Genomic DNA, 144179 nt, shown 5'->3' with positions numbered 1-144179 from the left:
GCCTAATTTGAACATTAAAAAAAATGAAATCAGATCGTGTGCATACCCTTAGAGACATGATACATGCACATTTTACATTATCAAAGCTGTATGAAATTTAAAGGTTTTTATTTGGCCTTTCAAAAAAAACTTCATTCAGGGTACGGTCTCCTGCTCCGAAAAGAGCTACAGTGGCTGCAAATAAGTTTTTATTTTTCACTGCAAAAACAAACATGATGTTTACAGTGTTGTCTCGCCTCAAAACATGTACATTTAATATAATTTTTAAAATTATTTTAATCATTCAACTTGTTTTAATTGAAAGCTAATTAACTAATTTTTACAATCAAATACAAAAAACATGATACTTTTTCACAAATCAAGTAAATAAACAGGGGTTTCCCTCCGTGGTTATTGTTAGTCGAGGAATAACCCCTAGTTTGGATACGAAACTGTTTATAGCACTCTAAACAAACAGGTTTAGGTTACAACACTCAATTTAAATATGTATGCATGTTGCAATAAAATGACAGACCAGTGTAGGCTAAACCAAACTATAACAAACAATAATAAAACTTTTGTGTCAAAAGAATGTTTAAGGATTGTCTAACAAAAAGTCGCAAATATTATTTTGGGAGGAACTTTGTTCTTTCACTAGCCTAACTCTGGGCCGATTAATTTGACTCTCTCACTTGCGAGCGTAATGTAAACATCATAGAGCAGTGAAACATAAAGTGAGATAATGACTGAATTAATGGTGCTATCACCCCATCTGACATATAACCAGTGTTTAAACTCCACGCTATCAAATTTGCAATGACTAACATCTTCTAAAATGATCTTCAGACTTGTATCTAGTTTCTGAGTAATTATGCAAATCAAAGTGATTTACCATAAAAAAAAATTGATACATAAATGATAATTTAAATAGTGAACAAAGAAAAGACAAATACGTGTAGACCTAGATGTAAAAACAAAGAACAACACTAAAATCCGATACAAAATAAAGACAACTCAATGAAGCTAAAGTCAAAAACAGCACTAAAAAAAGAATGCAGAATAACTGTAAAAGTTAGAGAATCGAGTAAAAATATACTGATTACAGAAAATAACAATGATCCGAATACAGTTATCAAGTTAATCAGAAGAGTCATAACATATAGAGATAAAGAATAATGAGGCAAAATGAAAGAATACAGAAACGAAAGGATCCCCTTTCTATACCCTCATTCAACATATACAGAACAACAACATATACAACTTAAACAAATTGTTCCAGTGTTTGTTTTGTTCACACATCGTTATTCATATAATGAAATTGTATGCGACGGTCATACAGGCGAGAGGTTTATCTAACTACAAAACCACGTTTAATCCACCATGTTTGAAATAAAAAAAAAAAGTATCTGTACCAAGTCAGAAATATGACAGTTATTATCCATTCGATTGATGTGTTTGGGCTTCTGATATTGTCATTATAAAAGGGTTTTGTCGTTATGAATTTTCCTCAGAGTTCGGTATTTTTTTTTTATTTTACTTGGTTTCCATGCAACATAATCAAAATATGAAAGACTTATCAATGCGACATAAACAAGATGGTGATACAGTATAAAACAATTCGATGTTAAATCGCACAATGCATTCCACGTATACAATCTTGTTTGTCAGACTCGGGAATCGTCATTGACGCTCGAAAAACAAAACATAGGAATATACGATTGTTGCAACGCAGAAGAGCATTAGATAATTCCGAAAAAGTGTGCCAGGTACTACACAGACAAATTATGCCTAATGGAAGAAAATCTTAGTTTTTCGAATGATGAAAATTTATAAACAGTAAATGTACAGAAAACGAATATACCATATAAATGATATTTCAAACAAATTTTAAACACAAAAGTGCCGACTTCTGAGCATGTGAAATAAAAACAAAATATCCAAACTGATTCAAAATTCTACAAACGTTTATAGAAAAAGACGTCTGTTCTAACCATCTTCATTAGCTGACTATGTATGTATCTCACTCCTCTAGTTATATGAGACACAGACTTTGCGAAATTGCATAAAATCAACACTTTAAAAATTGGATTAAAACGTTTAAAAGCTGGTTAATTTATGTCCTCAAACTTTCAAACTTCTTTTCAATTTACACTCTGTTATTTAAAAGGACTGAAGGCAATTGTTTTCATTAACTAAAACGGAGATTGGATTAAATGGAAATCTCACCTATTACACTCTCTTGTATACAATCCTATAAAATTATCTTTCACAGGTTCTCCGTCAGAGTTTTGTTCTGTTCATTAAGAAATAAATTACATTTCTCGCAATTTCAACAAAATTCGGTACCAATTACAATAATCCAATCGCGTCTTCAATTGAAAACTAATCAATTTCGATGGTGAAATTGACATATCATGAACTAATTATATCGTGCCGAATTAAGCCAATTTTTTATCTTTTGTCAATCTTGACGGAAAACATTTGTTTTACACAGATGTATGTCTTTTTCATTGATTGTTTAAAAATGTCAATTTTTGTTCTGGCCGAAATCATCAGATATATCTGAAGATTGAACGGTTGTAAAACGGCTATATTCATACAACAAACAATATGATAGAGCAGAATTCTTCTTATCTTTCCAGACAATTAACTCTGTCTGTTATAGCTGTGTTCTGTTAACTTCCTTCATTGCATAGCATTTGAGTATCTTGCATAGAGCGTATTGATATCAATATAGTAGAAATACAGTGATGTAAGTACGAATAAAAGAAGATGTTGGAGTATGATATATTTATGGCAAATCAATCCAACAATACATGTTAGATCAGAAAAGACATCTACGGCTAAAGAAGAGCAGTAAAAACAGATATCCACGTCTTCAGAAGAGTAATAAAAGATACATCCACTGGTGACGAACAGAAGTTAAAAAGACTTCTTCGAGTGACAAACATCAGTAAAATAAAAAATGTGCGAGGTGCTAACAGCAATCAAAAGGACATCAAAAGGTGACCATGTAAAACAGCAGTAAAATGAGATATACGAGTTAAAACAGCGATAAAAAAAAAAGACAACAATGGTTGACATCAGCGGTAAACCAAGACATCTATGGGATGAAAAAAAGTTAAAAGAAACACATCTACGGATGACAAACAGCAGTAAATAGAACATTTACATATGACTAACAGCAGTAAACAATTACATCTACGGGGGACAAAAAACACATCCACGGGGGACAAAAAAACAGTAAAATACGCAACAGTAGCTTACCGTTATGTTGTATTTTGTATAATGTTGTTTGTCATTTTGGTCTTTTTTTTTGCCATTGCATTTTCAGTTTATTTCAACTTATGGTTTTGAACGTCCTTTTAGTATATTTTGCCTCTCTCAGTTTTATCGATGTTTTACCTGTTAATCAATTTAAAATTCATAAGCAAACGGAAAAAATCGTATGACCTCCCCTCCAAATGTGTGTCTAGACTTTAGATACGATCTCCCATATATGGCATTTAAGACCTAGTACGTAGAATCTATTTTGTCAATATTTGGTTATTTTTTACCATACCAACTTTAAGTACATGTAAAGCATTATACTTTACTATGCATTCTCGCTTTTCATAATCTAACTCTTAGAGTCATAATACGGTCTAGAGATGGACAATCTAACTCAAGAGTCATAATACGGCCTAGAGATGGACAATCTAATTCAAGAGTTATAATACAGCCTAGAGATGGACAATCTAATCCAAGAGTCATAATACGGCCTAGGGATGGAAAATCTAACAAGGTTTTAATTAATCCGAGTCCAGGCGGATTGTGAACAATTCGATAGAAGTAAATATCTGACACAAGAACCAAATTATCAAGGGAAAAACAAAACACGAGGTGACATCCACAACACCTGAACATATCAATAATTGTGAGGCGATTTATATTCATCTTCGTACTAATTCATTTTCACAGCTGCTTGTTAGCCGTAGTATATTGGATGCTTAAATTAGCCAGCGAAAAAATAGTTGCACTTTATAATTAGAATTCAATTATATCAGTAGATTTATTTATTTTTGGGCATATCTTTTCGATATTTTTGTATGTCCAAATATGTACTATAGTATAGGTAAAATTAGGTTGAAATAGAATTTTTTTTTCAGTGCATACGTACGCTTCGGTTACAATGGTCTGCATCTCTGTGTTCTATTTTCGTATGGTCTTGCCTTAATGATACTACTACATCTTCAAAAATTTGAATGCAGTAATTTCATTGGCTAATTCTTCAAAGATTTATTTTGTAAGAAAGGGCTTTGATCCATCGTCTTTTAAATAAAATACATAATACTATATCAGTGTTTATATAAGTGTAGTCATATTAAAAACCTCCACACAAAAACACAAGGAATGTGTTTTATAAAACAAGTTAGCAAGGAGGTTCATGATATCGTGTATGTTTTCATATTTTTCATACAGCTCCAGAAATTGAACTTATTTTACATATTAATTGATTTAAAAAAGATATACATCTCCTAGAATTTAATAATAGTCTTAAAGTAATCAACATTTTACAATTTACATTCAATTTTAATTTCTACTTACAAAGTCTCAAACTGCTTTCAATTTTTTTATGGCTGACTATCCTGTATGGATTTTTCTCATATTTGAATCCAAACCGTCACCTATAAATGTTTAAATCCGCGTCGGTTTTATTTTGATAGATTTGATAGTTGTGTCATTGACAATCAAGCCAAATGTCCTAATTATATATGCTAACTTCGTGGTTTAATTAATTATATATAAACAATGTGTTTCTAGATTTTGGATATAATGGTAATATGTCTGTCCGACAATTAGCCCAGGAAAATAATCAGACATAGAAATGCTCAGTTTCAATAATACATCTATATTCAATGTTCCGTAAACAGTAGGTTTCTAAAACATTGCAGCTAAAAGTACAAAACCTGTAAATTTTGAAGTCCAAAAGGCCTCGAATATTTTATTACCTCAGTCCTGTTATTTTTATTTGTGAACATGTTGTGTGGTTATTTCATGGAAATGCAACGCATGATAGTTTGTGTCCTTTATATTTATGGGTTAAAAGACTTAATTTCAAACATATTAAAGGAATCTTCGAATGTTTGACAAATAGTTTTAAAGTATTTTGTTTTCTGACGTTACATTTTTGTTTACAGTATCAAATAATAGATTAGGATTTCGCCGCAATCGACCAATCGACCAATCGACCTCTAGTCGAGTGAACCCAGCCATCTTTACAGCTGTCTTAAGCAATACTTTAACTTTACAAGTGATAAATTATGTTCTAACACGTAAATGGAGTACAAGGTCATAGTAGATGCTCGAATTTTGTTTCAGTACCAATATAAAAAAGCAGCGTTCTATATATTTTATAAAGTTAAAAAAGCCAAATGAAGTACAAAGTTGAAGAGCATTGAGATCCAAATTGAGATTTGTTTAGGTCATAGTTGAACAAATATAAAAAAAAAGAAGATGTGGTATAATTGCCAATAAGACAACTTACCATAAGAGACCAAAATGACACAGAAATTAACAACTATAGGTCACCGTACGGCCTTCAACAATGAGCAAAGCCCACACCGCAAAGTCAGATATAAAAGGCCCCGAAATGACAATGTAAAACAATGTAAACGAGAAAACTAACGGCCTTATTTATATAAAAAAAAAAATGAAATTAAAACAAATATGTAACACATAAGCAAACGACAACCACTGAATTGCAGGCTCCTGAGATGAAATTGTCAGATATGATACTTGTAGTCATGTCCGTCGTATGACATTAGCAAGAAAGAAGACCTTACTGTGACTTTAATATGAATAGCAGCAATTTAAGTTATGTTTCCCTACGTTGGATTTTCCCAAGTGCATGTAAGGACGTGTACCATGAACTAATATACCACAACACTTCTATTCCATTGTTTAAAACTGTAGCTGTTTCTTTCGTCGCTGAAGTTATGGTCCAAAATACTTCAATGGAAAGATAAGAATGTGTTTACTTTACCATTAATTTGTTGTTATTTTACAACGATGAATCAAAATAAGCTATTAAAGATGAGTAGAAGAATGTCAATGCTTAAAAGCGTTCTTTCACATAAATGTTTAACAGAAGTACACGTTTTGATCATATACACTGTTGGGAACAGTTGGTTTATAGGAGCTTGTATAAAAACATTAATTCAATTTAAAGTATTTGAATTCTTAGCAAGCATCAAAAGAACAGGCAATCAAAAATAAGTCTGCATTATAAATCATTTAATATCACTTAGTTCATAGCTTGACCTTATCACTGAAAAAACGAGAAGTTGAAAGAACGATCCCACGTATCACAAATTGTTTGTAAGCAATTTCAGGTGCTTGAATTACTTTGTTTAAGTAATATGTACAAACAACTTTCATTGATAACTAATCTTTTATAAATGAGTTGGTAATCATATGTAATAAATACCTAATAACATGCATTTGCTTTAATAACATACAAAATTGCTTCCCCACCTGTATTTGATAGAACAGAGATGAATGAAAAAGAGAATTAAATCAGCTTTTCCCCGCTAAAGATTTCTGATACCGTTGTATGTTATGGAAGCATGTGGATTCGTTGCTGTTTAATTATTTCTGCTAACGTTTTAAATCAAACAATATATTCTCCTTAGCCTCCTGTTAAAGATCATATTAATTATATTTGACGGACTAAAATAGCTTTATAAATTAAAAAAAAATGGTTCAAATGTTCCCCGCGTTGAAACTATCTAATCTATCCACGTTCTTTAAAACATGTTATGATTAGCTTAATGAAATGTATGCTTGAAAGAGGTTACAGTGCAATTTTTCATATACTTAATATTTTCGAAGGGCATAACTCATTTACAAAAAGTTGATTGGCACTCATTTTCAAGCTTGTGAGAGACATAGCGCAAATAAACTTCATATAAGTTGAATAAAAAAAATCTGGCAGAAATGGTACAACCGGTAGAACTAACAATGCAATTATCGACAAAATTGATATTTTCAAAATGCATGACTCTTTTGATATAAATTGATCGGTACTGACTTGTCCGAAACATTGCTGATATTAATAATTTGGTATAACTTGGGAAAAAAAATCTCGCAAGAATTGTAAAGAAGAGAGCGCTAAAAATACATTTTTTTTATAAAATTGATAATTTTAAGAGGCATGACCCTTTAAAAAAAGTAGTTGATCGGCAGTTTTCAAAGTTGTGCGATACATTGCTGATATAAAACTCTGGTGTAAGTTTGATAAAAAAAAATAAAAGAATTGTACACGTGATCGTGCATGAAGCACGCATGCACGCACATAAGAACGCATCAACTAGCTAAGGAACTTTTCAGTGACCGTATGGCCTTAAACAAAAAAGACATTTACCGTATAGCTATGAAATATTGATGACAGAACAAAAAAGGCGAAAAACAAAAATATCTATCTGTAACCTACAACATATGCTGTATAACAGGCTCCTAATATTGTACAGACACAAAACAAATGTGGTGTTGTTAAACTTGCTAAGCGATCCCCTTAACCTGCGACTTCTTCGCAAAAGAACAACATCATAAAAAAACTAATAAAATCGGTTAACTATGGCATGACTCATTATATTTTAATTGGGCACGAGGCCCCAAAAAAACACCTAACGTAATAAATCTATTTTAATTCTTATAAAAAATAAAAGATTGTTACGGGTACACTTTCGTAAGAATTGCCTTCACCTGGTACAAGTTGATTCCTCACTCTATATACTTTTTGGGGATTTTGTCGTTGGGTTGCTATCTCTTTGCAATATATTCCATATAATTTTATCCTTTTACAATGTTCCCTTTTTTTTTTTATCGTTGTTTGATATTAAAACACGGCCGACACTCGGCTAACCGAGAGATTGGTCGGTTAATCTATATTGAGTATGTGGCTATATGGGCGATTGGTCTGTTAATCGGGTTGGTTATACGTCTGTTAAGAGTAAAACGCTTAATTTAATGTTAAACTCTATTAAATATACAGATTTTTGGCATGTTATAAGAACCATATCAAAAAAAGAAAAGTGCCTGACAAAATGATATCTATCATAGAACATTTTGCACTTGTAAAAACATTTCTTAGTCTGCGCAGTTTTCAGTAAAACTAAAAGGCGTCGCGCAAGTATGTAGTATTTATCCTTATACGCATAGCATTTTTTTAAATAAAAGGCGAAACAAACAAATTTAGATATTATTTAAAGGACAAAAAATAGTACTGTGGTTCTAAAAAATAAATTGACATTAGTAAATATTTCATAATTGTAAAATAACGTGAATAATACCACGTTTTAGTGAAAATTATGGGAATAAAGTCTGTTAATGGGTTGGTCAATTGAAATTGTGTCAGTTAAGAGTTATTTAGCCACGACAATAATTTTGCTACCTTTATATTTTCCCCTTGAAAATTTAAGAATGAGATGTTCCTGAGTGAACAAAAATGACAATTCGGTGCCACAGTATCCTAGAAAGAGCATTTTTAGTTTGACTTTCTTTGCATTTTATTGAAGGATGTATCACTTTAATATAGCGTGATATGAATTGGCCTCTGGAATATGCATGAATTTTTAATTGACGTATTCAATCAGCCTTAATTTATGCGTCTGTTCCAAGTAGCACGTTCTTAATTCCGACTGAAAGTGTCTTTCTAATACAACACAGGGTACATATAACGTGTTCTCGTTCACATATGAACATGTGTTCGGATTGATAGTTTAGTCTTAGTTGCATGATATTTTTATAAGTTGTTAGTGGCTTTGAACTAGCTATCAGATAACTGCGAGTACTCTCAGATTTGTTCATTGTGTCTTTTTGTGTCGGGATGTATAAGTACCGGGCCACGTCCACTTGTATTTTTGTCCATCTGATGAGTTAAGCCTTTTTCAACTGATTTTTATAGTTCGTTCTTATGTTGTACAGTTATACAACTGTCCCAGGTTAGGGGGAGGGTTGGGATCCCGCTAACATGTTTAACCCCGCCACATTATTTATGTATGTGCCTGTCCCAAGTCAGGAGCCTGTAATTCAGTGGTTGTCGTTTGTTTATGTGTTACATATTTGTTTTTCGTTATTTTTTTACATAAATAAGGCCGTTAGTTTTCTCGTTTGAATTGTTTTACATTGTTTTATCGGGGCCTTTTATAGCTCACTATGCGGTATGGGCTTTGCTCATTGTTGAAGGCCGTACGGTGACCTATAGTTGTTAATGTCTGTGACATTTTGGTCTTTTGTGGATAGTTGTCTCATTGGCAATCATACCACATCTTCTTTTTTATATGATATTTGTCACTGGACGTTAAATTCCAATTCGTCAGCAACATCCAATTGGTTCTTTTCTTCTATTACTTAATCATATGTTGTTTACAAATCACTCTAAAGAAGTAAACGGAAAGGAACGAATGCAGCTACATTTGGTTATTTTAAGTTTCAATTCATTTTATTCCGTTTAGTTCCTTTCTACATAAGTGCAGAAGAGAACTACAGTTGTCTATGGTGGCCGGTAATTTACATTTCGCGTTTTCGCGATTTCGTTTTTCATATTCTATGGGACGAAAACGCAAAATCGCGAAGTCAAAAACGCGAAAACGCGAAGACGAAAACGAGAAATCGGTTTCGCGTTTTCGAGTTTTCGCGTTTTCGACTTCGCAATTTCGCGTTTTCGCCATATAGAATATGAAAGGCGAAAACGCTAAAGCGCTAAAACGCAAAATTGTATTAACCTGCCACCATAGTTGTCCGCATGTAAACTTCTAGAATTTGTCACCAATATAAGTACATCGCAATCCGTTACTGTTTCAACAGTCATCGGTGTTTCATGTATGTATTCTTAAACAAGTATTATTTTTCTTTCGTTTTTAGCAATGTATCACTCTCTACTGTCCTTATATAATAGTCTATATTCTGCGTTTCCATCCAGATTCTCGTGTATACCATGAGGGTCCGGATTGGGGGTATATAATAGTTTATTTCTGTATTCTTTAAATTATTATGTCATTTTTTTTCTACATTTTATTTTGTCTTACTCATTATTCTTTCTTTATTTTTCATATTTTGTCATCCCAATATATTTTACTTACTGATGTTTAGTTACATTACGACGTTTATCTCTGATTTATATACTGGTTACCAATGTAGATGACAAATTTGTGTCATTCATGACAATTAAACAGAATCAACATGATATATGCGATCATTCTTGGATGAAATTAATATTACTTTAATATTACACTTTTTGAAACCATTTTTATCAATTTTCAATTTCATGTGTTGTTTCCGTATATGTTCTGTTTCATTGCTCATGTGTTGTTTTCGTATATTTTAGCCGCTCGTCTTGAGCCTACTCATTTGATACGATAACACCCCATATAGCAATAAAATTATACTTTTATTGCCATTCATAACTCTTAACAGACCAATTAACGGACCGGGTTTTATACATCCGACCCATTAACAGACCAAGTTTTAAATAAAGATTGATTTATGTCACCAAAATACAGATTTTGGTGTAGATTTTTCACACAATGATATCAATATGGTTAACAAAAATAATGCCTTTCTTTTTTTTATGTTAAAATATTGAATGCAAGTAAATTTAACCAATGTGTCATTTTGTGTACATTTTATGTGTGTAAAATGTGTATAAATTTATTGATGAGTAACCCGCCTTTTCATTTTATAGATCGTACATCGAAGCTAGAAAAATAATAATTACACCACTGAATTCAGTACATTGAATTGTTTTGTTAGACATGAATACTTTTTATGATGAAAATATATTTAGAAAGTTATACAATGAAACATGCTGAACTTTCAATGATTTTCTCGATAACACCTGATTAACAGACTTTAGCCAACCCGATTAACAGACCAACCGCCGATATAGCCGCATACTCAATACAGATTAACCGACCAATCTCTCGGTTAGCCGAGTGTCGGCCGTGTAAAAGCACAGATTCAACAACCAAACTATACAAAAAAAACTTTAAAAGAATACATGATTTATACATCAACAACGTACTTTTGAGCTTGCTATCAGTAACAGTGGGGTTTGTTTTTGCTCAATTAGGATTATTTAGAATGAATTAAGGGAACTTTATATTACACTTTCATGAGGTAACAACGTTAACAAATTACAAAGCAAGCAATGGACTTCATTCTTTCTAATTGCTTTTCAGGAGCAAATGCCATTATATTTGATTTATTAATTTATTTACTTTCTTTTGGTGGAAGATAACTATACACTGAATTTTCAAGTATATAAATGTACTCTAGTTTATGCATGCAATTAAATTGATGATTCCCTTGTCATTTATTATGTGCTATAAATTTGTCAGTGAGGATTTTAGCGTTCAAAAGACTACAAAAAGCATGCTAATCTGGCAAACGTTTCCAGGCTGTTCACATCGATCATTCCGAGCAGATAACGACCTGAACTTACAACAAATTACGTCATATTTTGTGTTTTTCTAAATAATTGAAATCTTTAGATGTAAAATTGGACACAATCATGTGTTAAATGCATGAATTTTTCTTTGCTTAAACAAATTGTAATCTTCGTATATGTAATCTTGAATATAAAAGTGCATCAAGGACGTTGACTTTTTATTCTTTGAAATTAAGTTGACAGAGCGAACTTGTATTTTAACAGGTGTGTCTAGCGCTCTATGTGCATATTAACATTAGACGAACTTTTATACTAACAGGTGTGTCTAGCGCTCTATGTGCATATTAACATTAGACGAACTTTTATACTAACAGGTGTGTCTAGCGCTCTATGTGCATGTTAGCATTAGACGAACTTTTATACTAACAGGTGTGTCTAGCGCTCTAGGTGCATGTTAGCATTAGACGAACTTTTAAACTAACAGGTGGGTCTAGCGCTCTATGTGCATATTAACATTAGACGAACTTTTGTACTAACAGGTGTGTTTAGCGCTCTATGTGCATATTAACATTAGACGAACTTTTATACTAACAGGTGTGTCTAGCGCTCTATGTGCATATTAACATTAGACGAACTTTTATACTAACAGGTGTGTCTAGCGCTCTTTGTGCATATTAACATTAGACGAACTTTTATACTAACAGGTGTGTCTAGCGCTCTATGTGCATATTAACATTAGACGAATTTTTATACTAACAGGTGTGTCTAGCGCTCTATGTGCATATTAACATATGACGAACTTGTATACTAACTGGTGTGTCTAGCGCTCTATGTGCATATTAACATTAGACGAACTTTTATACTAACAGGTGTGTCTAGCGCTCTATGTGCATATTAACATTAGACGAACTTTTATACAAACAGGTGTGTCTAGCGCTCTATGTGCATATAAACATTAGACGAACTTTTATACTAACATGTTGTCTAGCGCTCCATGTGGATATTAACATTAGACGAGTTTTTATACTAACAGGTGTGTCTAGCGCTCTATGTGCATATTAACATATGACGAACTTGTATACTAACTGGTGTGTCTAGCGCTCTATGTGCATATTAACATTAGACGAACTTTTATACTAACAGGTGTGTCTAGCGCTCTATGTGCATATTAACATTAGACGAACTTTTATACTAACAGAGGTGTCTAGCACTCTATGTGCATATTAACATTAGAAGAACTTTTATACTAACAGGTGTGTCTAGCGCTCTATGTGCATATTAAACGTAACTAGTTTTAGTGTTCACCGAAGCACTGATTACTAAACTGATGATACCCTCGAATAGTCTACCAGCAGCAACTTTTACCAGTGTTGTACAAAATAATTTACACCCATAGATGAGTAAATTGTAGACTTAACGTTTTGATAATCTAAAAAGCTAAAACTAATTTTCTGCCTTTAAATATTAATTTTTGTTTACCCTTATCACATTTTGTGTTTCTACCAATGCAGGTTACCTGGACCGTTTGTTGTTCGTTGTTATTCGTTTTTGCTTGTTCATCTAAGTGTTGGTGTTGTGATTTGTTATTTTTTATTTCAATAGGTTTTTTTTGTAATTTCTGTTTACCATTTTATGCATAATCTCCTTTACTATGACTATGTTGCTGTACCCATATTTTGACTATTTTATTTATTATGTGTCTTTTGTTCTGGTATAGTTGTAAATATAACAGAATTTGATGAGACTGTGAGAGGTTTAGCGCCATAAAACCAGGTTCAATCCATCATTTTTTACATTTGAACATGCCTGTACCAAGTCAGGAATATGACAGTTGTTGTCCATTCGTTAGATGTGTTTTGTCATTTGATTTTGCCATGTGATTAGGGACTTTCCGATTGAATTTTCCTCGGAGTTCAGTATTTTTTTATTTAACTTTTTTCCATTGGTGTAATCATTTCTAAAATTAATTCAAAACTCTTCCTTTAATATTTTCGCGACACTAACACTACGTTTACAGAGTGGTCAAGGTAATGCAAACAATAACTCGTTATAATTTTTTTCTATTTTTATGAATCTGTTCAATGAATTATCAACTTTATCGGCAGGATCAGTCATGGTATATAATTATCTATATTATGAATAGCTCAAATGACAATGAAGGATATTCATTTATACGCAAGAAAATCATCTGTCTTGCTTAATGAAGACAGAACGTTACCGTCATACATCCAATTAACGAAGATGACCATACTCTCTATAATTACTTTTCTTCTTGGATGAATAAAATTAACTGTCTGAAAAAAATGATACTTGATGAAGAACCTTTGTCTCGGTATACAGAGCCTCTTGAATCATTTAAGAACACAACAAAGTAAGAATTTTGATTAATTTCTTCAGCATCAGGCTTCAGAAAACTCATCGCGATACTAAATTCGTCTATAGATATTATCAACTTAATCATATTAATATTGTAAAGATAATAAACTGTGTATCGTCTATGTCGATTTAGATCATATTTGAAATATCAAACCATTTGTCTCCATTTTGTATATAAAATTCTACTTATAGTCAGAGTTCATAAGCCGTTTCAATACGTATAAATGGCAGTTGAGACTAGATTTGCTGTTATGTTTGTGATTGTCTTTGAATCCATTAAGACAATTGCTTGATTAATTCATAGATTAAATTGATTCTATATTTTATTTCAGTCATGTTTGCCTCACTTTATTTTGTTCCTATCCTTTCCATCTAAGTGACGCAACACGAGTGCCTTTTAACTGTATAGAATCCACTTATTATCTACAAAAATACCAGTCATAAAAAGCAATGAATTGGATTTTACATCTTCAGATATAGTAACCTCTTTCAGGAAAGGTCTACTAACAGAGTCTGTGTGACGACTGAACATATATGATTTACATCTCCAAATCAAATTTGAATTAGATAGAATGGTTTATTTATTATCAACAGATTTTCCTGTATCTATGATTACAAATCGTCAAGAATGTTAGTCTTGTATGATTTTTAATTTTAGTTTCTTGTGTATAATTCGGAGTTTAGTATGACGTCTATTATCACTGAACTAGTATAGATATTTGTTTAGGGGCCAGCTGAAGGACGCCTCCGGGTGTGGGAGTTTCTAGCATTGAAGACCTATTGGTGACCTTCTGCTGTTGTCTGTTCTATGGTCGGGTTGTTGTCTCTTTGACACATTCCCCATTTCGATTCTCAATTTTATTGAAATAATTTCTATTAGACATTTAACATATACATGCTTTTCTGCAATTGAAGGATACAAATATTTAGCTAATGGCAGTTTTGGCATGTTGCTAAGATAGAAAAGAAGATGTGATTTGATTTCCAATGAGACAATTACTCACTAGAGACTAAATGACACAGAAAAAAAAACATTTAGAACAATCAAAACCGATTCCATAAAACAATTGCAACATTTTTCAGATGAAACAATTTTATTTTTCTAATTCTATTTTGAAAACGTCAGTTTATTTCCGATCTATGAGTTGAATGTCCCTCTTGTATCTTTCGTTCCTCATTTTTGAACTTATACAGTTTACCTCCATATGATCACATGACTGACCAAGATCTTTTGGTAGTAAATTATACATGTATTAGTGTGATATTGATTTGAGAGTGTCTGACCAGTTAAATTTGTACATGTAACTTACAAAGGGAATTTGAAACCAAAATTGGAAGGAAAGTACATGTAGAAAATACGTTTCTGATCGTAAATAATATTATACTCCATTTGAGGTTCGTTTTTCTCATTGTGTAGTTTTCTGTGTAATGTTCTGTAGACTGTTGTTTGTATGTACGTCCTCCTTTTTCGTTAATTTGGTGATGTCGTAGGGTTAGGTAAGTGTCAATAACATATCCGGCTTTTGAAATGAAATATGTCTGTATGTCCGAAGATCCCTCCGTGAACGGAGCAACCCTCGTTTGCTATGAGGGTACAGTGGAATCCGTGTTCACTCCCTATCAGGATTACTGAATATGTGTCACTTACTTTTATACAACCCACTACCAGGGCAATCCCCAACCTAACACAAAAGGAGTGTATGGAGACACAGGGAAGTCTGTTATTCTGCCATATCACTTTATACTAATCAATATATTGTATATATATATGAGTAACACGACGGGTGTCGCATGTGGAGCAGGATATGCTTGCACTCACTGTGCTTTAGTGGGGTTCGTGTTGCTCAGTATAGTTTTCTTTGTTGGGTGTTGTTTCATGTAATTTTTCAGTATAGTTTTCTATGTTGGGTGTTGTTTCATGTAATTTTTCAGTATAGTTTTCTATGTTGGGTGTTGCTTCATGTCATTTTTCAGTATAGTTTTTTCTATGTTGGGTGTTGTTTCATGTTGTTTTTCAGTATAGTTTTTTTTAAGTTTGGTGTTGTTTCATGTTGTTTTTCAGTATAGTTTTTGCTGTTGGGTATTGTTTCATGTCGTTTTTCAGTATAGTTTTCCATGTTGGGTTGTTGTTTCATGTAATTTTTCAGTATAGTTTTCTATGTTGGGTGTTGTTTCATGTCATTTTTCAGTATAGTTTTTTCTATGTTGGGTTGTTGTTTCATGTAATTTTTCAGTATAGTTTTTTCTATGTTGGGTTGTTGTTTCATGTAATTTTTCAGTATAGTTTTCTATGTTGGGTTGTTGTTTCATGTAATTTTTCAGTATAGTTTTCTATGTTGGGTGTTGTTTCATGTTGCTTTTCAGTATAGTTTTTTTTATGTTTGGTGTTGTTTCATGTTGTTTTTCAGTATAGTTTTTTTTATGTTTGGTGTTGTTTCATGTTGGGTATTGTTTCATGTCGTTTTTCAGTATAGTTTTTTATGTTTGGTGTTGTTTCATGTTGTTTTTCAGTATAGTTTTTTTTATGTTTGGTGTTGTTTCATGTTGGGTATTGTTTCATGTCGTTTTTCAGTATAGTTTTTTATGTTTGGTGTTGTTTCATGTTGTTTTTCAGTATAGTTTTTTTTATGTTTGGTGTTGTTTCATGTTGGGTATTGTTTCGTGTAGTTTTTCAGTATAGTTTTTTTATGTTTGGTGTTGTTTCATGTTGGGTATTGTTTCGTGTAGTTTTTCAGTATAGTTTTTTTTATGTTTGGTGTTGTTTCATGTTGGGTATTGTTTCGTGTAGTTTTTCAGTATAGTTTTTTTTATGTTTGGTGTTGTTTCATGTTGGGTATTGTTTCGTGTAGTTTTTCAGTATAGTTTTTTTATGTTTGGTGTTGTTTCATGTTGGGTATTGTTTCGTGTAGTTTTTCAGTATAGTTTTTTTTATGTTTGGTGTTGTTTCATGTTGGGTATTGTTTCGTGTAGTTTTTCAGTATAGTTTTTTTTATGTTTGGTGTTGTTTCATGTTGGGTATTGTTTCGTGTAGTTTTTCAGTATAGTTTTTTTATGTTTGGTGTTGTTTCATGTTGGGTATTGTTTCGTGTAGTTTTTCAGTATAGTTTTTTTATGTTTGGTGTTGTTTCATGTTGGGTATTGTTTCATGTTGTTTTTCAGTATAGTTTTTTTATGTTTGGTGTTGTTTCATGTTGGGTATTGTTTCGTGTCGTTTGTCGGTTGGTCTTTTTTTTTCTTGCCATGGCGTTGTCAGTTTGTTTGCGACTTATGAGTTTGAATGTCCCTCTGATATCTTGCGACTCTCTTTTCTTTTGATATTTCTTCAATTCATGATTTCCTTATTGTCCCTTCCTATCTCTGTCATTTTATTGGTAAAAAAAGTTTCAAAACGTCCATGAACACAAATGAGAATATGAGAGTTTATTAAATGTTGTAGTAAATATTAAAAATTCTAAACATTCATTATATCATTATAATATAAACACGTTTGGAGTATTTATCTTAAAGTCCGCTGGAACTTGCCTTCTGTTTTGAAGTTAATGTACGAGCTGTTTTTCTGTTCTTTTCATTGAATGGAATTTTTAAAAGTCTCCTCAGATTTAGCCTAAAATGTTTATCAAATATTCCATATATAAATGGGTTAGCCACATGATTGATGACATAAAGTCTTTCGACAATCCTCAAAACAGAAAATTCAAAAGCACTCAAATATTCTTCTTCAATCATTTTGTCCGTTGTTTGAACTACAAAAACTGGTATATAGCCCAATCCAAACACAACCGATACTGTTAAGGCTATTTTCGTCATCTTATTTGAAATAGCCTTGTTCCTGGAATTATCTGGTGTACTTTCGTTTCGTATTTTTTCTTTGCGATGGTAATATAATTTTATACCAATTGTTAAATAAATCACAATCAACATTACAGTGTAAAGAATAAACAAAGTGAGAAATCCATAACTAAAAGCAATAGAAGAAACCGATGGATTTGAAAGAGATATTGCACAGCTGTGTCCGGTAATATTATGTTTAAGAGATATTTCTTCATATTTGGATAATGCAAGTTGTGGTGACGAAAGAACCAAAGCAACAACCAGGCATATCATTATAAAGTAATTAACGTTGTTATTGGTCATCTGAGATTTAAATGGCATACATATCTTCCGAAATCTGTACAATGATAACAGCATTATAAGATGTGTTGAATACATGATTAAAAAATATATAAATGTTACAAAAAATACACACACCCATTTACCTTCAAATGAATAATAACGAATTACTCGCGCGATATTAAACGGTATGCAAACCATACAGAAAATCTGGTCGCATAGAGCAATATTCCAGACAATAGTTTGATACACACTTTTAGTATATTTCCGTCCGAAGATTATTAGAACAGTTAAATTTCCAGGTAGTCCTATAACCATAAGAATAATTAGATATATGGAAGGAGCAAGCAGTTTCCTGAAACGTTCGTCCTCCAGATCTTTTACTGTCACGCTCATATTCATTTTCAACAATTTGAGTACAGGAAAAAATCATGTAGATCTGAAATATGGGTTATCATGGGTGTTGTTCAGATACATAAGCTTATAGTGTCCAATCTGAAGACTTGTCGTATATGAACAAATATTTATGTTATAATCTAAATCTTTTTTAAGGAATACCTTTCATAAGGATATAACTACATATTAATGATGCCAGACGAGATAATATTGAGGAAGTGTATTTGGGGTTATATACCTAAACAAAGGAATGTAACCCCGAAATATGATTGTTCGTGTGACTGTTATTTTCTATATATTTCTTTTTTTTTTAATAAAAAGCTATCCAAAATCTCAAATTTTTATATTAAATTGTGTTTTTCAAACATATTTCACAAAATTTGATGCTGAGATGCAATTTAAAACTAGTAACCATATTTATTAGCGTTAAAAAAATGTCACAACTGAAATTTTAGGGGGGAAAGGGAAAAAATAAGAGAGAAGCAAAATACAAAATTTGAAAAATATTTCCACCTAGGAAAGTTAACGCTGGTTCTGGCTATCATTGAAAGTTGGGTCAAATAACATTTTAAAATGAAAGATTAAGTTATAAAATATTATACAATTACTGTCTTTTGGTGAGGTAAATATGCGGTTTTATTGACTTTTGAAAAAATGATATTCACTGAGGCCGACAATCTCAGGTGAATATGCTTTTTTATTCAAAATCCAATTCATATAGAGAAACCTACTAATATGATACCAATATGGAATAATTCAAGTTATTCGTTAACGTCACATCTTTATTCCAAGAACGAAGCCTTAAACATAATTTATTTCAATCGCATACAAATTTTACAATAAGAATACAATAAGAGTTCCTGATAAAGAACTTGATCTTCGGTAACAAATATAGTTTGAATCCGGAGAAAAACGTTAAAATGATAATACCCTACTTTATACTCAACTGATACGACAACCGGGATGTATAACGTACTTAATTGTTCTACATTTTACCTTCTATTTCCCATGCTCAATGGAAAAGTCGAGTTCATCATGTCATTAAGCCGACTTTTTTTTTTACAAAATATGGAAACGTAGATACACATTTATTGTTTTGTGAAGAACCACCGAACCACACTGATTCCAACAACATTCAAAAAACAGATTCATAAAATTATTTTTATCACGTCGCATTTCTGCGCCTGTCCCAGATCAGTTACCGCTAGCCTGTGTTTGTCTTTTTGGGCGTCCATTTCGCTGAACTAGTATACATTGGTGTTAAGGAGCCAACAGAAGTCCGCCTCTGGGTGAGGGATATTCTCGCTGCGTTGAAGACTTATTTGTGACATTGGGCTGTTTTTCCCTTCAATCGGTTCTTGTCTCTTTGACACTGTGATTCCCCGTTCCATTCTCTATTTTAACAAATACACCGAAGATGACATCATCAAAATAATGCAATTTTTTATCGACAATGTATTTGTTCCCATACATTGGAACATCATAAATATTAGACAAATCAAATGACAATATTTCTTAAGGAAAATCGGTAGTATTTTCTTACATGGCTTTTTTTCCCCTAAATTTCCTCTTTTTATAATAAAAACCTGGGCAAACGATTATATGTGATATTAGTACCCCACTATTCTGTTTTAGAAATGAAATATAAATGGTGTCATGGCTATCGCCAAACGAAACTTGTTTATGGTATACATGGCCACCGTAATTTTACATCAAGACAAACCATTCGTCTCAACTCGGCCGATTCCGTACCAGTAGCGGATTCTACCGAGGATTGCCGAATGCAAGACAAACATTGTTTTTTCGTCATTCAATGATACAAATGTATCCTGCTGTATATTATGAAAGTAGACATGAATAGAAATAAAAATCCCTTTAACCTCTAAATTCACAATTTTTACTTTATTTAGAACCCATCGAAATATTTACTGTTTTTAGATTTGAAGTATATTTTATGCCTTGCAATTTGTCGATTCGATAGAGTGCAATGAAAATTATTTAAATCTGTGTCAATGTCACTCTATAAAAATTGAACCTATTAACTCCATCTGAAAATGTGATGCTGTTTGACATTGATGTTAATAAAATGGAGCAGCAAAAATTTAAAACGCATTATAATCATGGAACATATAGAATCTGGAAATATGTTTCGTCCTTGAAATTTCATTGTAGTACTGATCCTCGTCGATGACATTGTTGTTGTAAATATGCATACTAAATTCTGCAAACCATTCTGTAATACGTATTTTTGCTATAAAATTAAATAAAAAAAATACTGAACTCCTATGGAAATTTCAAAACGGAGAGACCCTAATCAAATGGCAATATCAAAAGCGCAAACACACCAAACGAATAGATAACAACTGTCATATTTCTGACTTGGTACAGGCATTTTCTTAATAGGTACTTTATTTCTTTTTAAGTCAGGTGAACTGTTTGCATTAGATATGTTTGTTTATCCCACATTGACTAGAGGTATAGTGAAGGAATGGGACATCTAACAAAACATGTTTAACCCATGTCTCGAATCCTCTAGCCTTTTATAGTATTGTGTTTTTTGTTTTTTTTTATAATTTGTTTAATTTTCATGTATTAGTATAAAACTGAAAACAGGAAAAATTGTAACATTTGCTACATTTATTTTCTCTTAATCATAAAAAATCATCTGTCAAATTTTCTTAAAATGTATGGTGATTTTCAAAGTATAATTACAGTTTAACAGATTTAAACCAAAACTGTACTTGTGTACTGCAAAAACACTAGACAACAGTTATCGCTCTTACAATTAAAAAAAAACCCAGCTTTTTACATGAAAAAAATGTTAATGTAACATTATCTCTAAATGACATTATATTGATTCGTAAGCGAAGTAAGATAGTATACTTATTCACACAAAATACTGGTATCTGTACATTGGCAATATGACGATCGGATTCCCTAAGATACATTTTTTATGAATTAGTAATCATAAATTATCAGGTAAGTTTAATACATAGTTTGTAAATTAATTGATAATCATATCATCAATTTATAAAGCCTCTGCTCATGACTATGTATATATTTATTCATTAGCATTATATAATATGAACAAGGTCATGTTTCTGAATTCAATTGTCACTAGAACACACCCGCGAAATCGCGGTCATTCAGAGCGAAGTTTAAAGTATGTAAAGTGTTGTTGGAAGAAATTTGTAAAATATTGAATGACTGGAGAATTTCAGCAAAAGTATCATAATTCATAGGTCATTATTTCCAAAATTCCCAATTTTTGGTTTTCTATCAATTTCAATATGAACATACATTTAGTATGTTATGAACATTTAAGTAAGGAGCCTGTACTTCAGTGGTTGTCGTTTGTTTATGTGTTACATATGCGTTTTTCGTTCATTTTTTGTGCATAAATAAGGCCGCTAGTTTTCTGGTTTGAATTGTTTTACATTGTCAGTTCGGGGCCTGGAGTATGGGCTTTGCTCGTTGTTGAAGGTCGTACGGTGACCTATAGTTGTTAATTTCTGTGTCATATTGGTCTCTTGTGGAGAGTTGACTCAACATGGCAATCATACCACATCTTCTTTTTTTTTGTAATCAATGAGTTTTGTAAATGATTTAATGACTGGAGAATTTAAGAAAAGGTATCAAAATCGTTTTTCTCCCAAAATAACTCAAGCTGAATAATCATATGAATGGATGACAAATGTGACTATGCACTGTACCTATAGGACACAGAGGCGTGTTGATTAATTTCTTGTGGAAAGAAGAGAAGCGACACCCAAAATGAGGTCTTCTCGTTTAATAGTATAGATTATATAGTAACAAATTTCAAATAAATCTATGTATGAACAAAAGAAACTACATCTGTTGTCCACGCCAGTAAACAAAAATAGTATAACTACAAAATGTATATATGATACAAATACAATAATAACAATAATTGTATTTGCACAAATTGGAAAATGCGAGTAGCAACCTATCGGTGAGTCTTTTTATCTGAAAGTTCATTAAGTATTGGTTCTTATAAAACCCATATATCAAGATCATTTCAACTAAATTTTAAAGCTATGTACAGTAAATACCATAATTGACAATTTAAATAATTGAAAGCAAGTATTTCTATTGTTTTGCAAATTTACTAATTGTATTGTTTTCTGGTCTACGGGCGATAAATCAGATTTGAAGCATGTGTTCCATTAAATTACTGTACAGCAGTTGCTCTATGAATACAAAATATTGCTTTTGCAATTTTAATTTATCTAAGCCCGCAAAATACGTATTTTTTCTAGTTTTGTTTGGGGTTTTTTGGAGGGGGGTGTATATTTTTATGAGTTTATGTTTAATCATATCTTGTAGTTTGATACGCCTAGCGGTTTTGGTAGTGATCACTACTGCACCCATGATTTATATTGCATTCAGAACCATTGAAAAGCGAGAGTTGCCGATTCAGTTGAATGCATTGCAACAGGAAGCCCGTCATATTGCATTTCTTAAAGTTCACAAGGCGGCTAGCACAACTATACAAAATATTTTGTTTCGTTTTGGGACAGAACGAAACTTAACATTTGTCATGCCAGCTGTTGATGCAATACAACCAAATGTGATAAGTGTATTAGAAACGGTTACACCGAAAAACATTCGGTCCATACCATTATCATCCACCCATTTTGATATTTTATGCCTACACGTTCTATATAACAGGACAGCGTTTGAAAACATTCTTCCAAATGACACTGTTTACATTGGTACACTTCGAGATCCATTTGATTACTTTATATCAATGATGCTGTACTTTCCAATGATGTTTGATCGATTTAATATATTTGGACCTAGAGCAATAACAGATTTTCTTGAAGATCCAGAGAAACATGATGCATCTATATCAATTGAAAAGTATGCTTTGTACAGTTTTACTAAAAACAGAATGGCAATAGATTATGGTTTTCCGCTGGAACTTCTTGTTAATTCGAGATCAAGAAAAAAAGACATTCACAAATATATTAAGCAGCTGGACAAAGAATTTGCATTAGTTATCATAGTGGAACATTTTGATGAGTCTATGATTTTGTTAAAGCGAATTTTGAAATGGTCTACAAAGGATATACTTTATATCAGACAGAATGCAAATACTAACACAGGTAACAAAGAAATTAATATTGGGGAGAATGATCGGACAAGGTATAGACAATTATCTGAAATAGACTTCATGTTGTATAGACATTTTTACCTAAAACTGTGGCGCCAAATTAAAATGGAATTATTGTTTCACGAAGAAGTGTTGTATTTCAAAACTGTCAGAAAAGAAGTAGAAGACTTTTGTCAGAATTTAAATAAAAAATCAACAGTGTTAAAGTTTCCATCGTCAGAATGGAGCGAAACTTTTGAAATAACTCGAGGCACATGTGATTCATTAATGATTTCGGAATTTGACTTTGTAAAAAAAATAAAAGAGAATCAATATCCAAGGTAAAAATAGATGTTTGTCTCCGGCGGATTGTTCAAACATACAATCTGTTTACATTTTTACCTATTATGTCTGTTTGTTTTGTTCGTGCATCGTTGTGAATCTATTGGAATTTAATACGACTGTCATACAAGTGAGAGGTTTAACTAGCTATAAAACCAGGTCCAATTCACCATTTTTTTACATAAGATAATGCCTGTAACAAGTCAGGAATATGACAGTTGTTATCTATTCGTTTGATGTGAATGAGATTTTGATTTTGCTATTGATTAGAAACTTTCCTTTTGGAATTTTCCTCGGAGTTCAGTATTTTTGGGATTTTACTTTTCACTAGTAATATTGTTGAAGTTAGTACATTTGACCAGGTGAAACTTTTCTGTGATAAATCGAAAGATTAATTATATCTACAGAATAATCATTTTAAATGTAACATTTGGTACATTCAATTTGAAATTATTGTCAATTTGTTAAAAGCAGATTTTCTTTGTTGTTTTGTTTTACTTATGTTCAATAATTATCTCCATTGCATCTACAGGATGATTGTTTTGTATGTAACAGTTGATTAAATATATACCATTCAATGTAAAGCTAATGTCACATTGTTAGATACTTATGTACTTTGTATATTTGTTGATCAATTATCTGATATCTATATCGTTTGCCATAATATGTACATAGATTTCTATTAAATGTTGTTATTCTTTAATAAACAGATTAGGCCGTTGGTTTCCCGTTTGAATGGTTTTATACTAGTAATTTTGGGGCCCTTTATAGCTTGTTGTTCGGTGTGAGCCAAGGCTCCGTGTTGAAGGCCGTACTTTAACCTATAATGGTTTACTTTTTTAAATTGTTATTTGGATGGAGAGTTGTCTCATTGGCACTCACACCACATCTGCCTTTATCTATATAGAGTATTTATACAAATGCACACAATTTAAACGCAATTTTTCGCGAAGTATGTTATGTGGTATGACGTGAAAGTTATGTAGTGTTGTGCTGTTTAATCTATTTTTTTTAATTGCCATTCATTGCGTTGAATTTGAATATACTACAAAGAAAGTTGTGCTGATACATAACGAATAACTTGAAAAAGGTAAAAGTTGAGGTGTGTAGGAAATTCCTGCTGTTGATTTAAAAAAAAATAAGAATAAGAAAAATACCGAACTTAAAGGAAAATATATCAAGTGGCAAAATCAAAAGCTCAAACACATCAAACGAATGAAATAATGTTCTTAACATTACTCCAATGATGCGGTGAAACTCTTGAATTGTGTCTTAAACCGCAGAAAACACAAGCGCTCCGATAAGAGTGGTTTGACAGCTGAATTGTGTCCATCACCGCAGAAAACACAAGCGCTCCGATAAAAGTGGTTGGACGGCTGTATTGTCTCCTTCACCGCAGAAAACACAAGCGCTCCGATAAGAGTGGTTGGACGGCTGAATTGTATTGTCTACCTTTTGTGGAGTCTTAGGTAGACCCCCCTACCTTTTGGTACCGAACTCCGAGAAAAAGTCGAAACGGGAAGTCTATATACAAATATCAAAACACTGATTTTCAGAATCAAGTGGAATTTTAGTTGTTAGTCATTATGATGTAAAACGTTGCTGATTTTGATTCTGCTAATTCCTTTAAAAAAGACAGAACATATCTACTCCGGGCACTTCGGCTTCCTACACCAATAATTGGCTGTCACAACATAGCCTAAAAAACCAAAAATAAAAAATAAAACTTAATCTAAAATGAAAATGAAACAAATCATAAAAAAAAAACACGACTATTTTATTTTAAGTGAGGTTAACTGTTTTCATTAGATTATGTTTGTTTATCCCACATTGACTAGAGGTATAGTGACGGAATGGGAGATCTAACAAAACATGTTTAACCCCGGCTAAGTAAAGCCCATGTCTCAAATCCAGAACCTCTAGCCTTTTATAGTCTTGTGTTTTTCTTTTTCTTTTTTATGATTTGTTTCATTTTCATTTTAAATAGTTTAATTTGGCGTCCATCATGGAAATGATCATATGAACAGAAGGGGTTGCTTGTTATTGGCAGTATATTATTGTCATTTTTTATCCTAGGAGACGTATCATATGCATTAGAGATAACAGTTTACTATAAAAAAAAAAATAACACACATATTTATTCCTTGAATGTATTGTGGTATACTGTTGTCTGCTCCCCAAGGTTAATAACAATCCACGAGGGTTAATAAATCTAAGACATGCAATACCAGGCTCTTTGTAGAAATCTTTTTTCAAAAAAAAATAAGTCCATCTATCAGTATAAAACTGAAAACAGGAAAAAAATGTAACTTTTGCTACATTTATGTTCTCTTTTAAAATAAAAAAAAAATCATCTGTCAAATTTTCTTAAAATGTATGGTGATTTGGCAAAGTATAATTGAACTTTAACAGATTTAAATTGTGTACTGCAAAAACACTCAACAACACTCTTACAATTGAAAACATGTTTTGCTACATAAAATACTCATGTTCCCAATAAGGAAACAGCTTTTTACATTAAAAGAATGCCAATGTAACATAATCTTTAAATGAAATTATATTGATTCTCTTTAACTTATTATTTTATAAAAGTAAAGTATTTTTTTACGGATTTGATTTTAATGAAAAGCGAAGTAAGATATTATATTTATTCACACAAAATACCGATATCAGTACATTGGCAATATGATTCCCTAAATCTCGAATCAGATACGTTTTTATGAATTAGGTAATCATAAATAATCAAGTAAGTGTAATACATAAATTGTAAATTAATTGAAAATCTATGGATTAAATAGTGTACAATCATATCATCAATTTATGAAGCCTCTGCTCATGACTATGTATATATTTATTCATTAGCATTATATAATATGAACAAGGTCATGTTTCTGAATTCAATTGTTTTAAGATAGACTAAGTAAAAAATTTCAAATAAATCTATACATGAACAAAAGAAACTACATCTGTTGTCCATGCCAGTAAACAAAAACAATATAACTATACATGATATAAATACAATAATAACAATAATTGTATTTTGTACAAATAGGAAAATGCGAGTGGCAACCTATCGGTAAGTCTTTTTATCTGAAAATTCATTAAATATTGGTTCTAGTAAAACCCATATATCCAGATCATTTCAAATTATTTTAAACTTATGTATAAATACCATAATTGACAATTTTAATTATTAAAAGCAAAACACTATCTTATGATTCGCATTTTGTTGAAAAATGTTGAAGCATACCTTTAATTTTCAATTTAATTTAAGAAAAATAATCTTCACTTATAACTTCTATATTTCTGCTGTTTTGCAAATTTCATAATCAATTGTATCGTTTTCTGGTCTACGGGCGATAAAGCAGATTTAAAACATGCGTTCAATTTAATTACTGTACAGCAGTTGCATTACAGTCAGGATTCTACTTCGTCAAAATTATCTCCCCATTACGCCAGTTCATTTTCACAATCGTAGAAATGGAAGCCATTGTAGGGATGACGCGCTACCAATTTGGTTTAAGAAACCGATAAAATTATCCACATTGCACCATTACGATCCTTATATGTCAGTTGTATTTTAAAAGACAAATGTATCAACTAGCTAATTAGCATCAGTTAATGATCTTGTCTGCATTGATTCAACTTAAAACTATTGTCTGATCGGTTGTCAGGTGGAATTTTCGAAAATTCTTAAACATTTAAAAAAAATCTAATCAAATATTTCGTGGAAGGGCAGACTATATTCGTTTAGTGTTAGAAGACTGTAAACCCTTGTTATCACACACAAAAAATTAAAACTTTTTGAAGATATGCATTTTCATCATCCAACTTGAAAGACTGTCGTCAAGTACTTTCAGTAAAAAAAATAGCTATTCAAACACACCTACTCTGTTTTTGTGATTCATTCGATAGATATTTCACTTGACCCATATATTTCATCTTTTAGTACTGTGATTTTTTTATGTTATAAAGTCAACCTGTAGCTTTGATATATAAAAATGATAGAATCTGAAGCGAGACGATGTATGAAATGTTCTTGCTTTGTACGATATCAAGACAAAGTATTCAACTCAAACACGCCCTAACATAAAAAGGTTCACCCGATTTTCTCTTTTCGATACAATTGTTACCCATTTTTGGGAATTTTTTCTTGAGTCACATAATAGAAGGACGGACAGGAAAATTACTGAAATAATAAATTGATATGTTTTCCGTCCGTGGTAAATATTTTTTTTAAATCGGAGGTTATGCATTTTCTACATCCAACTTGAAAGATACCCATGTCGTCGACTTGATATCTTATTGATCTGCTTAACTATGCACTAGATAAATTAAGAACTTCTGCAAATGGTGTTTTCAAAATAAAACACTTCGTAATTGAGAAAAAAATTGTAATTTTGTTTGTTTCGATTAACTTTTAAAATTTGTGTCACTATGGTAAAAATTACAGTAAACATTTATCGCCTTCTCTAACAAAGAGCTTCGATTCTTTTGTTCTATTTCAACCGGGTTTCCGGCTGAATATGAATACGAAATATTGCTTTTGCAATTTTAAAATTATCTAAACCCGCAAAATCCGTAATTTTTCTTGGTTGGTGTTTTTTTTTGGGGGGGGGGATGTGGTTTTTGAATATTTTTCTGACTAAATGTTCAATTATATCTTGTAGTTTGATACGCCTAGCGGTTTTGGTAGTGATCACTACTGCACCCATGATTTATATTGCATTCAGAACCATTGAAAAGCGGGAATTACCGATTCAGTTAAATGTATTGCAACAGGAAGTTCGTCATATTGCATTTCTTAAAGTTCACAAGGCGGCTAGCACAACTATACAGAATATTTTGTTTCGTTTTGGAACAGAAAGAAACTTAACATTTGTCATGCCATCTGTTAATGCAATATATCCTCATGTTATAAGTTTATTAGAGACAGTTACACCGACAAACATTCGGTCAATACCGTTATCAGCTACCCATTTTGATATTTTATGCTTACACGTTCTATATAACAGGACAGCGTTTGAAAACATTCTTCCAAATGACACTGTTTACATTGGTACAATTCGAGATCCATTTGATTACTTTATATCGATGATGCTATACTTTCCAACGATGTTTGATCAATTTAATATATCTGGACCTAGAGCAATAACAGACTTCCTTGAAGATCCAGAGAAACATGATCTATCTATATCAATTAAAAAGTATGCTTTTTACAGTTTTACTAAAAACAGAATGGCAATAGATTATGGTTTTTCCCTAGAATTTCTTGTCAATTCCAGCTCAAGACGAAACGACATTCAAAGATATATTGAACAGCTTGACAAGGAATTTTCATTAGTTATCGTAGTTGAACATTTTGATGAGTCCATGATTTTGTTAAAGCGTATTTTAAAATGGTCTACAAAAGATATACTTTATATCAGAAAAAATGCAAATAGAAACACAGGTAACAAAGAAATTAATATTGGTGAGAATGATAGGACAAGGTATAGTCAATTATCTGAAATAGATTACATGTTGTATAGACATTTTTACTTAAAACTGTGGCGCCAAATCAAAACGGAATTACTGTTTCACGAAGAAGTGTTGTATTTTAAAACTGTCAGAAAAGAAGTTGAAGACTTTTGTCAGAATTTAAATCAAAGTTCAACAGTATTAAAGATACCATCGTCAGAATGGAGCGAACACTTTGAAATAACTCGAGGCACATGTGATTCATTGGTGATTTCGGAATTTGACTTTGTAAAAAAAATAAAAGAGAAGCAATATCAAAGGTAAAAAGAGCTGTTTGTCTCCGGCGGATTTTCCAGACAAACAATCTGGGTTGGTGTTCTCGAAAGTATCCTAAGATTCGTTCTAAGTCAGAGATAAGACCAATTTTAGGATGGACTCAGGATCAACTTATGACACTCTTAAGTTGTGTCTCGACGCTTTCTCAGACGCATCTTATGTTAGGACGTCCTAATTGTATCCTATGTGCGAAATTGTAAATAGTTCAAAGTAATTGTTTGATAATTGACAAATCAATTAATAAAATTGTTTACGAAATTTCATGATTACATGTATTTAATTTAATGCATGAATTCAAATGTAATTATAAAATCAAATTAAAATTCAATATATGTCATTCAACGTAAAACTAATGTCACATTTTCAGATACTTATGTACTTGATGTTTTTGTTAAATAATGATCTGTTATCAATATCATTTTGATACTAGTATATGATGTATATAGATTTCCGTTAAATGTTCTATTTTGTAAATAAACAGAGTATTTATACAATGGCAGACACTTTAAACGCAATTTTTCACGAGGTATGTTCTTTGTATGACGTGTAAGCTTTGCAGTTTTGTCCTTTTAAATCTTTTTTTTTATCCTGCAATTGTGAGTCCTACTATACAGATGCAACCCAATATATATCGCTATGCTGTATATACTATACAGATATCGCTTTAAAGCTCCGCCTCCTGCCGGAATACGTTTGTGTATTGCTGTTACGAGTGGTGTATGAACCTGCGTGACATCATAATGTGTATTGCAGTCGCATTCAAATGACGTATTGTTTGACTTTATACGTTTTGTTTGTTTTCAAACATTTTGTAAGAGCAATAAGAACTAAACCAATTTTCTGATAACAGAAAAACATGAATAGCATTATTCTCTACGACGACAATCATTCATTTCAAAACTTGAATGTGTACATGTGTAACAAAATCAACCATGTCAATTTCAGCATGTATGTTAAGTGAATGTCAAGTTCAGTTAAAAATTCTGAAGCGTAGGACAACTCGTACACTTCTGTTTCAAATTGGACAATGCTTTGTTATTTGTTTTTACTGTTGAAATTAGTTTTTATGTTCAAATAGATAATTTTTCACCTTAAGCGATGTATTATTGTTGACCATTCGAGATTCTTTTTTGCGAACCCGTCTTCAGTTGAATGTGTGTTTTTAATATTACTACGCGGTCCCCAAGGGATTTTAAATCGAATATAAATGCAAACAAAATGAAGTTTTTGTGTCTTTCAAAGCACAAACAACAAACATAAATAATTGCAGGATAAAGACAATAACTGTTTAGTGGACACTTTGACTCCAATGATGCAGTATCATTATAGAGTTGACTTTTGAAATTATTACATAAAAACGATGAAATAGCAATGACTAGAAACCCTTCGTGTCCACACCAATGTCTTCTTTAGGACGATTATGTTTGAAATGCACCGTTTCAGGATCCGACGTCTCAACAATAAAAATAGCACAACGTCATTGCTTAAATATATTTTTTTCTAAAATTGTAAGAGTGTAGATGTTTATCATCAGTTATAGAAGAAAATCATTGATTTTTTTCAATTTCCTTACTTTAAGAATCAATTTCATCCCAAAAGGTACAAATTTTCATTGTTTTCATAAGATAAGTTTTGTCAGGACAACTTATTTTCGTTTTATATCCGGATGAAGAACAGGTTCGATAGTTATCAAAGGTACCAAGCTTATGAACAGTATTGTACAGGGAGTATATCCAGAGCCCCTTAATATTACTTTCTCTAGGATTTTAATTCTAGGCTACAACGGATTTTAACATTTCATTTAACTTTTTAGACTTTTAGGTCTGTTGTTTATCTAGGAAACATATTCCAGATTAGAATGGACTTTTAACATTTGATTTAATCTTTCAGACTTTTAGCGCTGTATTTTAATGGACATGATATGTTTTATAGTGTGTTGTCTTGAGTCAATTTAAGTGTTTAATTAATTTATTATATATTGTTTATTATGATGGGTTGCAAATATTTCGCTAAAATGGGCATTAACAATTTTGATTTTGCTAAAATGGGTTAAAAATTAAACGCTAAAATGGGTTCTACTGTGGCGATAAAACGTCCGATATTGTTCGCTAAAGTGTCCTATCAATGCGCTAAAATGTCCGCTCCCGAATTGGTACGCCAGACGCGCGTTTCGTGTACATAAGACTCTTCAGTGACGCTTAGATAAAAAAAAAGTTTGAAAGACAAACAAATATAAAGTTGAAGGACGACGCAGAATTCCAGAAAGTTGTGCCAAATACGGCTATGGTAATTCATGAATGGGATAAGAACATCCTTTAAGTTAGTGTATTGTACTTTTGCTTCAGTGCTGGAAAATCTAGAGTGTGTCCGTACTCACAGAAAATACAAGCGCTCCAGTGATAGTGGTTGGACGGTAGAATTGTATTGTTTTACCTTTTTCTGGATTAATTGAACTTATATATGATGAAGTTAGAGAAACGTTCCTGTTCCTATAGGTGAGGTGAGTTCTTTGCTGCTTAATATTTCCGTTGTTAAAGTTAATGTGTTTTCCTAATTTTTAGTTTGCTAACCGGGTTTGTTTTAGGTTAATCGAAGTCTGACTATTGAATAGCAGTATACTAGTGATGCTTTTATTAAATCTGTATTCATTTTGTCTTGTAAAGTTTCAAACTATCCTGCTATTTTTAGTATTCTCATAAACAGTTTTGATCGAGATCAAATTATTTCTATTTCTAATTAAAAAAAACTTAATCTCGTTTGACAAATGTGACAAGTGTTTAACAAGAAACAATAAGGAGCCCTTATTTACACATGTACCAAATATTAATATGAGACAAGTGAGAACAAGATGAGAATTAATTGCATATATTTCCAGCTTCTTAAATTAAAAAAGAAGAAAAGACTTGGAAATAAGTTCACTAGAAAGCTTCGGGTATATTTTAAAAACTCTATATGTTTTATTTACAGACTTCCTGATATGCCACAGTCTTGGATTAATTGATTGGAAAAACGAAAATGATAAATGCTACAAAAAGCCAATTTTCAGGCTGTCAATAGAATTTTTTTTAAAAAGACCGAAGGAAATAAGGCTTTACTCAAAGATTTAAAACCCAAAATTACATTTCATCCAACTTGAATTTCACCATTAAAAATCTGATTGTTTACAATACATGTACAAGAAATGGTATACATACGTTACAACAAAAATTAATACATAGATCACAAAAGAGGGGTGCAAGATACCAGAGGGACATTCAAACTCATAGATCGAAAATAAACTGACAACACCATAACTAAAATAAAAAAGACTAATAGACAACCTATAATACAGAAGACAGAACATAGAAAAATAAAGAATAAGCAACATAAATCCCATCAATATACGAATGTGATCCACGGCATTTTAACTGATTCTTTTCAAAAACATTGATCAAACAAGTATATGCAAAAAAAGTAAAATAACAAAAATACCGAACTCCAAAACAAATTTGAAACGGAAAGTCTATAAACAAATGGCATAATCAAAAGCTCAAAAACTTATTAAAGGAAAGGATAACAACTGTTATATTTCTGACTTGGTACATATCTTTTCTTATGGTTTTACGAAACGCTGGAGGTAGTACGATTTACCTTCAAAGACAATTCTAATTTAAAGTTCGTCTGCAGAAACAACAACATCTCTATCGCGGAAGATATAATAGACGATTCACAGCTACTTTGTTCCTGCAAACGGACCTTGGTCGATCATTCATACAGTTTTGCAACATATGAATTAGACTTTTTATCAGAGACTGATGGTTTCGACCAATTCCGACAAATATCTGAGTCAACTTCTCCTAGTTTGGCCCATACTCTTTTGATGTCCTCAATGAAATCCATACTTAATTTGAAGTAAGGGTTCAAATCGATGTGTTGGAGTTCTCAAAACTCAGGGCCATGAGATATCACCTTTTGGAGCGGTCCTTGTTGAACTATGTTTAGATCCCCTGTAATGTATAGCATGACCAGAGGGACTGCAATGGGTTTAGTGTATCTGTAGGATACATTAGGAAAAGACTGATTTTGGAATTAAAGTGGAATTTCAGATGTTACCTCCATGTGATGTATAAAGTTGCTGATGTTGATTTTCATCAATTCCTGGATTGGTGAACTAAGCAGGGGAAAATGTTCTCTTTTCACATTTAAAGGTTCCGATTTTATTGTTTAAAAAGACGAATAAGAGCTACATCACCAATTATACTGACCAGTCTGTTATTGGAGAAAATGTATGTATGCATCATATATACCTCGGGAATAAATTCCTTAGCTGTATTTGGCAAATCTTTTATGAATTTTGGTCCTCAATGCTCTTCAACTTCGTATTTTATTTGGCCTTTTTTTTAACTTTTTTTTATTTATTTTTTTTAACCCTTTTTTTAACTTTTTTTTCTAAAGCGTCACTGATGAGTCTTTTGTAGACGAAACGCGCGTCTGACGTAAATACAAAATTTAATCCTGGCATCTATGATGAATTCAGAATCTTTTAAAACATTTTAGAAAATTAACATGAATTGAAAAAATCAGTGTTCTAATGTAATGTAACCCAATCGGATGATGAATATGTGAAAGAAGTTCATCAAAGCCCCCAGAGGGCGATCTAGATTTAGAATACTTTGTTTTACCTTAGGCCGATGATAAAATTTTTGCATATTACAACTATGGTGTATTAAAGTAGTATTAAATAAGCTAATTACATTTACAATTCTACAGGCTGTTCATTTGGTGATATCATTGCAACAATACGGCATTGCAGTACCTAGTTCTGCAATCCAGACATTTTCTTCATCTTATTTAAAGGTGTACTTAGTATAAGGCTATTGTTCCATTTTCCTTCTTAATGTTACAAAAAGAAATGATAGGCATTGATTCATTTACTTGTAGAAGATGTCTTTAAACAGTCCAACATAATGAATAATGCAATGAAAAATATGTTGCAAAACACTTTACCCTTTTTCTGTCAAATTTTAACTATGACATGAGACACAGTCTGAATTTAAATCAAACCACTCATGACAAACAGTCCTTACCAAATTGATAGATAACTGGCTTTGGTAAATTGAAGACCGTTATGTTGTAGCAACAGTCTTTCTACATCTAAAAAAAACCCATTTGATTTTGTTGATCATATTCTCCGCCAGAAACTACATTTCTATAGAAAAAAGGGCGAAAGATAACAGACGTACAGTCAAACTTGATCGGAAATCAGCAAAAACAGAGGTACAGTCAAACTTAATCGGAAATCAATAATTTAGCCCTTCCACATTATTTATGTATGTGCCTGTCCCAAGTCAGGAGCCTGTAATTCAGTGGTTGTCGTTTGTTTATGTGTTACATATTCGTTTTTCGTTCATTTTTTATATAAATGAGGCCGTTAGTTTTCTCGTTTGAATTGTTTTACATTGTCATATCGGGGCCTTTTATAGCTGACTATGCGGTATGGGCTTTGCTCATTGTTGAAGGCCGTACGGTCGCCTATAGTTGTTAATGTCTGTGTCATTTTGGTCTCTTGTGGACAGTTGTCTCATTGGCAATCATACCACATCTTCTTTTTTATATTGACAACGCCATGCCTAAAAAGTAAAAAGACAAACAGACAAATAATAGTACAAAAGACTTATAGAAAGTTTCAGATCATTCATCAGTGGTTAAACCGATGACAGATAACAAAAGAGCATTCACTCTTATGAAAATGTGGGAAAATGTATGACCAGTGTAACATATTCAACATTTATTATATATTTTTTCCTATGAATAAAATCTAATCAAAAAAATAATGAAAGATGGTGAGCCAATGAAACAGACAATACAGTTCAATTTCTTAGTTATTCAAGAACTTATAAATAGAAATAATTGCTTGACAGAAGGGCCAACATATGATAAATAATCTAATGATTGAGAAGGAAATTCAATGTGCATAATATAAATGCTGCATCCCTAGACAAGTAAATGCAAAGCAAGGAAAATGCGGAAAAGATTTTATCGGTAAGTTGGTTTCCTTAAGTATTGGTTTTAGAAAGCATGTGCTTCTAAAAAGTTAAATTTTATGAAAACATACAGAATATTTGATGAAAACAATTACATTAATTCGTGAGCCAACAAAGATAATGGTATAATGTGACGTACAATTTGAATATGTTAAACTGATACATTTTGTCGACTTTAAGTACATATATGATTTGTTTTATTTATCTTGGTTTTGTTTTAGATCAAGAGAAAAATTATAAGGGAGAATTGTTGGATTTTCCTATCGACCTTAGACATTGATAACAATTGAAAAATTTGAATCTGATAATGTTGTGTACATTTTATGTAAACATATCTATGATGAGTTTATATGCTACAGTTTCTAATATTTACATTTTAAAAGATTTTCACCATTTCCTTTATGAGTGATGCATTAGAGACGTCATAAATACAGGTGAATATCATGAAAACCCGATTTTTTTTTGCATCATTTTGCAAAATTTATTAGAGTTTTCTGAAAATAGTTGCGCTACCTCTCGCCACCAAATAATTTTAATAAAAGATTCTTTCTAAAGAAACTCATGAAAATGAAATCATATTCTATATTATATATATAACTACGAAGCAGCTATACAGTGTTTCGTATTATATTTTCGAAAATAAAACAAAAATAAAACATTTGGCAAAACATACTTAAACTGTATACCTTACAACAAAATAATTTCCATTTACCTGTGTATATTATTGTATATGGCGGCTGTTTTTGTTCAAGGTTATTGTTTGGTTTTTTAAAATTGTTTAACATCTCACAGCGGTATACTAATATTGCCCCAATATTTTATTGATTTTGTATTAACATTGTATTATAGATCAGTTTTTTTTCGTTCAGTGTACATGCTTATTAATGTGCATCATGTCCCTATGGGACTTACCATGTCCACATGCGAGAGAAACAACTGACGGGCATCATTGTTCCAACGAGAAATAACGCCAAGACGTATTTTCAAATCACTCCACAAGTAAGAAAATACTGCGGACCGGATTTTGATTAGATAGTAATGAACATATCAATCAGTTTCATATTTAAGACAGTCAAGTTATACGAAGAACACTAGGAACTAACCGACTTTGAGAAATATTACAGTTGTATTCGATTCGTTTGATGTGTTTTGCTTTCGAATTTGTAATTTTGGAGAGATTTCCGATTTATAATTTTCTTTGTAGTTTAGTATTTCACTTCTTTCTGGATGATGATGGCCATAATGTTTTCCTGAATTTGTATGAACACCTGAAGTTCTCTTTTTATTTGCGTTGAAAACTCGAAAATATTTTATGTTTCTTTTACAACGCCAATCAAGAATGACTTGCAAATCTTGTAAAAAAAAACTAAGGATATGTGATAAAATTGCAAATGAGACAACTATCCACAATAACCAAATGATACAGAAATTAAAAGTAGTATAAGAATTACAAAAATGGTTGAGACAAAAAATCCTAACTGTAAAATATAAGGGTGTACACTAAACGCTCGAGGACCCATTTTACTGCACCCTGTCAGCACAAGTTACAGACCCTGCAATAAATATAAAATTAAGTCTGTTACGAACGATCTTTTACAACAGGTAAAGCAGTTAAGTGACATAATTTAAACATTTAAAACTTTATAAAGGTTATGAACGACAAGCATACGTTAAGCATAGTTTCTATTAATTTACTTTTCTGAGCTATGAATCAATCAAATTAAGGTCATCACTCAAGAAATTTTACGGTTGCCATCATGAGTTGATTGGCCATTATGACAACAGGGTGTCAGAAATCATATCTGATATTCTTCCTCAGTCATAATAACCTTCCATCAATACCGAACTGAACAAAGAAATAACACGACAGGTGCCGTATACGGTGCAGGAAATGCTTACCCTTCCGGTCCACCTCATTTCACTCCCGGTTTTTAGAGGAGTTCGTGTTGTTTATTATTTATAACTGATGATGTAAATGTCCTTTGGTTTTGCGAGTCTTTGTTTACTCCTTTGTTTTGGTTGTTATTGTCTGTAATTGCTCTATTTATACGCAAATATAATATTTCCATTTTTATTTTTATCAAGTTTTATTTGTTTTTAGATTGTTTGACTCTTTTTTTTCTAGTTTTAAAAACTCTTCTCTTAATATTTTAAACATTTTTTACAGTTCGAAACGATTTGCTGTTTTGGTATTGATCACTACTGTACCCATGATTTATATTGCATTCAGAACCATTTATACGCGGGATTTACCGATTCAATTAAATGCATTGCAAAAGGAAGTTCGTCATATTGCATTTCTTAAAGTTCACAAGGCGGCTAGTACAACTATACAGAATATGATGTTACGTTTTGGTACGGAACGAAACTTAACATTTGTCATTCCAGCTGTTGGTACAATACATCCAAATGTTATAAGTATATCAGAAACCGTTACGTCAAACAACATTCGGCCAATACCATTATTATCCACCCATTTTGATATTTTATGCTTACACGTTTTATACAACAGGACAGCGTTTGAACACATTCTTCCAAATGACACTGTTTACATTGGAACACTTCGAGATCCTTTTGAACACTTTATATCAGTGATGTATTACTTTCCAACGTTGTTTAAAAGATTTAAGATATTTGGACCTAGAGCAATAACAGATTTTCTTGAGGATCCAGAGAAACATGATGTGTCTTTATCAATTGACAAATATTCTTTTTACACTTTAACTAAAAACAGAATGGCGATAGAGTATGGTTTTCCATTGGACCTTCTTCTGAATTCCAGATCTAGAAGACACGACATTCAAAGATATATTGAGCAGCTTGACAACGAATTTGCATTAGTTATCATAGTTGAACATTTTGATGAGTCTTTGGTTTTGTTAAAGCGAATTTTAAAATGGTCTACAAAGGATATACTTTATACCAAAAAAAATGTAAATATTTACAAAAATAAAAAACATATCAATATTGGCGAAAAAGATCGCACTAGATATAGACAATTATCTGACATAGATTACATGCTCTATAGACATTTTTACATCAAACTTTGGCGCCAAATTAAAATGGAATTATTGTTCCACGAAGAAGTCTTGTATTTCAAAACTGTCAGAAAGGAAGTAGAAGACTTTTGTCATAATTTCAATCGAAATGCGACAGTTCTAACGATTCCATCGTCAGAATGGAGCGTCAAATTTGAAATATCTCAAGGCACTTGTGACTCATTAGTTATTTCTGAATTGGACTTTGTAACAAAAATAAAAGAGAAGCAATATCCAAGGGCAAAATAAATGTTTGCATCGGTCACTGTCCTTAAGGACACACTGATTACTATTAGCTTCTTTGACATTTGTTGAGTGAAACATTAAACTGACAAGTAATTGTATCTGTTTGTTTTTTGAATGTCAAATACATTGCAAAAGAGGGACGAAAGATCCAAAGGGACAGTCAAACTCATAGATCGAAAATAAACTGATAACGCCATGACTAAAAAATAAAAAGACAAACAGACAAATAATATGAAGACCTGTTGGTGACCCTCTGCTGTTGTTGTTTTTTATTTGGTCGGGTTGTTGTCTCTTTGACACATTCCCCATTTCCATTCTCAATTTTATAAATAATAGTACACAAGATACAACGTAGAAAACTAAAGACTACGCAACACGAACCCCACCAAAACTGGGGGTGATCTCAGTTGCTCCGGAAGGTTAAGCAGATTCTGCACCACATGTGGCACCCGTCGTGTAGCTTATCTTATTACAAATCTGGTAAATAGTCTAATTCGGTAGGTCACATTCGTGAAAATGGAAGGGGATTGTAGTTACAATTTAAGGAACATATCCGCAATTTGTTTGTTGCTTATTCTAAGTATGTGTGTGTGGGGAGTCGATGGGGTAATAACTACCTCCATTGCATCTACATGATGATTATTACCAACACATGTTTCAATAGGAAAACTGCGGGTATTACCACTCGTTTGATAATAGCGAGACAATTGCGTCATTGAGCTTTCAACTGCGGCATTAAGTTTAATATAAGCTTTTCATTGGTTGAAATATAAATAAATGTCAAGCAAACATTTTCAACTCAAAGTAAAATATTGCCTTCTATTGTGACATGAAGTGCTTAACAATTTGTATGAAGTTCTTGAACAATTATCAGATAAAATTTATTGGCATATGCTATAAACATGATAAACGGGATTTTAGCATGTGATGGTACAGATATATATGAACAGTAGATGCCTTGTTCCTTTGTTTCATTTCTCTTCATAAAGATTTCTTCTTGTAACTTTTACAATCAACATGCAGTTGTTCATAATAATCCCTTTTCCCTCCATGAGTGTACAACGGAGTATATAATTGATACCAGTTTTTCTATCTAAGTCTCCTTTAATAGAGCAATGCGGAATGTAATATTGTTTAAATATTTCAGTTCGAATTTGTGATGAAAAGTACGATTACCAGTAAAACAAAACGACCCGATTCTCTGTATATTGAAGAGCCCTTGTAACAACACGTTGATGATTCATACTATTTTGCGGCTAATTCTCTTCTCCTATGAAAAATACTCGACTTTTCAATAGTAATAAACATTATCCTCCTTTTAATCCTAATGGACCCATCTCGTATTACCTATAAATAATTATAAGATTTAATTTTTCCCGTTGTCCTGCATATTATTAGTTACATAGTGTGCTAGTGACCTAATACGGTATATATGGGGTCAGTAAATTCCATATGGGGTGAGAGCGAAGCTCGAATCCCCATATGGAATTTACTGACCCCATATATACCGTATTACGTCACTAGCACACTATGTAACGAATTTATCTTACCGACTATCTTAACGTGTAAAATTTAGACCAGTGACCTATCAAAATGAGCAAGTCAGGCTTCATTACAGTTAGCATTAACATGATTAAGAAACTATTCCATTGATCCTACAAAAACAATGACAACTTGTTAGATTTTTAGTGTTTTATGAAATTATTTCAATCTTAATCATCAATTTCTTCGTCTGCTGAAACACTTAAGATTTTTTCTCAGTACTGTTTTGTTTTTCTAAAGGGACGTAACACCACTACTAACCGTGTATGATAAGGCCCGCCTCCCTACTACCTTATATGGAATATAAAGGGACGTAACTCCACTACTAACCGTGTATAAAATAAGCCCCGCCTCCCTACTAACCTAATATCAAATATACACGGTTTCCACGAGGACGCTTTTAACCAATCATATTCCTAGAAATGTATAGGAGGTAAGATAAATACGAAATATATGGATACTAAGACAGTTATCCTTTTTCTTATAGCAAAATATGTTAAACGCACACGTCTTTTAGGTATAGAATATTTGAATATTTTTTATTTATTTATTGACGTGACATAACGGTCTTTTGTTTTTTTTGGCAAACTCTATTATTATAAATGTGTTTTGCTTTTTCCTACTCAAACAGTGATTGATCATATTTTCAACATTCATTCAATTCATTACATTTTAGGGAATGTTCCATGTATATGCAAATAATACTTTTGAAATTTTTGTCAGCTGTTATTTTTGTTAGTGTGTTTGTTTCAGTTGGGTTTTTTTCTCTTTTTTTTCACGAGGGGGTGGGAGAGCATTTCTCGTATTCTAATACTCAAACTATTGATTGTTTATAATATTTTGTAGTTTGATAGGCTTTGCAGCTTTGGTATTGATCTCTACAACACCTATGATTTATTTTGCATTCAGAACCATTGAAAAGCTGGGAACTTCGATTCAATCTAAAGTATGGCAACCGGAAGTTCGTCATATTGCATTTCTTAAAGTACACAAGGCGGCTAGCACAACTGTGCAGAATATGCTGTTTCGTTTTGGGACTGACAGAAACTTAACATTTGTCATGCCATCTGATGATGCAATATTTCCAAATGTTATAAGTTTATTAGAAACTGTTACATCGAACAACATCCGGTCAAAACCTTTATCATCCACTCATTTTGATATTTTATGCTTACATGTTCTATATAACAGGACTGCGTTTGAACACATTCTTCCGAATGACACTGTTTACATTGGAACACTTCGAGATCCATTTGAGTACTTCATATCTATGATGTTATTCTTTCCAATTATGTTTGAAAGATTAAATATATCTGGACCCAATGCAATAACAGATTTTCTTGAAGATCCAGATATTCATGATCCGGATATAGCAAAATACTCTGCTTACACGTTTACCAAAAACAGAATGGCAATAGATTATGGTTTTCCACTGGAACTTCTTGTCAATTCCAGATCTAGAAGAAACGACATTCAAAGATATATTGAACAGCTTGACAAAGAATTTGCATTAATTATCATAGTTGAACATTTTGATGAGTCTATTATTTTATTGAAGCGAATTTTGAAATGGTCTACAAAGGATGTTATATATATCAGAAAAAATGCAAATACAGACAAAGCTAACAAAAAAATAAATATTGGGGATAAAGATCGTACTAGATATAGACAATTATCTGAAATAGATTATATACTTTATAGACATTTTTACTTAAAACTTTTGCGCCAAATTGAAATGGAACTATTGTTCCACGAAGAAGTGTTGTATTTCAAGACTGTCAGAAAGGAAGTGGAAGACTTTTGTCAGAACTTAAATCAATATTCAACAGTTTTAACGTTTTCATCGTCAAGATGGAGCGAAAAAATTGAAATATCTCGAGACACATGCGATTCATTAGTGATTTCAGAATTTGACTTTGTTGCTAAAATAAAAGAGAAACAATATCCAAGGTCAAAAGAAATTGTAAACTCCGACTGATTTAAAGTGCATCAGACAAAAGATTAAAATACGATTTTATTTGCGTTTCAAACATATTGAAATTATACTTCGCTATTAGCAGCCAGTTTGGTCTGATTTTTACAATGATATTCCAGAATAAGTACATGACATTTTAAGAAAATTGCTAGTTGAACCTGGTTTTGTGGCTAGCCAAACCTCTGCGCTTTAAGGCAATGATATAAAATTTACTGCTCAAATGACAAAATTACACGACAGGAATAGATTACAAATAAATCCGTATTTACGTAACCTTAACTTGAAGTTCATCTGAAGATGGATTAAAAAAATCATTCGTGTACAGGTAAAACGATCAGTTATATTTTTTTCAAAATTTATGACAGGAAATAAAACAGATCTGGAATATCATCACTACACATCTCTACATACTTCTCCGTCTATTTTTATTTATATTCACATCGGCAGTCTTCAGAGATAATCTCGATGGTTGATTAGATGGCATCTAGTCTAAAGTACAAACGAGATGTTGATACATTTTAAACAGTCCTTGCATTGCTAATTGATTTGGATTTTTTTGTTTGGCTATTTAAATGTACGTTTGAATAGGCGTTTGAATATGATGTGAATCAAATATGAAAAGTTAAGTCAAATCAGTGATCATGACTAGACATATACTGCCTCTTTAAAAAATATACGCTATGGTTATTATTGATTGCTTAATTTGAATTTGTTTATATGAACCGTGTATATGCTAATTCGTAAGCTTCATTGTATCTACAGAATAAATATTTTAAGGTACCATTTGGTTCATTCAAATTAAACTTAATGTCACATTATTAGATGCTGATTATCTGGGTTTTTTTTTAATATAAATTAAATTATCTCAAATCAATTTTATCATTGTAATTAAACGTATATAGATAAAATAAAGATTTTTAGATGTAGATTTTACCTTTGAAGTGTTTTAATCTATTATTTATAATTGTTATCATGTTAAATGTAAATATTTACAAAAGAAGGGTTCGTCGATAGTAGTATATCAATGTCCTTGATTACTGAAAATATTTTGGGTGTTATAGAAATTCTTGCAAGTGATCTTTTGGTTAAAATTGAGTTCTCATTTACATAGGCGACAATGGTAGCTTTTTTTGGTTCTGCGTTTTCGCTATAGAATATTCAATTGAAAAAACTGTCAAATTCTGAATTTTCAGCACCAGTGGGTATGAAACTGCAAAACATATATTGTGTCGCAGCTTCATTCATAGAAAATTGGCATTTTTAAGGGTATTCTATGGTTCCAGAAATTTCGAATAGATATGAATGAAAACACCCATGGCCTAATAATGCACAGAAAAATTTGCTCCTCACAGAGAGTGTCCTCCAAATATTTCGCTATTTCTACACCAAAAGCCAAGACTTATTTCTCACTTTTCTAAATGAACAGGGCAGCAGAAAATAAATTTACATCTACCTATTATCTTGAAGGTTAAAAATAGGTTGCGCCAGTCATCTTTAATTACTTCCTTTAAACCTTTTAACTAATTCATTGGTCTTTTATAACTGACTACCTAGTATAGACTTTGCTCATTGTTGAAGGCTGTAGCTGTGGTTTCTGTCTCATTCTGTCTCTTGTGAAGAGTTTTCTTATTGGCAATCATCTTTTGTATATTTAAATGATGTGCTTTATTTTAAGAGAAACATAAATACATGGAAACAAAGAAATTACTAATGATGGGCGGAATCAAGACAAATATTAACAATTGTCTGATATAATAGATCACATATTATATAAACACTTCTAGTTCAAGCTTTGAGCCAAATAGAAATGGAATTAAGTGTTACGAAGAAGTATTGTATTTCAAAAATCTGAGAAAAACGTCGAGGACCTCTGTTTCAATTTGAAAGAAAATTCAAAAGTATTGAAAGTTCCATCATGAAAATGGAATGAGAAATTCACAATACCTACGATTAATTAATGATTTCTGGAAAACACTTCGTAATACAAGTAAGGGATATACAATACCCATGGCTATAAGTCTTTTACATATGATATTATATGTCAATAGATTGACATTGACCAATTTTGATCTGAACTTAGATTTTGTACTTGATAAAAGATAATTAAGATATTATTGTCAAAAAGTAAAATTGATATTTATTTGTCATTATAAAGTTATATTCATCTGTAGCCACAATATCATGGATTATAATGATTGTGACACAATATTGTAACATTTGGTTAAGTATTGTCATTATATTAAATCATATATTCAATTTCAAGGATATGTCATTCGGTGAAATGTTTCTTCTATTGTCCTCGACCAACTGTCGCGTATTTGATTATTTAGTGAATATTAGATATAATTGGTCTTTTATCCATATATCTTCAATTGTTAATACAGATATTTTACAGTACTGAATGTTCCTTTGCGGAGCTTCGAACAACAATATTAATTGATAGAAAGTATTGATTTCAAATTTCTGTTTAAAAAATACCGTCACTGCAAAATGTAAATAAAAGTGAACGTGTCATACTGAGAACACCTTAAATTTTTTTGTTGCAAGGATGAATATCTATCTAAGTGAGAAATTTAGTTTAAATATAAGCATTTCTTGTTGTTTTAATTCCAGTGTCATGGCAAGTGCACTGAATGTGTTATGATCTATAACAGTTATAATTTCGTAATAGCTTTTCCTTTTGGATTACTAACTTGTTTTATTCATTTTATAAGATACTAATTATATTATCTCTGCACATTTGTATTCAACTCACTCACCTACCTCACCTGTCCTCTTCATGTCGGTTGGCATTTAAGGCCCTGATACATTTTTTGTTTACATTTCACTCGGTCTTTAGCTGCTGTTCTTGCTGTAGCCCAGCTGTTCCTTCCAAGTGATGTTTGTTCTGTTAATACAGTCCATCTTCATGGGGTTTTGGGACGTCCAACTTTCCTTTTTCCAGCTCTTATGTAGAGGTTTTCATTAGAGCCATCTTATTTTCAGTATCTGTCTCAGACATCTATTTTGAAAGGTGTTTAATTTCTTTTTGTCTTGTTCAGTTGTTTTCCAGGTTTCACATCCATACAGTAGGACTGATATGACTAAGCTGTTAAATAGTCTGACCTTTGTTATAAATGACATTTTATTACAATTTACAAAAAGTTAGTTTGTTTTTTTTTCATATTCCTAGTTTGTGATTTATATATTATGATAATTTCTCTTTTAAATTGTGGCTTTTATGAATTTATCATATTACTAACTAATAACTGTTATCAATCCAAATTCTTTAGTTCATTTATTGCCCAAGCTATAAAGGTTTCATTCCAAAAAAGGAATATTGTACATCTTTGGTATAACGAATGAAGAATAGTGTAGTTTGGGGGAAAATATCATAATTGATTCATGTTTAGAATAATTCTATCGTGTTACGTGGACTTCCTTATTTGATAAGTAGTTTTATAAATTATATCATTTTTATGTTTAACTTTGTAGAATACTAAGTCTTCTTTATGATATAATGAATGCACTGGTTAGGCACTTCAATAATACAGCCATTTCAAACCTTCATTTTATATGGTATGATAATATTTCAAACATTTCTACATCAAACATGTTGAAGTTTCACTTCGAGATCTATACATAGAAATGAATGTTTATTTTTATCAAGTACAGTATGTTGACAGAAATAAATATTACAGATAAAAACAGATATAAATATGTCGTATATAAATGTACCTTAAGACTTCACCTTTCTGACCGATATTTCAAAATGACAGAAATAAATATTACAAATAAAAACAGATATAAATATGCCGTATATAAATGTACCTTAAGACTTCACCTTTCTGTCCGATATTTCAAAATGACAGAAATAAATATTACAGATAAAAACAGATATAAATATGTCGTATATAAATGTACCTTAAGACTTCACCTTTCTGACCGATATTTCCAAATGAAGTAGGCTAGTATCAACAAAAAGGAAATACCTGGTCGCTTTTGAAGGTCATAAGTACTTGAGGTACTTTTTTACAAGTCGATAGGGGGGTTGGAGGGGGTAAATAATTTCACCGTTTCAGACAGTCTAATTAAATGTGGGTAATATAATGGTCATACCACAAACTGAAAATCACGTCAATTCATTTGTTAAATTCACATGGTCTAAGACGTTGTAAGAGGATAAGATTATGATAATATTACCCAGATTTCATCAGATGATTTGGAAACGCGATTTATATTCTCTGGTATCCTCGCTTTTCAATTACGCCTTAATAGTCAAATTCAAACTTTTCCAATTCCTAGTTTCATCCTCCTTTTCACCATAAATAAATATTGACACAATTTACAAAAGTTACCATTCCTTATCAGACAGAAAAATGTAACATAAAAGAAATAATACATGTCGATTGCACAATAAATTATCTTTAAGTTGTCTTCAAGTGTTTTGAATCACTCAACATCGAAGCGAAGACGTTTATACTTTATATATCCATTCATGTCATATGAACTGTTGACACTTGACAAAACATCATTATAATTAAGAAAAGAAAGAACCGCTTTCAGGTCAATAAAACAAAAAATGTAAAGGCAAGAATTTTATTAATGTTAATCCGAATATAATGTTTGTTTGTTGAAAATTTATTTTGTAGTATAATATTATGATACTCTAGATGACGACATCGAATGACGCACTTGCGTTATCTGTTCGAAGACGATGATGTAATTGCGATTGCAACCGACAACAATAGATATCAGAAGATGTGGTGTGGGTGCCAATGAGACAACTCTCAAACAGGTACCTTTACATCACAATGTCCTATTCTAAGTGTTTATCCCGAAAGGTACCGGATTAACCAGGACAGTTAATTTATGAAACTAAAAATTGGAAAGTTGTATATGTTCTTATACGTGCGATGATTAAATTTGACACTTCAAAGACATTCGACAAGGTAAAAACACGTTCTCAGTCATTATTAAATCGACCCTTAGTGACAACTTCTTTGTCTCAATCATGGTAGAAGGCAGATGTAATTGTATTTGTAGTATCTTTTATTTCAAGTTCGATTGGATATATGTTTCAACACAGTCATCAAAATTGTAGGAGGATGTCATCTATTAAAGAGGTTCTTGAAGTAAAAGGATCATGTTAGACTCATCAGTCTAATACGGAAAGTCTAATCCATATTTATTTTCCCAATTTGATTCCCATGGTTGTGCCTTGACTCAACTTTACAAACTAGCTTAAACTATTTACTAATTTATAAGCGATCACTATACATAATCCATAATACCAACATCAAGCAGTGTATGTAATGTGATTTGCACACACAAATTATGTTGTTAGTGCTTTATCTGCAGAGACATGATATTTGTCAAAGGACAGGTGATTAGCAACAGTTAGGTTTTAAAGATCAATGTTGACCCATTGAAAAAAAAAAAATTATAAATGATCTTTATTAGACATCCATTGCTGGGATCACGGGCAAGAATCTCAACAACAGATCGCCGCACTGCGTAAAGATGTCAGATTTAATAGATCTAATACTATCAGTTAGATACAAGACTATAATACTCAATTTTCATACTATGACAGTCAACTATAATAACATGAAACTAACCGTCAGCTATGAGCTATAACATTACATATGACTATCGCAGCCATATATTAGAATATGATAGTCAGATGTTAGAATATAAAAGTCAGATATGATAACTCAAAAATCAAAGAAGTTAAGTTCTTAAAACTAGAGAAGCAATGTGATGCAAGAACAATTAAAAAATGTCAAAATGTCATTTCTATATACCGAAAATTACAGTCCTCCAATCACATCAATGTAGAAAGTGGATATGTCTGAATTAAGGGCTTCTGACTTGGGACAGGCACATATATAAAAAATGTGGCGGGGTGAAACATGTTAGCGGGATCCCAACCCTCCCCTAACCTTGGACAGTTGTATAACAATACAACATAAGAAAGTATAATTGTTTAGTTAAATGCGTTTTTGACCCAATTGCATAGCCTTTTCCTCTTCTCCGAATGTGACCTAACAATAAGACTTATCACAGGGTTCGTACTTTAGTACATTAGCAACACGACGTTGTCTCATTTGATTCAGGATATTCTTACTTTTCTGGAGCAACTGAAATCAGCCCCAGTTTTTTATTTGGCAATGGCGTTGTCAGTTTATTTTCGACTTTTTGATATTTACTGTATACTGTTGACGCTTAAATAATTCAAATTACTGCATATATTACAGATCTAAAACAAAATACATGTTATTCTAGGGTGTGTTATTTATATCGTAAACAACAAACAGTTCCTATTTACGAAGTTGGAACTTCCTTTAAGTTTAAGACGTAGGTAGAAATCATATAGAAAAAAATCAGGAAAGATCTATATAAGTGACATTGAAATCGTACAGATTTTCTAGGAAGAATTAGTTTAGTGTTCATCACGTTTGTGTAATAGATCGTGCATCAATAATCATTAAACGTCATGTGGTAGATTACACATTTAGAAATATCTCAATACGTCACTGTTTGACTAGAAATACAGCGTAATCAATCCTAAAAGTCAAGAAAACGTATATGTTTTACAACCAATAATAACATAACTTAGTTAAGAATTACAGAAAACAATACTTATTGCTCTTACCAAATTAAAGAAAAGGTTGGACAGATAAATTACCTGACAAATTTACCGTTTAACTTGTCTCTTTGTATTTCACTTGCTTATTGGATTTATTGGTCATCAAGTAAGCCATCACACAAATTAGGGTGCTTTATATGACGATTAACGATATGAATTTTGCTATGAAGCGAAAGAAGTGAGTTACTCAAGCCCTTACGGTAGCAAAAGAATAGGAACGAAATCCTTACAGTAGTGAAGAATGGCCTCTGACAGTTTTTTTCTCTCTTACACGACATTATTCTGAAGCGTCGTATCCAACGATTTTATTACATTTAAAATGTCCCAAATCCGTCAAATTAGCACCCCAGGTTACTGGATGGTTGAGCGCTCACAAACATATCTTACTCCGCTACATCCTTTATTCATTATGTTTTTTTGAAATAACACTAATATGTTTTTTTTTAAATACCCACTTTATGAAATGCCACAGTAGTGAAAATAGAGGAACAGGTATTTTAAATCATTTGACACACAGGTACGGTTCACTACTTTTAAAAGGATTTAAATCACATTCATGTATATCACTTGTTTACTTTTATTAATAGAAATGTCAACATAGTTATCTTCATTGTGGAAGTTTCTTCACACTTGATATATAACAGATCAAAATACTTCCTCTTCCAGTCATTGGAAAATCCAGGGTATTTTATAGATCCGTCAAGTATATCAAAACTTTAACCTTAAGACCTGCTACACACATTTTTTTTTACTCTGAGGCGGTTCTTCTTAAATGAATGAGAATATGAACAACAATACGTCGAAAACTATACAAGAACTCAATGATGAGAACTTCCAGAGACTCTTAGGACCTACAATATTTTTGATTATCATGCTAATTATTGGAATACCAGGAAATTTAACAGTACTTATTATATATGGACGAAAGTATACTAAAGTGTTTATAGGACTATAGTTTGGAATCTTGCTATTGCAGATCAGATATTCTGTACAGTAGGAATACCGTTTAACATAGCACGTGTAGTTCACTATTATTCTTTCCAAGGAGAATGGGCGTGCGTCGTGTTCGTCGTATTGTTGTATCTTCTTTTGTTATATTCCACACATCTTTTGATGTTACTATCAATCCACAGATTTCGGAAGATATGCATGCCACTGAAATCACAATTAACTGTAAGGAATGTAAATTACTGGATCGTGGCTTGCCTAGGAATTTCAGTTTTACTTTCTTCTCCTCAGTTTGCCCTGTCGAAATTTAGAAGAATAGACATTGGTTATAATTTAACTGGCACTACTTGTGCGATATCTCTCCCAAATCCGTCTATTTATCATACCATTTTTAGCTATGGATTTCTATCGCTGTTTGTGCTTTATACACTAGTTTTAATATTTATCTATTCCATGATTGGCAGACAAATGTATATTCAAACAAACCGGAGAAATGAAATGAATGGTAATGGTATTCGAAGCTCCATTTCAAGTAAGATGACGAAGATTGCCTTTGCCATTTCACTAGTGTTTGCTTTAAGCTACATTCCGGTGTTTGTTCTCCAAACAACGCGAAAAATGATCGCGGAAGAAGACTTAAGCATCGGTGCCTTTTCTTTTCTTAAAATTGCTGAGCGTCTTTATGTTGTTAATCATGTGGTAAATCCGTTTATATATGGTATTTTTGATAATCAATTCAAGCAACATTTCAAAGAACTTGCCACTTTTAACTGTCCAATTTGGAGTTCACGGCAAAGTACAGAATCAACAAAACCGTCTTTACCAATGTCGTCCACAAACGGATCGATATCAACAACTTCCATGGATACATGTGAAAGCAGTGTAAGTTTAAATGAGATTGGAGCAAAATGCTGACAAATGTTAAACATTATTACACATTGTGAAATAGTTTAAACTGTACGAAAGTAGGTACAAAGTGAGCGCTTAACTTAAAGATTATCTTTTACGTAAGACCAAATCGGATTACAAGTATGACGAGTATTCGTTTAATTGTCGAAAAGAATTAACAATATCACCACACAATTTAGCACCAAACAATTTAACAGGTAAACCTGTACACCTGGAATTGTTTTTTTGCAGTATGGCATTAACTAGGTAAAAAAGAAATATGTGCATTGTAATTTTTCTTCAGAAAACTGAACATTTACATGTAATAGAAGATTCCTTTTTTTCAGACTGCGGAAGGTGCCAAAATAAACAAAAACCCGAGTTTCAGCTGATATGGTCCACTCGTTTACACAGTTTAAATCACCAACTACTGTTCAGATGTATATTGTCCATTTATTGTCTAATTAATGAATACGAATACATTTCAATACATTTTTTAAGATAGATGAATATCTTAAACATTTTTCCAAACACATGGGTTTTTTGGCATCCTCTGTGGCAACGAAAAAAGAAATCTCGAATTTTATGAATACTGAAATGCATCTAAAATGTAATGATCTAGTTCCTGCAATACCTTAAACATGTTAAAACATTTCAAGGTAAACAGGTTTGTCTGTACAAAGAGTAGTAAAATTGGGGTGTATATGTGGTTATATTAGCCATAAGGTTTGTTTTAAAAATTGTTTTACATTGTCTTATCGGGGCCTTTTATAGCTGACTATGCGGTATGGGCTTTGTTCATTGTTAAAGGCCGTACGGTGACCTATAGTTGTTAATGTCTGTGACATTTTGGTCTCTTGTGGACAGTTGTCTCATTGGCAATCATACCACATCTTCTTTTTTATATATCAACCAACGTGTGTGTTTAATCGATTTAACTTTGCTAAATATGAAGACACTTTACCTCAGAAAGATGACTATGTCTTAAATGATTACTGTATGTATGTTGGCTCATATGTGTATAAGATGATATTATTGTAATGACCTTTATATAAACTGAATATACATGTGATCATTTATTATGCTTTTTTTTATATCATTGCTAAACTTATTGAAAAAGATGAATTTCAAGGACTGTATTTTTTAAGTCATCATTTTTAACGAACATGTATACTCATTTATTCTAGAAATTTGAATGGTTTCTCTTTATTATGAATTGCAAAGTCTATTTTATTTCATTTTTCCTACTTAGGTGTCACATGTGCAGCAGGATCTGCTTATCCTTTCATAGGCCCGGATGTCAGCCCCTGGTTCATATCATTCAGCTGTAGTTTTTCTATGCTGTGTTATTTGTATTGTTATTTGTCTGTTGGTCTTCTTTTTTTGGTATTCTGTCATGGCATTGTCAGCTTATTCAACTTATAAATTTGAATATCGCTTAGGTATCTGTTGTCTTTTTTTAATTCTTTTTTTACAATTGGAGATACTTTTTGATTTTTAATTTAGTTTCTTGTGTATAATTCGGAATTTAGTATGACGTCCATTATCACTGAACTATTATACATGTTTGTTTAAGGGCCAGCTGAAGGACTGCTCCGGTTGCGGGAGTTTCTCGCTACATTGAAGACCCATTGTTGGCCTTCGGCTGTTGTCTAGTCTATGGTCGGGTTGTTGTCTCTTTCACACTTTCACCATTTTCATTCTCAATTTTATTCTGTTTTATTCGGGAAATATATATCCTAACGCCTTTGTCATCTGACATTGAAGTAAAATCATGGTTCTCGAAATTCCTACCCTGAATTACATTATTCTTTTCTTTAAAGTCTAAGCAAATTAACGTACACATGTATTCACAAAACATTAAATTATGAAAATCTTTGATGCTGCTGCATGTTTATTCAATCATAGCAGCATTGTCTCAAAACATCATAACACACTGAAACTAATTTTTCACGCCAATAAGAGGAGTTCTTCCCGATATTACTAATTGTAACTGCTCCTTTCTTATGACACATTTTGAAAACGTAAAAGATAATAACGATGTTAAAGGTAAAGTAAACATGATTATTTGTTATTAAATTTCTATACATCTTTGTCAATATCTTTTTAAACAGGTTTTCCTTCTTCCTGGTTTAAATGTTATGACTCTCCCAATTGTAACCGATATTTTTTTTTTAACCAAAGTCTTAACATTTTTATTTTGACCCTTTCTGATTAAAGATATTACAGGCTATTTATTGAAATTGATATTATATGATTTCTTCCTTTATGACTTTTTTTTTAACCAATACTGTGTAACTATCATTCTCAAATTTTTCCGTGTTATTTGATCTAAATATTATTGTACTTTTAAATACGATATTATAGGGTTATTGCATGAATATTGGGGAATATTGTCCCGAGTAGAATATTATATTGCACGAGCTTGCGAGTGCAATATATGTTCTACGAGGGCAATATATTCCCCAATATTCATGCAATAACCCTTTTATTGTATAGCAATATAATATTTGAAAATAAAAATTGTTCTAAACTTTAAAAAATCGTTGATGACGTCATGAATTTTGAAGATTTATTGCACTAGTGCAATATTGGAATTTATTGCACGCTAACTTTTGGTTACTTTCTGTGGGAAATATTATATTGCTATACAATAATATTTGATATGGAAATAATTGTAAACAGTTGAAATAGTTGGTGTTTATTTACTTTAATTGCCTGCATGCTTTCGTTTTTCTGTCCATTTTTGATAGATATACTCAAGAGGTAAATTAAATATATATTCAGTTCTTTAAATAAAACCAGTTGTTAATTTCAACATATTACAAGACACACAATAAACTATCAAACTCACTAAGTAGTCTATTGTTTCTCTAAGTCGTACTTAAAAAAAGCAGCATATGTAAAAAAGATATCCAAAGTATGTATTAGTATTAAAATGGGCGCCGTTTTGCTGTTCGACACTTTAGAAAGTAAAGGAGATTCGAGAGATATCAAAGGAACATTCAAAGAAGGACTCGTGGATAGTGACCGCTACGGTTTTAATCAATAGTCTTTACTTTGAAAGTGATTGAAATTATCATAGCTAAAAAATATGTCAGAAACAATGGCACCGTTACTTTGCTCAACTAGCACCACTGTTTCGCAGTTTGGTCTAAAAAGGACACTAGAGGTGATTAGTCGTACGTGTATATTTATACAAAAAAGAAGATGTAATTTGAATACCAATGATAGGACTGTTCATCAAAGACCTTATCGCCTTATTAGAGTTTGAAACAGAAAACTCGCTATTTTGCGACACGTCAAATACTAATGTTCTACAATAATAACTGTTGCATGTTGCATCCGACGATTTCTCTTCTGACGTAAAAACTTTTGGGAACGTCTATGTCTCTAGCACCCAGGTTATGACATTGAAAATGCTGTTTTTTTTATAATTTTGTGTTTAAATATATTTTTGAAAATGTTTTTAAATCCTTGTTATTTTTCTATCTTGTGTTGACATGTACATCCAACATTCATGTATCCATTTTTGATGGCTCTGTTATGGTTCGGTTGGATAATGAGTAGTCCAAATGATTTTAGAATTTCCTTCTTTACCATAATTGTCATGAAACATTTTTGGAAAAGTATTGCGAAAAAGGTATTTCTGACACGTAGTGTTGTTATTTAAGCGATATTTTTAACATTGTCATATAAGCGGAAAATTTGGCTAGCCGATTAACTACACAACTTTTTCTCTTAAATGTCCTGTGCCAGGTCAGGAATATGGCAATTGTTATCAAATAGTTCGTGTCTATGTATGCTGGCGTTTGTTTTTGTTCTGTTTTTCCTATGTTTTCTCTCAATCGATTTATGACTTTTGAATTCCTTTATTTGTCTTTTTTTTTTATTATTATTTTATTTTGCCATGGCGTTGTCAGTTTATTTTCGACTTATGCGTTTTAATTTCGATTTGATATCATTAGTCTCTCTCTCTCATACATATTTTTCTTTAACATTTTTGGGATATACATATATATTTAAATATTTGTTTGGTGTATTAATACATTTGTGGATGTAAATAACCTCATTCAAAGTATATGTATATACATGTAGTTAACATATCTATTTGTTTTTATGAATTTCAGTAAACAGAAAGCAGCGAAACAAATACAAATATGTTTCAACTTTAAAACAAATGTCACATAATGATTAATCAAATGGACCGATACAAATTCTTTATAAGGACCCCGAGAAAACGCCCGTTCAAACTTTTTCAAAGAAATGTTATTGAGAAGAAAAGTTTTAACGTAAAATAAGATACACTGGAATTAAAAAAATAAGAATAGAATAAACTGAACTCTGACATGTATTTTTTTCTAGTGATACCAAAGACTATATATTACTGATCCATAACCTTTTTTCATTAGGAAACCTAGTTAAGCCAAACAAATATAATTTTGATCATTCAAGGAAGACAAGGAGTTAAGTATGCATGGGCATGCATACTTAACTGTAGAAAAAGAGGGACGAAAGATACCAAAGGGACAGTCAAACTCACAAATCTAAAACAAACTGACAACGCCATGGCCAAAAATGAAAAAGACAAACAAACAACAGCACACACGACACAACATAGAAAACTAAAAAATAAACAACACGAACCCCACCAAAAAACATGGGGTGATCTCAGGTGCTCCGGAAGGGTAAGCAGATCCTGCTCCACAGAAAACTGTACGCTGCCTCTAGATTCCATTTACGTATAGTTATTGTTTGGTTGGTGTATCAATGGCTAGTTTAATTTATTGCTGTTAAAAAAAGAGGGACGAAAGATACCAAAGGGACGGTCAAACTCATAAATCTAAAACAAACTGACAACGCCATGGCTAAAAATAAAAAAGACAAACAGAAAAACAATAGTACACACGACACAACATAGAAAACTAAAGAATAAACAACACGAACCCCACCCGTCGTGTTGCTTATGTGATTACAAATCCGGTAAATAGTCTAATTCGGTAGGTCATATTCATGAAAGGGAAGGGGATTATGTTAACATATACATCATATCACCTTTTTGACAGACATTAGCATCCAACACACAAGATGTGGTGTTTGACTTGAACTTTTAAAGGAAAGCATGAGGCTTAATGTTTATTAAAATTCATTAAGCTCTCCATATGCCTCATCGTTGAAAATCTCATGAGAAATTAAATTCAACGTTTGTGTTTTATTGAATATTTTGGATGGTGTCTCAGTTTCTTTAATTTCATATAAAGTGTTGGTTTTTTTTCCCTTTGCTTTAGGAAAGTTTTTTTTTATTACGACAATTTAAGTTTGACCTAACAATACACAAATATAAACCTTTAAAAATATAATAAAATTATACATTTCAAAATATCTGATACACCCTCATATTTTCCCACTCAAGCCTTTAATCTCTATCTAAGTTACACATGATACGAGTGCCTAGATCTTAATTCTTTCAGTTAAATTGATTGATGTTTTTCTTTTGTTTTTAGATTTTTGTCCAATATTCTGTCCATCTTGTGCTTACTGCTCATTAGTATCATTTTTAGATGATTTTCATTGGATTTTTTTTGTTAAGCTAAGCAAAATGTGTTTGATTTCAACTTTTGACTGGTTAAGTTATCCCCTAAATGCAAAATGAATATTGTTACAAAACATGAACTTGATACACGTTTGATCTGGATCAATATTTTCAACATGCTCAGAGCGTAGTTTCGGACGTAGATTCCCTAGTGCTTCCTTTAGTTTCGTTTCGACGCCAACTGCACGTTAAAAGTCCTTTGAGGTGTTTCTTGAACCGCTTGTCAAATAGTCCGTATATAAATGGATTTGCCACGTGGTTAACAACATAGAGTCTTTCACCAATTCTTAACATTGCAAACTGGAAAGTGTTAAGATTATCCTCGTCGATGGTTTTCTCTGTAATCTGAAGTATGAACAATGGAATATAACTCACTGCAAAAACCATAGATATAGCAAAAGCAATTTTGGTCATCTTGCTTGAAATAGCCTTCTGTGTAGAGCTGGTGACATGGTTTTCGAGTCTTCTCTTATGCTGTATGTATAATTTCCGTCCTATTATCGAGTATATTACGATCAAAACAATGGTATAAAATACGAACAAGGAGAGGAAACCATAACTAAAAGCAGTAGAGTATATTGATGGGTTTGAAAGTGATATAGCACAGCTGTAGCCTGTTAGATTATATCCAACATTAATTTCCTCGTATTTCGACAGCCCAAAATGTGGGGCAGATAGGATGAATGCAATGGCAAAGCAACCAATTACCCAATAGTTGACGTTATCCACACTAATTTGTTGTCTCAATGGGAAGCATATCTTCCGAAATCTGTGAATAGATAAAAGTACTAAAAGGTGTGTTGAATACAATAAGAGGAAATACAGCATAACAACAAACACGACACACGCCCATTCTCCTTCAAATGAATAATAGTGTACTATCCGAGCAATGTTGAATGGTATTCCAATCGAACAGAATACCTGATCAGCCACTGCTAGATTCCAGACAATTGTTCGGTGAACACTTTTGGCATATTTCTTTCCGTAAATAACAAGAACTGTTAGATTACCAGGAACTCCTATTGTTAATGTAATCACAAGAAACACTATAGGCGCCAATAATTTTTGAAACTTCTCATCATTAAGATCACTTATAGTTAAGGTTGAATTAGCCATATTGAACTCAACCAGCGAAGAAATACAATTACTTTTTTAATCACCAAATGCAACATGCAAACATGGCTTTATATCCCTCAGGCTAGATATTAAATTAATTTATGTCCTGGTATTTAGGAAGAAGGGAATCAGGAACTATTTGTGATATAGATCAATAAAATTTTATTGTCAAAACTAGATTATTTCAATAAAAAACCATTTTTATCTAATCAGAGGGAAATAAAAACAATGTATTATCTAATCTCATATGGTTTTTATGGACTATTTATATGACAAATCATGTATTATTTTCCTGAATGAAAATATGTCTTCCCGAAACAGTTATCGGGTTCATGAATAAATCTGTATTTCACGTTTGGATAAAAAAAACAAAAAAAAAAACAAAAAAAAACCTGCTGATAACGGATCCGAAGAAGTCTCTGACCAAGAATGCTGCCAAGTGTACTTGTTCGTATGATTTCGGGCTTACGTGAACCATATTGTAATCGTCCATTCCATCTCAAACAGAATACAGCGTACAGATACAAAGATAAGAGCATTTGATTCAAGTACAAACATTCGTTAGTGTATTTCTTTGTTAGATGTGTTTTTACTAATTACCCATCTGATACTTCTAGTTCCCTTTAACCGTCCACATTCTTCGTATGCATAGCTCACATTAATATTGTTTTATTTTTACTAAACGGGGTAGGTTTTGTCAATTAGGTGGGTTTTTGGTGTATAACGAATGCACGTCTTGCGTTTAAAATTATAAACCAGGTACCTTTGATAACTATTGTATATGCTCTTTTTTACCATTTATTTTTTGTAATACATTTTCGACATTTAAAAACTTTCTATTCACCTGAGCTTATTTGATGACTTGGCGAACAAATGGTCAAGCGTCGTAAGGAATGGTAAAGACAAATAGTTGTTGTCAAATACAATGACAGAAAAAGTAAAAAAGAGATAATTGTGCAAACAACCCCGCGATGATTAAATATAAACGAAAAAAATATCATGTAAAAAAGTATCCCATAAGCTGTCAACCAATAAAAAAATCAAGATTATTATATAGATTACATTAAATAGAAGGGTGCGCGGATTTAAACATAGATATAATAGAGCTTACGGAAACAGTAAAATGAAATCCACCTGCTGTAAATCGACATTAAAAAATTGTCAACAAAAAACTGCTATTTCTAATTACAAATAGCGTATCAAAAAGAATTGGAAGGAACGATAGGGAAAACCCGATTCTTTCAAGGAAGACAATCCAGACAATTAATCGTAAAGATACCATAAATGTACATTAATTTGGAGCAAAACGATAACAGTAACAACTATGGTATAAATGAACAGGTCCTTATAGATACATATAGTTATTTGAAGATAATCAATATAGAGGAGGAACTGAATTATTGAAAATTGGTAATGAAAAATGATTATTTTACAACACTAGCTGAATTTTGTATTACGTCGTACTAGCTTACCGAGTACCGACCTGCTTGGCTTGTGATACATATGTGGACAAGCACTGCATAGCGTGTCAATAAATTCCTGAACTTTTCATCATTAAAAGACAAAAACAATCAAAACCGCGGAGTAAACAAGAACTCACAAAAGCAAAAGACATTTACATCAACAGTTATAAATAATAAATAAGAAACAACACGAACTCCACTAAAAACCGCGAGTGAAATCAGGTGCTCCGGAAGGGTAAGCATTTTCGTATACGGCACCCGTAAAGATCAGTTAATGTTTTTGGTTGAATTAGTCATGGTGTAAACTAAAGAGACACGGGAGGTGAATGTGTTTGCTCAACACTTCAAGCAATATCCACATAAAATTCATACTATATCGCTAACTTTAACGAGCAACGGATCGAGGATGTTTTTTGGTAGTTGATAAATTGCATTTGGACAGTCAAAATGAGGTTATTTATTATTTCAAAAAACAATTGTATCTGATGAAGTAGCGAAAATAGGCATTGTGTTAATATATCACGATGCATTCTATTGTAGATTTTGTCAGTCCATGTATGAATATATTTCAAAATGGGATATAAACACCTGCTGATTATATACAGGAAGAATTATTTGACCTACAGTTTTGTCGAGGCTACTTGTTTTAACAATTATGTAACAACTTCTTGTACTTGTATCACTTGTTTTATCTGTCTTGTAATCTTAAAAATATTGTTTATAATATATTTTTGCGGAAGGTGTATTATACAAATATAGCCTTTGTATGAGGTCGATACAAGATATTGACCTGAAAGAAGTATATTGACTGAGGACGAAGTCCAAGGTCGATATACTTTTTTGGGTCGATATATCCTGTATTGACCTCATACAAAGGCTATATTTGTTATATTATTAATTTCCGACCATGTTTGTATCAAAATCGTCATTTAGGTTTGTTGGAACTTTATAGATATTAAATTGTCTCCTTGACAACAACAACATATTAGTTGTTATTTCATTTACTTTTTTTTTTTTACATCTTATGTATTTGAAGATTTTTTTTCGTCAAATAATCGATCACAGATATCATTTGTTTCAAAACGTTAAACAATATCCTGAAATTCATTACATGACGTCACAAAGTATATCGGTTTTTTGATATTCTAAAAATAACCGTGCAATATGCTTTTTGCCGGTCAATATGCGTTTTGCTATCCGCCGTTTTCTCTCTACCTTCGAAAATATAGTTTAACATGTGACTATCCCTAAACGAATCAAATTTGTTAAAATATACGAATTAATAATATTATCAAATATCATAAGAAACTAACATATTCTATGTTATGATATGATTTATTATAAATGTCAAATGTAGGTTGACATCAATCTGTTATCACTGCTTCCAATTAATATCTGCTCGTATCTGTATCTCTTCCGAATTAGATTTTTTTATAAAAGAAACTCACAACTGCTATAGATACAAGGAATATGCAACGAAATATATTCAAAACAAGATAAAGAATTCATCGCATAAAAGATAGACCTATTTCACTCCTAGCTCTCACCACGATTTCATTCAAATCATGGAGATCTCACGTCAGAAGCCTATATAGTTCAGTGGTTGTTGATGGTTCTTGACTGTCATATTTGTTTTTCTTAAAAAAGATTTTTTATAAATTAGGCCGTTGGTTATCACAATTGATTTCTTTCCTATTCTCATGTAGGGGCCTGGTATAGACGACGATACAGTATAGGATTTTCTCATTTTACAAAGTTGTACGGTTGCCGTCAATTGCGTAAAACAACTTTATTTGGACTTTGGAGGATTGCTGTCTGATTGTGAATCATATCACGTCTCCGTTTTTTTTATATAAGTCCTTTAGATATTTATATATAAAGTAATATATGGGAACATTCCTTAATGTGATGTATGGGTATGTTGATTTGGTAAATCAATTACACTTTGGGAAAACATTTTCAAATCCTAAATCTGTTTGAACTCAGAATTTCCATTTCATTATCACACACATATGTGGTAAATGTAAACAGCTCCAGCTGGTCAATGTAAAGATTCAGACATATATATAGGCAACTGTGGTAAACTGATATTCAAATCTCGTACATCCATCAAGACGACAAATCACTGTAACAAATACAACTTTGAATAACGCATGAACTCTATAGGGTGCGAAAGCAAAATTAGAAAAGGCTTGATACTCTGTGGATACACTTAAATTCACTTATTCTCTTCAATTGTTTCGGTTCTTATAAATCCTTGGCTTTAAGATATTTGACTTTGAGCGTTTCTGATAAAGGTGAATCCAGAAAAAATGCTTATGACACATGAAATGTAGTCTAACTTTTTAAAAAAAAATAAGGATTTTCTTATCCCAGGCATAGATTACCTTAGCTGTATTTGGAACAACGTTTAGGAATTTTGAACCCTCAATGCTCTTCAACGTTGTACTTGTCTGGCTTAATAAATATTTTGATATGAGCTTCACTGATGAGTCTTATGTAGACGAAACGCGCGTCTGGCGTACTAAATTATAATCCTGGTACATTTGATAAATATGTTCTCTCTTCCTATGAAGCTCTGGTCTTATTAACCTGTTCCGTTTGGCCTTCGCATTGCCTTATTCTCTTGTTGATACTTATGTCTATCGATGGTAGTTATACAATATTCCCGTCATTGTTTTCCTAATTCAATATGCGGGGGAAGCTAATAATGCAAACAAAAAAACAAACAGGATAATGTAATATATTCATAAGTATTCACAATGTATGATAATGGTTTTTTTCAATACAAATCTAAAAATATACGTCTTGCACAGCATAGATGTACAGCAAAGTTACACAAGTTAAAATCAAAAAGCTACAAAATGTGTTTATTTGATGGCAACAAAAAGATGCAAGTGGCTGTATCATATACCTAAATCTCAATCTACTATGTATCGATCGAAAATATTGAATAGGAACATGTGTAGATACCATCACACTTTTTCAATGGGAAATCAAACAAATCATGGTACATGAAATAGACTTTCATGGATCAGATAAGATTAACAAAAACATTATGCACAAATTTGCTAAGAAATTTGCCAATATTGCCCTTGACAACTCTAATGATATTTGAACCAGACAACATAAACGCAATTCCGAACTTAGGTAGCACATTACCCTCATTTTACCTCAGCATATAAAAACATTTTGGTAGAAAACAAACAATACACAAACAAGTAATACACGTATCACAAACTTTTGAAATATTATACAATACAACAAATATTGTGGGGTAATTAAAATATAAAGTTTAAAATTAAATGTCTTGTTTTTATTAACTAGCTAAAGGATTACAAGTTTGGGAAATTAACTTCAAAACCTAACTCGATCTAAAAACCTTCAAAACTGAAACATTTAATTCCAAACAAATAGTAAAATATATTAAAATCAGATAAATGCTCCATGCTTGAAAGCCTCTGTGTAAAAAAATAAAACATTTCCGTGACTGTTAACAGCTGAATTAATCGAAATTATGTCTAAATTACGTGAAGAATTGTGCAACCATGTTATTAGTCAGAATAATAAGAGATCTATAGAATTCTATAAATAGAAAAAAAAAATATATTGAAATTTGACTCAATTACTCAAATAAGGCACATGCTACAATATACTTTCTATTACATAATCAATGATAATTATAAAATAATAAGATGGTAGGAAACTGCTCCATTCCAATCCTTCAAAAATGAATAGTTACTTCATTATTGGAACATACAAGATAACAGTATGTTTGTCCTATGTAATTTGAAAGAAGATTAGAGAAATTTTGAAATGAATGTCAATACTTTCATGAATTCTAGAACAAACTATATGTTTTGTCCGTGTCGTTCCTTGACTATCAATTGGTATTGTGTTTGAAAACTGTAACGGGTTGTTTTATTGAAAATAATCATCAGTAAAATTCGTGAGAATATTTATATCATTGATCAAGCCGTTGCCTTTCATAAGTTACAAGAATATTTATACTATAAATGCCCCCCCCCTCATAAATGTACTCGAGACAATTATGTTACGCAACACTATTTTTAGACTGCTCAAGATGAATTTCTATAGCAGAAGTAGATTCCATAGTACGGCTATTTATTTCGCCATTAATCAAACCGCATGTTACAAGTTCTTTGAAATGTTTCTTGAACCTTTTGTCAAATATCCCGTATATAAACGGGTTGGCCACGTGGTTTACAACATAAAGTCTTTCACCAATCCTTAACGCTGCAAACTGGAACGTGCTGACATCATCCTTTTCGATCGTTTTTGTTGTAATCTGAAGTATGAATAGTGGAATGTAACTAACAGCAAAAACCATAGATATAGCAAAAGCAATTTTGGTCATCTTACTTGAAATAGCCTTCTGGGTAGAGCTTGTTATTTGATTTTCGAGTCTCCTCTTATGCTGTTTGTATAATTTCCATCCTATCAACAGGTAAATACAGATCAAGACAACGGTGTATAATATGAACAACGCTAAATAACCGTAACTAAAAGCAGTGGAGTAAATTGTCGGATTTGATTGTGATATGGCACAGCTGTATCCTGTTAAGTTATATCCGACATTAATTTCTTCATATTTAGAGAGAGCAAAATGTGGAGCAGATAGGATGAATGAAATGCTAAAGCAAGCAATTATCCAATAATTGACGTTATCCAAACTTATCTGTTGTCTCAGTGGAAAGCATATATTCCAGAATCTATGAATGGACAACAGTACTAATAAATGTGTTGAATACAACAATAGAAAATACAGCATAACAACAAACACGACACACGCCCATTCTCCTTCAAACGAATAATAGTGTACTATCCGGGCAATGTTAAATGGTATCCCTATGGTACAAAAGATCTGATCGGCCACAGCTAGATTCCAGACAATAGTTCTGTATACACTTTTAGAATATTTCTTGAAATAAATTATAAGAACTGTAAGATTCCCAGGAATTCCAATTATTAAAGTAATCACGAGAAACACTATTGGTGCCAATAGCTTCCGGAACTTTTCATCATCAAGGTCCTTTATTGTTATAGTTGAATTAGTCATGATGTGAATTAGAATAACATGGGCACATTAATATAACGTGATGAAATTGAAAAAAAACATGGGGTGTACGTCTTAACTTAACACTTCATACAATTTGCATATAAAATGCAAATTATCTCACTTGTTTGTTACAAAGAAATGAGGAAATATTTGTGCCATTTTAAATTACACAAAAGGGTATCTAAACGAGGTAGTTAAAAACTCAAAAATACAACAATGATACAATGATCAAACAGCGGAAATAAACAGTTTGTTAATAATTCTCAGAATACATTCTAATGTGATTTTGTTCAGTTCCATGAAAAAGTGTATTTCGAGATGAGATACAGAAATAAGCGGATTACATACAGGAAGAATTATTAGACCTACAGTTATATATATATCTGTGTTAATTGTCTACTTGTGCCACTTGTTACTATCATCATGTAATCTCAAACTTAATGTTATCATACAGTGAGAAAAAAATCTGAAATAATAGGTATATTTTGAATAAGAATGTAGGACGACATGAAAACCTTAGAACTACTTAAGGCTAATATCCAACGTCTTTTTTTACCCCGAAATTTGATTCGGGTAGCATTGGTTTATGTAGAAGCTCACACCAGTAATTGAAAGGTGAAACATGTCACAAAATTTGAAACAAGTTATGAAACACATCGCATTGGAGCGTTACATCTAGTGTGAGCAATATTTTATAATGAATAAGTCGAATTATAATATTTTTTCACATTCTCAAATAGGATTCAAAACACAAACAACAAGTGCTTATGTAAGATCTATTTTAATTCCTAGTTTTCACAGAGATTTATTTCAATTGATGTATAGGTCAGTCCATGCAGATATATCATATTTCTATAAATATAAAAATATTTGAAAAAAATCATTATTCGGAGAAGTATGGGAACGTTCATTATGCTAATCAACGACAAATTGGGATTCATTTTCATATTCTTATCTCTCTGATTTCTTTACATTTTCACATCATTATCAAACACATATGCGGTTAAGTAAACACTCTGTGTGTTCAGACAAAAATACAAGCAACTGTAGTTTCTGCTGGTGGACTATCAGTCCCCGAGGGTATCATCTGCTCAGTAGTCAGTACTGCGGTACTGACATGATTTATAATAAACCCTTCTAAAATTGTCCGTTGATAAATTTTGAAATTATAAAGAAACAAAGGTTTCAACTCCCTCAGGCAGGTTTCAACTCCCCCAGGCAAAGTTGGCCTTAGATGGATTTGGCTTGTTTTTTGGGGGATTTTTTTTTATCATATAGCTCTAAACTGTTTCAGTACTTATACATCCTCAGCTTTCAAATTTGGCTCTGAGCGTTCCTGATGAAGGTAAATCCAGAAAAACGCTCCGGACGCATGAAGTTAGTGAATGTGGTGTTTTCAATTTTTTTTACTAATTTTTTTTTTTAATCTTCTAAATCGATCAGGAATCAAATCAAGTTAACTTCAAAAGAAGCGAAAGGGAAATTGGAAATGGTGTGAAACGCTAGCTCTTTTTCTACTACTGACTCTTTGTCTACCTTTTTCTAGATATATTTAAAACAAACAGTTAATTATACTTAAAAAAGAAATTACATTCGTTTCGTAATTATTGAGGCGAGTTAACTTGTTCAGTTTTCAAAAGCATGCAAGTGAACGAAAGAGTGTGCATTAGGGAGTAAGTTACTTAAATTTTGTTCATCTGAGTTGGTCCGTAAAAGGTTAATGATGTTGTCATTTTTGTTATCTACGTAAAAGGAGCCTCGTGACTGTACTATTAATAATAGAATTATCTGTTTGCCTTCAATAAAACTATAATCTAGCATTCTAAGAAGTCATATGTAAGATTTTGGTATTGCAGAATGAAAATTAGCAGTCATGTGTTTTCTTTGATTGAACAGTCTGTAGCCGAGTGGTCCCGTCGGTTATTGTATGTGTCGTCATATTTTTATTTTATTATTGTCTTTTATAATGATAAGGCCGCTGGTGTTGTTTGGTTTTGTTTTATTATTGTTTCACTTTATTTCATTATTTTACACGCTGTTATCTGCTCTATGGTCAGGTTGTTGTCTCTTTGACACATTCCCCATTTCCATTTTCAATTTTATTTTATAGCTTATTGAAAACATACATTTTTTAATCTTTAAGAGTATTACGGTGACGTTCTGTTTTATCCTTTCTTGGTCTTTGGTTGTTGGTGGATGTTGTTTCATTGGCAATCGTACAACATCTCCTCATTTCTATATCAATAGCTTTATGAAAGCTATGCATTTTACATGCTTTCTGTCTGTTCAGAATTTATGTATCATTGTCATTTTGTCAACTATTCTGAAATCGGACTCGGACTTCTTTAAGACCGAGTTTTACTGTGAGTATTGATGTGTGTTCGGTTTTTCTATATTCGCTAAAGATATAGGGAGAGGGTTGACATATAGCAAAACATGTTTAACCTTGCACATTTTGACACCTGTCCGAAGTCAGGAGCCTATGACCTTTGTTTCAAGTCTTGAATGATTTTTAAGTTTATTTTTATATTTTGAGGTTTAGTATGACGTCCATTTTTCACTAAACTAATACACATTTTCGTTTAGAAGGCAGCTGAAGACCGCCACCTAGTGCGGAGTTTTCTCGTTGTGTTGAAGACCTATACACCACCTTATCGCTATTTGTCCGTCATTGCTGGATATCACACAGGTTCCCGTAAAATTTTGACGTCATAAAACAAAATATCTGACGCCACAATGGAAAAGTGATTGTTGTATGCGTCAAAAGTTAAAGCGGCCGGGTCAGCCGGGATTAACGATAAGGTGTATTGGTTGACTTTGGTGGCTGTCAACACTTTCCCATTTCCTTTCTGATTTTTAAACGCACGCACAAACACCACAACTACAACAATCAGTTATGCAACCCTTAATCATTGTTCTTAATGTGCATTGAAAGGAACTAATACGATTCTCAAGCACATCTATAACATACAAATACAAAAAATATTTACCTCTGTTGTACACAAGGTAGTTCTGTATACGTTTATCAACTTAGTACCTCTGTTGTACACAAGGTAGTTCTGTATACGTTTATCAACTTAGTACCTCTGTTGTACACAAGGTAGTTCTGTATACGTTTATCAACTTAGTACCTCTGTTGTACACAAGGTAGTTCTGTATACGTATATCAACTTAGTTTTGACCTATGGCCAAATGTAAAACTTGATTGAGATGTGCTGGAGACCAAACGATTGAACAGCCAATTATTTTAAAAACATGTTAGAGCAAAAAGATACAAATGTTTATACATAATAGCCAAATAAAGACAACAGTATTATACTGCTGTTCAAACAATTAACATTGTCTAACCGACAAAACCTTGGAAGGAACCCATATACCAAATAATATAGTTTTAAAAAAATCAATGAAAAAGAAAAAGTTTTAAATTTATCATTGAATGATGAAAATAAAGTGAAGGACAATGTACATATGACAAAACTAGGACTGGGACTCAATTCATCATGCAAAGTTACATAAGCCAATTCGGCTGTCCTCATTAGATATTTATGGAGCCTGTGCACTAAAACATTATATTTTTGACTTTTCAAATACTTAATCTCTAGCGTACTACGTGAATGTAAAATCACATTTTACTTTTGAACTATTGTTGTATATATTCATTTTTATTTCATTCAATCAAAATCTTGTCCAGTTATATTTATTATTTGATTTTTTTCTAATGAAGGTCTAGCAAAATAGTGTATGAATAATTTTGTAATTGCTCACAGCGTTTATTTTCGTCAATGAAAATGAAGAATCAGAGAATATTATCTTTGAAATATCGTATATATATATATATATATAGTTCCAAGAAACCTTTATCTCCCTTGCAATAGCTGTTGACAGGGTAAAAGTGTAATGTTGACGGCAATAGTAAATCCAGTTTGTAATAAACGGAACTTGTTTTTTTTTAATTTTTGGAATAAAAAAGCTCACTCATCATATAAACAAGTGAAATAAAAAAACAAAATCTAATTTGTTATGTATACTGTCTTTACATCATGTAATCGATTTCCTCAGTTTCATTATAAGCTGTGAATTGGTTTTACAAAGTCGATGATGTTTAAATAACAATTTAATCACATACCTAACCTTATATATGTGAAGACACCAACGACGACGACGATGGAATATAGGATCGCTTTGTGGCTTCCGCATTTGTCGTCTCTAGATCGACAAAATTGAACCTGACAGAAGTCGGTTAGGCAATTGTATTTTTTAACTGCTCTAGCTGAACTTCTGTTCCGGTAGTAGAATCTCTGTTGCTGTTTTTGGTTTCGTCATGGCGCCAACTGCACGTTATAAGTTTTTTAAAGTGTTTCTTGAACTGGTTATCAAATATCCCGTATATAAACGGGTTCGCCACATGGTTGACAAGATAAAGTCTTTCTCCAATCCTTAACATTGCAAACTGGAAAGTATTTAGATCGTCCTTATTGATCATCTTCTCTGTAATCTGGAGTATAAACAGTGGAATGTAACTCATTGCAAAAACTACAGATATTGCAAAAGCAATTTTTGTCATCTTACTTGAAATAGCCTTCTTGGTAGAAATGATAATTTTCTTTCTGATTCGTTTCGTATGCTGTATGTATAATTTCCGTCCTATAATCGAGTATATAACGACTAAGGCAATGGTATATACAAAGAACAAAGCGAGAAAACCGTAACTGAATGCAGTGGAATAAATTGACGGATTGGAAAGTGAAATAGCACAGCTGAAGCCAGTTAAGTTATGTCCAACTTTGATTTGTTCGTATTTTGACAGCCCAAAATGTGGGGCAGATAGGATGAATGCAATGACGAAGCAAGCGAATACCCAGTAATTGACGTTATTCAAACTTATTTGTGTTCTCAATGGAAAGCAAATCTTCCAAAATCTGTGAATGGATAGAAGTAGTAATAAGTGTGTTGAATACAGCAGTAGGAAATACAACAAAACAACAAACACGACACACGTCCATTCTCCTTCAAATGAATAATAGTGTACTATCCGAGCAATGTTAAATGGTATACCTATGGTACAAAATATCTGATCAGCCACTGCTAGATTCCAGACAATAGTTCGGTGAACACTTTTAGCATATTTCTTGCCATAGATAACCAGAACTACGAGATTCCCAGGAACTCCAATTATTAATGTAAGCACGATAAAAACTATAGGTGGTAATAAATCCCTGAACTTTTCATCATTAAACTCGCTTATTGTCATTGTTACATTAGCCATGATGATTTAAACACACACGTTTGGTTGATAATGAAATCAGTATTGCATACATGTGCTGATATTGGTGTACATTAATCAAAATAATAGTCACTAGTATTCGATATTATTCACAAATTTAGAAAGGAGTAACTATTTAAGTACATACTATAATATGGTTTGGAGTGTCAAAATTAGGATACGACACTTTAAATTGATGATTAAACAGCGGAACTTCAAAATTGTAAATCTTATATCATGTGCCTCGTATGTCATATCGAGATTCATATTTTCTTAAATGAAACAAGTACTTCCCTGTGTAATCATCGACTTACTGAAGAATGGGATACAGAAACTGGCTGTTAACAAAAGATTCGTGCGTTGCGAGTTTATCTTATGATTCCTGGCTTACGTTTACAGCATTTTTTTACCAGGTCATCTTTAACTCGATACATTTTTCTGATTAATTAATTTACGGGAATTTTATATCGCCCTCTTAACATGAAAGTATTATCAACAGCTTCCTGTTATTATCATACGGATGACAGCAACGACCAATGCAATCACTAGTTGTAGCTAACGTCATCTGAGTTGTCGGACGATTCAATGAATAAGTTAGGAGTTGCACATTCCCATCAGAAGTTATGATTGTAAAAAGAGGATCTTCGAGCGACCTTAAATACAAATAAATATTGATTCGTTCCTTTTTTTAAGCTTGGGATAAAATCAAACCTGATAGTTAATCGCATGCTTTTTTAAAACTAGTATAACATTTGATGGTTGGACGTTGCACGCTTGTCGAAAAAATATATAGTTACTAGGAAAATAAGGTCACGTTAAGATCCTGCATATCGGGTTGTCATCAGTGTTTAATAAACTTCAATAAAAAAAGGTTGGTTGGTAGCTAGCAGTAGGGATATGAGAATTGACTCCCATTTTTCTACATATTGTTTTAATGTTTTTATGTTGATTGTTAACATTCTGTATTATTTCAACTTATTTGGTGGGTTCTTTTTCGTATTCATATATTATTACATTATCGGTGGTTTATACAAGTGTTGACCATCGTGTGTGGATAAATATTATAAGAGGGTCAAAATTTATAAACTAGTAGTATTGCAAGGATGCATGTCGTTTCGTAACCTGGTCGTTTCGTACCTGGTCGATTCGTAACTACGTTGATTTGTATCTGAGACGTTTCGTACCTGGTGTAATTATATATGGTTATAAAGTGTTATTTTAAATTAATTAGTTTAAATGAAACAGTTAAAGTTAATTGTTCATCTAATAATAACAATATTGTAAAAATGTTTTTAATTTAATTTTAAAACTTTCTTAAATCTTTTAAATTATTGGCCAATTGGCTAATTGGTAATTACGCTCGGTGACAGCTTTAATGTTTTTTATGACAACTAATGACAGGTAATAAAAAGTAATTATAGTAGGTGTAAAGTTGATTAATGGCACACGACCTAAAAATAATTTTTTTCTACTTTTTTTCTACCTGTTACATGCAATTGCATAACCCTCCTCCTTTTTCACCGGGCTGCAATTGGCCACAGACGACTATTTATCCAAGGTTTTTGGACATAGCGAAGAACTACTTGAAGACGACCAGCTGAAGCGGTGTCCATTAGCTGGTTAAAGGCAGTTCTGATATGCTCCACTGGCAGGAATGGTAAGGCCATCAACTTACTTAAAAATTTAAAAGTGTTGCCCTTGGAATTGTATGAAACTACTAATATGTACATCAATAGGTCTTTTTATTATTTTTTAAGTAACCTACGACTCATATTATTATTATATATTGATATAAGGTTACAAAACGTCTCAGGTACGAAACGACCTAGTAAGTTACGTATCGACTAGTTACGAAATGACCTGCACCCTATTGCAATTCCATATTGATAAGAGCAAGAACAAATATATTAAAAAACTAAAGAGTTAAAAACATTGAACATTGTAGCTAAACGTTCTCATTTATAAGTTGTCCAATTACACAACGGATGATTCGTGTTTCTTCTTCAATCAAAGGTGCAAACAATAGTTAAAAAACTATTATTAGGGTCAGAAAATCAAATTCATGGGAAAAAAACAGTCAACACACAGTTTAATGCATGTAACGTTTTTAGTATTATCAGTCATTCAAACGTATGTTTTATGGTTTATTATTTTTATACATTTGAGCGTAGAGCATAAGTGAAGAGGTACAAATAAAAAAATACGCATCTGGTGCTGTTAAATAGGTACTGCTAAGTTATTGTTTTTGTATCTTACCTTGCTTATAATTGACAAAAGCTTAAACTGTAAATATACCCAAAAAATAATCACATAGTCATAGTATTTTTAACATGATATCAAATAAAACAAATAAGATGTAGTGATTTTTTACACTATAATACAGTGTTATGAAGAGATTTGCCCATGTTCAAATCTCTTACATAGATAAAGAAGATACAAAACGAAGTAACAACAAAACTTGAGAGAATGAATAAAGTAAGTAAAATATTCATTTAAGGACAATATATGTTCACTTTTAGGCATGGTGGCCATGTTGGTTGATGAACATTCTTAGGGGGGAAATGTATTTTGTTGTTCTAAATGGTTCAGTCATTTCAAAGTGGAGATCTTTGACAAAGTTGGAGATCTTTGAAAAAGTTAAGGGAGGTGCCCAAGGTATGGACAAAAAGGGATAGCAAAAGCAACACCGTCCTTTGGTCAGATATGCTTCAGAAGATGAATATATTGTATTGCAAACTGTTTGTTGCAAACAAAGTAATAGACAACCAGAATCTCCGCAGGGCACAGCTTTATACGACCGCAGAGGTTGAACCCTGAACGGTTGGGGCAAGTATGGACACAACATTCAAGCTGGATTCAGCTCTAAATTTGGATTGTGATTAAATAGTTGACACAGCATAGGTTTCTGACACAGAATGAATGTGGTCTAATGAACTTAAAATTTTTGTTTTGCCTTTGAGCAATTCCCTATGCTGTTGAATATCTAAAAAAAATGGAAAAAAATATTCTTTTTATTTATGAAATCTGAAATGAGAAAATTTGACCCCCCCCCCCTTTTTTTTCACATCTCCCTTTCCCTTATTCCAAAACTGATCTCAATTCAAATTTCTAATGGCCCCTAGCAATAACTTCTCATTTAAATACATCATAAAATATTAAAATGTAAAAAAGTACTTGTTATCACTGAATGGTAAAGATTGTTTTAATTTATCAGTTGGTAGTAAAAGTGAATATACATTGTATATTGTATAAAACAATGATTTAAGTTGATTCAACTACTATTCTGGACAAAGAAAGATAACTCCAATTGAAAATGTGTTGCTATTGCGCAATATTGTGCAATTAGATATTTCTTGCTATTGCGCAATACTGTGTAATTGAAAATACTTGCCATTGCACAATACTGTGCAATTGAAGATTTTTTGCTATTGCGCAATACTGTGTAATTGAAAATTTCTTGCTATTGCACAATACTGTGCAATTGAAGATTTCTTGCTATTGCTGAATACTGTGCAATTGAAAATTTCTTGCTATTGCACAATACTTAATATAATAATTTTGAATCCTGATTTGGACCAACTTGAAAACTGGGCCCATAATCAAAAATCTAAGTACATTTTTAGATTCAGCATATCAAAGAACCCCAAGGATTCAATTTTTGATAAAATCAAACAAAGTTTAATTTTGGATCCTTTGGGCCCCTTGTTCCTAAACTGTTAGGACCAAAACTCCCAAAATCAATCCCAGCCTTCCTTTTGTGTTCATAAACCTTGTGTGAAAATTTCATAGACTTCTATTTACTTGAACTAAAGTTATAGTGCGAAAACCAAGAAAATGCTTATTTGGGCCCTTTTTGGCCCCTAATTCCTAAACTGTTGGGACCAAAACTCCCAAAACCAATCCAACAGTCCTTTTGTGGTCATAAACCTTGTGTTAAAATTTCATAGATTTCTATTCACTTTTACTAAAGTTAGAGTGCGAAAACTAAAAGTATTCGCATGAAGACGACAACGACGACGCAGACGATGACGCCAACGTGATACCAATATACGACCAAAAAATTTTCAATTTTTGCAGTCGTATAAAAATAGACACATCAAACAATACATGAAGCTTGACACCAAAATTCAGGAAGCTCTGATTTGCAGTTCCTGATAAAAAAAAATATACTTAACCTTTTGTATAATCAGTGACAGCAACATATGTTTATATTGTCTGTTTAGAATTTCAATTAGGAACTATGCTATTCAGTGGTAATTTTTCCTTTACATCTTACATAGTTATGATTTGCCATACATTACTGTGACTAATTGGACAGCAGTCCATTACCATAGGAATCCGATGTTCAGTAGACTTTTGTTGATATGGTTCAAAAATGTTTCTCGTTTCTTGTTTTTTATATAGATTGGACTGTTCGTTTTCCCGTTTGAATGGTTTTACACATGTTATTTTGATGGGTCCTTTATAGCTTGCTATTTGGTGTGAGCCAAGGCACCGTGTTGGAGACCATATTTTGATGTATAATGGTTTACTTTTATAAATTGTGACTTGGATGAGAGGGTTGTCTCATTGACACTCATACCAAATCTTCTTGTATCTAATTATCGAACAAAAGAGGGTCTTGGACTCTTTTTTTTTTAAATATGATAAGCAGTAAAAATTTGGCCCCAATAAGTCCTCACCACTCCATCATAAACTATAGTTCTTTACCATGTTTACTAAGTTTACCAGCAGACATGGTCATCATGATCTAGTGTGCCAGACCATCACAATTTAGCAAACCAGATACTATATACTGAAATCAAGCATGCCGTACCAAATATTATATTATTTACTTTAAAATACCATAAAGATTCACCTTACGGTCAATTTTAAAGCTCAACCAAACTGACAGGAGATTCTACATCAAGTATTCAAAAAGTGTATAAATTTTAAATTCCAGCCAAGGCAGAGGACATTGGCGGATCCAGAAATTTTCAAAAGTGGGGGCCCACTGACTGATCTAAGAGGGGACCCACTCCAGTCACGCTTCAGTGATTCCCTATATAAGCAACCAAATTTTTTCCCAAAAAAGGGGGGCCTGGGCCTCTGGAGGAAAATTTCATTGGTGATTGGAATCAATAAACAAATTACATCTAAATAAAGCAAACAAAATGAATATATAATATGTTTATTGGAAAAGAATTTATCTTTACAAGGCAATAAAAATGTAATTGTGCACTCAGGCAAAATAAACATGATTCTTTAATTGGCTGGCTTGACATCTCTGACCTGATACTGATAGAAACTTCTCATATCTATAATATTTATTTTATGTTTTACAATATCAAATAATTATGAAAATGGGGATTCTGGTTTTTTTTAAATGCCAAACACAGCGATTCCTTTCTACAAGGATCAAATCACTGATTAAATTTACTTTTGTCCTTTTGGATGTTCTCTCTCTTCATATGACAGATGTTTCCTATAATATTAACTTTCTTCACCTATAACATGTTTGCTGCCATTACTATTGTGTAAACCACTAGTTACAATCAAAATGATATCACCCCAGCATCTAACTATCATGCAACATTTCTTTCCTTTGTCATTAACAATATTATATTTGCCTTTTGTCTTGATAACAGTATAATACGTGCATTTTATCTAGACAACAATACGATATCATTCTTATGTCTATTTAAACATTTGAAATCATCACTGCATCTATTTAACAATACGATAACATCCCTTTGTCTATCTACAATATAATATCATTCTTATCAATATTCAACAATATGACATTGTCTCTGTGTCAACATTGGTCAATTAAACAATGATATCACCCCTGCTTCTATTCATGTACCAAACAAATATAATATCATCCCTGTGTCTATCTAACAATATGATATCTTCCTATTGTAGTCATAATATGATATTGTCCGTGTTTCTTGTACACTTAATGATATCATCCCTGTATCTAGTTAACAATATGATATCTTCCTATTGTAGTCATAATATGATATTGTCCATGCTTCTAGTACAATTAATGATATCATCCCTGTATCTAGTTAACAATATGATATCTTCCCTTCTTCTGTCTTATTTGATAACAGTACATCTCTATACCATAAATGTTCACAGATAATATTTAATATTTGTGCTACATCATTAAAGTCTGTTTTTCCGTCATTATCTGGAATGTTTCTGATTTTTAAGATCGGTATTTTCCAATTTTGTTCAAAATCTCTAATGTCTCTTTGTGTTATTTCTGTATGTGCATGCTGATCAAATCTTTTATTAGTTAAGGGTATGTTTTGTTATATATTCATAATATACACCTCTTTATAGGTGACATATTATAAAGGTAATTTATAATAAGTGAAAATTACGAAAAATCTCAAACATAAAAAAGGGTATTTGTTTTTAGATACAAGCAATTTGTTTAGACAGAAAAAAGAATTCTTGAAATTTTTCATATGAATAAGGAAACCAGGAAGTTGATGAGCCATGAATTTATTAACACATCAAACAATGCATGAAGCTTGATATCAAATTTTAGGAAGCTCTGATTTGCAGTTCAGGAGAAAAATGTGATAAAGTAATATACATGGCCATAATGTGTGATAAGATATAAAAATTCAACAAACAGAAAGTTGACCAGTGATGAACATGTAGACAAATTTAGCATGCTGTAATAAAGCTTGCTACCAAAGGAGAAAGTTAATGAAAGATTAAAATTGGCCCTAATATTTTAATGTTTTTTTAATCAGTCCAAATGACTACAAAGGAATAGGTCCGGTAAGGGTCGATTTTGGCCTCAAATTTCAAGTTAATCAGACGAAAGATTTTAGACACTTTTTAAACACTTAAGTGTCTATTTCAGTTGATTCAATTAGTTTATGTGAAAGATTTTAACTGATTCACTCATTAAAAACGCTACGAGTCTAACTTAAATATGAAAAATCTATCAAATATGCCCCAAAATGTCACTTTTCAGATGGTTTTTGTCAAAAATGAAAGTGGCCACATCCGTGTTCATCCTCAACCTTTATATATGTTATGTATTATCATCAAATACAACTTACATTTCAATATTAAGAATGAACACAAATGCGGCCACTTTCATTTAAGACAGAAACCGTCTAAAGTTTAACTAAAATGCGTAAATTGTGAAGATTTCCGTAATTTAGCATGACTTAATGATGTTGTGCACTGTATTGTCAAAAATAGCCCATATTTATGAAGAAGAAGCATTAGTCTTTCCAATAAATAACTAAAAGTTTACATTTTAACAATTTTGTAAAACTGCTATATTTTGGGGCCAAAAAGGGGTCTTACTGAACCTACTTCTTTTACAAATCAAAAGTGCAATTTATCCCTTTTTTTAATATCAAGTCTTCAACAACTATCATGCTGTCCTAAAATAAAATTCTTTCGGTTTGTGTATATTAAACAAAGGATACTTTGTTCCCATGATAATTTTACAAGATGTGTCTTTGGGTCCACTAAATCTTCCAAAGTTTTGTGGAATGTCATCAAAACTACTCTTGTCGACAAATGAAAATAGATACATAGTACAGTCACACTTATCTAAACATGCCTGCAACAGAAAAAAAGAAAAATATATTTAGTTTTAACCATTATTTTCATTTCTTTTTAGGTATCAGCAAAAGAAAAGCAGAAATTATTTTTCTTTACATAATCAAAGATGATATGTTAATTTTTCTCAAAATTACAAAAGAATCTAAATCAGAAATAACATAAAAAAAGAAAAAGTTTTTCAAAAAACTAATAACAAAATCAGATGTTTTCACAAAAAAATAACCCTCAACTTAATATTTGAGATGTAAAATCAATTTGGTTGCATATTATATATAATATATATCTCAACTTTTGTTAAATCTTATAATTTTTCTCAATTTGTGAATTTTTAACAAAAGTAAAATGTTAGACAATCAAGAAATTAACAGAACGCATTAAAAATTAATTATCTGATAAGATAATAAACTCATCATAGATATCAGGATTGAAATTTTGTATTTGTGCGAGTGTTTGTTTCCTATACTAAAGACTCATCAGTGACGATTGAATAAAAAAAAGTTAAGTGGGCCAAATAAAGTACGAAGTTGAAGAGCATAAGACCAAAAATTCCTAAAAGTTTTGCCAAATACAGCTAAGGTAATCTATAACCATATCAATGATAACTCATGTCAACACATATATTAACTCCTTACCGGCTGAATATGGTCAAACTTTTTCAATGCCCCTTCACCAGCATCCCATAATTGTAATTTGAACATTATCACTTTGTTGAATTGCTGTATTTTTCCTGGCCAATAAATGCTGGTTGTCTGTATTCCTTTAATGACAATGTATTCTTTGGTTTAATTTTTAAACATCAAAGTTCAGACAAAAATAGTTTGATAAATGCAAATGGGATTAAAAATGAAAACCATTGTCTGGCTATGATATACTTGTTGTACTTCAAACAGAAAGTAACAAAACCTTAGTGTGCAATAATATACAATGTACCATAAAAGGTGTATTGCACTTATACTGCGAATAAAGCATCAAATTAATAAGTCAAGAGTGGCAAAAATATATTTTACACAGATTTTTAAGTTTTCCTTTACAATAAAACGGTTAATCTATGAACCCACAAGCTCCTGTAATATAAAAATCTACTTAATATTCATGCAATAACTCTATTATATAGTTTTCACTTCCTGAAATAGAGTTTGAGCAAAGTTGTATTCTGTGGAGTAGTCTAAGGTTAACTGAGAAGGACTACTATTTTAAACTATGAGCAAACCCCATACTGCAGAGACAGCTTTAATGCATGAAATGAAAAATGTAAAACAATGCAAACTAGAAAACTAACGACCTATTTCATGTACAAAATAATGAACAAATATACATATATATTTTACACAGCAACAAAAAACACCCACTTGATTACAAGCTCCTCACTTGAGACAGGCACATACAGAATGTGGAGGGGTTAAAATGTACTTTTTGGATACCAAAATCCTAAATCTCATTTCAACTGTTATTGTTATGACAACATTATACCTGCAGTCTCACTATGACTGGTAGGAATCTGGTTTCCTGATAATTTTGCAATAGTGCTTGTTTTTCCTACACCACTCTTCCCAACCAGAAATATTTTGTATGTCACTTCCTCGACCTGAGCAGGAACATTGGGTTTTTCTAATAGACCTGTAAATGAGTAATGATGATTTTTATTATAATATATTTTAATCAACAAATACCATGTAAAAAGGGAGAAAATTAGTTTCCCATCAATTGGAATAAAACATGCAAATATTACAAAACCTACAAAAACTTATGGCATCAGTGAAAAAGAGTTTACATGCATATCACATTTACATGTTCTTGTTACAGAGAAAAAAGATATTCAAAATATAATTGTACATTTAATATGTGTGTGCCTTCTAATAATGACAGGCATCTACCAAAGGGACAAATAAATCTATTATCATGATTATGTTTAGTTTTATTTCTGTCAAAGGATTATAAATAAAACTACTCTTCAAACAGTTTATAATATGCTATCAAATTTTCTTTGAATATCTGGACTTTCACCAAAATGAATAAGAGAATTGGGAGTTCAATGCAGTCTCATTGCAGACTTAAGAAACAAGGGTATTCTAGATACAACATATGGCTTTTGGTTTTTCTCATTGGTAAAAAAAATTAAAATTAAATTCTACTTGTTGCTTTTTTTTAATGAGAAGTTACCAAAAGTTTTCCTAGTGACCAGGTTCTTCTGAAGTAATGATGTGATTATCTCCCTTCCTTCCTGTGACCTATACCATTCATGATTTAGATATGTTCCTGGAGACAGCATTATCTATTCCTGTGAACATATATAATACAATAAAATTTGAAGATGATGAGATCATTTCTTGTTTTTTTTAAATATATACTCGATATAAATATGCAAAGTTTCAACTGTAAGCATGTAAGCTTGTTTTTTAAATACATAAAAAATGAATATTCACATAGACAGGATGTACATGTACTTACAAAATGTAGGTCAAGGTGAGGTTTTGGAATTTTGTGTTAAATGTTCAGACTTTTTGGTAATTTTCCATATGATACAAGGTTGTCTTGCCCAATAACACCCATTTATCTTTTCATATAAGACTTAATAGCTCATTCAACAAAATTTAAGCAGATTCTTGATTTTCTTTCCTTTGATTTGAGACCCAAAGATAAGGTAAAAGTCCGAGACAGCCTTTTCCCACCATATTTTATACATCAAATGTCTCTACAAGGAGCTCCATGACCTATCAATATTTTTAGCTTATTTTGATCCTTAAGGGCATATGATACAGTTATAGGGAGGGTAATGACGTTGCTAAAGTAAAATGTTATTTTCGCGACGTCAAACTGTGAAATATCGGGAAAACATGCAATTTTCAACTGACTTTTATCATTCAAACTGATTTAATTTGAAAACGAGTGCATGGACCCCTATTTTTTAAAATGACATTTTTTTTGTTTCACTTTGCAGGGAAATTATGTATGTGGACCAAATTTTATAAAACTGTAAATAGTGCAATTTTTAAAATTTTGATAATTATACAGCAAAAAATTACATTTTTTTCTCAATTCTTGACCATTTGATAAATTATAATTATTTCTGAATAAAAAATGCATAAATTTTCATGATATTTATAAAATGCAGAAATTACAAACTATTTAACAAACAACAAATTGTGTTTATCTTTTAAAACAAAAAAGTTATGTCTTTAAGGAAAAATACGGCCACAAATCTGAGTTTTGAGCAAATATATAAAATTTCAACATCATTTAACTCAAAAAGTAGCACATGAAGGTATATTTTTTATTACATATTTGATTCAATCAGGCAAAAAATAGCCTATATGGAAATTTTCATCAAACTTTAAATATGGGATCAAAACTGTATCGTATGCCCTTAACTAATAATCTTCTAGCTTAAAGCATCAATTTTACAGAGTACATCCTTAAGGAGGCTCGAGGATACAAAAATCTCAGCAAAATTTTAAACATTTTTTTTTTCCATACAAATTTTATTTATTACTTTATTTGTTTTTACTTTATCATATGGTTCAAACATCAACCATAAAAATCAATTCGTTTTGGCCCCAGATGACTTTTAAAATGCATATATCATTGAAAAAGCTCCAAATTATCTTCCTTTGGTGCAAAAATGCCATCTTTTAGTATTAAAATTGAAATATCTTTTTTAACTCATCTGTGACCTATATTTTTTTGATTAATTTCTTGGATTAGGCTGTACTTAAACGAAACTATTGTAACATTTCAGTGATTTCTGTAATTTAGTTCTTTTTTTATTCAGATATATTTCTCTTATTAGTTCAACAGAAAAAAAAGTACCTTTACGAAAATGTATGCAGATTGTGAGCTTAAATGAACGGTGCCCCCAATTTTTTATTTTATTTTTCTATTAAGTATACTATAAAGTTTATTTATATAGAAAAATGTTTCAACCAGTTGAGCATTCTGCATGATTGTTGGTTTAATGCTGCTAAAACTTATCTGCAAAACGACCTTAGAATTGCGTATAATTTTTCGATAATTAGTGATACTAATGAAAAGGACTCAAAGTTTTCCCTCTTACTGCTTCTAACTTTCTCATGATTAAACAACATCTTGCGTAATGTCTTCATTGTTTTTTATTTAGTTTTTCAGTGAAGAAAAAACACATCTATAACTACTTGTATCCCCGAGGAACCAGTAATGACGCACCTAACGTTGTGTTTGTCTCTGCATTTAATCTACCATTTAAAAGAAAAAGAAACACGGAATAGAATGAAAGATTGATCACTTGTTAATGTATTTCAATCATTAAACAGTTGATTTTTGAAACAGTAAAAGCAATAAAAATCATGTTTGCTAACATTACAAACGGACTGTCAACTTATGATGGGTACCAGTAATGACGCACTATAAACAAACCAGTAAAAACCACTTGCAGTGTACCTGATGTTCGAAAAATTGCTTCAATCCGGATAATTTAAAGTTAACACTATTCAACAAATTTAATTTTAATAACAAATTTTGACATTTACAGTCACTTTTATGATCATGTTGATAGCAACACAATTTTTTTCATTAATTTAATTGTAACCTATATTTTATTTCAAATTTTATATAAAATTGTTCAAAATTTATCAAAGTGACATATATATTCCATATACTTGAAAATAAGAAGTAATTGCATTCATAAAACAACATTGACATTAAAACATTTATCAATGTATACTTCGTACAATGAATGAAAAAAATCGATAAACAATAGAAAATTATATAAGCGACGATCATTTGTTCTACAGTGATTCCCGCTTAAATGTAAAACCATGTCACATGACAGTCATATGATTTGAAAAACACAAACTGGGGCAGCATGTGCATACATACTTTTGCCGGCCAAAGTGGATTTAGGACTGATAATCATTCTGGGAAGGGTAGACTGTTTTTGACCTTAATAAAATGGCAGAAATTGCATTATCTTTACTAATTCAAGCAATAATAACATTTCTGGACAGAGTTTGAGGCATCTATGTTGTAGTCATATGACCTTCACCATCATGTTATGAATAGTAATTATCGATGACGTCACATCTTTTGTTTAGAAATATAAAACCCAAAACTAAATTGGTGCGTCATTTCTGGTCCGCGTCAAAACAGGTACCAAGACGATATATCAGAGATACAGCTCCATCTTTTAATAATGCTAGCAAGAAATTGGTTTGGTTGACTTTTTAATCAACAAAGATTTGTATAGGTACTAGTGACTTCTTAAAATTAACCAATCGAAAAGAAAACTAATCAAAACAACAGTCTAAGTCATAGAATGTTGAGAAAACCCTAAAAATAATTAGAAATAGAAAGATCATTTATACATTTTTTGAATAGTTTTAATATATTCATATCAAATATAATTGGATGCCGAATTGACTTTAAATAGGTGCCGATTTGAATAGATGCCGATTTAACCAGGTGCTGATTCTTTTTCTGTGGGTCCCGAATAATTTTGATCGGGTGCCGATTTGACTTGTACCCGTAATGCCTGCCTCATATTACCTGCCTCAAATTATTTAAAAATATACTGAAAAATAAACTGGTTTGATCTTTGGAAATTTATGCTAACTACAGCTTACTTGGGTATACGATTAAATTGCATTATTTTGTTTCAATTATCTAAATTGTTTTAAAACTTTCCTGAAACCATGGACGCTGACATTTTGAAAATGCTAAAACCCAGAGTGCATAAATTTTTTCTTGACTCTCTAATTAACGCAATTATATTTTATATTCATGTTTTATAAGAAGGAAAAATCAAACCAGAAAAATATGGAAACATTAACATGTTTTAAATAAACGTACAAAAATTACGTTTTCTAGAATGTGTAATTGGAAAATGTTCCTGTTATTGATTAGTTCTCATTGACCCCAAGGGTGAAGGTTAACCGGTCTATTATGTAAACAGTAAATGTTGCATAATTAAAATAACGTTTATTACACGATTAAACGTTCATTGACACCTAAATGTTGGCATGAGGCCTTATTTGTAGAAGGAAAAATAAAAAGTTTAAACATTTAACAAATGTCAAAAGAGAGGTAAGGAACGAATCATAGTAAAATGTCAGTTGACTGTGTAAAAGTTGATATGGAAGGTAGGCATACTTCATTACTGAATTTGTTTTACAGCACCAGTTAATATAAAAAAAATGGTAGGATAGTCCAAATAATTTTGACTCTGGCAAGGCTTTTTTTTTCTGGGACGCCTTCCGATGACGTCATAACGCTAAACCATTTTTATACGACCACAAAAATTTTAATTTTTCGTCGTATATTGCTATCACGTTGGCGTCATCGTCTTTGTCGTCGTCGTCCGAATACTTTTAGTTTTCGCACTCTAACTTTAGTAAAAGTCTTATAAAGCTGCGCCCTGCGGAGCATCTGGTTTACCTCTGGACTTAGAGAGCAAATTTGGGGGAACTTTGCCACAGGTGCTTGAGGACAGGATCCTGTATGAGCCCGATATAGTCCCTCCCCCTTATTATCATAAATCTCAGATTTTTCGATATATATCACTTATTTGTACCATATATATATACTAATATACCATATTTATACTTTAAATATATATATGTATGTTTACTATCAACGTGAATCTCGACTATCGCTCTATAGTCGAGATTCACGTTGATAGTAAACATGCATCATACGCTTTCGGGACGATCTCATAATTATTTGGACTAGGGGTAGGAATGCCCTTTACACAAGGTTGGCAAAAAAGCGGTCAATACTAGTATTGACCATGCCAGTGGTAAATACCGGTATTTACCGGGAAATACTGGCAAATACTGGGAAATACCGGCAAATACTGGTCGATTGAAATTTTGAGTGGACATTACTATAAAAACCACTATCTACTTGGTCAATTATAATTACAATTAATAATTAATTTATATAGAAAGTGTTCAAACCATTTTTAATGCTTTCATTTCTAATTCTATTGTTAATTCAAACAGGTATCTACATTGATTAATGTGTACATAATATTATAGTAAAAGATAAAAACTTTTTGTTCATGCTTCAAATTTTCATTTCCAGCATGAAGAAGGTTTTTTTTTTTTATCTCACAGTTAGATAGCTATAAACAGGAAATAATTTATTGTTTAAGGGAGTCTTCATATATCAATTTTATTACTTTCAACCCATGTACTGTCAACTTTTATTGGAGGCTGTTGTTTTAGTAATTAAATTTTCACACCTAGCAATGCCAGGTGATAGCTATAGGTAAAAAGACCCATGTAACTTCATTTACCTGTAGTTTTATTTACCTTTAATTTTAATTACCTGTAAAATCATACATTTTGAATAAAAATATATTGATTTAAACATGTTGAAATAAAATATAAATTTGTATATATATATATCTTAATTATATAAGTATGCAATATCATAATTCTTAAAAACTTAATTTTAAATCAGTAGTAAGAATAAGTGTTATAAATGAATAAAACATATCAAATTCATTACCTTTATAAGCTGACACATTATATTTGACTTTTTATCAAGATTTTACTTCATTTAATAGTAGAAACAACCATGAAAATTTCAATTGACCAGTATTTGCCAGTATTGACCACTTGGGGAGTATTGTCCAGGGCGGTAAATACCGGTAAATACCACTGGTAAATACCGGGGGTGGTATTTACCGCCCAACAAAGGCTTTACTGTCAGGCATTGACTTCAAGGGCATCGAACGATCATTTTTTCGGCTACCGCTAGCATCAAATTGATTAATATTGGATTTGTCAGAGGTCTCAAACATGTCAAATAATTATCGTTACTGCTATTTGTGGGGAAAAAATAACACGATTCTACAAAATCAGTCAATTTTTTCTTGTCTAAAAGAAAGTGTACATTTTATTATCATCTACCAAAAATTAACGTTAACTTCATTTGGCAAGATATTTTACTGTTATTTGTCATGAAGAAATACAAATGCCTGTGAAATGCCATGTCTGGAAAAAAATTACTGTGAAATAAACAGTTACACACATACTTTATAGATCAAATGAAAGGACTTAAATTGTTGGCACTGTCTGGATACATGCATGAAGTCATATATATTATGTATTTTTGAGATTATTTACAATGACCATGACAACACATCATATGAACAAATTAAACATGCTAATTGATAATAAATTGTCAAAATTAGGTCATGTACTGACACTTAGCCTTGACTTTTATATTGATATCCACATTTTAGTATATTGGGCATTTGTCATAGACTCATGCTTGTTTTGCAAGTCTTTATAAACTATCTTTTATGTTGTAGGTGCTGAAAAGATGACGAGTAAAAAGAGGGTTCTTATTGTTGGAGCTGGGGCTGCGGGAACTGCAGCTGCTTACAGTTTATCAAAACATCCAGAGAAATTCCAAGTAGAAGTCTGGGAAAAACTATCAGTACCTGGAGGCGTTGCCTGTTCTAGCGATATTAAAGGAGATGCCTTTGTTAATTATGGGGTTCAAGGAGGTACACCATCATACAGAAATACTTTGATAATGATGAAGGAGTTTGGATTTAAGACATCACCAGTACATATGATGATATCTTTTGGTAAAGGGAAGACTCATTGGACAAACTATGCAAAGTCACCCCTGACGGAAAAGCTGAAAAATGAAATCAAACGTTTCGAAGATGTCTTGAAGAAGATCAACAGATTTGAATTCTTTTATATTTTTGTTCCAATGTACAAAGTATTAAAATGGAATGGATTTTCTGAAGATTTCGCAAATGAAATGGTATTTCCACTCACTGCTCTTTTCTTTGGAACAGGAAATCGTACTCCATATGTGTCGGCGGCAATCATGGCTAGAGTATTTTTAGATGAAGACCTACGATTATTTGATTATGACTCAGAACTTCTGTTAAGTCAATCCCCAGAAATGTTTGCCTTTCCAAAGCTAGAACAAATGTATGAAACCATCTTAAGAAAAAGTGGTGTGAAAATCTGTTTGAATCGACCAATAACTTCTGTTAAGAGATATGGGACCCATGTCACTGTGATTGACCAAGATGGGAAAACTGCTACATTCGATGAAATCCTGTTTGCATGTGATGCAGAAACAGTTCTCAAATTGTTGGAAAACCCAACCTTCTTTGAAAGAAAAGCGCTTGGCAATGTGAAATATTATAATGATTTAATTCTAACGCATGAAGATGATAATTACATGAACAAACATTATGAGGTAAACAAAAACAAAGATCAATACTTTGTCAGAACTGATCCGACAGACCCAGCCAAAATAGAAATGTCTTTCAATCTATCCAACTACCAACCACAGCTGAAAAATTCCAACAGAAATATATACCAGACAATATACTTAGACGATAATTTGAGAGAGAAATACTGGACTGTAGATGAAGTGAAGAAGGATAAAGTCTTACTTGAGACGTGGTGGAGACAGTTCTCTCATTCCTGGACTCATTTTGCATTCACTGTCCCCTTGATGAGATATCTCCAAGGGAAGAAACATACATGGTTTTGTGGTGCTTACACGCTGATTAATACTCACGAGATTGCAATGATCTCTGGTCTTGCTGCTGCTCATCGTTTAGGAGCACCATATCCATTTCATCATGATCCATTAGCTGCCAAACAGTTTGATCAGTATCTATTAACCATACACGGCAAACCAAGGAACTTTGGGTGTAACAAAATGACACTATTGAGTTGTATCCTAGCTCCATTGATGGCCCTTTTTGCACTTTTTTCCCTCTTATTGAGGTTTTGTTTCATTAGAAAGTCATAGCTTCTTAATGAGAAGATATTGTAATAGTCTATATTATAGTTTAAAATGTATAGTACAGACAGTTGTATGAACATTTACACAAGTGTGCTATACATGTATACAAAAATTAGCATATATTTATACATGTCATCTAGTACTAGTTGTACTACACAAGTGAAGCTGAACATGTACAAATGTATGTTTGTGTTGTGTAAATACACTTCCTATAATAATATATTGCATTGCCTTCTTCAATCAAAACCTAATAAATAATTGGTACTCAAATTGGTTACAGCAACAATAATTAATAAGTTTTTTTCTGTATTTCAATATTTTTTAAAATTCTTAAAGTTTTTGTTTTTTTTGTAAATGTTTATTAATAAATTAATACAATAATCATTTGACATTTCTGTATCATAGTGTATGATAGTTTCAAGGTGTATGGATTCTGTTTAAAGAAATTGTTCTAAGTTAAACTTTAAAAGATTTTTCTGTACATACATGTAATGCCATCTTTATTTCTGACCAGGATAGTAAAACAAATTTGGGTTGTATAGGGAGGGAACTGTTTTGTAATTATAAACCAGCAAGTAGGACGCTACCAGATCCAGAAACCATAATCTAAGGGTCCTTACTTATTATGATATTTTCTGATTTGAGCAAACCAAAGATTAAATAGATTGGTTTGTCAGCAAAGAAACTACATGTATTTTGATATTTCTCTTTTTTGGGTTTTAAAGTTTAGTGTATATGTTTGATAGCAGTGTTTTTTTGTTGTTCATATTTTACATTATTTATTGTTTGTTATACAAATTAACAAGTCTACCTCTATATTTTCTTAATAAATACAGGTTCAAAACTTGACTTTATTATTCAGATCATTTATTTTGTTCCTGCATCCTTAATAAAGATTATTTATACACTCTCAAAAACAACCAGTTTTTTCAATCTCTTTTCGCTTCCAGACATTCCTTCTTCCATTCTCTTTTCTACTTACATTTAGTTCACAGAAATAGACATGATAGTAGGCATTGTTTCAAAGATTGGAAATGACATAGACTAAAGGAATGTGTTACATTCATACCTTTTATCATTAAGTTAATCCCTTAACCCTTTCCTCCATAATGACGTCTTGTAACGCCACCCCCTTTACTCCATAATGACACCTTTCAACGCTTATGTAGTGCCTCAGTTGAAACGTATTGCCTATGTAAAGACTTTATCAGACTTAAAAAATGGTATCTAATATAAAAAGGATACTCATGAGAATACCTGACTGGAATTTCATTGATGAAATATTTGTTTTTCGCAATGCATTAATACTTTAAACCTGATGATTATTTTTTATTGAAAAAATCCTATGCGAATCAAGTATGTAAAAAAAAAATTCCATGGAGGAAAGGGTTAAATTACTAATAATTCTCACATCTCAATGTTTACAGAAGATTAATATGCAAATGGTTTACCGTATATACAAAAGACATTAAGGCCCAACATGTAAAGTAGATTGCCAAGACCTGTGTAGGTCAATTTTGCCTAAGGGAGTTACAACCTTTGCTGAGGTTTTTCAAATAGAAAATATGTAATTGTAACTAACACTTTCAGAATGTTATTTCATGTATATATAAATCACATCTTTTACTGCAAAACTGGTTATGGTTCTCTATAGTACTGTACAGCAGCATAAAGTTTGAAGATACCAAGGAATAACAAGAATGTGTCCATAGTACACGGATGCCCCACTCACACTTTCATTTTCTGTGTTGAGTGGCCTGTGAAATTGTGGTTAAAATTCTAATTTAGCATTAAAATTAGAAAGATTATAATGGGATAATGTGTACTAAGTTTCAAGTTGATTTGACTTCAACTTCAAATTCATCAAAAACTACATACCGGTACATCAAAACTTTAACCTGAAGTGGGACAGAGGGACAAACGGATAAACAGACTGATAAACATAATGCCCCTAAGTGGGGCATAAAAATAAGTGCACACACTCAAGTGTCTCTCCTGCTTAACTTATCAGGACTAATATTATGTTGAAAGACTGTAATATGATGGCTTTACTACAAGTTTCCCAAATAACTTAACATTATCAATGATCCATGTAAATGAGGTCAAGGTCAGATAGATATTTTACACTTTCCAATCATACCATACACCAAATATTCAAATTTTAAAGTAAATTTGGATTTTATTAGATAAATACTTACCATCATAAATTCTGAGTGTAACCCCAATTGCGTCATAGGTCAGATGGAAAATCCCAACTAAAAATAAACGTACTCTCACTGGTCCGGACATATACCCCTGTTTGCCCATATTCTTCCATTCAATTTCCTCAAGACAGAAACATAAGGAAAGGGGATGAAGGGGAGGTGGGTGGGACCTATAATTTATGATGGTAAGTATTTATCTAATAAAATCCAAATTTACTTTAAAATTTGAATATTTTATAGCTATAAATACGTTACCATCATAAATTCTGAGTAACAGAATCTAACGTAAAGCTGAATCCCCTGTAACAGAAGAAACAGGAGGAAAGATCAATCTTTGTGCTGAAACTATAGGTCCAAGAGAGTATAAACTTTCGGCAAAAGTAGCCATAGATTGGAGGTAGTGAGATATAAAAGAGTTCTCATTTCTCCAGAAACCTGCAGACAGTACCTCTTCTAAAGATGCACTGTTAAACAGAGCCCAGGATGTAGAGATACCCCTAACATCATGAGCTTTAACATTAAAACTATTTAAAAGTTCTGCCTTAGAAGAACCATAAGCTAAAGATATGCATTTGCATATCCAAGTAGAAATAGTTTTAACAGAAAGATCTGAGATTCCTTTTTTAATAGGAATAAAGAGTCTCGAGTTAGAAACAGAACGTAAACTACACGTTCTTTCCAGATAAATAGATAGGATTCTTACTGGACATAAAAGTACAGAAATAGAATCGCTAGGGAGTGCAGGAATCACAACTGGTTCTGCACCCTTATCTGGAATCTGATTCTTTGCCAAAAAAGCAGGATCCGTTAAAAGAGTAACAGAAGATTTATCCCTGTTAAATCGAAGGCAAGCATCAGAAATAGAGAAGGCATGGATTTCACTCCTTCTCCGTCCAGAAGCCAAAGCTAAAAGAAAACAGCATTTATAGGAAAGAAACCTTAAATCTATTGTTTCTGCTGGTTCAAAAGGAGGAAGTTTTAAAAAGGATAAAACTAGTCCAAGGTCCCACTTAGGAACTAAAGTTTTTTGTCTTGGTCTTTCAAGACTAAAACTACGAACCAAAAGAGAAATATGCTCATTGATTCCAAAATCTGGGCCACCAGAAATATGAATAGTTCTTGAGATAGCTGATCTATATCCCTTAATAGTAGAGGGACATAATCCTTTGGATTCAAAAAGAAAAACTAGAAAGTCTGCTAATTGTTGTACAGTGACTTGGAAAGGATCAATTTCCCGCTCACTACACCAATCTGAGAAGATTGACCATTTTGCATCATAGACAATGCTAGTGGAGTCTCTGACAGACTTTGTGAGATGCTTGGTTGCTCCTTCAGAAAAACCTCTCTTTCTGAGGTTAACCCTGAGAGAAGCCAGGCGTGTAGATGAAGTTTTTCTGGATTTTGATAAAGAACCTTGCCCTTGATTTGAGACAGAAGGTCTGGTCTCAGAGGTAGAACTAGAGGACAAGCACATGATAGGCGCAGAAGGTCTGGAAACCAAGACTGTTTTGGCCATGCTGGAGCAATAACTATGATCTTGCAATTTTCCCCTGCTATTTTCTGAAGTACTGGGGAGAGAAACCTGAAAGGAGGGAAGGCGTACCCGAACATTCCTTTCCAAGATAGGCTCATTGCGTCTACCGCAAAAGATTTTGGATCTGGAACCGGAGACACAAATGTTAGAAGTTTGTGATTGAGACTGGTCGCAAACAGATCTATCTGAGGTGACCCCCAATGAAGAGTCACAGCTTTGAAAACTACTTGAAGTAGTTCCCACTCCGTGTTTACTGGAGCAAGGGATCTGGATAGAGTGTCGGCTAGAATATTGAGGTGCCCCGCAATATGTCTCACCACTAGATGAACCTGGAGTTGAAAACACAGAAGGAGAATGTCTCTGGCTATCTGATAAAGAGAAGGTGAATGAGTTCCTCCCTGATTCTTGAGATAAGCTACAACTGTTGTGTTGTCCGTGGCCAGAATGACAGACTGATTCTTTAGAGACATTTGGAAATGATTCAGTGCAAACAGAACTGCTTTCATTTCCAATACATTGATATGCTCTTCCAAAAGATCTGGACTCCAGACTCCCGAGATTGTAAGCCCCTCCAGATATGCTCCCCAACCGAGGGTGGAGGCATCTGTGAATAATGTTAGACTGGGAACTTGAGGGGACAGACATAGGCCCCTCATTACATTTTCCCGTACTAACCACCATTGAAGGTGTGGAAATAAAGGCTGAGTGATTGGAATCAATGCTTCCCATTCTTGTGAAGCTGCAATCCATAACTTGTGCAGATAAAACTGAAGCGGACGAATGTGAAGTCGTCCCAATGGAATTACATCTGCCAGAGAGTTCAATAGACCCAGAAGTTGCAAGAATTGACGTGCTGTGACTGATTGAACCGTCAGGAATAAATGTATTTTCTGACATAGTTTTGTAAATTTCTCCTCTGGTGGGAGGACTAGGCCTACACTGGTTAGGAAATGTTCTCCCAGGAAAACAAAGTCTTGAGACGGAATTATCTCTGACTTTTTCCAAGAGATAAGGAAGCCTAGGGACAGAAAACAATTGATGACCAAGTCTGTCTGAACCCTCAATTTGATTGGGCAAAATTCCTTGAGAAGGGAATCGTCCAGATAGGAATGAATCTGAATAGACAGGGAATGTAGGTGAGCTATAGCTGCCTGCATGATTTTGGTAAAAGCCAAAGGGGCTGTAGACAGGCCAAAAGGGAGAGCCTTGAACTGGAAAACTTTGTTGTTCCAAACGAAGCGAAGGTATTTCCTGTAAGTTTTGGAAATGGGAATGTGGAAATACGCGTCTGAAAGATCCAGAGAAGTAGTCCACATTCCTGGAAGGATTGAAGCCCTGATGGATCTGTTTGTTTCCATTTTGAAGTGGGGAACAATAAGAAATTTGTTCAGAATAGATAGGTCTATGACTGGCCTCATTCCTCCAGTCTTCTTTGGAACCAGAAAAAGACGGGAATAAAATCCCGGAGACAGAGTTAAGATCGACACCTCCTCTATTGCAGCTTTTTGTAACATAGTGTCCACTTCTACTGATAGAAGTTGACACTTGACTGGGTCTTGTGTATGAGACAAACTTATTGGAACTGCAGATAGAGGAGGTGGGTTCTTGAACTGAAGTGTTAATCCCCCTCGAATTATTGACAGCACATAACAGTCTGAGGTAATTTTCTTCCACTGATTTAGGAAAAAACTTAACCTCCCCCCTACTGGTATTGATTTTTGAGGAACTTGTTGTAAATTTTCCCCTGGGGAAGCTGTCAATAACGTACGAGGGGGCAAGAACCTAGGTACTAGACCCAGGTTTCTTGGAACCCTTAAAACCACCAGAAGGCTTACCTGAGCTTTTTCCTGAGTTATTGGGTTTGTTCTGCGGTTTGCCGTAGTTATTCTTCCTTTTCTTAGCAGAAGAAGGAGGACCACCTGAAGCAGAAGTACTATTAGAACTAGATGTAGCATTAACCGACCTCTTGCCATTAGTAACTTGTACACTAACTTTGACTGGAGGAGGGTTTTTGCTGAGTTCCTCTTGAACCCGCTGTAAGGGTAAACCAAACATCTTGTCAGAGAGTGGAGATTTCAGTAAAGAATCTTTCAAAGGCTCAGCGATAGAAATGTTTTCAAGAAACTCTGCTCTTTTAGATAGGGTGCAATTAGCAATAGAACCCATTAAAAGCAACTGAGATGAACCTAAAGCTTTATCCAGTTGAAGTAAGAAGGATCGTACTTCTGCTGGAACAACCGAATCTTCGCTGTTAAGCAAATGTCCGGTTGCAGCTAGAAAATGTTCGGCTGTGCCAAGAACTTGAGAAGCACTACGAAGGAGATTCTCAGTCTTTGACCAAACAGGTTGAGTGAGACGAAGACCATCTACTGGCTTTTTTCCCAATAAAGATGACATAGATTTGTCACAACTGGGAACAAGTCTACCCAGTGAAGAATCAAAGATATCAAAATCCTTGTACTTAACCTGATCAGAAAAGGATGACATTCCAAATCCTGAGATATTGTTATTAGCAACCTTTTCACTAGCAGAATTAGCGATACCTTCATTAATAAATTGTAAAGCAAAAGTCATATGGCCAGATTCAGGAAAAGAATTGTGAGAAGTCACAGTATCCTGAGAAATACCACAGGAAGCTTCAAAAGTTGAAGAAGGTTTCTTCGGCTTGGAAGGAGAGAGAAAAGGGATATGTGCTTCATCCCTCATCAAGGTATACACCTTATCCCTAAGATCCTTCAAGGAAGGAGGATCCTCAGTCTCCTTGGTGGGAGGTTGTTGAGCTGACTTAGAAGAAGGCCCAGGGGCCGTCTTCGATACCTTGGGAGAAGAAGAACTTTCAACATCCTCATCAGTGAGGAAAGCCCTTTCATGACTCCCAGGGGAAACAGAAAGCTCGTCATCCTCCCTCTCATCACATTCTACAGACTTAGCTGGAGAAGGTTGATGAGAAGAAACTCTATTTTCCAGTAGAGTCATACGACTGGATAGAGTACTAAATTCAGCCTTGAAAGACTCACCAAAGTCTAAAAGTAACTTCTGTAAACCATCCAAAGGTGATGCATGATCAGAAACCTGAGTACCATGAGAAGAACTAGAAGCTTGAGAGTCAGGTACGGTGGTAGAAGGAGCTACTGCAGAAGTCAAAGATACTGCTACGGGTAGAGCAGGAGCTAAAGGTGGTGCAGTAGCTACCCCAGAAGGGGGACCATAGAAATTGTCCCTATAAGGCCAAAAACCAGGTTGGTTTGGCATAAACCCACCATAAGGGTAAGACTGTGGCCAAGGTGGCTGAGACCATGAGGGTAAAGGTTGTGTGCCCGTGTTGGGAAGCATATACCCACAATAGGATAATGGGGGTCTAGAACCTGGCAAGTTCAAGCCCATAGCTGTACCTGGGACAGAACTAATAGTACCCGCTGAATTAACAGACCTAGATAAAGTATGAGTCACCGAAGTTGACGTAGGTACCCCCCCAAAATGCATGGCCGAACCTTGTGAAAGGGTCGGATAGGTAGCAATACCAGACACCGTTGTCGAAACTCCGGTCAATGTACTGGTAGTTTGGGGGGGACTTAAAGGTAGTGACCCATCTAAGAGATAGTCCGAACCAGGAATACTTACATACGGACTATTCAAATTAAAGTCCATAATAAATTTTACTTTAGTCAAAAACACAAATAATTTGTTTAGAAATTTAAACAAAACAAGGGAATATATTTCCAATAAAATACACAATATATATGAAAAGCAATTAAGCTATTCAAAAAACTAAACACTTCTCTGTTGAATCTGTAAAACTTGATGTGCACGTGTGACCGATGTCGCAGATGGAAATTGAATGGAAGAATATGGGCAAACAGGGGTATATGTCCGGACCAGTGAGAGTACGTTTATTTTTAGTTGGGATTTTCCATCTGACCTATGACGCAATTGGGGTTACACTCAGAATTTATGATGGTAACGTATTTATAGCTATAAAACATAGTTTGCCTAATAGTATCTGATGAGTGCATTAAACCACAAATTCTCAATGTTGACTAATGAACCATGAAAACAAGGTTACTCAGAAAAACACCTTACAATCATGCATTCCATAGGAACAGACCTAACCACAAAAACTTTCTTGGCCAATAAACTTTGAAAATGAGGTCCATGCGAGACGAAAAAAGTCAGTCCACATTTACACCTCACAATGAGTATAAATGACCTATTGCAGTTAAAAGGAATAGGATATAAATAACCTGACCATGAAAAATTAACTTATGATCACTGATCAATGAAATGAGGTCAACTTAGGCAAGACCTGTCTAACACAGACATGTAGACCTTGCAAGGATCCCATATATCAAATAGTTATCCTATGCTCATACTGGTACACAAGTATTTTACAAGAAAAATTAATTGCATTTTTCCAAAGCCGTCACTGAACCATGAAAACAAGGTCGAAAAAAAGGAGATATGGCAAACAGAAACTTCATTACACAAGCAATCTTTCAATTAAAGCTTTATACAAACAGTTCATGTCATTGTACTGGCTATGTCTTGCATTCTGTGACTATTTTTCTTTTTTTCAATTAATTTTGTTAGTTGATAATGTTGCATTACAAAGTTATGTTTCATTTGATGCTGTAAGCTGAAATTATGTTTTTAGTTTTCTTTTGTGCATTGTTTCACATGTATTGAGGACTATTATAGCTTTCAAACTAAACAGTTTGGATTTTGCTCGTTGTGTTGAGATTATATGGTGATAATTAGTAGTTCATAACTTCATAACCTTGTCTTTTGATCTAGAATTGAAGTCCCATTGGTAATTGTACTTCATCTAATTATGTTTTTTATCAGTCGTGGGGTATCAGTCGTTACAGCATAAAATGTAATATTGTTAACCATATATATAATATACATTGTAACAGAGTTTAATTGATATACCGTCATAACCCCTCCAAAAAATTCTTATTACAGTTCATTTGATGGTCATCAGTTCTGAAAGATAAAGGTGAACACAAACGATTAAGCCATATTTGAGATTTGGCATAAAAATTGCCATAAATATCAGACTTATAGCACTGACTCGATGGCAGCAGCTGGCGATAACCATTTAAAGCTATGTCACTTGTATAATATCATAATCTGTATGAATTTGAAGGCAAAAAATGGAGAATGTGTCCATTGGCCACAGATGATGCCACCACTTGCATATATAACTTTATAACGGGACAAACTCAAGAACAGCAAAAGTGACACTACCCAAATTTGTACTTGATCTGAGTTATGAAGTAATAAGCATTGTGCAAGTTTCATAAAATTTGGGTAAGGGAAACTTAAATTAATAGACCAACAAAACGAAAATGTAAAGGGAATAATTATATGACTGCAAAAGTGATAACACCAAAATTCAAAATTGATGTGTTTTGTGGTAATAAGCATTGTGTATAAGTTTCATAACATTTTGTTGAGGCAAACTAAAGTTTCAGAATGGACACCAGACAAATGTAAAACATAATCGCCCTCTCTATTAGGATAGGGGCATAAAAATAGTATTTAAGAAGATGCAGTTATACAGTTCAACACAAAAAACAAATCCAGTTTTCCAGCTTTTATTACAGGTTATTGTTGTAACCAGTATATAATTTATTATAAATTGCATAGCTGTTATCTGCATAATGATATTTGCATAAGAATTTAATAAAAAAACACTTTTCTGGTCTCTTTTATGTTATAAAAATTGAAATTAACTGTTAATTGTATGTATGTATAGCAAGAAAAATTGCATAAAAACATTGAAAAGTGAAAAAGTGTAAGTCACTGAGAGGAAAAACTACATGCTTTTTTAAAGCCACTACTTACTAGCAAAACAAAAACTTGCTAAATACTGCTTGCACAAAAATCTTCTATGATGACTTGAATATGTTATTATAATAACAATTAACATACTTTAAGGCTGAGGTTAAAAAATCGTTTCACCGAAAACAGTCTCTATAAAAATATCCTCAGAAAGTGGATGAAAATTAAATGATACTATAATATTTACATATTTTTTTTAGGCTTATGGTAATTTTTGCAGTGTTTACATATTTTTGCATACTTTTAGTAGTTTATGTAGATTGAGGAAAAAAATTCATGCAGGTTTGTTTTTTTATTCCACAATACATTTTTCTCAAGAAAATTGCAAAATAAAAAAAACAGAGCAACACAATAACAAAACTTTGTTTTTAAGCATATCAATTCCACCCTTTTAACTATCAAATAGCAATTTAAGTCGGGGAAAGGTCTCCTTCAAACATATACACAGTATCATACAATCTTATATGCTTATCTTATATCAATCATTCAAGATTAATCTGACATTCAATGTTCAACGATTTCATATACAAACTTGTACATTTTTGTACCACACAAAATATGCATTCATTGCTACATATGTACCAGAAATACACTATTAGATAAGTTTTGATTGACACAATTTAAGCAATTCACCATGGTAAAAGCTTATATGCACAAATTCCAACATAATCAAATAAATTCACCTTGTTTTACCGGTACCAGCCAGCCACTAGAGGTAAGAAAAAATTGTTTTCTGTACTTTGTTTAGCCATACTTGATTTATTACTATGATCATGATGATCTAGCAAGAATCTTTTGATGATTTGTTTTACCACATTTCAATTTGGTTTATTAACCATTTACCCCTCCTACATGGTGGTGAAGGGGAATAACAAACTATTAAAACCTGTCTTTACCAATGTTTTGTGCTCAACTAATAACATATACATTTAAAAGATAAAATCCTTCTAAGTTTCAATCTTATTTTACCTGTAGAATTTTAGGGCCAACATAAAAGAAATCAATGAAGGATAAAAAAACTTAATTCAAATAGTTTGGGATGGGGGGTCGAAATTGCTGCTAGTTTTTTTTAATTAACATCGATTTTATATATATCCTTATTGGTCAATCAATATTTCCCAAATTAAGTTAAGAGGAGGGTAGGGGAGTCAGTGAAAAAAATATATGAATTAAGTTTTTTATCCTACATTGAACTTTTGATGTTTTCCCTTAATTATATCAGGTATTCTTTTGTTCAGCGATTTTATATGATCACAACCATAATTTACAAAACAGACTTTTTCACAAAAATGCATTATGACTTTCTACAATGTTTCTAGATTATTAATGAAAAATTAAATATATTAAATACATGATTAGAGGTCCTTATGAATTTTATATAAATATGTATCACAGCAAACAAAAATGTATAAAGTGCTGTAAATTCAGAAGTTATTGCGAGGTTTTTATTATTTATGCGAAAAATGCGAAAGAGTTGTAAACACAATAATTTAAACTCGCATTTTCTCAAAATCGTAAAAATTAAAATCGTATTTAAGTATAAACTGACAAAATCGCAATAATCAATGCACGCAATAATTTCTGAATTTACAGTAACCATTAGTATTAGTATTTTAGCACTATAAAACAAACATTTAGAAAGCACCATGAAAATCTTTATTAAACATAACATTTGAAAACAGAAATTTTTCTAATTCAATACGTTTAATGTCCAGTAGACAATATATTGGGGTTTTCTAACACACACTTTCATCTTAAAGCATCTTTGAAAATTAAATTGTAGAAATCATTTAGAAAAGATTTTAAATTCAATTGATTTTCAATTGTACAAAATCTTCACAACGCATGGTGATTTTGTACCAAAAAAAGATTTCTTTCGAAAATAAGAAAGGAACTTCTTAACACCACCAAAACTTCTTTGCTCCTCAAATCAGTCATCACAAATCTCTCTACTAAACAATAACAAAAAGAAGTAATGAAATATAAGTTATATCAATTACTGAGGATCTTACAAAAAAATGTATAACATCACGAATACTGTTGCAATAATATGGGACATCAATATTTTTCATTAGATAATACTGCATAGCATAATTAAAGGGACAGTATTTGATCTTTTGAAATGGGTAATACAATTATTTCACATGTAGATATTTTAAAAATATCATAAACTACACTTGGCATCTTCACAGACACTACTACAAATGTATATCACAGTTGGGTTGATTTTAGTCACATGATCAGGGAAAAGTCACATGACTTCCTGAGTATCTTTGATTGAGAATCTTTGGAGTATCTGAATCATGATATTTGTTGTTCTACATACAGCTCACATTAACTAAAGAAGTATGTTGAATTCTGTACACTATTAAGATCAAATGTACCTAAAATAGAAAATTAAGAAACAGGTCAAATGAATGCAATAAATGTTGTCTAATATGGTGCTTGTTTTTTGCTTTGTAAACATGGCCAAGTTCTAATTCAAATAAAACAATGGGAACAAATATTTGACATCACAATTGAATTATAATTAGAATGACAATAAAGATCAAAATATACATTTCTCCGGGAGTTGATATATATTCAATAATATCTTTTAAATAGTTTCTGCTTATGGTAAGATGAGCAAAAAGCATGACCTAAAACATTTATTTAGATTCTACTGGAAAATTCAGAACTTTTTCATTCAAAGAAGACAGATAAGACACTATTCAAAAGGCATCCATTTTGATTTGATAGAACAAATAAGACAGATAAGACACTATTCAAAAGGCATCCATTTTGATTTGATAGAGCAAAGAAGACCTAGAAGACACTATTCAAAAGGCATCCATTTTGATTTGATAGAGCAAAATTGTTCTGTAAAAGCTACCATTTTCAATGCAAACTGGTATGTTTGTATTTGCACATTTTTAAATCGAAAATGGTTGCCATCTTACTAGCTATGAGCAGACATAACACAGTTGACCCGTGTTGTATCAAGCTAAGTTGACTTGAAATTTCTGAAATAGGAGTAATTTATGTAAATTTGCTCCATTTGAGTATCACTGGTAAATAATATTGGTTCCTCATAACTGTGAACTAATCACAATCTCACATGTAAAATACAAATGTTATTTGGTTCTATTGTGTTTTGTATACCAGGGCTCACACTACTTCAGAATTATAGGGAGAAGTGACTTCTCTTTTTGAAACTGATAGGGAGAAGTGGTGAGATTTGAAAGAGAAGTGCTCATTCGCGCGGTGTGATACAATGTTTGGATTTTACAATAGTATAAAGGGCCATATGTAAATAATGTTCTTTTTATATTGTTCAATTCATATCTGAGTAAAAAAATTACAATTAAAGTAACATTTAACATTAAAAGTTGTTTAAGCTTGTGAGAAACTACCAACTAAATATCTAGCACTAAAAAAAAAAAAAATTATTTTAAAAAATGTAAAGAAATTATAATATATATCAATTACAATTTAATTAAAAATTATCTTGTGTATGACATTCAGTGTTTCTCCTAAAAAAATATAAAAGTTATTAAGCTGGGCCATAATATATTGTTATTAGTATAATAGTCTCAGCAACTTTAATCAATAGTTTGAAACAATCAATAAAAAAATATAGGGAATTATATACACCAATCAATTAGATGTAACCAATAGTCTCTAAATGCATGTGGAATGCGTAATTTTCCCCTTTGGGATCAATGTTCTTCTGTCAGCTGTTCCATCCGTGCGTCCAGAGTAATTATTGTAAAAGTACGGATTTCGGTCATAGCTTGTCCGGTTCAGATCCGGTGTTTAGAAATCGGTGAATGGGGGACGAATGCAAGAAAATTTACAAAAATAAACGATGTTTGACAAGTTATTTGGAAAGGAACATGACGTTTTTAATGCAATAAATGGATTAAAAATTTACTGGAGGCAACTTTTATCATGTTTAAATGAAGTAACAAACTTATTTTGCCGCCGAAATTGAGGTTGATGTACGTTTTCAAGTAACAAGCACCGGAAATGCACGAAGTGATAAAAAGTTGTATTTTTATCAAATAACCTGCTACACACTGCGAAGACAATGATTCAACCTCTTTTCAAAATATAATGAATCGTTTATGTCTGAATTTCTTAAATTATCAATAAAAAATTGATGTTTCATCAACTTGGTAAAAATTGAAAATGTCCAATGACGGAAGCGACTGAAAGCGACTATCGTCAAGAACAGGGCAACTTGTTTTCGCTTTTGGGGGTCGGGGAAAGCGAAGTGACGGTCGGGAAGGCGACTTCTTCGCCCAAGTCGCCTGGTAGCGTGAGCCCTGTTGTATACTGTTGTTGGTCTTTAGTCATTTTTTGCAATGGTTTTGTCATTTTGTCATTGACTTATGAGTTCCAATATCCATTTGATATTTTCCCCGTCTCTTTTAAACTGACCTAATTACAGAACTAATACATCATTGCTGCCTCCAAAAGCAGCAAACTGCATAGCCTCCTTCACTTTATCAAAGCAAAATAAAATCTCATTTTTTCTGCACAGAAGCTGAATTATAAACCTTCATGGAAATGTTTAATATTACCTTTTGTTGGCACTCTACTTAGGCATTCCTTCAAAAGAGCTCTCAATGTAATGTCCCTGAAACAATAAATACAGGGATATATAGCTAAAACCCTAAAATAAAATTTGTGAAAAATGAAATGGCCAGTTTTAATTGTACAACATAAACCTGTCATGAAATTTTTACAACAGGCACTTACAAAAATATTTTTATACTCTACAAAGAATTCAAGATATATAACTGAACTCATCCATTTTATGATAGAAATATGTGTTAAATTGGTTAAAAAGCCTCATTTCATAAATCAACTGAACAAAATAAAAGACCATAAAAATTCCTTATTTCAAGTTTTACTCTATATAAATATACATACTTTGGAATGTCACCAAATCTTTCCAACATAAATTTGGACAAATCTTCCAGAATAGGTTGGCTATGTAAGGCTATAAATTGTTCTCTACATATCTGCAATGTGAAATGGTCCAAGATAAAAGTCCTAGCTAAGAACAAAATAAAGTGGAGGCTCCTAGAAGCCTGTATCATAAAAAATATCATTAATGTCCAAGAACACAACACAGCCTATTGATATGTTAAACGAGAGAAAGAAAATTTGATTAGTAGGGGTTTGTTCGTCTCAATGAATCTTGTTGTGTCAAAAGTCTGATGAGTCAAAGTAATTTCTCAGTCCTGATAAAAACCATGTTTGATCAATTCATAATATATGCGTATGGGCTTTGCTCATTGTTGAAGGCCATATGGTGACCTATAGTTGTTAATGCCTGTGTCATTTTGGTCTTTTGTGGATAGTTGTCTCATTGGCAATCATACCACATCTTCCTTTTGATATATAAGAGACCATTCAGAACTCATTTTGATCCATGAGTGATTTCATAATTTAATGTTACTGACCTTTTTAAATATTTGTGTAGACTATTGATTTTATTTGTGCATGATTTGTATCTGTACTTGTGTGTTTGATTATTATAAAGGTATAAAAATTGAGAAAGAATACACAATCATTAAGTGTCATATCCATTAAGGCACACTGTTTAAAGTATCTAATTTACACAAATCTGAGACTGTTTCATGCATTCCAAATTAAAGATGACATGCTCAACCTTGACTTTTGTGGCCGTCACATTTTCGCTTATTATTTATTACCTTTTTATGATGCAAAACAATTATTTTCATTTGGCTCCTGTGTCAAAATTTGAAATCCAGACACAAAGAACCATTCAAATCAAATTGTGATTGAAAACTTTTACTGAACAAAAATACCTACAAATATAAGAATTAGAAGTGCCTCCCCTCAATCTGATCATCCAATATCTTTGTATGGAATCACCCAAAGTACAAATGAACATTTTGAGTAAATTCTATAAAGTGATAAAATACCTTGTTCATTATATCTACATCACATGGATGTGTCCAATAACAGTCATGTACAGAAACATAGGTTATACCAGCTCTGAAAATAAAAACAAACAATGTCATATAATACAAATAAACAAAAAAGGTCCTTAAAATCTGTTTCCAGAATGTCAGACTGAAAGACAGACATGAGTAAGACTGTATGAGTAAGCCCATAACAATTAACTTACATGTAATTTAATGAATGCTTGAAAAAATGTTAAGTAATGTATAAATCTTTGAAAATTATATTAAGGTGGTACCCAACACCTTTGCAAAAATTAATTTGGCTCGTTTAATTTTCATAAAATTTTACTTTGACCCTTTGACAAAAATATGAAAATTTTGAAAAATTTGAACCAGCCATTTTATCAGAAAAAATACACTGGTTACATAGCAATTTGACAAAAACTAGTTTTGATCATTTAAAAGCTTTATATTTCCTAAACAACACATCATGATTAAAACTTTTAGCTGATTTTACAGAGTTATCTCCCTGTAGTGTTAGGTACCACCTTAAAGCTTCGTAAAATTGCCATCAATCCAACACATTGTACACCTGATATTTCTTTAAAGGCTCTTATGTGTAGCTTGGAGAATATTCTTGATGCAACAATGTTACAATACAAATGATTACTGGACATACTATACTGTAAATTCAGGAATTAATACTTTTATTCTTCTTATTGCCAAAAAAGCGAAGGGTTATTATCCCAATAATTTAAACTCACATTTTGAAACTTTTTTTATGTGAATTAAACAGGATTTTTCTCAATCTTGCAAAAATTAAATTCACATTTTAGTCTAAAATGACAAAGTCCCAACAATAAATGCCTGCAATAATTTCTGAATTTACAGTATATAATATGTTGTTACTTAACACCTGTGTTTGTTTTATTTTGCATATAAATCTTTGAAAGTTTGTATGATATAAAAAAAAACTTGTTTGTGTTAATAATCTAATATGAAGTAAAGTACTTAATCTAAATCTAAAATATAATTGTACTTTTATTTAAATATTGTGACTAACCTCCAACAGTACAAAGCTGTTAACATCATATGGACAGAGTCTAAGGAATGTATATAATTTGGAGGGAATCCATTCTTTTGTTTCTGACTATTAGGCTTGCTAAAAAAAAATGATAGAACTTAAATTAGTTTCTGTCAGAAGGAATCTATTTCACATTTCTAGTCTATCACCAACTTTAAAATTATGCATTCAAAATTTCCAGTAGATTATCATATTTTAAAACATGCTTCCAAAAGATATTTTAAAGTGTCTTTCTATGTTGTGATGTTATACTATTGTTTCAGAAAAAGAGAGATAGCTTGGTACTATAAAAACGTTAAATCCAGCTGCAATTGTTTGCAGCTGTCATAAGTCAGGTATCTGATGTTCAGTGGTTGTTGTCTGTTTATTTGGTTCACAAGTGTTTCTCGTTTCTCGTTTTTAGATAGATTAGACAGTTGGTTTTCCCGTTTGAATGGTTTTACACTACTAATTTTTGGGGCCCATTACAGCTTGCTGTTCGGTGTGAGCCAAGGCTCTGTGTTGAAAGCTGTACCTTGACCTATAATGGTTTACTTTTACAAATTGTTACTTGGATGGAGAGTGGTCTCATTAGCTCTCATACCACATCTTCCTTTATCTATTTAAATCTTCAATTGCCATGGTACACAAAAACTTATCAACAGGAAACTTTACATACCCATACATAAGCATCAAATATATGAAATATTAACTCTATCAATATAAACACTTACTCAGGTCTATCAAACTCAGCTGATAACTTGGTTATTCCTTTGAGATTTACAGTCTTCTGTTTAAAGTAAGGCTGGAGAACAGGTAAATCAAGGGGAGTAACCCATTCCACAGGTTTATTACAGGTCTTTGATATCATATCAGCACATTCTGTGAACCAATCCTGTAAAACATTCAAATGATTCATTGGTTTGTGGTTGTCATAAAGATAAGATTAACAGCAAAATTTAGTTTCACATACATATTATAAAACTTTTGAAATGGTCGTTTACCAAAAAAATGCACATGATGTTCTGTGAGTTTACTGCAAACCCATTTATCCCAGATATTTAATTTCACAGATATTCATTTTATATATTTTTTTTATATTCTCTTGATGTACTTATATAAGTCAAGACCATAGTTTTACATATTCTACACAATAAGTGAATCCATTATTTTTCTACTATTGAAGGTGAATTATAAATGGCTCCATACATTTGTTGGCTTACAGTATTTCGATTTGTTATTGAACAATTACATCCTCAGTGTGTTGAAATAAATTCATAGCATCATCAAACAATAAGTGACTGCCTGGAAGATCAGAAAATAGTTTTTGTGTACAATTGTACAAAGTTCCCCAGACCTTCAATAAAATCAATCCAAGCCTTTAAAATAGACATAGCATACCATGTACAATTGTACAAAGTTCCCCAGACCTTCAATAAAATCAATCCAAGCCTTTAAAATAGACATAGCATACCATGTACAATTGTACAAAGTTGCCCAGACCTTCAATAAAATCAATCCAAGCCTTTAAAATAGACATAGCATACCATGTACAATTGTACAAAGTTCCCCAGACCTTCAATAAAATCAATCCAAGCCTTTAAAATAGACATAGCATACCATGTACAATTGTACAAAGTTCCCCAGACCTTCAATAAAATCAATCCAAGCCTTTAAAATAGACATAGCATACCATGTACAATTGTACAAAGTTGCCCAGACCTTCAATAAAATCAATCCAAGCCTTTAAAATAGACATAGCATACCATGTACAATTGTACAAAGTTCCCCAGACCTTCAATAAAATCAATCCAAGCCTTTAAAATAGACATAGCATACCATGTACAATTGTACAAAGTTCCCCAGACCTTCAATAAAATCAATCCAAGCCTTTAAAATAGACATAGCATACCATGTACAATTGTACAAAGTTGCCCAGACCTTCAATAAAATCAATCCAAGCCTTTAAAATAGACATAGCATACCATGTACAATTGTACAAAGTTCCCCAGACCTTCAATAAAATCAATCCAAGCCTTTAAAATAGACATAGCATACCATGTACAATTGTACAAAGTTCCCCAGACCTTCAATAAAATCAATCCAAGCCTTTAAAATAGACATAGCATACCATGTACAATTGTACAAAGTTGCCCAGACCTTCAATAAAATCAATCCAAGCCTTTAAAATAGACATAGCATACCATGTACAATTGTACAAAGTTCCCCAGACCTTCAATAAAATCAATCCAAGCCTTTACAATAGACATAGTATACCAACCTGGATCATTTTTGTAGATGTGAACATTCTCTGTAGACAACTGAAGGTAGCTTCTGTCAAGTAATGACTGGCTTTCCATTGATGTTTCTCTGGAAATTCTGGAATGTCTTTTAACTGTCTTAAAATCTGATATCTGGCGCCATAACGTGTCACACCATATACTGTGGTCATAACTGTCTGTTTAATAACCTGTGAAAATGATCAAACAAAAAATAGTTATAGGCTTGATGCATGTTGATCCAGTTTAAAATTTCATAAGTTATTGGATATCTGAATAGACTTTTTTTTTATACAATTTACATTTTAATATAATCATAATGAATTTAGTAAGGGTTCCACTTAAGTATTTTGGATCCACATAAAGGGCTTCACCATATTTGACCATGATGAGTCCAATAGTAGGTACAAAAACAGTTTCCTTTAACTGGAAACAGGACCAACAGACAGACCCACAGACAGAAAAAAAACATAATGACCCTAAAGTTAGAAAATAAAACAAAGTAAGATTAATCTTTTTTGACAAAAATAAATTGAATCAACTGATAAAACAATGTGTAACCTTGATCCGTTGTTGGCCTCAACATGTCAGAAAATGAAGAGGGCAGTCAGATTTTCAGGAGACTTAGACTCATTTTAGGGACGATCCTGTTTACTATCATACTCATTTTTTCCTTTTCAAATACAAATGTAAATGACGTAATAATACCTTTCTACGAACAAATCCTTCTAACACTTGTGCAATTTCATCTCCATTTGCTGCATCTGTCAGTCTAACTTTTTCTACCTGAAATAAATGAATGAAAACTTTATAAATATCAATTGCAATGCTAAATCATTGTTTTGAAATTTTTTGTGATTGTTAATGAACATTTTAACTTCAGAGATAAAGATATCTAATGACAATTCATAACCTTGACAATGGTCAGGGATAAGATTGACTTCTAAAGAACACAAATTTACTTCATAAATTATAAAGTATTCTAAATTTACATCTAAACTAATATACATAACTTTTTCAAACACTCTATCCCAAATATTTATTTTTTAAAGTTGAGTACAATTCAAAAGCTTTACTATTTCAAATGCTTAGCTTCTTTCCTTATCTGTTTTAATGGTGTTAATTGCAACATCTTTAGATCTTTCTCATAAAAACAAACAAATATCATATCACAAATTTTTGAGAAAAATTACTGTGTAAAAAGTCTATACAACTAGTAACTTTAGTCTAGTATATGTCAACAGACTAAATCTAGTCTGTCATTACTACATGTACGTCCCAAAAAAAGCACAATTCAGCAAATCTTCTTTATGGGGATAGTTCAGGGAAGGTTTCAGTTCCAACCGTGTCATGTAAAACTATACTCTCCTTATTTATGCATGTTAATACCTACCAATTCAGCAACATCACTATATACATCTTTAGGAGCTTCAAATGGGAACAAATTAACCGACTCTGCTCCTGCCTTGTCACGTCCAAGTGCTGCATAATGTTGTAAGCCATTACAGGAACCATCCTATAAAAGTCAAAGGATTATCAATACATTTTGAACCTGTTGTTCAGTGATTGTCATTTGTTGATGTGGTTCATAAGTATTTCTTGTTTTTTTATTTGATTACACCATTGGTTTTTCTGTTTAAATGGTTTAACACTAGTCATTTTGGGGCCCTTTAATGCTTTCTGTTTGGTATGGGCCAAGGCTCTGTATTGAAGGCTATATAATGGTTAGCTTTTTACAAATTGTGACTTTGATGGAGAGTTGTCTCATTGGCACTCATGCAATAATCTTCTTGTATCTATTTCCTTTGACTGTTTATCTGTGCCTTCTGAGATGTTAATATTTGTTTACGGTATAAAATGAAACTATATGCCCTGAGAAAATATAACTAGTCAACCATGTTGCAACATTGAACAGGCACACATAGGTTAAATAATTTTCAATTTGAACTTCCTTAATGTAAGAGGCATTGCTAGTTTTTCCAGTGGGATATTATAAGAATTTCGAAAAATGTGTGTATCTATAATAAATTTCTTATTTTAGCTTCTTAATTTCAAACATAAATTCTAATGCTATCTCGAATGAATAATATATCTCTCTAATTTAATAAACAGGTAATCTTATTTCTTATGTTAATGTCTTATATAATTTGGATATATCATTTTCTACGAGAATTCTTATCATTGAAAATAAAGTAGAAGGCCAAGTTGGAGGTTAAGAAAAACAAAGAAATTGTAGAGGAAAAATCTAGAAAACTCTTTCAAAAAGAGTATAAATTCATCTTTGTTTCAACAGCATTTGATTTGCAAAATGGCAAGCGTCTCCATCTATCAATGAAAGTTCAGTGTAACCTGTGTAATCTGACACTTGGGGACCAGAAAAAATTGCTAGATTAAGCAGGTTATTGGAATGTTTATTTGAATATTACAGTATATGTTCCTAACGGAATAAATGGTATAGAATTTTTGTTCCAACAGGAATAGATATTACGACATTGTTTATAAAAAATTTCCATTGGAACTTATGTTAGGCGGAACAAATACACGTTGACAACACTGCATATGGTGACCTTCATATTTTGTTGTTGTGCTATTCCATTAATGTCTTTTTCTAACAGCATGATATATTTCTTACTTGATGAACGGGAAAATGACAGATGTATTTCTCTATATCAGAACTCCTGACAGCATTAGCTATTTCCTTACAGGCCGCTAAAGTCTGCCATGGTTCATCTGAAGCTTGCCACCATCTGTTTCCCTGTAAGTAATTCAATATACAGTCAAACCTGCCATCAATATCACCTCTATAAAGCAAACACCTGCCTTGTTTAACCCCGCCACATTATTTATGTATGTGCCTGTCCCAAGTCAGGAGCCTGTAATTCAGTGGTTGTCGTTTGTTTAAGTGTTACATATTTGTTTTTCTTTAATTTTTTTACATAAATAAGGCCGTTAGTTTTCTCGTTTGAATTGTTTTACATTGTCTTATCGAGGCCTATCATACACGTTGATCTTTTAACTGATTTCACGAAACACATTGAATAACCAACCTTTTTTTTTATTTCAAGTGCATTTCACAGCTGCATGTGAAAAAAAATTGGCAAAACATGTTGCACGAAAATAACCCTTTACCACCCTCATTATTCAAAGGTCACCCCTGTAATAAAGTCATTTTTTCTAAAGTCTTTACTAACTGGTATAATAATGGTGTAGTTTTTGTTGTATGTTATTATTTCAATTCTTTAAACATTTAGTTGTGTAATAGTTTATAGCAACATGAATTTTTAAGAATATGTGTTAAATCTTACATCCATTGGATTGTCAGCTGAATCTAAAATTTCATGTAACAATTCATCAGCGTAAGCAAGTCTTTCTTTGTTGGACGATCTGAAACAGGATTTTTTTTTTTATGTAAGATTACTTTTAACACATAAAACACTCAAATCACCAACACACCTACAATTATTACCAGTCTACACATGCAATACTTCTCACATGCATAAATCATGTTTTAAGAGCGCTAATCAAAATTAACTTACTGATAATCCAACCTAACATGTGTGTTAAGAAAATTAAATTTCCATTTATTTTTAAAAAAAAAAGACAATCTTACAACCATACATCTATTTTTATGTATATTAACATTATATTTATCTGATAGAGTATATATAAAATAAAACATTACAGATTATACTAGATTTCATTAGGCCAGAAAATCTTATATGTTGTTGTAAATTTTTATATCATATTTGTCATTTAATAAGGCCATAAAAAAGAATAGGTTTGTTTGCCCAAACGCTACCTACCCAGAAAAAAGCTGCCTACTCAAAATCTTTTATTGTCCTGATTTGAAGAAGTTTTTTTTTAATCGGATAGCCATGAAGACTTATAAACCATAGATACTACAATTTCTTTTTGTTGAAAAAAAAAAGAAAATGCCTACCTACCTACCCACTGTCTCAACCTTAAGGTAGGGTTTGGGCAAACCAAAATATTTTTAATTATGGCCTAGCCTTACACATATAATGGAATTTGGTGTGACTATCATACAAGTGAGAGGTTTAGCTATCTATAAAACCAGGTTAAATCCACCAATTTAAACAAAAAAAATTGCCTGTACCAAGTACAAAGTCAGGAATAGGACAGTTGTTATTCATTCGTTTGATGTGTTTGAACTTTTGATTTTGATATTTAATTAGGGACTTTCCGTTTAGAATTTTCCTGGGAGTTCAGTATTTTTGTGATTTTACTTTTTACATACCTCTTCTTCAAACCAGTAAGATTGATCAAATGTATTTTAAGCCAATCAAGTCCTTTCTTCCCTAAAGGTTTACCCTTGGCAAAACATAGTATACTTCTAGTAACATCATCTCCTGAAATCATAAAAGCTAAAATAGACCATGTTCTGTATCAGTTGCAATACATTTTTTGCTCATATGAACAATAAAAATGATTATTGCAGCTATTTAAGGTAAATTAAATGGGTGGCATACCTCTTCTGACCTTATCGCTGTTTGGGAATCTGCGACTTTTGATCTTAGAATCTGTGACGCTTAAACTATTGAAGTTATAATACAATCACTTTTCTTTTTGGTGTCAGTCATTTTCTATTTTACAGGAACCTTTTTGATGTTCAATAATGTCTGTACCAAAGCATATAAGTTTTATTTTTGATGTCCAATAATGTCTGTACCAAAGCATATAAGTTTTATTTTTGATGTCCAATAATGTCTGTACCAAAGCATATAAGTTTTATTTTTGATGTCCAATAATGTCAGTACCAAAGCATATAAGTTTTATTTTTGATGTCCAATAATGTCAGTACCAAAGCATATAAGTTTTATTTTTGATGTTCAATAATGTCTGTACCAAAGCATATAAGTTTTATTCATAATCATAAATAAGTACATAGCTTACCTAGATGATTAAAATGAGGTGGACATGGATAAGTACGACCTCTAAAGTCAAGGTTATGTGGGAACCAGAAAATATCGTCTTTATACTGAAAATAAACAGGAAAATCAAGGTTATGTTGAAATAAAACAAAAAGAATTTTTATCTATTGTAAATTCCTCAAAAAAATTGTAACATAAATTGGTGGAAAATACTTGAGTTATCACCATATCTATGAAAAAGGCATACTTTTTGAAGTATAAAAGTCCTATAATTCTTTAACAACATATCTCTATTAATCATCAAATTTAAAAAGGATCTACTTGTCATTGAACTAATCTTTCTCTTAATATTTTGTGAAAAGCATTGCTTAGACAGAATGACAGGCATATCTTAATCCATATTTTAAACCCATTATTAAATAATAGGTTGTTTATTGCGTTACATAAAAGAGTTCAGTAGCAAATATTTCATGAATATTTATGATAACAAGCTCACACTAATTTTATTGAAAAGTTACATGGAGTTTTAATTTCTATTGGAAAACAAGAGCATTTTAGAAGGTTCACATATTTGATCTTAAGATAAGTCAATATCATTCCCACAGAATTGCTGCTCAACTTCTGCATTGTGAAGAAGCATGGTATTCCTCGAGTTTTGCATTAAATTAAGTTGATTGATTGATTGTTGGTTGCTTTACGCCGCATTAGCACAACAAGGCTATATCGCGGCGAAAATTAACATTAAATTAAGTACCTTATTATAACAAAAATATTCTAATACAATAAGTTTGTGTACCTGATTTGCAATAGAAAGTTTATATAGTGCACTACACCACAGACTATTCATTTCAGACTTTTGTTGTTTAAGATGACCTCTCTTTATCTTTATTTCATTCTTCTGAGCAGGGGTCATGTCACTGGAACAGTAAAAGAAAAATATTGGTTTGAATATTCTAGAAATAGTAAAATCATTTCAATAAATTGAAAACAATGATGTCCCTTGGAAATTAAAACTATAATATGGAAAATTGCATAAAAAAATATTTCTGGTAGATTACAAAAAAATATATATCAATGGTTCTTACCAGCAAAGTCACTTAAAGGGTTTGAAAATCAACACATATCATATTTTTAGGAATTATGTCCCTTGAAAATGTAATTTCCATGGCAGGTTGCATTGTTAATAGTAAGCACTCTAAGGCCTAAATTTCTTGTAAAATTATGAATGAAAGAATTTATATTCTATAATAAGGAAGAACGAAAAATAAAGAAGAAACATGAATGTCCAGAAGGTAATAAACGAATGTATCATTAAACAAAAAGTAACTGATTACGATTTAAAATCTCTTAATAAGTTATAACTGAAACTTATAAACAACAAAACATTTATATATAATTATAGGCCATATATATCAATCATTTTTCATACAGTTGCTTGATAATATTCTATAAATCACATTAAACAGATACTTACGGAGATATTTTAGGTGGTGCAGGACATTCAGATGGTGGTCGGGGTATGTCTAAATTTTTATCTCCCTTTTTGTTGAACAAGTCTATCACAACTTCTAACATCTAACAAAATATTCAGGTATATTAATTATAACTGTTTTATCAAATTAGCTAGTTTATTATTAATAGTATATATTTATTAGAAAAATTAGAATAGCGGGGGAAAAAATGGGATTGTTTTGCTGTGGTTTTCTCTAAATTTTCTGTCCAAATAGTAGCTCCGGTTTCAGATGTAAAATACAAACCCTTTTTACTGATATACTTGTAAAAGACACCATAGAGACAATTCAAATACACTTTACAATGTATCCTTATTAATCACTAACTTTACCTAAGATCAAAGTTTGACAAATAAAAGGATTGTAAAAAGTGAATAGAAGTGCTTAAATCTTCTTTAATACTCAACCTTGCCATCAAAAAGTGGAAGAAAAAGAAACATACAAAAGAGCATAAAATTCTATAGCAAAATCATACATCCAAATTCAGAGGAACAAGAAGATATAATTTATTGATACAAGGAAGCACTCACAATAAAAAGTGCAAATTTAATTCTTTTTCAACACTTCCTTCTCTTAACATTTTTGCAAACAATTTATCTACTTACCGGTTTGTTAATGATCCATGGACACATGTCAAGTATATTCAGAGCATCAAATACACCATTTAACTTGTGACTTGGTACAGATTCAATGACAGAGAAATTATTGAACATGGATCTGTCAACCATTCTCACAGTCTTTGCTGAAAATGCATTATTTTTACATTTATCCCATGTTTCGATGATGGTCACCCCTTTTACATTGACTTGACTGTTAGTGTTGCTCTCCAACTATTGCAAAATTCAAAATTCCGAATTTATAAAACAAATTGCAATTTGGTCAGGATTTTAAAAAATAAGTTGCAATAGGTGGATAGCAACACTAACAGTCAATTCATAGTAATTATAAATCAATTAATAAAGTTGACTGGAAAAAACAGTTAAGTATTGTAATAGATTTCCTTAATATATTCCAAAATAATACGGTGTGTGTGTGTATGTGATACTGTGTGATCAGCCCACATTATAATGGAAAAATGTGTAGTTCTAAATAGCATCACGATACTATAAGCTATTGCACCGTATTTGTAGATTCATTTCTTACACGCGAGTGTTCGTAATTAAAGTTGCAGTTGGAGGATGTTTTTGTTCCTATAAATGCAACTGGAAATTGTCCTTCCCTGAATAATATTTTTATCTAAATTTAAAAAGAAATCCATAAACTTTCTTAGCCAATAATTAAGAATTTCCATTTATTTATGAAATACATACGTTGATTTAGGAGGTAGCCTCCCCTGTCTGGTAAGTGCCATGGTATAGGTGGCACTAACATAGGTAGCTCTGATGTCTCAAATGGAATATCTTGTATATAGTTACCATCATGTAATTTTAGTACAATTGGATGTGGCTGAAAAAGTAACAGCATGGGTTCAATGACAATAGAACATTTGCATGTTTCTTGATCACAAGGTATGCAGTGAAAACTTTTAACTGGCGATTGGATTTTACGAAAATCAAATACGCAATCAAAAGAAAATTGTTTCTAAGCTGTAGAGATTTCAGAATGTACATAAATTTTCCACTAAGTCTTAAAAAATTAACACTAAAACTAAATTTGGTAAAATGAAACAACTCAACAAAATCCAAATACAACATGAAGATACTTATAACATACCTTAACTTCTGCTTTAGATTTGCCTTTATATGATCGATAAACGTAGTAAAAAGCTGGAATCTCATTCCTGAAAATACAAGATAAAAACAATAAAATGCTGGAGTTTTATTCCTGTAAAATACAAGAAAAGACAGTAAATTGCTGGAATCTCATTTCTGTAAAATACAAGACAAAAAAGGGTAAAATGTTGGAATCTCATTCCTGTAAAAAAACAAGATAAAAATCCAGATTTCACTACCAGTTTTTCATTGGAATTCTTATATTTTAAAAGATTTAATTTTAAGTACTGTAGTTTCTCATTGTAAAATCCATTGTCTGTTCTTTTATTCCCCTCTTGGTGCTGTCAAAGGCTTCCTTTCCCTTTTATTTCACTTTTCCAATTTGTAAGAGTAACTTAAATATGTTTTATATAAAAACTTTAAACAAAATTTCCTTAATATAAAATCAAATAATTCATTTCTTTTAATCAAAGAGCTGAAGAGCTCTGAGGGAAAAGACGGCCATTGTTTCAATTTTTAGGGGGGTATCTTTTGATCGTCTACATACAAAGAATGAGCAAAAGAACAGCTAGAACATATAGAAAGGCTAACAATAATGAAACTAATTGTTGTTTATTGTTATTTCATTTCCTTAGTCAAGAATTCATCATAGAGACAATTTGGACCAATGAGATCTGCACCTTCTAAATCAAAACATTTGAATAAAGTTGGGAGTTAATTATCTAAAATTCAATTGAATTTAACAACTACTACAATATATTTTAGAATTTTAATTATGTACAACTGAACGGCAGACTAAGACCATTCTCAATTTTTTGTGACAGTATTCTCAAGAAAGTGAGGACTGAAAAATCTATTCAGTTTTAATTTTCCATTGATAAAGTTCCCAGTTACAACTCTCATCACAGGGATACATGTACTTATAAAATCAAATATGATTGATATAAGCTGTGTGAAGTTTGTTTCCAGATCCCACATTTTGATATATCTGTAAAATTCATGAATAAATAGCTTTAAACTAAAAAAGCAATATTTAAAAAAAAAATGAAAAAAATAATGACCACTACAATAATTATGTTGGTACGCAAAATTATTTTTTAATTGATGACTACTAATCATATATACTTAATATATATGATAAGTAGGCATGTGGAGCAGGATCTGCTTACCCTTCCGGAGCACCTGAGATCACCCCTAGTTTTTTGGTGGGGTTCGTGTTGTTTATTCTATAGTTTTCTATGTTGTGTCGTGTGTGCTGTTGTTTGTTTGTCTTTTTCATTTTTAGCCATGGCGTTGTCAGTTTGTTTTAGATTTACGAGTTTGACTGTCCCTTTGGTATCTTTCGTCCCTCTTTTAATGTGACATTTTTAGTGTTCAGATACATTAACTTTCATTTTAGTGGGTAATTACTCATCAATTGAGGTGCTCCTTAATTGGAGAAAGATTCTAAAAACATAACTTTACAGAAAGAATGAAAACTGCAGTTACTCTCCCCAATCTCAATAGGTACAAGGATTTGTATAGTTAGACTATACAAATCCTTGATAGGTATAAACTACAAAAAGCAACATTTAATTTTTTTCATTTTTTTTTTACCATTTCAATAATTATGTTGGTACACAAAATTTTATATAGAAGACTACTTATCATATACTAAATGTCACATTGTAAGTGTTCAGAAACCTTTACTTTGATTTTAGTGTATAATTACTCATCAATGGAGGTGCTCCTGAATTGGAGGAAGATTCTAAAAACAGAACTTTACAGAAACAATGAAAACTGTCGTTTCTCTCCCCAATCTCATGTATCCCCATTGACATTGTTTACCGTGAAAGTTGACCTACAAATTATCTGATTATAGCCTCAGATTAGAGCATTGCATGTTGGTGTGTGAATGATCTACACTACAGCAAACATCATTAGATTTACATTTAACAAATACGGATTTTAAATTAGTATACAAATACTGTAAATGATTTTTATAATGAATAAAGGATATCCCTGTGGTGGCATTCCAACAATGACGTCACTAGGTTAGATATATTTAGAATATTTCGTAATACTGATTTTTCCGGACTGTAAAAGAAACGTATATATTGTAAGGGAAAGCTCAATATTTACGATAATTTCACGAGAAACAGAAGGGAAATGTGTAAAAAATGTATTTAAAGTCGATCTGTTCTCCTTGTCATCAATTTCAGTATGACATTTTGAGGGGGTTTCCAAACTATCAAAACAAAATGATTGACGTGAGGGAATGATACTCTGGCCAACCCCATTAGGGAATTGACGGCTTGAAGCCGTCTTTCCCCAAAAAAGGAAATAAGTACCAGTTAACAGTGAAGCCTCTTAATGGTTGTCATATATCATACTCTTATGATTTGGTTATTTGGAAAATTTGCATTGATGGGAAATCTTTGGATATTTTGCTCAATTTATACACAACTTTTACAGACTTGGAACCATTTACAGCTGATGATATTGTAAATGGTATAATGTTGAAGATTGAATGTTTTGGTTAGTTTTGTCATTGGGGTACTGTCTCACTGATGTATATCCCATACTTGCTTTTATTCACGTTGTCCTCTGGATGTATTTAGAGCAAGACTTTGGTTAGCTTGCTTGCTTTGTTTGTATATCATACAATTGTGATTGGAATAACGTTCAGTCAAATTTAAATAATATAATATACAGGTTCAACTATGCCTCTATATATTGTTTGAATATGTCAATCTTAACTACAAATCTTGGGTAAATGTTTATACAAACAAAGCAAGCAAGCCATCCAAAGTTTTACTCTACAAGCATTAGGAAATTAGCTGTAGAGTATAGTTAGTTTAGTCTCTATCATTTAAAGTTTTACTGGTACTTACTTGGTATGTTCCCTGTGTTCTGGTCCGTCATCACTTAATACACTACCATCTATGGTTAACTTGTACATTATTAACTCATATAAAGTCTTCCCAATCTAAAAATACACAAATGTTCTTTTTAAAGTGTCAACTTTGAATAACTGCCTAAGATCATACGAACTGACATCAATAAGTCTAACATACAAAATACATGACTGAGCTGGACAACCAAATATGATGATAGAACTACTTTATATACAGTAGACTCCGGCCAATCGGATACCCAAAATGTCAGCTAAAAATATCCGATTGTCCGATATATTCAATTAGCCGATGAACGTATATTCCTCCAAGTTTTTTTTCAAAATTGACAGACACAACCCTAAGATACCTATAGCTATTATAGCTGCTTTATTAATGGAAATTTGTAACTAATCTTATTGTTTTTTCAGGTACAAGTTCGGATAATTCGGTTGATTGAGTAACAGATCGATTAGTTGATAATAATGTATTTTGTTTATCTGTCAGTCTATTGATTATTAATTATTAATTATGTGTTGATTATCTGAATAAAATATGTACCATTTAAATAATGTGACTTGTTTTTTGCGTGATTTGTTTCATTTGTGTGTTAAAACAGGTAAAAGCTAAAAATAGCTATGAATTCTCGGAAGTAGGCCACAGGTAAATTCTATTAATAGCTACGAATGTATGCCGACTATAAACTTTTAGCTGTAATCGTTTTATATTTATGAAACCCTTTTCCAATTTCAAGTAATACAACTATGTTTATGATTATAAAATTGGGCAACAAGATGAGTAAAATTAATTTTGCTTTTTTATCTTATCTGTCGTGGTTCAAAATAAAAGGCTGAATATTATGTAAATTAGGAAAATGGCGTACGTGTGTACAAGTTACATAATTGTATTTCACCTGGGACATGCTATTGACAGACGATTCCTTGTTTTTACACGGGACTTCTATATATATTTTAATAAATTGTTGAGAAAGAGGTACAATTCATTCATATTTAATAAACATTGATGAACATCACGCACAGTTTTAATCATTTCTGTCGTGTCATTGTTTGTGAAGTAAATGATAACGATCACATTTGGATAAACACATAACAAACACATCTTGGGCAGAATATAATATCAAATTCATAAAATAAACAAGACAATAAGAAAAAATATGTTTTATTTGACTATGAAAGATCGTTTTTATTAATAAAATAAAACATTTCTGTACTGAAGTTTTCTTAAACTTCGTAATGACGTAACTTCCGGCTTCATTTCCTGTCAAAAAAAATATGAAATTATTTCAAAATATTCGATTGTACATGGTTTTCACACATTTTCCATGAATATTCCTATCCAATTAGCCGATATATTCTAATAACCGATATTCGATTATCCGATGTATTTTGACTGAAATGTATAGGGAATGGTTCGGTGTTTTGAAATAATATTACAATAGCCGATATATTCGATTAACCGATATCCGATTAGGTGGAGTCTACTGTACTTTGGTTAAAATTGGTAAGGGTTCTGCAAAAACCCAGTCTCGCCTACTTATGCTATAATTGCAGGCTTAAACAAAATGAAGAAAACAAATTCTCTCGATATTATCTTTTGATTGTAAGAAACTTCTGTCAAAATTTGGTCAAAATCCAGGATAGTTTATGAATCTCATAAATGTATGAAAAACTTTGACTGTAGACTATGCAATATTAATTGGAAGAAAAACTAACTCCATTTATAAGTGAAATAAGGAAAAAATGGATTATTTTTTTTACAAAATTTACTTCTAGATACTTAAGATCACAAATTTTAAACAAGCTTCTGTCCAAGTTTGGTACAAATCCAGGATAATTTAAGAAAGTCATTAAAATTTTAAAAAACTTTAACCACAGAGTGAATGTAATGTTTCCTTGTAGAAAAACTAAATTCCATTTATTAGTAAAATACAGAACTAGAGGCTCTCAAGAGCCTGTATCGCTCACCTGACTCTACTTTGGTTTTTGAAATCATATGAAAATAGATAAAATTTGGCTATAAAGTAATAACACTTGGTCATGCTATGTTTGGTTTTATTCCATTCAGTGGTTCTCTAGAGAAGTCATTTGTATGAATTTCCCATAAGGTCCTATGTTAAACTAGGTCCCCCGCTGGCGGCCATCTTGGATGATGGATCGGCAAAAAAGTAACAACACTTGGTCAGCACCTCATAAGGAACATTCATGCCATGTTTGGTTTCATTCCATTCAATGGTTCTCTAGAAGAAGTCATTTGTATGCATATCCCATAGGGTCCTATGTAAATTTAAGTCCCCCGCTGGCGGCCATCTTGGATGATGGATCGGCAAAAAAGTAACAACACTTGGTCAGCACCTCATAAGGAACATTCATGCCATGTTTGGTTTCATTCCATTCAGTGGTTCTCTAGAAGAAGTCATTTGTATGCATATCCCATAGGGTTCTATGTAAATTTAAGTCCCCCGCTGGTGGCCATCTTGGATGATGGATCGGCTACAAAGTAACAACACTTGGTCAGCAACCCATAAGGAACATTCATGACATGTTTGGTTTCATTCCTTTCAGTGGTTCTCTAGAAGAAGTCATTTGTATGCATATCCCATAGGGTCCTATGTTAATTTAAGTCCCCCGCTGGCGGCCATCTTGGATGATGGATCGGCTACAAAGTAACAAAACTTGGTCAGCACCTCATAAGGAACATTCATGCCATGTTTGGTTTCATTCCATTTAGTGGTTCTCTAGAAGAAGTCATTTGTATGCATTTTCCTTAGGGTCCTATGTTAAACTAAGTCCCCCGTTGGCGGCCATCTTGGATGATGGATCGGCTACAAAGTAACAACACTTGGTCAGCAACCCATAAGGAACATTCATGCCATGTTTGGTTTCATTCCATTTAGTGGTTCTCTAGAAGAAGTCATTTGTATGCATTTCCCATAGGGTCCTATGTTAAACTAAGTCCCCCCCTGGCGGCCATCTTGGATGATGGATCGGCTACAAAGTAACAACACTTGGTCAGCAACCCATAAGTTTAGAAACATTTAAAAATTGCAAAATTTAAAATAATCACTTTTACTACTTACTTTTTTCTTCAACTGGTCAGACCATCTTTTCATGGACAGATCCTGTAAGAAATAAACAAAATTTATTATATAATTCAAATATTTGATGTAAATATTGAATATTTTCTCAAATAAATACACTCATTTGCTGACTTTGAACCTTGATGTCTTTAATACTTGTCTTTAAAAGTATTAAGTCAGAATTTGTTTAAAAATTCACACAATGACAACAAAAATCTCTTGTGAATTATTTCCACTATTGTTATGCTGAGACGGTTTAAAACTTGAAAGGTTTAGGTTTTGATCATTGTTGAAGACCTTCACAAACCTGTACTGATAAACATCATTCTTGGAAAGTTGTCTTATTGGCAAAATTTAAATTAAAACACAAAAATCATGTTATTGACCGTATTAACAGTACTTACAGCAGATGGGCCATCTATATATTTTTGACCTAGTTCTTGCCAACATTCTCTCTGGTTGTTAAAAGGGAAATCTTCTCTTGTATACAACTCAGCAAAATCATTGTATTGCTTTAATATCTACAAAATAAAATAGTCATTTTTCAAATACTAAATCTTTCAATAATGGTCAGTTAAAAAACTTAACATCTGTCTACTCTTTCTAAAAAATATTTTCTCCTATTCACAACTTAAATATTGGCTGTAATAAATGAATAATGTGTCCCAAGAGATAACAACTTATGCCTGTGCCTGCATACAACACTATAAAAGGGGAATAACTCCAGAACGGTTAAAGTACATCCATAGAGGGCAGATAATCAAAGTTTTTTATCACAACTTCTTTTCTTTCTTGAAGGCAACACATCTGCAAGTTGTGATGAATAATATTAAAAAGTTTCATTACCCAACTCCATTGAGTTCAAAAGTAAGAGAGGGGATACAACTTTCGTTTAAAGATAAATGTATGCAGAGAGATGAAAAAGTTCAACCTAAATATTTGACTGTGTCCTTCATTCTAGTGTTCCCTTATCTAAAAGTTATATCTAGAGAAAATGATTGGCAATCACTATAAGTGGTGATAATGTGAATTAGGTATGATTATTTTTCAAAGGCGAATTAGGTATGATTATTTTTCAAAGGCGAATAAGGTATGATTATTTTTCAAAGGTGAATAAGGTATGATCATTTTTCAGAAGCATCTCACACAACTCCTGGCATTCTAAGGAATTTATTCAGCCAAGGCATTAGCATAAAGTAATTGTAATCATTGTACATAAACATTTTTTTTTTGTCACTGCTATGGTGATGTGACTGTAAAACAATAATCAATCATCTTTGCTTTAATTAGTTGCTGTCAAGTATTGCAATCCAATCATCTAGGTGATGTTCAAGAAGAGGACATATTACCTGGTCTGTAATTCCATGTGTATCTTTGAACCTTATGAGACACATCTGATATATTCTTTTACCAAATGTCAGCCACAGATAATTTGCAGACGGACTGTATCCACCTGATCCAAGACATAAACGTTCCACTTCCTAAAACAGAAATCATTGTACATTACTGTGGATTCATTATAATTCGTCAGATACCGATTTTCATTGATTTTTTGGTTACAGGTGAACCACAAAATTAAATGCTTAATAAATGACAAATTTTCTATAGACTTGTGTGAAGGCTTTGGCGATACTACGAAATTAAATATCAACTAATATGTAAGTTTTCCTTCAAACATGAAAATTGGTACCCACGAAAGTAGACAAAAATACAAAAATATGATTATTTCTGTAATGCTGCATAGAAATTTTTTTTTTTTTTTTTACAAAATGCAATTTTTTTCCAGCCTGTAACATAGAGCTCTTTGTGCCAGGTGAGGTTAGAATATGTTTGTATTGACCTTCATGTTTTTTTTGCATACTTAATAAAGTCCTTAATTCTAGTGTTGCAATGTGAATGTGTATGCATCAGATTTATAATTAATAAATATTTATTACCAATTAACAGTGCACTACGTTGAAGGACACATTCCCATCTCCGGATGCAATTTTTTTTCAGTTGATGGAAAAAGTCTCATTGACTTATCCCCAATTTCTTTTGATTCATATTGACAATTATTTCACATCAGTATGAATAATTCTATAAAATAAGTTAAGACCCTGTGTAAAATATATGGAACTCACAGTCATCATTAGGTCAACATATTCTTCTGGTTTGAACATCTTCAAAAATGGACTAACGCAAACATCACTGCTACCTGAAATTACAACCATAAAAGAACACATGGAGAAATATTTCATATAATAATTCAGTATATTTCAACATTTGGATTGAAATTCTAGGAAGAAATTTTAAAATTTGTATTTCTGAAATACCCTAAAAATGAAGACAACAGTACACATAAGTCTAATTGCATGAATGTAAAAATTGTGCAGATTTTTTTTAGTTTAGGTAAACATATTTATTTATAGTGGATTGGGAAACAAGTTATAGCATCTTATATCAATCCCTTTCCACTTTGCTGCCATATAGTGGCATTAGCCTGCTCTTTTTCAAAATCTATAAGACTTTATTTTATTGCTCTCTTTTAACACGGGTCAGCCCTTTATTGTCCCCTTCCAACAAACTAACATCCTTCCTCAAGATTTTTTTAGCATAGGCTTTTAACTGTCCATGATGATTATTTTTTTCCAAAACCAAATTCAAAATATGCTGCTGTTGGTATTGTAAATCTGTGAATTTAAAGATAAGTCATAAATGTATTTTGTTTCCTTGAATTTTATGAACCTACACTTCAGAGGGTGTTTGAATAAAATATTCAAATATTCCTTTCAATATATAAACCTAGTTTTACTAACAAACATCTATACTAACCATTCTCGGACTTAACTAACCGCTCTATTTCTTTTTCAAAAGCACACAGTAAAATATTTCTCCAGTTCTTTTTCAATTTTTCCAATTTATTTTTCTGAAATAGGTTTTGTATTATGAAAGCATTACACAATAAATATATAACCTACATTAATGCAGCACTATACATTGCCAGTTAATAAACAAGAATAAGTCCATAGTACACAGATGCCCCACTGGCACTATCATTTTCTATGTTCAGTGGTCCATGAAATTCGGTTAAAAACTCTAATTTGGCATGAAAAAGATCATATCATAGGGAACATGTGTACTAAGTTTCAATTTGATTGGACTTCAACTTCCTCAAAAACTACCTTGACCAAAACATTTAACCTGAAACAGACGAACGTGAAATCTGAATAACTTACTTTCTCTATATGTATAAAATTAATATTGATTTCGTTAGATATTTTCAAATGGAATTTAAAATGATTTAAAAGTAGCTTCATAAAAGTTCAACCATACCATTTCAATGTCCATCTCTGTCAAGGGTCGTTTCTTCTCTATCGTTTTTACATATATAACATCATTTTTCTCAAGGTCCATCTGTTTTTTGGTCTGCTCAAGAAGATATTCAGGTGTGACAACACCATGATAAGGGTTCATTTCTTGTACCTAAAATTACATGTATATCTTTCATTTCAAATTTTGACACTTTCCTGAATTTATCCAAACTTATACCCAAAAATATAAGTCTAAAGGATACAATGCCGAAAAGATGATATTTTCAGTCTATTATCAATTTTTTATATAAGTAACTATCCTGCTGTATTTAAGACTTTTTTTTTTATTCTTGCTGTTATGCATTAATAAAAGGTTTCATAAAATGTTATGTAAATCATGTAAATCTTAACATGTTAAATGCAATGTTCCATCTATAAAAGAAATAGAGAGTCAGTATATTTTATCTAATCATAATATTCTTAATCTAAAGTAAAATATTTCTTCTGTAGAGAATTTGCAGAAAAAAAGAATCAATAATTCATGATACAGGAGATTTTTCATTTTATATGCAGGAAATTGTTTACTTTTGTATAAATAATAACTTTTGTACAAACAAAACAAATAAATTTATTCTTCATTTTACAAATTATTTCTTATTACTGAATGTGATTTTTTTTCTATTTCACAGCTAAAACACAGAAAACTTAACAACCACTGACTTATCACTCATTGCATATAACAGAATGATTGTTCACAAGAAAATTTTTGAAGTTATATACAACTCCATCATTTTAGGCAAAGATGTGGCTAAATAACAACTTATTCAGTACATCTATTTACATGTTACAATTGTTTTAGACTAAGCCACTACATAATGACTTTATATTGCAGACTTTAAAACTTGCCTGAGATAAATCAACTTGTTCATTAAGAGGCTGGAGAAGAGGTCCAGAATACGGTCGTGGTCCCTCTGGAGAATTTGGTACAAAGTCCTCTATCAACTGATTTAAAGCCTGGAAAGATATGGCTTCATAGTATAAAAAAGGTATAAGTGGCTCAAATTATATCTCAACTAAAATAAAATCATCTATCAACTAACTTTAAGCTAAAATGTGATGTTATGTTTGTATAGAATTAAGGTAGCACAATACAAAGATTTTTTTACTTCCAATCACTAACCTTTAAAATGCTGTAACTTTCTTATGAATGCATACAAAATAATAAAAGAGGTATATATAGATAGATAAAAGATTAAACTTTTAAATGAATGCAATATTTTTATCATGCAATCATTATGTAATCAATTATTATGTAATTAGTGGCAAAATCTCGGTCAGTTCAATTGAAGGAATTTAGCTCTTTCATCTCTTTAACTATACAGAAAAGTTTAACGAAATCTTAATCAACACATCATGGGCTTCAAAAGGGTGTCTCAAATTGTCCTTAAGATATTTCATTCTCTCATAAATCTCTAATTAGTGTGAACATCCTAACCACATAAAAGAAGATAATGTTTAATTAGGTGTAAAATTTGTTCTATACATTCTATCTGAAATCTGAGACACCCTTTTGTAGATAATGGCCATAGGAACAACATATAATAAAATCAATCCTCTAGGAATACCTATGAGGAAGCTAATTTCAATTGAAAGTGGAAATTTGAGGAAAAATATTTTAGACACAGTTAACATTATAATTGGTTACATAATTGTTGCATCATACTAACATTGCATTTATTTGAAAGAGTAATATGTTAGCTATCCATAACTACCACTTTTATAAATTTTCAAGCATTATTAAGAAAGTTAAAGCATTTTAAAAATTCGGAGTTGGAGTTATAATATCTTTGTATTGTGCTACCATAACAACAATGAAATGATTAACTGCAAGGGGAGACAACCATACTAACAAGAGGCTCTCAAGAGCCTGAATCGCTCACCTTAATTCTTTTGTTTAAATCTCTCATCAATGATTATTTTGGCTTTTCAATTTATTTAAATGTTTTTTGGATCGTCCTATTTTCTTCAAAAGCCAAAAAAAATAATCATTTTCTCCTATGTTCTATTTTAGCCATAGGAGCTATGTTTCTTGACATACAAGGAAATAAAATATAAAATTTATACTAGATACTCTGAAACTCATTTAGCCTAAGTTTGGCTGAAATTGATACAGCAGTTTCAAAGGAGAAGATTTTTTAAAGTAAGTCAACATGATGAACAAATTGTGAAAAAAGTCTTTAAAGGGCAATAACTCCTTAAGGGGTCAATTGACAATTTTGGTCAAATTGACTTAATTGAAGATCTTACTTTGCTGAACATTATTGCTGTTTACAGTTTATTTCTATCTATAATTATATTCAAGATAATAAACAAAAACAGCAAAATTTCCTTAAAATTATCAATTCAGGGGCAGCAACCCAACAACAGGTTGTCTGATTCATCTGAAAATTTCAGGGCAGATAGAAATTGACCTGATAAACAATATTACCCCTGTCAGATTTGCTCTAAATGCTTTGGTTTTTGAGTTATAAGCCAAAAACTGCATTTGATCCCTATGTTCTATTTTTAGCAATGGCGACCATGTTTGTTGATAGATCATAACTTCGGATACAATTTACAATTTAGATACCCTAAGGAACATTCAGTTAAAGTTTGGAAGTATTTGGCCCAGTAGTTTCAGAGGAGAAGATTTTTGTAAAAGATTACTAAGATTTACGAAAAATGGTTAAAAATTGACTATAAAGGGCTATAACTCCTAAAGGGGTCAACTGACCATTTCCGTCATGTTGACTTATTTGTAAATCTTACTTTGCTGAACATTATTCCTGTTTACAGTTTATCTCTATCTATAATAATATTCAAGATAATAAACAAAAACAGCAAAATTTCCTTAAAATTACCAATTCAGGGGCAGCAACCCAACAACAGGTTGTCTGATTCATCTGAAAATTTCAGGGCAGATAGATCTTGACCTGATAAACAATATTACCCAATGTCAGATTTGCTCTAAATGCTTTGGTTTTTGAGTTATAAGCCAAAAACTGCATTTGACCCCTATGTTCTTTTTTAGCAATGGCGACCATGTTTGTTGATAGATCATAACTTCGGATACAATTTACAAACTAGATACCCTAAGGAACATTCAATTAAAGTTTGGAAGTATTTGGCCCAGTAGTTTCAGAGGAGAAGATTTTTGTAAAAGATTACTAAGATTTACGAAAAATGGTTAAAAATTGACTATAAAGGGCTATAACTCCTAAAGGGGTCAACTGACCATTTCCGTCATGTTGACTTATTTGTAAATCTTACTTTGCTGAACATTATTCCTGTTTACAGTTTATCTCTATCTATAATAATATTCAAGATAATAACCAAAAACAGCAAAATTTCCTTAAAATTACCAATTCAGGGGCAGCAACCCAACAAAGGATTGTCTGATTCATCTGAAAATTTCAGGGCAGATAGATCTTGACCTGATAAACAATATTACCCCAGTCAGATTTGCTCTAAATGCTTTGGTTTTTGAGTTATAAGCCAAAAACTGCATTTGACCCCTATGTTCTATTTTTAGCAATGGCGACCATGTTTGTTGATAGATCAAAACTTCAGATACAATTTATAAATTAGATACCCTAAGGAACATTCAGTTAAAGTTTGAAAGTATTTGGCCCAGTAGTTTCAGAGGAAAAGATTCTTGAAATAGTTTACGACGACAGACGACAGACGACGACAGACGACGGACGACGACGGACGCCAAGTGATAGCATAAGCTCACTTGTCCCTTCGGGACAGGTGAGCTAAAAACACATCTAAACACAATTATTTCCCTTTAAAACCTGTCATTATCTATTGATGATGAAATAATTGTATGGAAAAAATAATTTAGTATCTGCTGAAAGAAGATAGATTCATAGAAAAGACATACATTTTTTTTTGCAAATTAGTACATAAATATATAAACAATATGTTTGTATAGAAATAATAACAATGAAATCATTAACTGCAAGGGGAGACAACCATACTAAAAACACATCTAAACACAATTATTTCCTTTTAAAACCTTTCAATATCTATTATAATGATGAAATCGTCATTCAGTAAAACTAATAGAATTGTGCATATTCTTTTCCTCATTTTTTTTAAGTGTTGCAAACTGTAATGCAAAGTTCATTACATGTTTGGAATTAAAAGAAATTTTGTTAATTTAAAGAGTAATCCTCCAAAGGGATCGAGAATATAAGTGCATTTTCAAAAGATTTCATTTAAAAAGTAGGACTAACAAAATTAAACTGAAATCAGCATTATCTTTAATATAACTTTTTTTATAACCACAAGAGTGCACACACTGAAATGTCTGGCTTTCTTTTACTAATCATTGATATTATGTTGATAGTCCCAAGTATAAAGCTTTATTACAACTGTCACATAAACTTAACATTAACCAAGATAACTAAACAACAGTGATATTGTTGGCTTTTTTTCAAAACTACCTCTACCATCATTTTTATCAAATTGGGAAATTAATAATAATCCATGAATTTGGAACTTCAATTTGAAGATCCCTTTTCAAGAGGTAAACCCTCATTTGAAATAAGATCCCTTATTGTTAGTGATGATACATAAATACACCCTAAAATCTGCACATGTAGTCATTTTAGGCATGAAAAATGTTTAAATGAGTGTTTTGCAGTTTGAATGCATGCACAATTACTACTGAGACTGCACTGTTTGGGATGAAAGTTGTCTCTTTGAGAATAATTCTAAGCCATTTTTTTTTCAAATTGGGATTCTTCTCCAGGGGGAAAAACCTTTATTCTCCAGTAATTTAAAGCAAACAATATCACTGAACAAAGACCAATGAACCATGAAAATGAGGTCAAGATCAGATGAACCATGGTAGACATGTACAGCTAACAATGCTTCCATACAACAAATATAGCTGACCTATTACTTATAGTTTAAGAAAAATAGACCAAAACACAAAAACTTAACACTGTGCAATGAACCATGAAAATGAGGTCACGTTCAAATAAAACCTGTGCGGCTGACATATAGATCATAAAATATTTACATACACCAAATACAGTTGACCTATGGCATATAGTATTAGATAAAAAGACCAAAACTCAAAATCTTATCTTTGATCACTGAACCATGAAAATGAGGTCAAAGTCAGATGACATCTGCCCGCTAGACATGTACACCTTACAATCATTCAATACAACAAATATAGTACACCTATTGCATAAAGTATGAGAAAAACAGACCAAAACACAAAAACTTAACTATAACCACTGAACCATGAAAATGAGGTCAAGGTCAGATGACACCTGCCAGTTGGACATGTACACCTTACAGTCCTTCCTTACACGGAATATATTAGCCCTATTGCTTATAGTATCTGAGATATGGACTTGACCATTAAAACTTAACTTTGTTCACTGATCCATGAAATGAGGTCGAGGTCAAGTGAAAACTTGTCTGACAGGCATGAGAACCTTGCAAGGTACGCACATACTAAATATATTTATCCTATTACTTATAATAAGAGAGAATTCAACATTATAAAAAATCTATACTTTTTTTCAAGTGGTCACTGAACCATGAAAATGAGGTCAAGGACATTGGACATGTGACTGAAGGAAACTTTGTAACATGAGGCATCTATATACAAAGTATGAAGCATCCAGGTCTTCCACCTTCTTAAATATAAAGCTTTTAAGAAGTTAGCTAACACTGCCGCCGATCACTATCCCTAGGTCGAGCTTTCTGCAACAAAAGTTGCAGGCTCGACAAAAATGAATGAGTTGTTTTCATTAGACCTCGCTATATTTATTCTTATACTCATTATATACTTACATTTAAAATAATCTGCCTCTCATTTTTTCTCATCACACATTCATTGAAAATATTTTTTACATCATAACCCTGCAAAAAAAAACAATATTCAAATACAATTTTTTGTCATCCCTCTGTCCAACATTTTTTTTCTTTATTTCATTTCACATTTTCAAGTACTTCTACAACCTTATAGAAGCAAAAAAAGTAGTAAAAATTTCCTATTCATATTTATTTTTACCAGTGAATCATTCAGAAACTGAGAAGAGGTCAAACAACAACACTAACAGTGAGACATTTTAAGCACTTAAAAATACAAACAAAAAAAATATATATAATTTACATGATATATTAAATGTTATCAACAGATCTCCATGTACTTAAATTTTTAATGTTTTCTGTACATACCAGAGAACTGATCTCATTTAGTATTTCCTGTCCCATTTCTAGATCCATTTGTGTCTGTCTTCCAAGGTAGCTTAGAAAAGCTGAATAGCACTGTAATGATGGCTTGATATCAGGCTGTTCTTTTAAACAATCCATTATTTCTTCCATTTTTGTTATATCCCCCTGAAATAAATAAAAGTTAAAGTGTGGTTACCTGGCATAATTTACACTATCAATTATACTGCATATATATATTCAGAAACCTGATGTTCAGTCGTTGTGATTGTTGATGTGGTTTTTAAATGTTTCTCGTTTTTTATAGATTGATTAGACCATAGGTTGTCCCATTTGAATGATTTTGCACAAGTCATTTTTCAGGTCTCTTTATAGCTTGCTGATCTGTGTGAGCCACAGATCTGTACTCAAGACCGTACTATGACTTATAATGGTTTATTTTAAAAGATTGTGACTTTGATGGAGAGTTGTCTCATTGACACTCATACCACATCTTCTTATATCTATATACAAAAACAAGGAGAGATTTAAATCATATATATACCAATCTTTTATGCCATGAAGTATGAAAAAGACCTAAGTCCATTTCACATTTACTACCTATGCAAGGAGTGGGTAAGATTAGATTTAAACAATCTTTGATTAGAAATGTTCCAGTATGAGAGTTTTAAACTTTACTACACTTTTGTTGTTTTGACATCACTTAAGGTGGTACCCAACACCTTAACTTAAATTAATTTGGCTCGTTTAATTTTCATAAAATTTTGACAAAGTATTTACTTTAACCCTTTGACAAAAATATAAAAATTTCAAAAAATTTAAACCAACCATTTTATCAGAAAAATTACACTGGTTATATAGCAGTTTGACAAACACTTATTTTGATAATCGAGAAGCTCAATATTCCCTTAACAATACACCGTAATAAAAACGTTTAGTTGATTTTACAGAGTTATCTCCCTGTAGTGTTAAGAACCACCATAACCTCAGAGATTTTTTTTTTAAACAATGTCAATACTCATCTGAATGTTTGCTGATTATTAATTAAATCGTACCAAAATTGTGTACTTACAATTACTGCATAATGTTGAAGCAGAGTAGAATAGATGGAGTTATCCGTGATGGCATATTCAGGTTTCTTAAACTGTTTGTGTCTATTAAATCTCAAAGCAAAGTATGCTTTGTCAGCCTACAATATAAATTATTGGTAAGAAACATATTCAATGTAGTGGTATTCTTTCTATATCAAAGATTTCCATTAAAACTAACAAAGGGGAACAATTCTACCTTGATCAGTTGATGTAAGAGAAGCCTACAATATAAATTATTGATAAAAACATAACAATTTAAATCTCTTAGTAAGCTAGTAGTGGTATAATAGATTTCAAGGTCATGAACCACTCTGGTAATACAATGTATGGTCATGTAATATGGTTTCCACCAAAAAATCCAAAATCATTTATTTCATGTAAACTGACTGCAATAAATATTGAGTTTGTCAAATTTAACTTTGATTTTTTTTTAAACAGCATCATTGATATTATTTTCTTAATATCTGTATGGAAACTGAGTCCTTGCCAGAAACATGAGAAATATATGTTCGCCATCTAGGTTTATTTTGAAGTTGAATTCATCATCATCACATTAGAATTTTTCCTTTAGTGTGAAATGTTCCTAGCTATAAATACATTGCTACAATTCTAACATTATTCTTACCAGATCTGAAAACAGACATGCATCAACGAAAAATCTAAAATCCATATTAAAGATCACATTTTTCCTTTCAATATCCTGTACAGTTTTATTATTAATGTCTAAATGCTGACTCCAGTCTTTCTTCTGTTTTGCTATATTTTCAATATGTTTTTTACTTGTTTTACTCTTTGTTGCTATTTTGGAAGGATCTTTTGAACTGTCCATAACATGTGAACCTGATTTAAAAGGAGCATCTATACTTTTAGTAAAATCCTCAACCGCACCGATAGTTTTCTCACTGAAATTTATTCCTGATAAATTTTCTGGCTTCCACTGACTCAACATTTCTGATTTTCCACTACCTGATATTGTTTCTGATTTCCGAGAACTTGAAAATGTTTCTGATTTTGAACTACTTGGAAATGCTTCTGATTTTAAACTTCCAGATAAATTTCTTAATTTAGGACTAGAAGTACTTGACTTTTGAACAGAAGTTCTGACCTTTCCGTGTGATTTTCTCTTATTCTGATTTTTAACTTTATCACTAATATTTGTATTTAAATGGTCCTCAATCGAGCTAAATTCTATGTCAGGTGTCCTGGTAGAGTCATTATAATTCACATGATGATGAAAACTTTGGCTAGTTTTACCAAGCTTTTGATCTTTTAAAGCGTCTGTGATTGACTGTAAAGTTGCTGATGTTGATTCTATAATGTGTTTGACCTGTTCATTAGCACTATTATTAATATTCACAGTCTTAATGTCAGTGGATGGAAAAGATTTCTGCATTCCTTCCACATTTTGCAACGTTCCATGTATTTCTTCTACATTCAATTGTCCATTTATTTGTTCTGGTTCCTTAGCTACTGATTGATGTGAAATCTGTTTCTGAAATTTCTTTAACTGATTTTCCCATCCATCTGATAATATAGAAAGAGAAGTATTAATATTATGCTAATACAATAAGCTTAAAATTCAAGGTTCAGTGTATTGTAAAGTGGAAAATTCTAGCATAATTTGCAAGGGGATATTAAATTCTTAAAATATTTTGCCATTAAGTTTAAATGGTGACAATATCATCCTGCAAGTAAAATAAAAAAAATAAAGGACAAGAAAAAGCCAAACAAATCCAATATGAACATGTACAAGTTTTTGCACTCATATTAATTGATAAAATTTAAACTCTGTAAAAGATGTATTGCCTAATAATCTGTTGAGCTACACTCACTGATCTGACATACATTTGTTGTATCTTCTATTAACTTTTGAAAATAGTAATGAATATTTATTTCTTTACCATTCCGTATATTTGTTAAGCATGTTAAGTATAAATTAAACATTTTTTTGAATTTTATTTTAGGATTTTTTTTTCATTGCAGACATGGTAGATTTGTGAATATGACAGCAGTGACTTGAGAATGTGAAGCCAACTACTTTGACGAGTCTCAGTACATTTTTTAAAATTTTTTTTTAAACAAATTTGACTTCACTTATCTAGACCATAGATATGTGCTTTTCTATTTGTTCATGAATACTTTATTTATTTATCACTTGCTTATTGTGGCCACAAATACATGAAATCAAAAAATAAACCACATTATTCAAAAAGTTACCATGGTTACCATGGTTACAGAGAATAATCCATATATCAATGTACCTGTTTCATTTAGTTGAGGTTTCTTTTTATTTCATCTATGCGTTCGACTATATATACTATAAAAAGTTTCTTTCTGTAATGTCAGTGCCACTAAACTATATTTCTCTTAAATTCCCAATACATTTCTTTTCATAATGACAGCTTGCTCTAAACTTTATTTTTCTTATATTCATAATCTCTTTACCAAATTTGTTTACAGATATCTTTAATTAAGCTTACCAATATGAAGATAGGGTTGATCCTTTCCCTCAAATGTGGAAGAGCTTTTAACATTTTTATAATTGATTCCTTTTGACATTATCTTCTCTATGTTGATTTTATTTTCATATTCTTTCTCTTTAAACCATGCCTTTCCATAGCTTCTTTTATTCTTATGTCTAACACTTGGAAATGAATCATGACGAGGAACATGCATGGTTACACCTCCATGGATATGCTGTGGTCCTAAAAAGAAAATTTAACAATAAATTAACAGAATTTTAATTTTTTGTTATTCTTAATTAGTCATTTCAAGGTAACTAATTACAAATAGTCTTAGTGTTAGAAGCATACTGTTGAAGACTATTTCCTGATCTCAAGATGTCATTAGATTATTTTTTATGGTCAGTTTTATCAAATTTGTTCTTACGTCTTTTAAAGTGACTTTGAATATGTTTTAAATTTGTCAAGTTGTAGTGTTGTTGTTGTTTCATGTTATATATCAGTAATTCTGATATATCACTAACTCGAATAATTCAAGCCCTTTCCGTGTCCGATTTTCTTCCACACGAGGGCTTGAACTCCTTATGATCATTGGCCGCGTCGCCTGCTCTCTATGAGAGAGAGCCAATCAGCGGCGATCAGGATAATGAGTCTGCGCAACTCTCTTGTAATTGTCTTACCAAACACGTGTGTTCAATTAACACAAATCCGATAATAATTAATTAACATCAATTAACATCAGTTTACATCATTTAACATCAATTAGCTCCAGAACTCCTCCTTCTTTAGCTGCCAATTTAAATCAAAATTCCCATATTGCAAACGGTGTGAAAATTCCGGTTGACGGTCTTGATCGAGGAAGACGTTCAGGCGTTAATGCAGCCTTCGTAGATCAGCGGAATATAACGACTGAATTATTCGGGTTAATATATAACATACTGAGTATGTATTGTATGGTCGGATTATGTTTCTGTGTGTAAGAGAGTTGTTCCCCTTTTGTCAGTAATGTGTATTTTTGTTTGTGACGTCATCTTTGTCTGATTAAAATGTAGAAATGGAAGCAGATGTGTTTTTATCATGTTTATCTGTCTGTATGTAATCTCCTCAATCCTTGCTACCAGAGCTATTCCCCAAGTCTGTAATATTCATATATAGAAACTGAAAAACACATCACAAACTGCGTGTGTGCAATCCATACAGATGAAATATGGATGATATGAAAACATATGACATGACGATAAGGCTTCTCCGATTACGCCACATTTAGGAATTCTAGTCAAATCGGCACCTGGTTAAATCGGCACCCGGTCAAATCGGCACTCAGTATAGTCAAATTGGCACCTGGTTAAATCGGCACTTTATATAGTCAATTCGGCACCCATGTTAGATTTGTTTTATATACATATTTTAACAGCCTTGCATTTCCCAGTTTTTAAGCCTCATCCTTATATCGTTGATATGTCAAGTCAAGGCACTATTATTGTCTATATATACAATGATCAAGGATTTGTATAGTTCTCACTATACAAATCCTTGCAATGATATATGAGGTACGGTACTGGATATTTTTTATGCACTTTTTAACAGTTGAACATTTTGCAGGATTGTTGGTTTAATGCTGTTTAAACTCGCCTGAAAAAACACCTTGAATTGCTAATTATTTTGCATGAAAGTTTGAATTATTGAAAGGGACTCATAGTTTTCCATTCTATTGACTATTGCTTCTATTTGTCTCATTGTTAAACATTAGGTTGTGTAAGGGCTTCTTTGTTTCTTATAAAGTTTTTGAAAAATAAAACATTAATAAATACCTTTAACATTCTACTGTTGAGTTAGAACCACAACCATATTAACCATGTACTTGATTTAAGTTATTAAAATTAATTGAAAAGAAAACTTTCCAAAACATCGGTCATAGAATGTCATGAATGTTGTGAAAACATTAAATAATTAACCTATGTTTTCTAACTGCTTGATGCTTTTTAATGATGTAATGCATGATAAAAAAAATCCTAACCCCCAAAATAGATCATGAATTTATACATTTTAAAATTATTTATACATATATAATATCAAATATTTTTGGATGCCGATTTGACTATACTGAGTGCCGATTTGACTTTTTCTATGGGTGCCGATTTGACTTGTATCCCACATTTAGAACCGATTGTTCAATGACATTGTCATCGAACTCATGTCAAATGGTGTCATTCATTTGTATATAACAACTCAGAATTGGTATATAAATGTGCACCATAATGGTCAGATGCAAGGGGTATAATGACAGATCTCCTCACCTTGTCCTCTGTTATTGTTAGATCTGAATGCCCTGCAATTATTGCAACCCTGAAGTCGGATGACTTCTAATTCTATTTTAAGGGGAAGATATGTTACATGAGAAGCAATTGGTTTGCTGTATAGGCTAGAACAACACAGTCTTAGGATCTGAGACATTTGTAGATAAAATTATGTAAAAACGTGTAGGACATGTGCTTCGTCCTTTACCCTGACCGATCAATATGGATTTTAAAATTTCATTCAAATTATATGGTTGAATAAACGCTTTAATGACAATGATGTTTAATTTTGGGAGTAATCATTTTTCTTCTAAAATTAAAATTAGATATATTTAAAATTGGAATGTAGTAGAGTTTTAACATTAAGGAATATACTTAAACTACATAATTCTAATTAGATTAGGTAAGATTTGACTATGATTTAAAACTAAATCCGTCACAAATTGCATTTATAATTAGCCACAATTGAAAAAAACTACTCCTACCGGAAACCAGACTATTTATTATCTAACAACAGCGCGAACTTTGAACAACATATATCTTACATTACTGATTATGCTGTACTCTGTATGTTTTAGTATGCATATTTATATCCTCGTTTATCACCATGTCTTTCTCTAATAATTCTTAAATCTTTGATGCACAATGTATCCTTTATAGAATTTTTCAGAAACTGAATTGTATTCTAATTTTCAGGATTTGAGACGTTTCGGCCACATATTGACATAAGTCAACTAGTCGTTTCCGGTTTCGGTCATACTCCCAGTTCGGCAACAGTCAATTCGGCCATACGTTTTCTTACTTTTCCTATGCATTAATTGGTTGACAATGAGTTTTCTAAACAAACAACATGAACAAATAGTTTTTAAAAAAACAAAACAATCAGACATTTTGGGGTCAATAAATTTTTAGTTGTGATAATTATGCCTTCTTGAACAGTTGAAAGGCTAATATGAGGCAGGCATTACCTGTGAATGGGGACGAACTGTATGATTTTTGTTTTTAAATCAAAGATGTTAAAAAGAGAAACAGAAATACCGTAACGTTTCCGATTTTGGTTCTGTTGTTAGGGATTTTAGTTGTGACTTTATTTAAGTTATGACGTCATATTCAATGTAAACAAAGAAACGCTGTCATCAGGTAACATTTTTTATAACAAACAATTTTTAAAAATGAATTAGTTTTAAGTTCCTTTCTTAGACTGATAAATATACATTTTATTCATAGTCTCATGCAAACAAGACCTGAAATGGAAGTATATTTCTGCGCAGATCCAGATATTCAAAAACGCGACAAAATAATTCATGAACGATTTTTAGTTCATTAGTATAAAGAAAAATTCAGGAATTTTTCGGGAATTTTTCCCGATTTTCTTTTTTTTTATTGAATTTTCTACTGTAATAGGGGACTTCGTCCCCATATTATGATTTTGCTTCAGCGACCTCAAAGTCAAAAATATAATAGTCTTGTTACTTTCAAGACGGCATAATTATTTTTTTAAGGTTGGAACACCCCATTATTTTGGACCATCAATACATTAGAATGGAGACATATCAGGGGTGTTTCCACATTTTGAAAGAGGGAAGGAGAATAAAATATCTTGCAGTGCAGAGCGCTGCGAATGTTTTTGAACTTTTTCGCCAAAAAACAAATTTATTGTGAACAATGGTGAATACAGTAATATAATGGTTCCTGACTTGATATATTTTATAGTTATTAATGGGCGTCTTTCGCCTCCTTTTTTAGTAAAATTTAATCACAAAGTTTGTGCAACAAAAAGTTGGAAAAAAACATTACAATAATTGCTGGACCAATGTTTGGTATGGATATGGAAATGTGGACTGTCATACAGAAAACAGCCTAGATTACATACATTACATAATCTTGATGATCATATAAACCCACTATGAACATGATGAAGGCTATTTTAATCTTCAGCTATCCAAAAATGAATTTTATTGCACACTAGCTCTCATATATATATTTGAAAAATCCACAGGGGTCAAAATGCGAAACTACACACCTAACTGTGGAGTGCTACCTAAACATGTAGAAGGGCAAATATTCGCCATTGATGTTGGGCTCATTAATGTTAGAAATTTAAAATGCCATCATGGTCATATAACATAAAAAAGAAGATGTGGTATGATTGCCAATGAGACAACTCTCCACAAGAGACCAAATGACACAAAAGTTAACAACTATAGGTTACGGTACAGCCATCAACAATGAGCAAAGCCCAAACCACATAGACAGCTATAAAAGACCCCAAAATGAAGGCATGATAAGGGCCAACTTTGATCAATCCTCAGGTTAATAATGGCCAACATTTGTTATCGAGCCTGACCAATATAGGGATAGTGATTTGGTGGTGGCAATAGCTTACTTCTCAAAAGATTTAAGTTAAGAAGTTTGAAGACCTGGATGTTCCATACATTGTATATAGATGTCTTATTTCATGGACTTCTTTCCATCTGCCATATGTCCTTTGTCCTTGACCTCGTTTTCATGGTTTAGTGTCTACTTAAAAAAAATAAAAATATTATGAATAAGAGGATAACTATATTTAGTATGTGGGTACCTTGCAAGGTACTTAATATGCCCATCATACAGTTTTCATTTGACCTATACCTCATTTCATGGATCAATGAACAAAGTTAAGTTTTTGTGGTCAAGTCTATATATCAGATACTATATTCAATAGGTCTACTACATGTATATGTGTTGAATGGAATAATTGTAAGATGTACGTGTCCAACTGGCATGTTTCATCTGACCTTGACCTCATTTTTCATGTATCAGTGGTCAAAGTTAAGTTTTTGAGTTTTGCTCTTTTTTTCTAATACTGTCTATAAATTATGCAATAGGTCAACTATTATTGTGTATGGAAATATTTTATGATGTACATGTCAGTCTTGCAGGTTTTATTTGACCTTGACCTTATTTTCATGGTTCATTACTCAGTGTTTATTTTTTTATTTTTTGTGTTTTGGTCTGTTTTTCTTGAACTCTAAGCAATTGGTCAACTTTATTTGTTGTATGGAAGGATTTTAGTGTTTCATTGGTTTTTGATATTTTGATAGAACTTTGGCAAAGGCAGTTTTATTTTATGGGAGGGGTACATAGAACATATCTTTGCTAAAAGACAATATTAATCCAGTCACATATGAAGTCTCTATTTTGACTGATAACACAGGATGCCTGACATAAACATGATAAAAGCATATCTTTCGTTTCATGTAATGATGTATAATTATATTTTCAGAAGAATGAAGGCACAGTGTTCCATTTGTACTGATTTGTTTGAAAGTGATAATACTATATCAGCTTTACCATGTGGACATACATTCCACGAAAACTGCATAAACCAATGGTTAAAAAATGCCAATACGTGTCCAAGTTGTCGAGTTCCGGTCGAGAGAGGAAAGGTCATTAAAAAACTATTCTTCGATAAAGGAGATGACGAAGGAATAGATGAAAGCAAATTATCCAATGAAAACAATAATCTTAAGGCAAAGTTACGAGAAAAAGATTGTGAACGTGAAAAATTTGACGATGAGAAACAGACATTGCAGAGTAAAATTAATAATCTTGAAAAAGAGATTAAGAACCAAGATGTGAAGATAAAAGAGAAACAAACTACAGTGTCTTCAATGAAGAAAGAATTACAATACTTCCAGGCTCAGCAGAAATCACTAGAAGTTGAAAGAGATGAATGCAGGAAAGCCAAACGCAAAATGATAGAACTGCAAAATGTTCAAATACTTTTAACAGGTAATATTGGGGTTTAAGTACATGAAGTAACAGTAGAACATTAGTTTAAAAATTATAATTTTGTGCAAGTTACTACTGAGGACTTATTTATATTGTGAATATATTTTTGTGTATATATAGTCGTTTCTACATGTATATAACTTAGTTGTAAGAAAAAATATCCATTTATTAACTATAAGATACATATCATGATAGAACAAAGAAAGGAAAGGGGAATGTGTCAAAGAGGCAACAATTCTACCAAAAAACCGAAAACTCTTCAGTTGGTCCCTAAGCTAAAATGTAAACTAGTTAAGCAAAATGGATTCCACACTAAACTCTTAAAAATACAAATAAATCAAAATTTAAAAAAAAACAGAAGACTTACAAAGACTAGAGGTTTCTGCTGACTTGAGAAAAATGAATATGTTTGTATATTTTTCAGGTTGTGAGACAGATGTACAAGAACTATTAGAAACAAGAACTAACAGTGATGGCTCTGTAAAGGAACTTGCCAAGTATTGTGCAATTTTAAAAAGTGAATTTGAACAACTGAAATCGAGTCGAAAAGCTATAAAAATTGAATATGACAAATTTAAACGTGACTTTATTTCTAAAGATACGAAGCTGAAAGACTCATTAAAAGAATTATCATATTTAAGAGATGTGTCTAAGAAATCAGAGGAAGACTTACAAAAAGCAGAAAAACATAATGATCATTTACAGAAAAAAGTTTCTAAGTTACAGAACTTGTTAAAAAGTCCAAAGGCAAATGGTAACGATAGCTTTATAGAGACTGTTACCCAGGCTAGTCCTATGATATCAACACCAGTGCTAACAAATTTCTCACACAACATTGTATCAGAATCCCCAGAATTAGTCAAACCTAGTCCAAATACTCAGTTACGAAATCATTGTCAAGAAAATAACATCAAGGTCATGAAGATAACCTCAGTCTCAAGTCAACCACCAGCTAAAAAACAGAAATGTGATGATGTCAACACTTTAGGCAACTTAAATATTTTCAAGAAGAAATCAGGACTCGGTGATATGAAAAGTGCAATACGTAAAGGATATGACGGACTTGGAGGTCACACAACATTTACAGAACGTCAGATGAAACCTAAACTGGCAATGAAGAAGTCAATTAGTAGAACAATGGATATAAGGAAAGGGATGATGGCACGTGTTCCCAAGCTTCCATCACTAGATAATTTTGTCACCATTGACTAACTTGATCAGATTTGTGATAACTGGACATGGTTTGTTAAAAGAAAGTCATGTGCTAAGTGCATTTGACCTATTATATAAATATTATATGTCAATGAAGAAAAAACTTTATTCTTTCAGAGTGCTAAACAGTTTTTCTTATGTGCTACGTTTACACTGGTCAGTTCATTTGAGTTACATATATCTTCTAAAATCAAGATAATATCTTATAAATTCAGAAATTTTTGAAATCCTTTTGTTAATGAAAAGAATTTTATATTTTTTTTCTAGTGAAGGAAATAACTGGAAAGTGGTCTATTAAAATCAATTACAAAATGTATGAACCCATTTGCCTAAATCTGTTAAAAAGTTTTAACTTATGGATTCTTTAATGTATCTTTTATGAAAATGCATAACCTCATTGCAAAAACTTCAGGAAATTTTGATTTTATAATATATCATGTTAATGAAAGTTCAAACAGAATATTATATCGTGTCACATGACAGTATTAATTATATGTATGATTGATTGTGTGTACATAATGGTGTGATTTATACCTTAAATATGTAAATGTCTGCATGCAATGTTTTTGTACTTTTATTAATGTTTTTCATGATATGTTTTTGTGATTTTTTATATGTTTTTCGTGAAATGTTTTTGTGTATAAGATTTTTATTATAATACAAAAGAAAACAAAAACCTTTGATTAAATGTTATTTTGGATACTGTTCACATGGTATCAGTTCGAAGACTACACAAAATTAGGTCACACATATGCATCTTAATACTAAGAAGATGCAAAAACAACATACAGTGATTTATATGTTGTTTTTGCTGGTCAAGATGGTATGGAACAAATAGATATAAGAAGATGTGGTATGAATGTCATTAAGACAACTCTCCATCCAAGTCACAATTTGGAAAAGTAAACCATTATAGGTCAAAGTACGGTCTTCAACACAGAGCCTTGGCTCACATCGAACGGCAATCTTTAAAGGGCCCCAAAAATGACAAGTGAAAAACCATTCAAACATTGTTTTTGTTGTTGTCAAATGGGAAAACCAACTGTCTAATCCATATAAAAAATGAGAAATGAAAAACATTTATGAACCACATTAACAAATGACATCTGCTGAATATCTAATTCCTCACTAAACAGTCTATATAAACATGATAAAACATACCCCATTTCCTTTCTCAATTTCATCTAAAAATAAGAAGCTGTGGTCTAGAGACCAAATGACACAGAAATTAACAACTATAGGTCTCAGTATGGCCTTCAACATGAGCAAAACCTAGAGCGGTTGGGGCAAGTATGGACACAACATTCAAGCTGGATTCAGCCCTAAATTTGGATTGTGATTAAATAGTTGACACTACATAGGTTTCTGACACAGAATGAATGTGGTCTAATGAACTTAAATTTTTTTTTTGCCTTTGAGCAATTCACTATGCTGTTGAGAATATGTTTGTGACAAAAGATGAGGTGAAGGGACCAAATGACACAGAAATTAACAACTATAGGTCTCAGTATGGCCTTCAACATGAGCAAAACCTAGAGATGTAAGGAAAGCTTAAATAATACTGAGAATAAAAAAAAAAACAGACATAATTGTTCCATAACTCCCTCTGTAATACTATAAATATCATGTGATAAAGCTGGAGATGATACTGTGGATTCAGTTTTATCTTGCCTGGTTATATAGATTAGCATCTGACTACCAATTTAGAGTATACTTTTTTATGCCCCATTTATTATATCCCATTTATGGGCATTATGTTTTCTGATCTGTGTGTCCCACCGTTTGTTCGTCTGTTCATTTGTCAGTCTGTCTGTCCCGCTTCAGGTTAAAGTTTTTGGTCGAGGTAGTTTTTGATAAGTTGAAGTCTAATCAACTTTAATCTTAGTACAAATGTCCCCTATGGTATGATCTTTCTAATTCTAATGCTAAATTAGAGTTTTTGCCCTAATTTCACGGTCCACTGAACATAGAAAATGATAGTGCGGATGGGGCATCTGTGTACAATCGACACATTCTTGTTTTTATAAGGTTTCCCATTTAAGAAGTAAGAAGACCTGGATGCTTTGTCTTGTATGTTGCAAAGTTTCCTTCTGTCATTGTCTGTTTTTTTGACTTCATTTTCATGGTTCAGTGACTACTTAAATTATGTTTTTATTATGTGAAATATATACTCACTTTTTTTTAAGTAATAGGCTAACTGTATTTGGTAAATGGGTTACTGGTCTGCATTGTTGTTAGACAAGGTTCACATGACCTAGAGCTAATTTCATGAATCAGTGATCAAGATTACTAGCCTGCATGGCCATCAAACAAGGTTCACTTGACCTCGACCTCATTTAAGGATTAGTGATCAAGGTAATTGGTCTGCATAGCCGTCAGACAAGTTTCAACTGACCTCTCCCTTATTTCATTGATCAGTAATCAAGGCTACTAGTCTGCATCACCCTCAGACTAGGTTCACCTGACCTCATTTAGTGGCTGACCTCTAACTCATTTCATGGATCAGTGTCAGACAAGGTTCACCTGACCTTGACCTCATTTAATGGATCAGTGATCAAGGTTTTAAGTTTTCTTGTTAAAAAACTGTTAGCAATAAATCAAGTACATTTAGTATATGGAATGATTTTTTTTAAGTGCTCATGTGGGACTGGCAGGTTTTATGTTAATACCTTGACCTCATAATCATTTCATGTTTCAAAGGTCAATGACTGTCAATGGTGAGTTTTCATGGTTTTGTCTGTTAATCAGATACTCAGAGCAATGGCTCAACTCTGTTATTGGAATGATGCATGGTGTGGATGTTGTCTAGCAGGATTCATTTGATTAGACCTTATTATAATGGTCAATTGGCAAATGTTCCATTTTTGTCTGGCAGGATTCATTCCACTGTGATCTTATTTCCCTTCACTTGGCATCCGTCGTTAACTTTTACAAAAAATCTTCTGTGAAACTACTGGGCCAAATTTAATCAAACATCGCCACAATAATCATTGGGGTATGTAATTTAAAAAATGTGTCTGGTGACCCGGTCGTCCAACCAAGATGGCAACCATGACTAAAAATAGAACATAGGGGTAAAATGTACATTTTGGCTATCTCTGAAACCAAAGCATTTAGAGCAAATCTGACATAGGTTCAATTGTTCATCAGGTCAAGATTTAATTTTCAGATGAATCAAGAGAACCTTATGTTGGGTTGCTGCCCCTAAATTGGTAATTTTAAGGAAATTTTGCTGTTTTTGGTTATTATCTTGAATATTAATATAGATAGAGATAAACTGTGAACAGCAATAATGTTCAGGAAAGTAAGATCTACGAATAGGTCAACATGACCAAAGTGGTCAGTTGACCCCTAAAGGAGTAATTACCCTTTATAGTCAATTTTTAACAATTTTTGGTAAATTTTTGTAATCTTTTACAAAAATCTTCTCCTCTGATGCTACTAAGACAAATTGATATTGATTTGGCTCATTGTTGAAGGCTATACAGTGGCCTATTATTGATTTGGCTCATTGTTGAAGGCTATACAGTGGCCTATTATTGATTTGGCTCATTGTTGAAGGCTATACAGTGGCCTATTATTGCTTAGATCCACATAATTTGAACTTGGTTGGTTATATCCACTTCATTTAAACTCTGTTCAATAATTTTTTCATTGGTAATCATTCCATATCTCAATATTTTTATGTCATCATACCTTTCAATACCTTAATAAACTGTTAACACAGAGATATATCTGGTCTTTTTGTAATTTTCGATATTGCAAATGCTAAAATTAAAATAGCAACAAATGTAAGTTTTGCCACTATTCAAAGTCAATGAACAATGATTGGAGGTATATGGCTAATTAATCTCAATGGACATGAAATGTACCAATGCTAATACAACTGCATACCTAATATCATTGACTTATCATAAGTAGTTCCCTTTAAGGGGTAGACCTAGATTCAGGGAAATAACTCTTTAAACCAGTTATGTGTTTGTTAAAGTCAAGTTGCATCAATATATTTTAAGCATTTACCTGAAACAGATTGGAAATAATCTATGTATCCTAGAAGCTTAGAATTTATTTATGAAAATGGCAAACATACTGATGATTTTAGAAGTTAATTCTACCTCCTTAAACAAACCTAAACATAAACTAATATATATATGTAAACTAAACAAAATTTGAAAGTCAATA

The 144179-nt window shown here is 31.9% G+C and overlaps 7 protein-coding genes across 11 annotated transcripts; 5 read left to right on the top strand and 2 right to left on the bottom strand.

Moving 5' to 3' along the window:
* Positions 1-22178: 22178 nt before the first annotated feature.
* LOC139500989 (galactose-3-O-sulfotransferase 2-like) lies at positions 22179-24457 on the top strand. The gene is made up of 2 exons (XM_071289928.1): positions 22179-22265; positions 22640-24457. Exons 1-2 carry the CDS (start codon positions 22246-22248, stop codon positions 23751-23753), a joined length of 1134 nt encoding a protein of 377 aa, XP_071146029.1. The 5' UTR covers positions 22179-22245; the 3' UTR covers positions 23754-24457.
* A 13251-nt stretch (positions 24458-37708) lies between these two features.
* Positions 37709-38856, top strand: LOC139500345 (galactose-3-O-sulfotransferase 2-like). Its single transcript, XM_071289088.1, has one exon. It carries the CDS (start codon positions 37780-37782, stop codon positions 38854-38856), a length of 1077 nt encoding a protein of 358 aa, XP_071145189.1. The 5' UTR covers positions 37709-37779.
* A 1961-nt stretch (positions 38857-40817) lies between these two features.
* LOC139500344 (galactose-3-O-sulfotransferase 2-like) lies at positions 40818-42373 on the top strand. The gene is made up of 2 exons (XM_071289087.1): positions 40818-40828; positions 41242-42373. Exons 1-2 carry the CDS (start codon positions 40818-40820, stop codon positions 42371-42373), a joined length of 1143 nt encoding a protein of 380 aa, XP_071145188.1.
* A 32925-nt stretch (positions 42374-75298) lies between these two features.
* Positions 75299-82808, bottom strand: LOC139501035 (ciliogenesis and planar polarity effector 2-like). 3 transcript variants are annotated; one of them, XM_071289989.1, is made up of 6 exons: positions 82757-82808; positions 79097-79214; positions 78407-78553; positions 77569-77693; positions 76798-76934; positions 75299-75625 (listed from the first exon to the last, which is right to left on the bottom strand). In XM_071289989.1, the coding sequence occupies exons 2-6, from the start codon at positions 79203-79205 to the stop codon at positions 75403-75405; spliced, it is 741 nt and encodes a 246-aa protein (XP_071146090.1). In that variant the 5' UTR covers positions 79206-79214; positions 82757-82808; the 3' UTR covers positions 75299-75402. The 3 variants fall into 3 exon arrangements, with proteins under 3 accessions (XP_071146090.1, XP_071146091.1, XP_071146089.1); XM_071289990.1 differs by having other exon boundaries at positions 82766-82785; XM_071289988.1 differs by lacking the exon at positions 82757-82808 and adding an exon at positions 82531-82630.
* A 7-nt stretch (positions 82809-82815) lies between these two features.
* LOC139501034 (uncharacterized) lies at positions 82816-87545 on the top strand. 2 transcript variants are annotated; one of them, XM_071289987.1, is made up of 2 exons: positions 82816-82990; positions 85227-87545. In XM_071289987.1, exon 2 carries the CDS (start codon positions 85238-85240, stop codon positions 86702-86704), a length of 1467 nt encoding a protein of 488 aa, XP_071146088.1. In that variant the 5' UTR covers positions 82816-82990; positions 85227-85237; the 3' UTR covers positions 86705-87545. The 2 variants fall into 2 exon arrangements, with proteins under 2 accessions (XP_071146088.1, XP_071146087.1); XM_071289986.1 differs by having other exon boundaries at positions 82819-83046.
* Positions 87546-96019: 8474 nt separating this feature from the next.
* LOC139501755 (DNA-directed RNA polymerase, mitochondrial-like) lies at positions 96020-135235 on the bottom strand. Its single transcript, XM_071290899.1, has 32 exons — positions 135012-135235; positions 132733-132957; positions 130878-131776; positions 130234-130350; positions 129168-129329; positions 128781-128849; positions 123828-123935; positions 122944-123093; positions 122443-122536; positions 121752-121825; positions 120978-121109; positions 120033-120149; positions 119629-119670; positions 116532-116626; positions 113660-113726; positions 113257-113392; positions 112552-112688; positions 111910-112010; positions 111232-111352; positions 110458-110542; positions 109802-109913; positions 108849-108927; positions 108176-108298; positions 106937-107059; positions 106252-106329; positions 105546-105734; positions 103999-104159; positions 103265-103363; positions 102220-102292; positions 101198-101289; positions 100846-100901; positions 96020-98664 (listed from the first exon to the last, which is right to left on the bottom strand). The coding sequence occupies exons 1-32, from the start codon at positions 135166-135168 to the stop codon at positions 98615-98617; spliced, it is 4323 nt and encodes a 1440-aa protein (XP_071147000.1). The 5' UTR covers positions 135169-135235; the 3' UTR covers positions 96020-98614.
* A 256-nt stretch (positions 135236-135491) lies between these two features.
* Positions 135492-140673, top strand: LOC139500005 (E3 ubiquitin-protein ligase TRAIP-like). Of its 2 annotated transcripts, none has more exons than XM_071288695.1 (3): positions 135492-135578; positions 138277-138785; positions 139210-140673. In XM_071288695.1, exons 2-3 carry the CDS (start codon positions 138281-138283, stop codon positions 139995-139997), a joined length of 1293 nt encoding a protein of 430 aa, XP_071144796.1. In that variant the 5' UTR covers positions 135492-135578; positions 138277-138280; the 3' UTR covers positions 139998-140673. The 2 variants fall into 2 exon arrangements, with proteins under 2 accessions (XP_071144796.1, XP_071144797.1); XM_071288696.1 differs by having other exon boundaries at positions 135498-135588.
* The last annotated feature ends 3506 nt before the right edge of the window (positions 140674-144179 follow it).

This window comes from Mytilus edulis, chromosome 13, assembly GCF_963676685.1.
Source record: "Mytilus edulis chromosome 13, xbMytEdul2.2, whole genome shotgun sequence".
NCBI classification, from domain to species: Eukaryota; Metazoa; Mollusca; class Bivalvia; order Mytilida; family Mytilidae; genus Mytilus; species Mytilus edulis.
Note: the sequence above shows the minus strand (reverse complement) of the source record. Positions and strands in the feature narration are given on the sequence as shown.

What these genes read in the sequence shown, in the direction of transcription:
- LOC139500005 (XM_071288695.1), top strand. Translation starts at nt 138,281, where the DNA reads ATGAAGGCACAGTGTTCCATTTGTACTGATTTGTTTGAAAGTGATAAT. An exon ending in TGTTCAAATACTTTTAACAG is followed by an intron (nt 138,786 to 139,209) that starts GTAATATTGGGG and finishes TATATTTTTCAG; the next exon opens with GTTGTGAGACAGATGTACAA.
- LOC139500345 (XM_071289088.1), top strand. Translation starts at nt 37,780, where the DNA reads ATGATTTATATTGCATTCAGAACCATTTATACGCGGGATTTACCGATT.
- LOC139500989 (XM_071289928.1), top strand. Translation starts at nt 22,246, where the DNA reads ATGCGAGTAGCAACCTATCG. An exon ending in ATGCGAGTAGCAACCTATCG is followed by an intron (nt 22,266 to 22,639) that starts GTGAGTCTTTTT and finishes CATATCTTGTAG; the next exon opens with TTTGATACGCCTAGCGGTTT.
- LOC139501034 (XM_071289986.1), top strand. Translation starts at nt 83,013, where the DNA reads ATGTCAGTTGACTGTGTAAAAGTTGATATGGAAG. An exon ending in TGTAAAAGTTGATATGGAAG is followed by an intron (nt 83,047 to 85,226) that starts GTAGGCATACTT and finishes TTTATGTTGTAG; the next exon opens with GTGCTGAAAAGATGACGAGT.
- LOC139501755 (XM_071290899.1), bottom strand. Translation starts at nt 135,168, where the DNA reads ATGTCTCAGATCCTAAGACTGTGTTGTTCTAGCCTATACAGCAAACCA. An exon ending in AACAAGTTGATTTATCTCAG is followed by an intron (nt 123,094 to 123,827) that starts GCAAGTTTTAAA and finishes ATGTAATTTTAG; the next exon opens with GTACAAGAAATGAACCCTTA. An exon ending in GCACCACCTAAAATATCTCC is followed by an intron (nt 111,353 to 111,909) that starts GTAAGTATCTGT and finishes TTACTGTTCCAG; the next exon opens with TGACATGACCCCTGCTCAGA.
- LOC139501035 (XM_071289989.1), bottom strand. Translation starts at nt 79,205, where the DNA reads ATGCTGTCTCCAGGAACATATCTAAATCATGAATGGTATAGGTCACAG. An exon ending in GGTCACTAGGAAAACTTTTG is followed by an intron (nt 78,554 to 79,096) that starts GTAACTTCTCAT and finishes ACTCATTTACAG; the next exon opens with GTCTATTAGAAAAACCCAAT. An exon ending in AGTTTGACCATATTCAGCCG is followed by an intron (nt 76,935 to 77,568) that starts GTAAGGAGTTAA and finishes TTTCTGTTGCAG; the next exon opens with GCATGTTTAGATAAGTGTGA.